Source organism: Saccoglossus kowalevskii, chromosome 21, assembly GCF_978046115.1.
Source record: "Saccoglossus kowalevskii chromosome 21, keSacKowa6.1, whole genome shotgun sequence".
Classification (NCBI taxonomy): Eukaryota; Metazoa; Hemichordata; class Enteropneusta; family Harrimaniidae; genus Saccoglossus; species Saccoglossus kowalevskii.
The window spans coordinates 30690952-30835130 of record NC_140661.1 but is presented as its reverse complement, the minus strand read 5'-3'; the positions used below and the strand labels follow the sequence as shown (position 1 = coordinate 30835130).

At 37.5% G+C, this 144179-nt stretch overlaps 4 protein-coding genes and 1 long non-coding RNA gene across 8 annotated transcripts; 1 reads left to right on the top strand and 4 right to left on the bottom strand.

The window, feature by feature from the left end:
* Positions 1 to 29384: 29384 nt before the first annotated feature.
* On the bottom strand, positions 29385 to 31416 carry LOC144345382 (uncharacterized). Its single transcript, XR_013419351.2, has 2 exons — positions 30344 to 31416; positions 29385 to 29854 (listed from the first exon to the last, which is right to left on the bottom strand). It is a non-coding gene; the product is annotated as an uncharacterized LOC144345382 (long non-coding RNA).
* Positions 31417 to 37501: 6085 nt separating this feature from the next.
* Positions 37502 to 50712, bottom strand: LOC102807314 (uncharacterized). Its single transcript, XM_085495302.1, has 5 exons — positions 50167 to 50712; positions 48812 to 49378; positions 39431 to 39727; positions 38748 to 39049; positions 37502 to 37775 (listed from the first exon to the last, which is right to left on the bottom strand). Exons 2-5 carry the CDS (start codon positions 49355 to 49357, stop codon positions 37745 to 37747), a joined length of 1176 nt encoding a protein of 391 aa, XP_085351428.1. The 5' UTR covers positions 49358 to 49378; positions 50167 to 50712; the 3' UTR covers positions 37502 to 37744.
* A 3553-nt stretch (positions 50713 to 54265) lies between these two features.
* Positions 54266 to 55865, bottom strand: LOC100378097 (succinate dehydrogenase assembly factor 3, mitochondrial-like). The gene is made up of 2 exons (XM_002741675.4): positions 55532 to 55865; positions 54266 to 54496 (listed from the first exon to the last, which is right to left on the bottom strand). The coding sequence occupies exons 1-2, from the start codon at positions 55703 to 55705 to the stop codon at positions 54317 to 54319; spliced, it is 354 nt and encodes a 117-aa protein (XP_002741721.1). The 5' UTR covers positions 55706 to 55865; the 3' UTR covers positions 54266 to 54316.
* A 193-nt stretch (positions 55866 to 56058) lies between these two features.
* LOC102803624 (cytoplasmic dynein 1 intermediate chain 2-like) lies at positions 56059 to 127350 on the top strand. 4 transcript variants are annotated; one of them, XM_085495182.1, is made up of 16 exons: positions 56059 to 56360; positions 69566 to 69677; positions 72233 to 72320; positions 76091 to 76212; positions 77296 to 77322; positions 86076 to 86165; positions 92026 to 92185; positions 94974 to 95073; positions 96280 to 96405; positions 98252 to 98398; positions 111698 to 111811; positions 112204 to 112337; positions 115651 to 115795; positions 119450 to 119590; positions 120128 to 120253; positions 126204 to 127350. In XM_085495182.1, exons 1-16 carry the CDS (start codon positions 56262 to 56264, stop codon positions 126315 to 126317), a joined length of 1845 nt encoding a protein of 614 aa, XP_085351308.1. In that variant the 5' UTR covers positions 56059 to 56261; the 3' UTR covers positions 126318 to 127350. The 4 variants fall into 4 exon arrangements, with proteins under 4 accessions (XP_085351308.1, XP_085351307.1, XP_085351309.1 ...); XM_085495181.1 differs by having other exon boundaries at positions 69560 to 69677; XM_085495183.1 differs by lacking the exon at positions 77296 to 77322 and adding an exon at positions 77212 to 77223 and having other exon boundaries at positions 69560 to 69677.
* A 14144-nt stretch (positions 127351 to 141494) lies between these two features.
* On the bottom strand, positions 141495 to 142463 carry LOC146729854 (uncharacterized). The gene has a single exon (XM_085495125.1). It carries the CDS (start codon positions 142461 to 142463, stop codon positions 141495 to 141497), a length of 969 nt encoding a protein of 322 aa, XP_085351251.1.
* Positions 142464 to 144179: the final 1716 nt, after the last annotated feature.

Genomic DNA, 144179 nt, shown 5'->3' with positions numbered 1-144179 from the left:
CAGTGTATGTGTGCAGATACGCGTCTATAGTACGTATTCCTGAATACGTGACCAGTGTAGGTATCTTATAATATGTGTCTATAGTACGTGTTACTGAATATGTGTCCAGAGTAGGTGTGTTATAATATGTGTCTATAGTACGTTTTCCTGAATACGTGTCGAGAGTAGGTGTCTTATAATATGTGTCAATAGTACGTGATCCTGAATACGTGTCCAGAGTAGATGTCCTATAATATGTTCCAATAGTACGTGTTCCTGAATATGTGTCCAGTGTAGGTGTCTTATAATATGTGTCTATAGTACGTGTTCCTGAATATGTGTCCAGAGTACGTGTCTTATAATATTTCCCAATAGTACGTGTTGCTGAATACGTGTCCAGAGTAGGTGTCTTATAATATGTGTCTATAGTACGTGTTCCTCAATATGTGTCCAGAGTAGGTTACTTATAATATGTGCCAATAGTACGTGTTCCTGAATACGTGTCCAGTGTAGGTGTCTTACAGTATGTGTCTATAGTACGTGTTCCTGAATATGTGTCTAGAGTAGGTGTCTTATAATATGTTTCTATAGTACATGTTCCTGAATATGTGTCCAGTGTAGGTGTGCAGATACGCGTCTATAGTACGTTTTCCTGAATACGTGACCAGTGTAGGTGTCTTATATTATGTGCCAATAGTACGTGTTCCTGAATATGTATCCAGAGTAGGTATCTTATAATATGTGTCTATAGTACGTGTTACTGAATATGTGTCTTATAATATGTGTCTATAGTACGTGTTCCTTAATATGTGTCCAGAGTAGGTTACTTATAATATGTGCCAATAGTACGTGTTCCTGAATATGTGTCCAGAGTAGGTGTCCTATAATATGTGCCAATAGTACGTATTCCTGAATACGTGTCCAGAGTAGGTGACTTATAATATGTGTCCAGAGTAGGTATTTTATAATATGTGCCAATATTACGTGTTTCTGAATATGTGTCCAGAGTAGGTGTCTTATAATATGTGCCAATAGTACGTATTCCTGAATACGTGTCCAGAATAGGTGTCTTATAATATGTGTCTATTGTACGTGTTCCTGAATATGTGTCCAGAATAGGTGTCTTATAATATGTCCCAATAGTACGTGTCCCGGAATATTTGTCCAGAGTAGGTGTCTTATAATATGTCCCAATAGTACGTGTTCCTGAATATGTGTCCAGAGTAGGTGTCTTATAATATGTGTCTATTGTACGTGTTACTGAATATGTGTCCAGAGTAGGTGTCTTATAATATATCCCAATAGTACGTGTTGCTGAATACGTGTCCAGAGTAGGTATCTTATAATATGTGCCAATAGTACGTGTTCCTGAATACGTGTCAAGTGTAGGTGTCTTACAGTATGTGTCTATAGTACGTGTTCCTGAATACGTGTTCAGTGTAGACGTCTTGTAATATGTGTCAATAGTACGTGTTACTGAATATGTGTCCAGTGTAGGTGTCTTAAAATATGTGCCTATAATATGTGTCCAGAGTAGGTGTCCTACAATATGTCCCAATAGTACGTGTCCCTGAATATGTTTCCAGAGTAGGTGTCCTATATTATGTCCCAATAGTACGTGTTCCTGAATATATGTCCAGAGTAGGTGTCTTATAATATGTCCAAATAGTACGTATTCCTGAATATGTGTCCAGAGTATGTGTCCCATAATATATCCCAATAGTACGTGTTGCTGAATACGTGTCCAGTGTAAGTGTCTTATAGTATGTGTCTATAGTACGTGTTCCTGAATATGTGTCCAGTGTAGGTGTGCAGATACGCGTCTATAGTATGTGTTCCTGAATACGTGACCAGTGTAGGTATCTTATAATATGTGTCTATTGTACGTGTTACTGAATATGTGTCCAGAGTAGGTGTGTTATAATATGTGTCTATAGTACGTATTCCTGAATATGTATCCAGAGTAGGTGTCTTATAATATGTGCCAATAGTACGTGTTCCTGAATACGTGTCCAGAGTAGGTGTCTTATAATATGTGTCTATAGTACTTATTCCTGAATATGTGTCCAGAGTAGGAGACCTATAATATGTGCCAATAGTACGTATTCCTGAATACGTGTCCAGAGTAGGTGTAGGATAATATGTGTCCAGAGTAGGTATCTTATAATATGTGCCAATAGTACGTGTTCCTGAATATGTGTACAGAGTAGGTGTCTTATAATATGTGCCAATAGTACGTATTCCTGAATACGTGTCCAGAGTAGGTGTCTTATAATATGTCCCAATAGTACGTGTCCCTGAATATGTGTCCAGTGTAGGTGTCTTATAATATGTGTCTATGTTACGTGTTCCTGAATATGTGTTTAGAGTAGTTGTCCTATAATATGTCCCAATAGTACGTATCCCTGAATATATATCTAGAGTAGGTGTCTTATAATATGTGTCTATAGTACGTGTTCCTGAATATGTGCCCAGAATAGTTGTCTTATAATATGTGTCAATACTACGTGTTCCTGAAAACGTGTCCAGAGTAGATGTCCTATATTATGTCCCAAAAGTACGTATTTCTGAATATGTGTCCAAAGTATGTGTCCCATAATATATCCCAATAGTACATGTTCCTGAATATGTGTCCAGTGTAGGTGTGCAGATACGCGTCTATGGTACGTGTTCCTGAATACGTGACCAGTGTAGGTGTCTTATAATATGTGTCAATAGTACGTGTTCCTAAATATGTATCCAGAGTAGGTATCTTATAATATGTGTCAATAGTACGTGTTACTGAATATGTGTCCAGAGTAGGTGTCTTATAATATGTGTCAATAGTACGTGTTACTGAATATGTGTCCAGAGTAGGTGTCTTATAATATGTGTCTATAGTACGTGTTACTGAATATGTGTCCAGAGTAGGTGTCCTATAGTATGTGCCAATAGTACGTATTCCTGAATACGTGTCCTGAGTAGGTGACTTATAATATGTGTCCAGAGTAGGTATTTTATAATATGTGCCAATATTACATGTTCCTGAATATGTGTCCTGAGTAGGTGTCTTATAATATGTGCCAATAGTACGTATTCCTGAATACGTGTCCAGAATAGGTGTCTTATAATATGTGTCTATTGTACGTGTTCCTGAATATGTGTCCAGAATAGGTGTCTTATAATATGTCCCAATAGTACGTGTCCCGGAATATGTGTCCAGAGTAGGTGTCTTATATTATGTCCCAATAGTACGTGTTCCTGAATATGTGTCCAGAGTAGGTGTGTTATAATATGTGTCTATTGTACGTGTTACTGAATATGTGTCCAGAGTAGGTGTGTTATAATATGTGTCAATAGTACGTGTTCCTGAAAACGTGTCCAGAGTAGGTGTGTTATAATATGTCCCAATAGTACGTATTCCAGAATATGTGTACAGAGTACGTGTCTTATAATATATCCCAATAGTACGTGTTGCTGAATACGTGTCCAGAGTAGGTATCTTATAATATGTGCCAATAGTACGTGTTCCTGAATACGTGTCAAGTGTAGGTGTCTTACAGTATGTGTCTATAGTACGTGTTCCTGAATATGTGTCTAGAGTAGGTGTCTTATAATATGTGTCTATAGTACGTGTTCCTGAATACGTGTTCAGTGTAGGTGTCTTGCAATATGTGTCATTAGTACGTGTTACTGAATATGTGTCCAGTGTAGGTGTCTTAAAATATGTGTCTATAGTATGTGTCAAGAGTAGGTGTCCTACAATATGTCCCAATAGTACGTGTCCCTGAATATGTGTCCAGAGTAGGTGTGTTATAATATGTGTCTATTGTACGTGTTACTGAATATGTGTCCAGAGTAGGTGTGTTATAGTATGTGTCAATAGTACGTGTTCCTGAAAACGTGTCCAGGGTAGGTGTCTTATAATATGTCCCAATAGTACGTATTCCAGAATATGTGTCCAGAGTACGTGTCTTATAATATATCCCAATAGTACGTGTTGCTGAATACGTGTCCAGAGTAGGTATCTTATAATATGTGCCAATAGTACGTGTTCCTGAATACGTGTCAAGTGTAGGTGTCTTACAGTATGTGTCTATAGTATGTGTTCCTGAATATGTGTCTAGAGTAGGTGTCTTATAATATGTGTCTATAGTACGTGTTCCTGAATACGTGTTCAGTGTAGGTGTCTTGTAATATGTGTCAATAGTACGTGTTACTGAATATGTGTCCAGTGTAGGTGTCTTAAAATATGTGTCTATAGTATGTGTCCAGAGTAGGTGTCCTACAATGTGTCCCAATAGTACGCGTCCCTGAATATGTGTCCAGAGTAGGTGTCCTATATTATGTCCCAATAGTACGTGTTCCTGAATATATGTCCAGAGTAGGTGTCTTATAATATGTCCCAATAGTACGTATTCCTGAATATGTGTCCAGAGTATGTGTCCCATAATATATCCCAATAGTACGTGTTGCTGAATACGTGTCCAGTGTAAGCGTCTTATAGTATGTGTCTATAGTACGTGTTCCTGAATATGTGTCCAGTGTAGGTGTGCAGATACGCGTCTATAGTACGTGTTCCTGAATACGTGACCAGTGTAGGTATCTTATAATATGTGTCTATAGTACGTGTTACTGAATATGTGTCTAGAGTAGGTGTGTTATAATATGTGTCTATAGTACGTTTTCCTGAATATGTGTCGGAGAGAAGGTGTCTTATAATATGTGTCAATAGTACGTACTCCTGAATATGTATCCAGAGTAGGTGTCTTATAATATGTGTCAATAGTACGTATTCCTGAATACGTGTCCAGAGTAGGTGTCTTATAATATGTGTCTATAGTACGTATTTTGAATATGTGTCCAGAGTAGGTGTCCTATAATATGTGCCAATAGTACGTATTCCTGAATACGTGTCCAGAGTAGGTGTCTTATAATATGTCCCAATAGTACGTGTCCCTGAAAATGTGTCCAGTGTAGGTGTCTTATAATATGTGTCTATGTTACGTGTTCCTGAATATGTGTCCAGAATAGTTGTCTTATTATATGTGCCAATAGTACGTATTTCTAAATACGTGTTCAGTGTAGGTGTCTTATAATATGTGTCAATAGTACGTGTTACTGAATATGTGTCCAGTGTAGGTGTCTTAAAATAAGTGTCTATAGTATGTGTCCAGAGTAGGTGTCCTACAATATGTGCCAATAGTACGTATTCTTGAATACGTGTCCAGAGTAGGTGTCTCATCATATGTGTCTATAGTACGTGTTCCTGAATATGTGACCAGAGTAGGTGTCCTATAATATGTCCCAATAGTGCGTGTCCCTGAATATGTGTCCGGAGTAGGTGTCCTATAATATGTCCCAATAGTACGTATCCCTGAATATATATCTAGAGTAGGTGTCTTATAATATGTGTCTATAGTACGTGTTCCTGAATATGTGCCCAGAATAGTTGTCTTATAATATGTGTCAATACTACGTGTTCCTGAAAACGTGTCCAGAGTAGATGTCCTATATTATGTCCCAAAAGTACGTATTTCTGAATATGTGTCCAAAGTATGTGTCCCATAATATAGCCCAATAGTACATGTTCCTGAATATGTGTCCAGTGTAGGTGTGCAGATACGCGTCTATAGTACGTGTTCCTGAATACGTGAGCAGTGTAGGTGTCTTATAATATGTGTCAATAGTACGTGTTCCTGAATATGTATCCAGAGTAGGTATCTTATAATATGTGTCTATAGTACGTGTTACTGAATATGTGTCCAGAGTAGGTGTCTTATAATATGTGTCTATAGTACGTGTTACTGAATATGTGTCCAGAGTAGGTTACTTATAATATGTGCCAATAGTACGTGTTCCTGAATACGTGTCCAGTGTAGGTGTCTTACAGTATGTGTCTGTAGTACGTGTTCCTGAATATGTGTCTAGAGTAGGTGTCTTATAATATGTTTCTATAGTACGTGTTCCTGAATATGTGTCTAGAGTAGGTGTCTTATAATATGTGTCTATAGTACGTGTTCATGAATATGTGTCTAGAGTAGGTGTCTTATAATATGTTTCTATAGTACGTGTTACTGAATATGTGTCCAGTGTAGGTGTTTTAAAATATGTGTCTATAGTATGTGTCCAGAGTAGGTGTCCTACAATATGTGCCAATAGTACGTATTCTTGAATACGTGTCCAGAGTTGGTGTCTCATCGTATGTGTCTATAGTACGTGTTCCTGAATATGTGACCAGAGTAGGTGTCCTATAATATGTCCCAATAGTGCGTGTCCCTGAATATGTGTCCGGAGTAGGTGTCCTATAATGTGTCCCAATAGTACGTATCCCTGAATATATATCTAGAGTAGGTGTCTTATAATATGTGTCTATAGTACGTGTTCCTGAATATGTGCCCAGAATAGTTGTCTTATAATATGTGTCAATACTACGTGTTCCTGAAAACGTGACCAGTGTAGGTGTCTTATAATATGTGTCTATAGTACGTGTTACTGAATATGTGTCCAGAGTAGGTGTCTTATAACATGTGTCTATAGTACGTGTTACTGAATATGTGTCCAGAGTAGGTGTCTTATAATATGTGTCTATAGTACGTGTTCCTGAATATGTGTCCAGAGTAGGTGTCTTATAATGTGTGTCAATAGTACGTGATCCTGAATACGTGTCCAGTGTAGGTGTGCAGACACGCGTCTATAGTACGTGTTCCTAAATACGTGTTCAGTGTAGGTGTCTTAAAATATGTGTCTATAGTACGTGTTCCTGAATACGTGTCCAGTGTAGGTGTGCAGACACGCGTCTATGGTACGTGTTCCTGAATATGTGTCCAGAGCACGTGTCTTATAATATGTCCCAAACGTACGTGTTCCTGAATATGTGTCCAGAGTAGGTGTCTTATAATATGTCCCAATAGTACGTATTCCTGAATATGTGTCCAGAGTACGTGTCTTATAATATATCCCAATAGTACGTGTTGCTGAATACGTGTCCAGAGTAGGTGTCTTATAATATGTGTCTATAGTACGAGTTCCTTAATATGTGTCCAGAGTAGGTTACTTATAATATGTGCCAATAGTACGTGTTCCTGAATACGTGTCCAGTGTAGGTGTCTTACAGTATGTGTCTATAGTACGTGTTCCTGAATACGTGTTCAGTGTAGGTGTCTTGTAATATGTGTCAATAGTACGTGTTACTGAATATGTGTCCAGTGTAGGTGTCTTAAAATATGTGTCTATAGTATGTGTCCAGAGTAGGTGTCCTACAATGTGTCCCAATAGTACGTGTCCCTGAATATGTGTCCAGAGTAGGTGTCCTATATTATGTCCCAATAGTACGTGTTCCTGAATATATGTCCAGAGTAGGTGTCTTATAATATGTCCCAATAGTACGTATTCCTGAATATGTGTCCAGAGTATGTGTCCCATAATATATCCCAAATAGTACGTGTTGCTGAATACGTGTCCAGTGTAAGTGTCTTATAGAATGTGTCTATAGTACGTGTTCCTGAATATGTGTCCAGTGTAGGTGTGCAGATACGCGTCTATAGTACGTGTTCCTGAATACGTGACCAGTGTAGGTATCTTATAATATGTGTCTATAGTACGTGTTACTGAATATGTATCTAGAGTAGGTGTGTTATAATATGTGTCTATAGTACGTTTTCCTGAATATGTGTCGGAGAGAAAGTGTCTTATAATATGTGTCAATAGTACGTACTCCTGAATATGTATCCAGAGTAGGTGTCTTATAATATGTGCCAATAGTACGTATTCCTAAATACGTGTCCAGAGTAGGTGTCTTATAATATGTGTCTATAGTACGTATTCTGAATATGTGTCCAGAGTAGGTGTCCTATAATATGTGTCAATAGTACGTATTCCTGAATATGTGTCCAGAGTAGGTGTCGTATAATATGTGTCCAGAGTAGGTATCTTATAATATGTGCCAATAGTACGTGTTCCTGAATATGTGTCCAGAGTAGGTGTCTTATAATATGTGCCAATAGTACGTATTCCTGAATACGTGTCCAGAGTAGGTGTCTTATAATATGTCCCAATAGTACGTGTCCCTGAAAATGTGTCCAGTGTAGGTGTCTTATAATATGTCCCAATAGTACGTGTTCCTGAATATGTGTCCAGAGTAGGTGTGTTATAATATGTGTCTATTGTACGTGTTACTGAATATGTGTCCAGAGTAGGTGTGTTATAATATGTGTCAATAGTACGTGTTCCTGAAAACGTGTCCAGAGTAGGTGTGTTATAATATGTCCCAATAGTACGTATTCCAGAATATGTGTCCAGAGTACGTGTCTTATAATATATCCCAATAGTACGTGTTGCTGAATACGTGTCCAGAGTAGGTATCTTATAATATGTGCCAATAGTACGTGTTCCTGAATACGTGTCAAGTGTAGGTGTCTTACAGTATGTGTCTATAGTACGTGTTCCTGAATATGTGTCTAGAGTAGGTGTCTTATAATATGTGTCTATAGTACGTGTTCCTGAATACGTGTTCAGTGTAGGTGTCTTGAAATATGTGTCAATAGTACGTGTTACTGAATATGTGTCCAGTGTAGGTGTCTTAAAATATGTGTCTATAGTATGTGTCCAGAGTAGGTGTCTTATAATATGTGTCTATAGTACGTGTTCCTGAATACGTGTTCAGTGTAGGTGTCTTGCAATATGTGTCAATAGTACGTGTTACTGAATATGTGTCCAGTGTAGGTGTCTTAAAATATGTGTCTATAGTATGTTTCCAGAGTAGGTGTCCTACAATATGTCCCAATAGTACGTGTCCCTGAATATGTGTCCAGAGTAGGTGTGTTATAATATGTGTCTATTGTACGTGTTACTGAATATGTGTCCAGAGTAGGTGTGTTATAATATGTGTCAATAGTACGTGTTCCTGAAAACGTGTCCAGAGTAGGTGTCTTATAATATGTCCCAATAGTACGTATTCCAGAATATGTGTCCAGAGTACGTGTCTTATAATATATCCCAATAGTACGTGTTGCTGAATATGTGTCCAGAGTAGGTATCTTATAATATATCCCAATAGTACGTGTTCCTGAATATGTGTCCAGAGTAGGTGTCTTATAATATGTGTCAATAGTACGTGTTCCTGAATATGTATCCAGAGTAGGTATCTCATAATATGTGTCTATAGTACGTGTTACTGAATATGTGTCCAGAGTAGGTGTCTTATAATATGTGTCTATAGTACGTGTTACTGAATATGTGTCCAGAGTAGGTGTCTTATAATATGTGTCTATAGTACGTGTTACTGAATATGTGTCCAGAGTAGGTGTCTTATAATATGTGTCTATAGTACGTGTTCCTGAATATGTGTCCAGAGTAGGTGTCTTATAATATGTGTCAATAGTACGTGATCCTGAATACGTGTCCAGTGTAGGTGTGCAGACACGCGTCTATAGTACGTGTTCCTAAATACGTGTTCAGTGTAGGTGTCTTAAAATATGTGTCTATAGTACGTGTTCCTGAATATGTGTCCAGTGTAGGTTTGCAGACACGCGTCTATGGTACGTGTTCCTGAATATGTGACCAGAGTACGTGTCTTATAATATGTCCCAAACGTACGTGTTCCTGAATACGTGTCCAGTGTAGGTGTCTTATAATATGTGTCAATAATACGTGTTCCTGAATATGTGTCCAGTGTAGGTGTCTTATAATATGTGTCTATAGTACGTGTTCCTGAATATGTGTCCAGAGTAGGTGTCTTATAATATGTCCCAATAGTACGTATTCCTGAATATGTGTCCAGAGTACGTGTCTTATAATATATCCCAATAGTACGTGTTGCTGAATACGTGTCCAGAGTAGGTGTCTTATAATATGTCCCAATAGTACGTATTCCTGAATATGTGTCCAGAGTATGTGTCCCATAATATATCCCAAATAGTACGTGTTGCTGAATACGTGTCCAGTGTAAGTGTCTTATAGTATGTGTCTATAGTACGTGTTCCTGAATATGTGTCCAGTGTAGGTGTGCAGATACGCGTCTATAGTACGTGTTCCTGAATACGTGACCAGTGTAGGTATCTTATAATATGTGTCTATAGTACGTGTTACTGAATATGTATCTAGAGTAGGTGTGTTATAATATGTGTCTATAGTACGTTTTCCTGAATATGTGTCGGAGAGAAGGTGTCTTATAATATGTGTCAATAGTACGTACTCCTGAATATGTATCCAGAGTAGGTGTCTTATAATATGTGCCAATAGTACGTATTCCTGAATACGTGTCCAGAGTAGGTGTCTTATAATATGTGTCTATAGTACGTATTCTGAATATGTGTCCAGAGTAGGTGTCCTATAATATGTGTCAATAGTACGTATTCCTGAATATGTGTCCAGAGTAGGTGTCGTATAATATGTGTCCAGAGTAGGTATCTTATAATATGTGCCAATAGTACGTGTTCCTGAATATGTGTCCAGAGTAGGTGTCTTATAATATGTGCCAATAGTACGTATTCCTGAATACGTGTCCAGAGTAGGTGTCTTATAATATGTCCCAATAGTACGTGTCCCTGAAAATGTGTCCAGTGTAGGTGTCTTATAATATGTCCCAATAGTACGTGTTCCTGAATATGTGTCCAGAGTAGGTGTGTTATAATATGTGTCTATTGTACGTGTTACTGAATATGTGTCCAGAGTAGGTGTGTTATAATATGTGTCAATAGTACGTGTTCCTGAAAACGTGTCCAGAGTAGGTGTGTTATAATATGTCCCAATAGTACGTATTCCAGAATATGTGTCCAGAGTACGTGTCTTATAATATATCCCAATAGTACGTGTTGCTGAATACGTGTCCAGAGTAGGTATCTTATAATATGTGCCAATAGTACGTGTTCCTGAATACGTGTCAAGTGTAGGTGTCTTACAGTATGTGTCTATAGTACGTGTTCCTGAATATGTGTCTAGAGTAGGTGTCTTATAATATGTGTCTATAGTACGTGTTCCTGAATACGTGTTCAGTGTAGGTGTCTTGCAATATGTGTCAATAGTACGTGTTACTGAATATGTGTCCAGTGTAGGTGTCTTAAAATATGTGTCTATAGTATGTGTCCAGAGTAGGTGTCTTATAATATGTGTCTATAGTACGTGTTCCTGAATACGTGTTCAGTGTAGGTGTCTTGCAATATGTGTCAATAGTACGTGTTACTGAATATGTGTCCAGTGTAGGTGTCTTAAAATATGTGTCTATAGTATGTTTCCAGAGTAGGTGTCCTACAATATGTCCCAATAGTACGTGTCCCTGAATATGTGTCCAGAGTAGGTGTGTTATAATATGTGTCTATTGTACGTGTTACTGAATATGTGTCCAGAGTAGGTGTGTTATAATATGTGTCAATAGTACGTGTTCCTGAAAACGTGTCCAGAGTAGGTGTCTTATAATATGTCCCAATAGTACCTATTCCAGAATATGTGTCCAGAGTACGTGTCTTATAATATATCCCAATAGTACGTGTTGCTGAATATGTGTCCAGAGTAGGTATCTTATAATATATCCCAATAGTACGTGTTCCTGAATATGTGTCCAGAGTAGGTGTCTTATAATATGTGTCAATAGTACGTGTTCCTGAATATGTATCCAGAGTAGGTATCTCATAATATGTGTCTATAGTACGTGTTACTGAATATGTGTCCAGAGTAGGTGTCTTATAATATGTGTCTATAGTACGTGTTACTGAATATGTGTCCAGAGTAGGTGTCTTATAATATGTGTCTATAGTACGTGTTACTGAATATGTGTCCAGAGTAGGTGTCTTATAATATGTGTCTATAGTACGTGTTCCTGAATATGTGTCCAGAGTAGGTGTCTTATAATATGTGTCAATAGTACGTGATCCTGAATACGTGTCCAGTGTAGGTGTGCAGACACGCGTCTATAGTACGTGTTCCTAAATACGTGTTCAGTGTAGGTGTCTTAAAATATGTGTCTATAGTACGTGTTCCTGAATATGTGTCCAGTGTAGGTTTGCAGACACGCGTCTATGGTACGTGTTCCTGAATATGTGTCCAGAGTACGTGTCTTATAATATGTCCCAAACGTACGTGTTCCTGAATACGTGTCCAGTGTAGGTGTCTTATAATATGTGTCAATAATACGTGTTCCTGAATATGTGTCCAGTGTAGGTGTCTTATAATATGTGTCCAGAGTACGTGTTCCTGAATATGTGTCCAGAGTAGGTGTCTTATAATATGTCCCAATAGTACGTATTCCTGAATATGTGTCCAGAGTACGTGTCTTATAATATATCCCAATAGTACGTGTTGCTGAATACGTGTCCAGAGTAGGTGTCTTATAATATGTGTCTATAGTACGTGTTCCTGAATACGTGTCAAGTGTAGGTGTCTTACAGTATGTGTCTATAGTTCGTGTTCCTGAATATGTGTCTAGAGTAGGTGTCTTATAATATGTTTCTATAGTACGTGTTCCTGAATACGTGTTCAGTGTAGGTGTCTTATAATATGTGTCAATAGTACGTGTTACTGAATATGTGTCCAGTGTAGGTGTCTTAAAATATGTGTCTATAGTATGTGTCCAGAGTAGGTGTCCTACAATATGTGCCAATAATACGTATTCTTGAATACGTGTCCAGAGTAGGTGTCTCATCATATGTGTCTATAGTACGTGTTCCTGAATATGTGACCAGAGTAGGTGTCCTATAATATGTCCCAATAGTGCGTGTCCCTGAATATGTGTCCGGAGTAGGTGTCCTATAATATGTCCCAATAGTACGTATCCCTGAATATATATCTAGAGTAGGTGTCTTATAATATGTGTCTATAGTACGTGTTCCTGAATATGTGCCCAGAATAGTTGTCTTATAATATGTGTCAATACTACGTGTTCCTGAAAACGTGTCCAGAGTAGATGTCCTATATTATGTCCCAAAAGTACGTATTTCTGAATATGTGTCCAAAGTATGTGTCCCATAATATAGCCCAATAGTACATGTTCCTGAATATGTGTCCAGTGTAGGTGTGCAGATACGCGTCTATAGTACGTGTTCCTGAATACGTGAGCAGTGTAGGTGTCTTATAATATGTGTCAATAGTACGTGTTCCTGAATATGTATCCAGAGTAGGTATCTTATAATATGTGTCTATAGTACGTGTTACTGAATATGTGTCCAGAGTAGGTGTCTTATAATATGTGTCTATAGTACGTGTTACTGAATATGTGTCCAGAGTAGGTTACTTATAATATGTGCCAATAGTACGTGTTCCTGAATACGTGTCCAGTGTAGGTGTCTTACAGTATGTGTCTGTAGTACGTGTTCCTGAATATGTGTCTAGAGTAGGTGTCTTATAATATGTTTCTATAGTACGTGTTCCTGAATATGTGTCTAGAGTAGGTGTCTTATAATATGTGTCTATAGTACGTGTTCATGAATATGTGTCTAGAGTAGGTGTCTTATAATATGTTTCTATAGTACGTGTTACTGAATATGTGTCCAGTGTAGGTGTTTTAAAATATGTGTCTATAGTATGTGTACAGAGTAGGTGTCCTACAATATGTGCCAATAGTACGTATTCTTGAATACGTGTCCAGAGTTGGTGTCTCAACGTATGTGTCTATAGTACGTGTTCCTGAATATGTGACCAGAGTAGGTGTCCTATAATATGTCCCAATAGTGCGTGTCCCTGAATATGTGTCCGGAGTAGGTGTCCTATAATGTGTCCCAATAGTACGTATCCCTGAATATATATCTAGAGTAGGTGTCTTATAATATGTGTCTATAGTACGTGTTCCTGAATATGTGCCCAGAATAGTTGTCTTATAATATGTGTCAATACTACGTGTTCCTGAAAACGTGACCAGTGTAGGTGTCTTATAATATGTGTCTATAGTACGTGTTACTGAATATGTGTCCAGAGTAGGTGTCTTATAATATGTGTCTATAGTACGTGTTACTGAATATGTGTCCAGAGTAGGTGTCTTATAATATGTGTCTATAGTACGTGTTCCTGAATATGTGTCCAGAGTAGGTGTCTTATAATGTGTGTCAATAGTACGTGATCCTGAATACGTGTCCAGTGTAGGTGTGCAGACACGCGTCTATAGTACGTGTTCCTAAATACGTGTTCAGTGTAGGTGTCTTAAAATATGTGTCTATAGTACGTGTTCCTGAATACGTGTCCAGTGTAGGTGTGCAGACACGCGTCTATGGTACGTGTTCCTGAATATGTGTCCAGAGCACGTGTCTTATAATATGTCCCAAACGTACGTGTTCCTGAATATGTGTCCAGAGTAGGTGTCTTATAATATGTCCCAATAGTACGTATTCCTGAATATGTGTCCAGAGTACGTGTCTTATAATATATCCCAATAGTACGTGTTGCTGAATACGTGTCCAGAGTAGGTGTCTTATAATATGTGTCTATAGTACGAGTTCCTTAATATGTGTCCAGAGTAGGTTACTTATAATATGTGCCAATAGTACGTGTTCCTGAATACGTGTCCAGTGTAGGTGTCTTACAGTATGTGTCTGTAGTACGTGTTCCTGAATATGTGTCTAGAGTAGGTGTCTTATAATATGTTTCTATAGTACGTGTTCCTGAATATGTGTCTAGAGTAGGTGTCTTATAATATGTGTCTATAGTGCGTGTTCATGAATATGTGTCTAGAGTAGGTGTCTTATAATATGTTTCTATAGTACGTGTTACTGAATATGTGTCCAGTGTAGGTGTTTTAAAATATGTGTCTATAGTATGTGTACAGAGTAGGTGTCCTACAATATGTGCCAATAGTACGTATTCTTGAATACGTGTCCAGAGTTGGTGTCTCATCGTATGTGTCTATAGTACGTGTTCCTGAATATGTGACCAGAGTAGGTGTCCTATAATATGTCCCAATAGTGCGTGTCCCTGAATATGTGTCCGGAGTAGGTGTCCTATAATGTGTCCCAATAGTACGTATCCCTGAATATATATCTAGAGTAGGTGTCTTATAATATGTGTCTATAGTACGTGTTCCTGAATATGTGCCCAGAATAGTTGTCTTATAATATGTGTCAATACTACGTGTTCCTGAAAACGTGACCAGTGTAGGTGTCTTATAATATGTGTCTATAGTACGTGTTACTGAATATGTGTCCAGAGTAGGTGTCTTATAATATGTGTCTATAGTACGTGTTACTGAATATGTGTCCAGAGTAGGTGTCTTATAATATGTGTCTATAGTACGTGTTCCTGAATATGTGTCCAGAGTAGGTGTCTTATAATGTGTGTCAATAGTACGTGATCCTGAATACGTGTCCAGTGTAGGTGTGCAGACACGCGTCTATAGTACGTGTTCCTAAATACGTGTTCAGTGTAGGTGTCTTAAAATATGTGTCTATAGTACGTGTTCCTGAATACGTGTCCAGTGTAGGTGTGCAGACACGCGTCTATGGTACGTGTTCCTGAATATGTGTCCAGAGCACGTGTCTTATAATATGTCCCAAACGTACGTGTTCCTGAATATGTGTCCAGAGTAGGTGTCTTATAATATGTCCCAATAGTACGTATTCCTGAATATGTGTCCAGAGTACGTGTCTTATAATATATCCCAATAGTACGTGTTGCTGAATACGTGTCCAGAGTAGGTGTCTTATAATATGTGTCTATAGTACGAGTTCCTTAATATGTGTCCAGAGTAGGTTACTTATAATATGTGCCAATAGTACGTGTTCCTGAATACGTGTCCAGTGTAGCTGTCTTACAGTATGTGTCTATAGTACGTGTTCCTGAATACGTGTTCAGTGTAGGTGTCTTGTAATATGTGTCAATAGTACGTGTTACTGAATATGTGTCCAGTGTAGGTGTCTTAAAATATGTGTCTATAGTATGTGTCCAGAGTAGGTGTCCTACAATGTGTCCCAATAGTACGTGTCCCTGAATATGTGTCCAGAGTAGGTGTCCTATATTATGTCCCAATAGTACGTGTTCCTGAATATATGTCCAGAGTAGGTGTCTTATAATATGTCCCAATAGTACGTATTCCTGAATATGTGTCCAGAGTATGTGTCCCATAATATATCCCAATAGTACGTGTTCCTGAATACGTGACCAGTGTAGGTATCTTATAATATGTGTCTATAGTACGTGTTACTGAATATGTATCTAGAGTAGGTGTGTTATAATATGTGTCTATAGTACGTTTTCCTGAATATGTGTCGGAGAGAAGGTGTCTTATAATATGTGTCAATAGTACGTACTCCTGAATATGTATCCAGAGTAGGTGTCTTGTAATATGTGCCAATAGTACGTATTCCTGAATACGTGTCCAGAGTAGGTGTCTTATAATATGTGTCTATAGTACGTATTCTGAATATGTGTCCAGAGTAGGTGTCCTATAATATGTGTCAATAGTACGTATTCCTGAATACGTGTCCAGAGTAGGTGTCGTATAATATGTGTCCAGAGTAGGTATCTTATAATATGTGCCAATAGTACGTGTTCCTGAATATGTGTCCAGAGTAGGTGTCTTATAATATGTGCCAATAGTACGTATTCCTGAATACGTGTCCAGAGTAGGTGTCTTATAATATGTCCCAATAGTACGTGTCCCTGAAAATGTGTCCAGTGTAGGTGTCTTATAATATGTCCCAATAGTACGTGTTCCTGAATATGTGTCCAGAGTAGGTGTGTTATAATATGTGTCTATTGTACGTGTTACTGAATATGTGTCCAGAGTAGGTGTGTTATAATATGTGTCAATAGTACGTGTTCCTGAAAACGTGTCCAGAGTAGGTGTGTTATAATATGTCCCAATAGTACGTATTCCAGAATATGTGTCCAGAGTACGTGTCTTATAATATATCCCAATAGTACGTGTTGCTGAATACGTGTCCAGAGTAGGTATCTTATAATATGTGCCAATAGTACGTGTTCCTGAATACGTGTCAAGTGTAGGTGTCTTACAGTATGTGTCTATAGTACGTGTTCCTGAATATGTGTCTAGAGTAGGTGTCTTATAATATGTGTCTATAGTACGTGTTCCTGAATACGTGTTCAGTGTAGGTGTCTTGCAATATGTGTCAATAGTACGTGTTACTGAATATGTGTCCAGTGTAGGTGTCTTAAAATATGTGTCTATAGTATGTGTCCAGAGTAGGTGTCTTATAATATGTGTCTATAGTACGTGTTCCTGAATACGTGTTCAGTGTAGGTGTCTTGCAATATGTGTCAATAGTACGTGTTACTGAATATGTGTCCAGTGTAGGTGTCTTAAAATATGTGTCTATAGTATGTGTCCAGAGTAGGTGTCCTACAATATGTCCCAATAGTACGTGTCCCTGAATATGTGTCCAGAGTAGGTGTGTTATAATATGTGTCTATTGTACGTGTTACTGAATATGTGTCCAGAGTAGGTGTGTTATAATATGTGTCAATAGTACGTGTTCCTGAAAACGTGTCCAGAGTAGGTGTCTTATAATATGTCCCAATAGTACGTATTCCAGAATATGTGTCCAGAGTACGTGTCTTATAATATATCCCAATAGTACGTGTTGCTGAATATGTGTCCAGAGTAGGTATCTTATAATATATCCCAATAGTACGTGTTCCTGAATATGTGTCCAGAGTAGGTGTCTTATAATATGTGTCAATAGTACGTTTTCCTGAATATGTATCCAGAGTAGGTATCTCATAATATGTGTCAATAGTACGTGTTACTGAATATGTGTCCAGAGTAGGTGTCTTATAATATGTGTCTATAGTACGTGTTACTGAATATGTGTCCAGAGTAGGTGTCTTATAATATGTGTCTATAGTACGTGTTACTGAATACGTGTCCAGAGTAGGTGTCTTATAATATGTGTCTATAGTACGTGTTCCTGAATATGTGTCCAGAGTAGGTGTCTTATAATATGTGTCAATAGTACGTGATCCTGAATACGTGTCCAGTGTAGGTGTGCAGACACGCGTCTATAGTACGTGTTCCTAAATACGTGTTCAGTGTAGGTGTCTTAAAATATGTGTCTATAGTACGTGTTCCTGAATATGTGTCCAGTGTAGGTTTGCAGACACGCGTCTATGGTACGTGTTCCTGAATATGTGTCCAGAGTACGTGTCTTATAATATGTCCCAAACGTACGTGTTCCTGAATACGTGTCCAGTGTAGGTGTCTTATAATATGTGTCAATAATACGTGTTCCTGAATATGTGTCCAGTGTAGGTGTCTTATAATATGTGTCTATAGTACGTGTTCCTGAATATGTGTCCAGAGTAGGTGTCTTATAATATGTCACAGGATTCTCATCGATAGGTTGAGATCAAATTTTGGTTTAAATGGTCTCATCATCAAATGGTTTGAGTCGTATTTGAGTAACCGCATTCAAAAAGTGAAAATTGGAAATGTATTTTCTGATATGACGTCTATATTAGTAACCGGTGTTCCACAGGGCTCCGTCTTAGGGCCATTATTGTTCTCAATGTACATGCGTCCATTGGGCGAGTTATTGCGACGTCACGGCGTAAAATATCATTTTTACGCCGATGACACACAGATTTATTTATCGGTTTCTGAAGATGATCAAATTCGCGCCCGGGTGATACTTCAGACATGTATTCAAGATGTTAGCGATTGGATGTCTTGTAATTTCCTACTTTTGAATGTGTCGAAAACTGAATTTGTGTGCATGTCGTCTCGGAGATTCTCACAAGACTCGTGTCCTTTGTCTAGTATCGCAATTGGTGAAGAATTGGTTAGTGCTTCGTCAAGTGCTAGAAACTTAGGTGTCTTGTTTGATTCGCAGCTGTCTATGGAAACACACATTTCTACTATTTGTAGATCTGGATATTCCCATTTAAGAAATATTAATCGTATTCGTAAATCATTATCCCAATCTGATACTGAAAAGTTGGTACATGCTTTCATATCTTCTCGCTTAGACAGCTGTAATTCACTATTGTCTGGTCTCCCTGTAACTAAGATAAAACCTCTTATTCGTGTACAAAATGCAGCAGCCCGCCTTGTCACTCGTGCTCGAAAATATGACCACATTACAGACATTTTTATTAAACTTCATTGGTTACCAGTTGTACAAAGAATCAATTTCAAATTACTTTTACTAGTGTATAAATCTTTGTATGGTTTTGCCCCAAATTATCTATGTGAATTAATCGAATTTTATGTACCGAGTCGTAGTTTAAGATCTGAATCGAAGTTTCTTATTAAAACTCGTCAGATGTGTAGTAAAAAGTCCAAGGTGTTATACAAAGACCGTGCTTTTGAAAATTTAGGTCCTAAACTTTTTAATGAATTACCTCTGTCTGTTCGTTCTAGTCCTTCAGTAGACATTTTTAAATCCAGACTGAAAACGCACTTATTTAAATGTGCTTTTAATATTTGACTGATTGTTTATTGTATCAGCGCCTTTGATCTTCAGATGTTGGAATTGTTGCGCTTAATTAAATAGAGTTATTATTATTATTATTATTATTAATAGTACGTATTCCTGAATATGTGTCCAGAGTACGTGTCTTATAATATATCCCAATAGTACGTGTTGCTGAATACGTGTCCAGAGTAGGTGTCTTATAATATGTGTCTATAGTACGTGTTCCTGAATACGTGTCAAGTGTAGGTGTCTTACAGTATGTGTCTATAGTTCGTGTTCCTGAATATGTGTCTAGAGTCGGTGTCTTATTATATGTTTCTATAGTACGTGTTCCTGAATACGTGTTCAGTGTAGGTGTCTTATAATATGTGTCAATAGTACGTGTTACTGAATATGTGTCCAGTGTAGGTGTCTTAAAATATGTGTCTATAGTATGTGTCCAGAGTAGGTGTCCTACAATATGTGCCAATAATACGTATTCTTGAATACGTGTCCAGAGTAGGAGTCTCATCATATGTGGCTATAGTACGTGTTCCTGAATATGTGACCAGAGTAGGTGTCCTATAATATGTCCCAATTGTGCGTGTCCCTGAATATGTGTCCGGAGTAGGTGTCCTATAATATGTCCCAATAGTACGTATCCCTGAATATATATCTAGAGTAGGTGTCTTATAATATGTGTCTATAGTACGTGTTCCTGAATATGTGCCCAGAATAGTTGTCTTTTAATATGTGTCAATACTACGTGTTCCTGAAAACGTGTCCAGAGTAGATGTCCTATATTATGACCCAAAAGTACGTATTTCTGAATATGTGTCCAAAGTATCTGTCCCATAATATATCCCAATAGTACATGTTCCTGAATATGTGTCCAGTGTAGGTGTGCAGATACGTGTCTATAGTACGTGTTCCTGAATACGTGACCAGTGTAGGTGTCTTATAATATGTGTCAATAGTACGTGTTCCTGAATATGTATCCAGAGTAGGTATCTTATAATATGTGTCTATAGTACGTGTTACTGAATATGTGTCCAGAGTAGGTGTCTTATAATATGTGTCTATAGTACGTGTTCCTGAATATGTGTCTAGAGTAGGTGTCTTATAATATGTTTCTATAGTACGTGTTCCTGAATACGTGTTCAGTGTAGGTGTCTTATAATATGTGTCTATAGTACGTGTTCCTGAATATATGTCCAGAGTAGGTGTCTTATAATATGTCCCAATAGTACGTATTCCTGAATATGTGTCCAGAGTATGTGTCCCATAATATATCCCAATAGTACGTGTTGCTGAATACGCGTCCAGTGTAGGTGTCTTATAGTATGTGTCTAAAGTACGTGTTCCTGAATATGTGTCCAGTGTAGGTGTGCAGATACGCGTCTATAGTACGTGTTCCTGAATACGTGACCAGTGTAGGTATCTTATAATATGTGTCTATAGTACGTGTTACTGAATATGTGTCCAGAGTAGGTGTGTTATAATATGTGTTTATAGTACGTTTTCCTGAATACGTGTCGAGAGTAGGTGTCTTATAATATGTGTCAATAGTACGTGATCCTGAATACGTATCCAGAGTAGATGTCCTATAATATGTCCCAATAGTACGTGTTCCTGAATATGTGTCCAGAGTACGTGTCTTATAATATGTCCCAAAAGTACGTGTTCCTGAATACGTGTCCAGTGTAGGTGTCTTATAATATGTGTCAATAATACGTGTTCCTGAATATGTGTCCAGTGTAGGTGTCTTATAATATGTGTCTATAGTACGTGTTCCTGAATATGTGTCCAGAGTAGGTTACTTATAATATGTGCCAATAGTACGTGTTCCTGAATACGTGTCCAGTGTAGGTGTCTTACAGTATGTGTCTATAGTACGTGTTCCTGAATATGTGTCTAGAGTAGGTGTCTTATAATATGTTTCTATAGTACGTGTTCCTGAATACGTGTTCAGTGTAGGTGTCTTATAATATGTGTCAATAGTACGTGTTCCTGAATATGTGACCAGATTAGGTGTACTATAATATGTCCCAATAGTGCGTGTCCCTGAATATGTGTCCGGAGTAGGTGTCCTATAATATGTCCCAATAGTACGTATCCCTGAATATATATCTAGAGTAGGTGTCTTATAATATGTGTCTATAGTACGTGTTCCTGAATATGTGCCCAGAATAGTTGTCTTATAATATGTGTCTATACTACGTGTTCCTGAAAACGTGTCCAGAGTAGATGTCCTATATTATGTCCCAAAAGTACGTATTTCTGAATATGTGTCCAAAGTATGTGTCCCATAATATAGCCCAATAGTACATGTTCCTGAATATGTGTCCAGTGTAGGTGTGCAGATACGCGTCTATAGTACGTGTTCCTGAATACGTGACCAGTGTAGGTGTCTTATAATATGTGTCAATAGTACGTGTTCCTGAATATGTATCCAGAGTAGGTATCTTATAATATGTGTCTATAGTACGTGTTACTGAATATGTGTCCAGAGTAGGTGTCTTATAATATGTGTCTATAGTACGTGTTGCTGAATATGTGTCCAGAGTAGGTGTCTTATAATATGTGTCTATAGTACGTGTTCCTTAATATGTGTCCAGAGTAGGTTACTTATAATATGTGCCAATGGTACGTGTTCCTGAATACGTGTCCAGTGTAGGTGTCTTACAGTATGTGTCTATAGTACGTGTTCCTGAATATGTGTCTAGAGTAGGTGTCTTATAATATGTTTCTATAGTACGTGTTCCTGAATACGTGTTCAGTGTAGGTGTCTTATAATATGTGTCAATAGTACGTGTTACTGAATATGTGTCCAGTGTAGGTGTTTTAAAAAATGTGTCTATAGTATGTGTCCAGAGTAGGTGTCCTACAATAAGTGCCAATAGTACGTATTCTTGAATACGTGTCCAGAGTTGGTGTCTCATCGTATGTGTCTATAGTACGTGTTCCTGAATATGTGACCAGAGTAGGTGTCCTATAATATGTCCCAATAGTGCGTGTCCCAGAATATGTGTCCGGAGTAGGTGTCCTATAATGTGTCCCAATAGTACGTATCCCTGAATATATATCTAGAGTAGGTGTCTTATAATATGTGTCTATAGTACGTGTTCCTGAATATGTGCCCAGAATAGTTGTCTTATAATATGTGTCAATACTACGTGTTCCTGAAAACGTGTCCAGAGTAGATGTCCTATATTATGTCCCAAAAGTACGTATTTCTGAATATGTGTCCAAAGTATGTGTCCCATAATATATCCCAATAGTACATGTTCCTGAATATGTGTCCAGTGTAGGTGTGTAGATACGCGTCTATAGTACGTGTTCCTGAATACGTGACCAGTGTAGGTGTCTTATAATATGTGTCAATAGTACGTGTTCCTGAATATGTATCCAGAGTAGGTATCTTATAATATGAGTCTATAGTACGTGTTACTGAATATGTGTCCAGAGTAGGTGTCTTATAATATGTGTCTATAGTACGTGTTACTGAATATGTGTCCAGAGTAGGTGTCTTATAATATGTGTCTATAGTACGTGTTCCTGAATACGTGACCAGTGTAGGTGTCTTATAATATGTGTCTATAGTACGTGTTACTGAATATGTGTCCAGAGTAGGTGTCTTATAATATGTGTCTATAGTACGTGTTACTGAATATGTGTCCAGAGTAGGTGTCTTATAATATGTGTCTATAGTACGTGTTCCTGAATATGTGTCCAGAGTAGGTGTCTTATAATATGTGTCAATAGTACGTGATCCTGAATACGTGTCCAGTGTAGGTGTGCAGACACGCGTCTATAGTACGTGTTCCTAAATACGTGTTCAGTGTAGGTGTCTTAAAATATGTGTCTATAGTATGTGTTCCTGAATATGTGTCCAGTGTAGGTGTGCAGACACGCGTCTATGGTACGTGTTCCTGAATATGTGTCCAGAGTACGTGTCTTATAATATGTCCCAAACGTACGTGTTCCTGAATACGTGTCCAGTGTAGGTGTCTTATAATATGTGTCAATAATACGTGTTCCTGAATATGTGTCCAGTGTAGGTGTCTTATAATATGTGTCTATAGTACGTGTTCCTGAATATGTGTCCAGAGTTGGTGTCTTATAATATGTCCCAATAGTACGTATTCCTGAATATGTGTCCAGAGTACGTGTCTTATAATATATCCCAAAAGTACGTGTTGCTGAATACGTGTCCAGAGTAGGTGTCTTATAATATGTGTCTATAGTACGTGTTCCATAATTAATATGTGTCCAGAGTAGGTTACTTATAATATGTGCCAATAGTACGTGTTCCTGAATACGTGTCCAGTGTAGGTGTCTTACAGTATGTGTCTATAGTACGTGTTCCTGAATATGTGTCTAGAGTAGGTGTCTTATAATATGTTTCTATAGTACGTGTTCCTGAATACGTGTTCAGTGTAGGTGTCTTATAATATGTGTCAATAGTACGAATTACTGAATATGTGTCCAGTGTAGGTGTCTTAAAATATGTGTCTATAGTATGTGTCCAGAGTAGGTGTCCTACAATATGTGCCAATAGTACGTATTCTTGAATACGTGTCCAGAGTAGGTGTCTCATCATATGTGTCTATAGTACGTGTTCCTGAATATGTGACCAGAGTAGGTGTCCTATAATATGTCCCAATAGTGCGTGTCCCTGAATATGTGTCCGGAGTAGGTGTCCTATAATATGTCCCAATAGTACGTATCCCTGAATATATATCTAGAGTAGGTGTCTTATAACATGTGTCTATAGTACGTGTTCCTGAATATGTGCCCAGAATAGTTGTCTTATAATATGTGTCAATACTACGTGTTCCTGAAAACGTGTCCAGAGTAGATGTCCTATATTATGTCCCAAAAGTACGTATTTCTGAATATGTGTCCAAAGTATGTGTCCCATAATATATCCCAATAGTACATGTTCCTGAATATGTGTCCAGTGTAGGTGTGCAGATACGCGTCTATAGTACGTGTTCCTGAATACGTGACCAGTGTAGGTGTCTTATAATATGTGTCAATAGTACGTGTTCCTGAATATGTATCCAAAGTAGGTATCTTATAATATGTGTCTATAGTACGTGTTACTGAATATGTGTCCAGAGTAGGTGTCTTATAATATGTGTCTATAGTACGTGTTACTGAATATGTGTCCAGAGTAGGTGTCTTATAATATGTGTCTATAGTACGTGTTCCTGAATATGTGTCCAGAGTAGGTGTCTTATAATATGTGTCTATAGTACGTGTTCCTTAATATGTGTCCAGAGTAGGTTACTTATAATATGTGCCAATAGTACGTGTTCCTGAATACGTGTCCAGTGTAGGTGTCTTATAATATGTTTCTATAGTACGTGTTCCTGAATACGTGTTCAGTGTAGGTGTCTTATAATATGTGTCAATAGTACGTGTTACTGAATATGTGTCTAGAGTAGGTGTCTTATAATATGTTTCTATAGTACGTGTTCCTGAATACGTGTTCAGTGTAGGTGTCTTATAATATGTGTCAATAGTACGTGTTACTGAATATGTGTCCAGTGTAGGTGTTTTAAAATATGTGTCTATAGTATGTGTCCAGAGTAGGTGTCCTACAATATGTGCCAATAGTACGTATTCTTGAATACGTGTCCAGAGTTGGTGTCTCATCGTATGTGTCTATAGTACGTGTTCCTGAATATGTGACCAGAGTAGGTGTCCTATAATATGACCCAATAGTGCGTGTCCCTGAATATGTGTCCGCAGTAGGTGTCCTATAATGTGTCCCAATAGTACGTATCCCTGAATATATATCTAGAGTAGGTGTCTTATAATATGTGTCTATAGTACGTGTTCCTGAATATGTGCCCAGAATAGTTGTCTTATACTATGTGTCAATACTACGTGTTCCTGAAAACGTGTCCAGAGTAGATGTCCTATATTATGTCCCAAAAGTACGTATTTCTGAATATGTGTCCAAAGTATGTGTCCCATAATATATCCCAATAGTACATGTTCCTGAATATGTGTCCAGTGTAGGTGTGTAGATACGCGTCTATAGTACGTGTTCCTGAATACGTGACCAGTGTAGGTGTCTTATAATATGTGTCAATAGTACGTGTTCCTGAATATGTATCCAGAGTAGGTATCTTATAATATGTGTCTATAGTACGTGTTACTGAATATGTGTCCAGAGTAGGTGTCTTATAATATGTGTCTATAGTACGTGTTCCTTTATATGTGTCCAGAGTAGGTTACTTATAATATGTGCCAATAGTACGTGTTCCTGAATACGTGTCCAGTGTAGGTGTCTTACAGTATGTGTCTATAGTACGTGTTCCTGAATATGTGTCTAGAGTAGGTGTCTTATAATATGTTTCTATAGTACGTGTTCCTGAATACGTGTTCAGTGTAGGTGTCTTATAATATGTCTCAATAGTACGTGTTACTGAATATGTGTCCAGTGTAGGTGTCTTAAAATATGTGTCTATAGTATGTGTCCAGAGTAGATGTCCTACAATATGTGCCAATAGTACGTATTCTTGAATACGTGTCCAGAGTAGGTGTCTCATCATATGTGTCTATAGTACGTGTTCCTGAATATGTGACCAGAGTAGGTGTCCTATAATATGTCCCAATAGTGCGTGTCCCTGAATATGTGTCCGGAGTAGGTGTCCTATAATATGTCCCAATAGTACGTATCCCTGAATATATATCTAGAGTAGGTGTCTTATAATATGTGTCTATAGTACGTGTTCCTGAATATGTGCCCAGAATAGTTGTCTTATAATATGTGTCAATACTACGTGTTCCTGAAAACGTGTCCAGAGTAGATGTCCTATATTATGTCCCAAAAGTACGTATTTCTGAATATGTGTCCAAAGTATGTGTCCCATAATATAGCCCAATAGTACATGTTCCTGAATATGTGTCCAGTGTAGGTGTGCAGATACGCGTCTATAGTACGTGTTCCTGAATACGTGACCAGTGTAGGTGTCTTATAATATGTGTCAATAGTACGTGTTCCTGAATATGTATCCAGAGTAGGTATCTTATAATATGTGTCTATAGTACGTGTTACTGAATATGTGTCCAGAGTAGGTGTCTTATAATATGTGTCTATAGTACGTGTTCCTGAATATGTGCCCAGAATAGTTGTCTTATACTATGTGTCAATACTACGTGTTCCTGAAAACGTGTCCAGAGTAGATGTCCTATATTATGTCCCAAAAGTACGTATTTCTGAATATGTGTCCAAAGTATGTGTCCCATAATATATCCCAATAGTACATGTTCCTGAATATGTGTCCAGTGTAGGTGTGTAGATACGCGTCTATAGTACGTGTTCCTGAATACGTGACCAGTGTAGGTGTCTTATAATATGTGTCAATAGTACGTGTTCCTGAATATGTATCCAGAGTAGGTATCTTATAATATGTGTCTATAGTACGTGTTACTGAATATGTGTCCAGAGTAGGTGTCTTATAATATGTGTCTATAGTACGTGTTCCTTTATATGTGTCCAGAGTAGGTTACTTATAATATGTGCCAATAGTACGTGTTCCTGAATACGTGTCCAGTGTAGGTGTCTTACAGTATGTGTCTATAGTACGTGTTCCTGAATATGTGTCTAGAGTAGGTGTCTTATAATATGTTTCTATAGTACGTGTTCCTGAATACGTGTTCAGTGTAGGTGTCTTATAATATGTCTCAATAGTACGTGTTACTGAATATGTGTCCAGTGTAGGTGTCTTAAAATATGTGTCTATAGTATGTGTCCAGAGTAGATGTCCTAAAATATGTGCCAATAGTACGTATTCTTGAATACGTGTCCAGAGTAGGTGTCTCATCATATGTGTCTATAGTACGTGTTCCTGAATATGTGACCAGAGTAGGTGTCCTATAATATGTCCCAATAGTGCGTGTCCCTGAATATGTGTCCGGAGTAGGTGTCCTATAATATGTCCCAATAGTACGTATCCCTGAATATATATCTAGATTAGGTGTCTTATAATATGTGTCTATAGTACGTGTTCCTGAATATGTGCCCAGAATAGTTGTCTTATAATATGTGTCAATACTACGTGTTCCTGAAAACGTGTCCAGAGTAGATGTCCTATATTATGTCCCAAAAGTACGTATTTCTGAATATGTGTCCAAAGTATGTGTCCCATAATATAGCCCAATAGTACATGTTCCTGAATATGTGTCCAGTGTAGGTGTGCAGATACGCGTCTATAGTACGTGTTCCTGAATACGTGACCAGTGTAGGTGTCTTATAATATGTGTCAATAGTACGTGTTCCTGAATATGTATCCAGAGTAGGTATCTTATAATATGTGTCTATAGTACGTGTTACTGAATATGTGTCCAGAGTAGGTGTCTTATAATATGTGTCTATAGTACGTGTTACTGAATATGTGTCCAGAGTAGGTGTCTTATAATATGTGTCTATAGTACGTGTTACTGAATATGTGTCCAGAGTAGGTGTCTTATAATATGTGTCTATAGTACGTGTTCCTGAATATGTGTCCAGAGTAGGTGTCTTATATTATGTGTTTATAGTACGTGTTACTGAATATGTGTCCAGAGTAGGTGTCTTATAATATGTGTCTATAGTACGTGTTCCTGAATATGTGTCCAGAGTAGGTGTCTTATAATATGTGTCTATAGTACGTGTTACTGAATATGTGTCCAGAGTAGGTGTCTTATAATATGTGTCTATAGTACGTGTTCCTGAATATGTGTCCAGAGTAGGTGCCTTATAATATGTGTCTATAGTACGTGTTCCTTAATACGTGTCCAGAGTAGGTTACTTATAATATGTGCCAATAGTACGTGTTCCTGAATACGTGTCCAGTGTAGGTGTCTTACAGTATGTGTCTATAGTACGTGTTCCTGAATATGTGTCTAGAGTAGGTGTCTTATAATATGTTTCTATAGTACGTGTTCCTGAATACGTGTTCAGTGTAGGTGTCTTATAATATGTGTCAATAGTACGTGATCCTGAATACGTGTCCAGTGTAGGTGTGCAGACACGCGTCTATAGTACGTGTTCCTAAATACGTGTTCAGTGTAGGTGTCTTAAAATATGTGTCTATAGTACGTGTTCCTGAATATGTGTCCAGTGTAGGTGTGCAGACACGCGTCTATGGTACGTGTTCCTGAATACGTGTCCAGAGTAGGTGTCTTATAATATGTGTCAATAGTACGTGTTCCTGAATACGTGTCTAGAGTAGGTGTCTTATAATATGTGCCAATAGTACGTGTTCCTGAATACGTGTCCAGAGTAGGTGTCTTATAATATGTGTCAAAAGTACGTTTTCCTGAATACGTGTCCAGAGTAGGTGTCTTATAATATGTGTCCCTGAATATGTGTCCAGTGTAGGTGTCCTATAATATGTGCCAATAGTACTTGTTCCTGAATATGTGTCCAGAGTATGTGTCTTATAATATGTGTCAATAGTACGTGTTCCTGAATATGTGTCCAAAGTAGGTGTCTTATAATATGTGTCTATATCTCTCGGTATCCGTCAGTGAAGCGTTTGTCCGCACAGTTCGAATGAATTCAACTTTGAAATGGAAGTTGTCGAGGAAGCGTCGAGGAAGTTCAACAAGTGGAAATACAGTTGGAAGAGATGAGAAACTTTTGTTGCCAAATAACTGATCTTTGGTACTGAATAATTAACTATTGGTGGCGGTAGCAATCTTTTCACCGTAATAGCTGGTTTTAGTACTATGCATTAGTTTCGTAACCATATTCTTTGGATGGTTATACAATTTTTTCGGCTACAAGCCCAGTGTGTGGCCATTGAATATATTATAGACCTTAGAAAGAGATCATTCTAAGGTCTATGTCTATATGCACGTCTATGTCGTTTTGCAAGCCTTAAATCGTCGCTGATCCTATTGAACCAGGGTGTTGCCTTACGGTATAAGCGGTATGTTTGTCCAAGACTGTCCTTAATGAAAAAATGTCGGCAGGAAAGGAGTCTATGCTTGAAAGGCTTCGTGTAAGTCAATATTAAAGGCTTCGAGATCGATCGTGCACAGATTCCGTGATGTAATAATGTAGTCCAATCTGATTAAAATCTGATGTAGTGTACGGGCTTTAATTATTGTGGCTATAATTTTATTTTTTATTACTTTTGTTATTAATGCCCTTTTATTTTATTATTTTACTTTGATTTTGATTTTGTGATTTTTTTTTAATTCTGCCCTACCTACATCTGATCCGACGCCTATGTAAGTCCCGTTCAAATCTCGCATAAGTAACAGCCAATCACAGCCCCCCTTTTATACAGGCTGTCAGTTGCTTACTTTTCAGTGTAGCGATACTACGGGCAATCTTTCTGTACATTATATTTTGCCCACTTGAATAAACCATTAATAGAAAATTGCTAGTATATTTTTATTTGCAAAAGAAATTCCACAGCATTTTACAATTTTTGTCATTACATTGAATATTTTTTTCACTTCCAACAAATGTGTACACTTCCAGATACATCTTCGCCAGCCAAGGTTCGTTCATTCAGTCATCGCTTCAATTTTACATCACTGAGCATAATTATCTAGAATGGAAGCAAAAAAATAAGTAAATCGTAATGATTAGAACACTGTAAACAGCTATAGTAAACAATGCAAACTGATTTTAAATTGTATGACGGTCACTGGCCCACGGCATCGACGCGGAAAATTGGAGCAAAAAAATATTTCCTGATCAATTGCGATGTGTTCCAATAAAAAATATTTTATTCCAAATCAGCTCAATTACTTTAATAAAGAGTTATTGTATAATGTACAAAATGATGATACAATTTGATGAATATTTACGGCTACGGTTTCAATACCGTAGACGATGTTGGCCCGATCTTCAACAAAACATCACCCATCTCCAGGGCAGGCGACTGGAAAAAGACACTGGTGTTCGGTCGAAACGGCGGAAACAAAATCGTCACTCCCAGAATAACTATGCAAAATAACGATTTAAAGTCGAACCATTCGAGCCACAATATTAACATAAAAATGACTTTTGTTGCATTTGACAATGATAAACTTACCGAAAAGCCGTGTTATTCTCGGTCGCTAACGTCGGTATAATCCGCCATTTTATTTGAGTGTGTATGCCACCCGACTCCGCCCGGTGACGTCATCATGTGCGCTATAGAAGGAGGTATGTGATTCGTTGACTAAAATCGTCGATAGTGGGTCTCGTTGAAATCTCGTTACATAGGCATCGGCTCAGATGTAGGTAGGGCGGATTTAAAAAAAATCACAAAATCAAAATCAAAGTAAAATAATAAAATAAAATAAAATAAAAGGGCATTAATAACAAAAGTAATAAAAATTAAAATTAAAATAAGTTTATAGCCAAAATAATTAAAGCCCGCCCGTACACTACATCAGATTTTAATCAGATTGTAATGTAGTCTAATGTTCGTTGTGGGATTGTTACATTTAAATGAAAATACAAATGTGATCAGATGTTAATTCACTTGTAACGATGGTTAACTTCACCAGATTATAATCCGCTCTATCTAGTGGCCAATCAAGGATGTGGTCCTTTTCATGGATGGGTTGCGAGAGTGAGTTGATCAAAATAAATGTTGAACTAATGTCATTCATCTTTCACGTAGTTGAGTTACAGCGGGTGACATGATTGTTTGATGAATGTTGGACTGGACGCTGACACGTTGTAATAGTTGAACCCATCTGAAACCCTGATCAGTTGTTTTTATTAACTGTCACGTGAGCGTGTATGTAACTTTATTGCGTCTACAACGGTCATTGGAGTGTCTAAGGAAGTGCCTGGGGATGTTGCAAAGTGCCTCGGTAATTGCCTCCCGGGCGCGGGAGTTAGGTGTATGTAAATATCTTGCGCTTGCTGTTATCATTATACTATCACCTGGAAGAATGTTACAATGGTCAAGGAAATCCTAGAATTCTTCAAGAAATGGTGATTCACATGATCTGTGTTTGCGACTAGGTGGCAGAAGATAAACACAAAAGAAGTTGATAATGCGATGTATAAATGTCAGTGAGATGTGAAAAAGTTCGTGGGATGAGTGTATGAGAAAAAGTTGATGCATAAAGAAATACAGATAGAAAAGATCCCATTATAAATGACTGCAAGACCACCACTCCTGGTGACATCACAGGGAGCCCAGGAACTATGATCAACTGTAGTACGCAGTCTCCTATGAGCGCGGGGGGGGGGGGGGGGGAGGTATCGGCTGGTATCGAGTGTAAGAAATAGACAAGGGATGAAGGCTCCAGCCAGCTCACATTACTGTGACTGGTTACAAACCAGTTGAGCAAGGCTAACCGAGTCGTGACCTCGATGTGGTTCGTAACCAGTTTTGTGATTGGTTGTTGCCAAATGCTTACAAGCCACGCCTCCAAACTTTGCCGTGCGTTCGGGCAAACCGTTAGGAATTCCTAAATGGAGTCAATTTGTGTAGTTTTCTTGATTTATTCTGCAGATATCGGTAAAATGTAGGCAAGGCTTTGGCGAAATTTGAAGGAGCAACTAATATTCTTCAACCTGGTATTTTATTTAGATTTTATTTTTTATTTTTTTCGTCTGTTTTTTCGAGTTTAAAAAATGTGAGCTGGCTGGAGCCTTCATCCCTTGTCTATTTCTTACACTCGATACCAGCCGATACCCCCCCCCCCGCGCTCATAGAGACTGCGTACTACAGTTGATTATAGTTCCTGGGCTCCCTGTGGTGACATGATGCAATTACATCGCCATGTGATTTAAAACAGGTTTCGGTGAGGAACATGAGTTGAATATTGTTATAAGTAATGAAGGTGGATATTTCCGTTCTTCTCTCAGAGCTATTAACTGAATGCGCATTAAAAAGTGATATTGACACACATTGCATTACCATTGTGAAGAAAATTGGTCTGTATTGATTTATTATTTGGGTTGGTAATATAAATCAAACAGCGGCGTCTGTAGGTCGGAGTTGGTACTGTGTTATTAAAGTTGGGATACGATGTTGTAACGTGTTGTAATGTTAACAGTAACTGGGTGACTGATGGACTTTGATGTAGATATATTAATATCGTGATGAGAATCGCGCGATGAATTAACATACTTCAATTTTCACTTACAATTTGATGTAATGTTATTTGGTGTTTTTTTTTCAGGACAAGATGAGATGTGAGCGCGAATAGGACGAACAATATGTAACCCAACATGTCGACTGCGTAATTTCCAGATAAAAATGTATTTTGCTGCGCAGCATCAGGCAGGATTGAAGAATGCTGATTACGTAACCGAAAGGTTTGAGTGGTAGTGTACAACAGACGTGAAGACTGCATCATGAATGTCATTCATATGATAATCAAAATACTCGTAGTCACACACAAAACGTACTCCACCAAACGAGAATAAACTAAAATAAACTAAAATAAAGAAAACGGTAAAATGTCAGCGGATAAAAATACAGCAGGAATAACCCAGTGTACACACACATTGTAAGGCTCCAAAATTAAACAGTCAACTCACAGTATTAAAAGAATGAAAACGGAGAAATTCAGGAGAACACTTTCACCAAGTGGCAGCAGCGAAACAGTGCCCTCTATGTATGTGTATATAAATGTTCAGTGTAATATGTGTTCAGAGTAGGTGTCTTATAATATGTGTCTATAGTACATAGCTAACGGTACACGTCTATAGTACGTGTCCCTAATTATGTGGCCAGGGTATGTGTTGGGTTCTTGGGTGCAGTTAAGGCCGTAACAGGCTAAAGAATACAAGCCTGGTATAAACAACACAACTGGTGTATTACAGTAATGGCGGCGTTCTGACTACGCATGTGCAGATGACGTAATGAAGTACATGTAATTAAATACGACCCAAGGTCAATATACCACATCCCTCCCCATCTAAGTGAATCTCACTCTAGCAGTCTATATTGGGATTTAATATATAATGTTATTTTCTGGATCAGTTCATTCTGCATGCACTTGTACTGAATACTGCAAAACTCGACTAAACTACAATGTGGGTGGCGCTAGGCTCACACCCTAGTGCAGGCTTTATTCTAGCCTATCATATGCAATGTTTCAAAATGTAACTTTACATACATATCATGTTTAGGAACTGGCATTGATGGCGAGCTAGAAGGCATCAGCATTGGTACAGGTACCATATTTGGTTTACTCTGAGTTTGGCCACTTTGCGTAATTTCCACTGTTTGCAATCTAGATCTAAGCTGATCTTGATGTCTTTTCCAAACCCTTCCATTCTGAAGTCTAACTAGGAATGATAGTGATCCCCACTTTTCTTCAATTATTCCTGGTATCCATTTTGGTTTCCCTGCATAATTCATAGCAAGTACTGAATCCCCAAGGAAGTAGGTGTAATCCCATGTTTTTGTGTCGTAATTCTCTTTCATCTTTTCCTGGTTATGCAATACTCGTTTCTGAAGTGATGGTTGCACAAGGTCAAGTCTTGATCTTGGATGTCTATGCATAAGTAATGCTGCAGGATTCTGTCCTGTGGTAGTCTGTGGCGTGCTTCTGTATCTTGTCAAAAATCGATACAATCTGGACTCTAAACATCCTGAAGTCTTTCTGAGATCTCCTTGACAGTTTGTACAGCTCTTTCAGCTAACCCGATACTGGCGGGATAGTAAAGTGCTGTTGTGATGTGCTTTATCCATTTGATTTACAAAAGGGTCTAAACTCTTCACTGGTGAAACAAGTACCATTATCTGGTACTATCACATGTGGTAGACCATGCGTAGCAAATGTTTGGTACAATTTGTCGGCATAATGTGAGCTTCTATATATTTATTATGAGCATCAACAATGATTAATATCAAAATCTATGTGCAGTCGGAACCACAACTGGTTAGGCCATTCCCAAGCATGTAATGGTGCTTTAGTTGGCGATTTCGTAGAATCCTGGCATGCTGTACAACTGCGAATTCTGGCATCGATTTCAGCATGTAACCCTGGCCACCATAGGTAATTCCAGGTCAAAGCTTTCATGTGCACTATACCAGGATGACCTTCATGAAGTTCCTCAAGGATAGTTTCACGAGTCTGAGTTGGAATTATTACCCGCGACCCCCATAAAATACATCCTTGCTGAACTGAGAGTTCTTGTTTGCATCTGAAATACGGTCGCAGTTGTTCCTCAACCTTCCTTGGCAAACCTTGAGTTACCCACTTTCAGATGTGTGATAATACTTGATCTATTGCTGTCCAGTTTGCTACAAGCTCAGCCTTACTGGTGATCCTTCTAGCGTTGATAATGTAAGAACCACCTCTTCAGGGACAGGTACACTGCCTGGTTGTTCATTTATGGGTAAGCGACTTAAGTCATCTGCATTTCCCATATTAGCTCCAGGTTTATACTCTAACTGGTATTGATAATTGGCTAGTGTAAGTGCCCATCGCTGAATTCTAGCACTTGCCAACTGTGATATAGCTATACATCTTTCAACAGACCAAGTAATGGATTATGATCTGTTTTGATGCTAAATTCACGCCCATATAGGCATATAGGCCATATAGCACACAAATGCTAGTCCTTCTCGTTCTATCTGGGCATATCGCTTCTCTTCAGATGCTAGTGTGCGGGAGGCAAAAGCTCTGGGCTGTTCCATTCCATTTGGCATTCTATGGGAAAGTACTGCTCCAATGCCATATGGAGAAGCATCACAATCCAAGATTAGTTTCAAACCACTATCATAGTGTACCAACAGTTAAGACGACTGTAATAGTTCCTTCGATTTGCTGAATGCTTCCTGCTGACTTTTCCCACACTGCCACTTGGTGTTCTGTTGTCCAAGTTGATACAGTGGTGCCAAAACAGTGCTAAGATTCTTCAAGAATCTTTGATAGTAATTTAAGAGACCTAAATAACTTTTAAGCTCTTCTCTGTTCTGAGGCGCTGGAGCTTTCTGTATGGCTGCCACCTTTTCTTCTGTAGGACGGATACCAGTAGCATTAATGCAATGTTATAGGTGACTGATGATTTCTTGAACACACACTTGTCTCGTTTTAGGTTGAGTGCAGCTTTGTCTAAGCTTTGTCTTTGTCAAAACCTTATCTAAATTCTCCTCATGCTCTTTTTCGGCAAGTCCAGAAACCAGTATATCATCGATATAAACTGCTGTCATTGGTATACCTTGAACTGTCTGTTCCATGGTTCTCTGAACAATTCCCGATGGTAATTGACTTGCCTGGCGAAACACATACACTTCATACTCTACATTTTGTTTTGACGCCAAGTACTCACTCAGATTTGTCTTCAACTGGACGTACGTTTCGTCTTCCACCTGCTCCAATCCGAAGTGAATTTCAAAAACTTCTTTCCCCGCTAGGTGAAGTAGGAGAGCTCTTTTCTTCGCATCCTGTGTAATATTCTTGGCTACAAGATAATTATCGAATCTTGCTATCCACCTTTCCCAGCGCACTATAGCTGTCTCTGGCGGAATTGGGTTGAACGGTTTCAAAGCATCGTTGCAGTTCATTATGACGCTGATTTGTTTTGCACTTCACTTGTTCAGACGGTTTTCTGTACGTCAAAATTACTCCTCGTTGCCGAATTGTTGGGTTCTTGGGTGCAGTGAAGGCCGTAACAGGCTAAAGAATACAAGCTCGGTATGAACAACACAACTGGTTTATTACAGTAATGGCGGCGTTCTGACTATGCATGTGCAGATGACGTAATAAAGTACATGTCATTAAATACCACCCAAGCTACAGCATGTGTCTTGTAATATGTGTCTATAGTGATTTTTGATTTGCGGATAAATAAAACGAAATTACATTAACGAATGTGACTGATACATTTTACTATGAAAACCTTAGCATCCCGTTGGCAGGCCAGTCACACTGGTTCTCACTACAAGAGATTACGATCCCCCCTGCCAAATGCTAAGGAAAACTGAAACGTATATATACATATTTACATGAAAAATTGTCCACCTATGCGGATCTGTTTGTGCAGGAATTTTACGACCGTATGCCTTTACTGACGTCAACCAAACTTTTTATGTGGGAAGTTGGCACCCAATGCTTACAGGTGCTACACCTTGCTCAAGGGTGACCTGGAGGTAGTTGTGGCAAAGGGTAACCTCATTCTCCCAAGTCCATAGACTCCACAACCGGATTTAGTTTAAAATCTTACCCAGGACAAATATATACATATTTATAAACGTAAACGTTGCCTTTATCAGGTAATACCTTACATGTGAAGTTGAGTTGGTGCAAGGTTTTTATGACTGTATGCCCTTACTGACGTCAACCAAACTTATTATTTGGGAAGTTGGCACCCAAGGCTGACAGGTACTACACCTTGCCCAGAAGTGACAAGGCATCCGGCAAGGAGGTCGATTCTTTGCCATCAGAGTCACTGTTGGCGTCCAACACCGCTAAACACTCCCACAGATGAGACACCGTTTTAGTCGGCGTTGTTTTCAGACTGTTCTGAATAGGGCGGATTTATATTTTCCTCTGAGAGCTGAAGTGCTTTTATTCAGTACAGTTACTAGCGTACGGTAACCAATGAACAGTCGACAGCGGTAATTTGACGACTGCCAACTTGAGAGCCATAACTTCAAAACCCCCACAGTCACGAAGTTGCGGAAATTCCTCGCCTTCAATTCAGGCGATATGTTTTCAATTCACGCCTCCTCGTCATCATCAGCATTGAATTTTATCCTTTTCAAACCAAGACCTGCATTGTTTAGAACACGCTTTTCAGCCAAGTACGGTATCTTTTCGGAATTTAGACTCGCTACTAAACAAACTAGTGATGCAGTTCATGTCCTAGTAGTACCAAGTTTATCGCCTTTCCTTTTACGCCTTATATTGCCTCTTCCAGAATTCGATCGTGATGGTGTAAAGAGTGTCGTACGTTCACGTAAAATGTCTTCTCTCAAACTTGAGCCGTCCCTGCCACGACGCGAGTAACGCCATCAACAGGAACCTCATCTACTGCAGTGAGCTTTTGACTTTTGTCACGCAATCGCGCACGGTCTCCAATAGTACTTACTCCAAGGCGATTCAGCTGACCATCTGTCAGTGATCCAACAACAACAACAACCGTGTCTATCCGCTCATCTACAAAATTTTGCAACAAATTACCGAGGTCCAACCGTCGTAATACGTCCTCCATCGCTGCGTAGCAAACATTCACTTAGAGCGCATGCGCATGTTAGCATATAAAATAACGACATTATATCACTATATAATGGTGTTTGTATATAATATAAAGGTGTAAGCGTGTAATATGATGATGTTACATCAATATATAATGGTGTTAGCTTATAATATAATGTTGTTTCACAACCATATAATGGGGTGTGTTAATAATATAAACTTAGACAGCCATATAAGGCAGCGTTGGCGTTCCATATTTACAGTATCGAACAACAATAATAAAAACAATGTACGGCTTATTATTTCCTGTACACTTTTCAGCCTAAGGTTATTCAGTGTGTAGTTGTAGACAAACTCAGGTGTCTGAAAAATAAACAGAAAAATTGGGAAGTATGTTTTAAGTTGGCAACATCAGAAATCTGGAGAACATAAAGCGTAAATTGTTTCAGTTATGTTCAATGACTGCTCATATCCATGACTGGTTTTCAGTTGAGATTATATTAGCAAATAAACAAAATCCCAATTAAATGTTAACATACAATTGTTATACAATATACATATAATTTTGTTCAAATATGTTGCATGTTTGATGGCTGTTCAGCGGCCATGGAGGTAATTACATTATTGTTTTATAACTCCATGGGTTCCTTATGATCTCGCACAATGAATTATTATAAAACAACACTGCTCAGTTTATTTAATCCAGTGAGTCAATTACACAACTTCTTATGCCTCATATATGTTCGCATGTTGGCCTGACATTAATAACAAATTTTAATTTTAACCAAAAAATAGTTGTCTAACGTAGATGCAATTGACAAATTATCATCTAAATGTAAGGCCGTCGCTGATTGGCTGCTGAGTTGGAATGACAATTTTTGGTTTCAAAAGGGTTGCATACCTTGAATAAATCCCAATCTGATTAAAATCCGATGTAGGTATGAGGCTCCAATTTTTTTTTTTTTAATATTTTTTTTATATATATATATATATATATATATAACCCTTTATATTATATTTATTTGTATTTTAGTTTCAATATGTCGATTTTTTTGGTTTCTCTTGCCGTTAATCAGTTCTTAGAAAATGGGAAAATTTTCTCAGAACTGATTAACGGCAAGAAAACCCAAAAAATCGACATATTCAAACTAAAATACAAATAAATATAATATAAAGGTTTATATATATATATAAAAAAAAAAAAAAAAAAAAAAGCCTCATACCTACATCGGATTTTAATCAGATTGGAATAAATCCCTGTTCTTCCTGTGTTACCCCAACGCATACCTCAAATAAATTCTTGATTGATCTCCCTGTATTACCCACAATGCATACCTCGGACAAGTTTCTGACCTCCTTATTATATACAGTACATTTTCTGCGGCTTGTCTTACTTCCTGTACGTCATGTGACTGCAGTTGTTGAATGGTGCTAATTGCGCCCGGCTCTTTCTTAATCCTCTCCTTAATATTATCATCGTTGAATGCCAACGTCCGAATACAACGAATGGCCCAATATGTCTCTTTGTCGTCTCCTTCTTTCATCAATCTTACTAGCAACTGTAAAGCTCCATGTCTGACTATGATCTGTTTATATACATAGTGGTTTGCTAGGCTTCCTAGTCCCTGTGCCAGCTCCTGTTAGACAAACATAATTTTTGAGTCATTATTCCACAGTATCATTTACAATCACCGATCACTCTCAGAATATACTAGCAAAATGTTTTAGGTTCCAAGTGCTGCATTTTTAGTATAGTTTCAGTAATACTGAACCAACATTATAAATTTCCGACCAGACAATCAACGAGTGCAGTTCTCAATTACGACATTTAAAGAGGTGTCTGTGATTATATCGGCCAATACAAATCTCGTTTTAGTTTCAACTGTGACTTTATAAAAATGAAGTGAATGTGTTATTTAGCTCGGTAGTATCAAAGAATAACTACATTAACATTTATTTATAATGGATTAAATGGTGATGGTTGCGTATGCCACATATATATACTCGGACAAACTTACTTCGACAGAAAACGATTCTAGTGAAACTTTATTGGAGCAATCCATGGCCTCTGAGAACATTGCCAACACGTAATGTATCATACTATCATCGGCCACTATTAATTCATTCTGCTCACCTTCTTCTAGAATGTAAGCAATAGCCATTACTGCCAGGGCCTTGGTAGAATTGTCTTTGGCCTTGGTGTATGGCATAATGATGTCAACTGCGCCGTGATCGTTAAAATATTGACGACTGACACCTCCCTTGGCACAGTTGTACACAACATTGAGATAATTTTCTACAAGTACGTCAACAACCTGTGTGTATGGAAGGTATATGACAATCATTACGTGTTGTCGGTCGTAAATACGTAATACTGAGCTACATGATATTCATTACGTGTTGTCGGTCGTAAATACGAAATACTGAGCTACATGACAATCATTACGTGTTGTCGGTCGTAAATACGTAATACTGAACTATATGATATTCATTACGTGTTGTCGGTCGTAAATACGTAATACTGAACTATATGATATTCATTACGTGTTGTCGGTCGTAAATACGTAATACTGAGCTACATGACAATCATTACGTGTTGTCGGTCGTAAATACGTAATACTGAGCTACATGACAATCATTACGTGTTGTCGATCGTAAATACGTAATACTGAGCTACATGATATTCATTACGTGTTGTCGGTCGTAAATACGTAATACTGAGCTACATGACAATCATTACGTGTTGTCGGTCGTAAATACGTAATACTGAACTATATGATATTCATTACGTGTTGTCGGTCGTAAATACGTAATACTGAGCTACATGACAATCATTACGTGTTGTCGGTCGTAAATACGTAATACTGAGCTATATGATATTCATTACGTGTTGTCGGTCGTAAATATGTAATACTGAGCTACATGACAATCATTACGTGTTGTCGGTCGTAAATACGTAACACGGAGCTATATGGCAATCAATACGTGTTGTTGGTCGTAAATACGTAATACTGAGATACATGACAATCATTACGTGTTGTTGGTCGTAAATACGTAATACTGAGCTACATGACAATCATTACGTGTTTTTGGTCGTAAATACGTAATACTGAGCTATATGATATTCATTACGTCTTGTCGGTCGTAAATATGTAATACTGAGCTATATGACAATCATTACGTGTTGTCGGTCGTAAATACGTAACACGGAGCTATATGGCAATCAATACGTGTTGTTGGTCGTAAATACGTAATACTGAGATACATGACAATCATTACGTGTTGTTGGTCGTAAATACGTAATACTGACCTACATGACAATCAATACGTGTTGTAGGTCGTAAATACGTAATATTGGGCTACATCACAATCATAATGTTCAGCTATATGTTATTCATTACATGCTGTAAATACGTAATCATATAATACTAAATCACTGGACATTTATATGACGTTCCTTACGTGTATCGATAGCAAATACGTAATACTGAGCCATATATCACCGTTTTAATATACCGGTCAAGTTTTACAGCGCAAGTAGCCAATTTGTGACCGCGTTGCAGCTGTTGATGTCTTGCATGAAAGTGCCTGTGAAATGGCTGCTATTTTCACGCCTGAAATTATCCATTGATACATAAATATTATTAATTTTTATGTTTCTAAGCATGAATTATTTTTTTAAGTGAAAAAATGTGTTTTAAACTCAATCTACGGCAACTTTATTTTTGTGTATTTTAAAACGAGGCTCCTCATTAGCTTCTTATTTGCATACAGAAATTCCCCTTGTGACGTCAGAAGGGGAAGTCGCATGGCAGCTTGCATTGCCGATACGTGTAAATAAGGCAAATTTCTTGTGCAGTTTTCTCGTCTTTGACTACATTTTCACTTATGTACTTGTTCGTCGAGGAGGAATGGACCATAATGAACACATAGTATCAATTTTTATGCATGGGGTTGAGTTAGATGCGAAATATGTCCGTTCTGGTGTAGCTGGTCACCGTGATCGTCACCGGCGCACGTTTGTACACTGTCGCTGGACAAAATAGGTTACGAGGCACGTCACTACACTGTTTTATTTTATCGATCGTCTGAGTAAAACTTTCAAAATTAAAATAAAAGAGAACATATTTTGACATTCTAAACATTAGACTATAGTGATCACTATAAAAAAAAAATTAAAAAATGACAAATCACAGTTACTAAATAAATGACAGCCGCGTGGAAATAAATTGAAATTTTTTTGAAATAGGTGAACGCGTCGGGTCACGACGAGGGCAAGTGCGTTAAAAGCGGCGTTTAATTGGATAACAAAAATAATCGAGATCGACACACATACAGATAAATTAGGAGTGGATTCGAGTTAGCGTGATTGTCATAATTATAACATCATATTAAAACTTTATTTGGTGGAAACACATTGACCAAGCCCGGATTCTTATTTCATGAATTATTACGCAGATCAAGCTGCAAGCATGGAGGTAAAAAAAGAACAGAGATGTGAATTCGACATTCAACACCAATCACCAAACAATTCAGAAACTTTTAGCCTTCGAAAATGAAAACAATTAGCAGTGTGTAAGGACTGTGTAATTTCCTGTTTGTCCGACGCTTCGTTTTTGTGTCACTACTATGTGTCATTGCTATTCTTTACTTACTCTACTCTTGGATTACTTCTTAGCGGCCATTTTGAAATGCTACAAGTAAACTACGCTTAGTAAACTTCAAACTTTTTATTGGTAACTTTGGTTAATCCACAATCCACATATATAGGAACAGGTATTTAAAGTTCTCAAGACTGCGTTGATCAATTATGGCTGAGGAAAAACGCATACGAAAAGAATTACGCGACCCACAGTCCCTCTATCTGATAGAGGGACTGTGCGGGACCCTATGTTTTTGTACGACGACGATGACATCAGACACACCACGGAACAAAGGAAACAAAAGACGAAAAAAAGGTAAACAAAACTCTCGATTCTATGCAGTCGCTAAAGGAAGATCTGTTGGAATTTTTGAGTCATGGAATGATTGTTATAAAAGCACCAATGAATACCCTAGTGCTTTACATAAAGACAGAGAGAAGACACCGAGAATTTCATTGCGGCATTCAACTCTACAGCTATGATTCCTAGGAGTGCCGCTGTTGACTCGAAGCTTACACAACTCGGCAATTCGCACAATTACATTGACAGCGATGATGAGTGTATCTGTGACTCTGAAGCAAAAATTGGTGAATTATATACGAAATCAGATGAAAAGGTAGCAGATAATACTGATGCCACTGATCTTACTACAAAAACGGATAAAGCCACTTTTAGACAAAATGGAAGTGTTGAAATCAACCCCATCGCGTCAGAATCAAACAGCGCACGTTGTTATTTCGGAGTACCTAAAGTCCGTTCACAAATCAACAGAAAGTTATGATACCAGCATTAAATTTCTTGAAGAAAAATACACGGAGATTGTGGATTTAAGCAACAAAGAAAAATGTGATATTCGAGAAGTCATTTCCTCTAGTATACAAGAAGAAAGCAAAACTAGGACGGAGGAAGTTCGCCAACTGTATAAATCAGTTGCGCGGTAATGAAGTCGTCGACACTAAACTATTGAATACTCAAACTGTAGTCAATAAAATTATTAAAAGTAAATGGTTTAAAAAACTTGATCTGATATTAAAAAATATTAACCATTCTTATCTTTTAAATGAAACAAATATTATCTCATTATCAAAATTAAAAACAATTGATGAGAAATTAAAAGAAGAGTTTACAACTGAGTGGAAAAATGAAATAAATAATGACAATAGGAAAAAATCAAATTCTAAAAATAAACTAAGAACCTACAAACTTTTTAAAACCAAAATAGAACAAGAAAACTACTTAACAATTATGAAAAACAGTGAACTTCGCAAATCCTTAACAAAATTTAGACTTGGCAACCACTGTCTGAAAATTGAAACAGGCCGGCATACAGGATTGGATTTTAAAGACAGAGTCTGCAATATGTGCGACAATGACCATGTTGAAGATGAACAACATTTTGTCACAAATTGTCCTCATTACAATGAAATAAGATTAAAACTTTACATTGTAGCTAATAAACGTATACCAAATTTTGACAAATTTAGTAATGAAAATAAATTCATATCATTACTAAGTGACGAGAAAATGTCTATTCCTTTAGCGCAATATTTAAAAAAACTGTTTTAATACAAGACAGCAGCACCTACATAAACTAAGCCAGTAATACATTAATACATTCCTTGTATTCAAATTATTATCTTTTTTTTTTTTTTTTTTTATGCCTTTTTGTTCCCTTACTTTTTATGTTTTTATTTTTCTTTTACTAATATCTGATTTGTAACCCTTTTCATCCCCTCCGGGGGATGTTGTGTGTTAATAAATAAATAAATAAGTCAATACACAAATTAAAGACAGTGTTTACAACATGGAACATTTAAACGCATGGAAGAAATGGAAAACAAACTCAGCTCAGATTTTGAAGTTAAACTTTCAGTTGTGGAAAACATGTTTGATTTACAGTTGGAAAAGCGAGAAGAAGATCACAACCGGGAAATACAAGCAATTAATAATCAACTGCATGAATTAAACCAGAAATACGCTTCTTTACTCGGCAAATCAGGCGAGGCCACTGATGTGCAGAAGAATAGTCAACCAGATAATAATCTACAAAGCTTTTCTAGTAATGGAACATCTGATCTCACTAGTGATAAAACTGTTTGCATGACGCCACATGACGACAAAGATTCTACAACCGAGACGCATTCAACACGACCAGCACCCACTATCTTTACATCGGTGCCCGCCGACACCAGAGTTCAATACAAACGCACTACTAACGAGACGCTTTCAGAACAACCAGCACCTGATATCCCTTCATCAGTGCACGCCAACACCAGAGTTCACTACCAACGCACTACTAACGAGACGCTTTCAGAACAACCAGCACCCGATATCCCTTCATCGGTACACCTTGACACCGGAGAACGTGTTTTACGCAAATATAACACAGAAACAAACAAACTCTTGGTTGGGGATTCAATCACACATCGCATTTCCGCTAGTCGAATGTTTCCCCGTACCACAGTAGAGCACCTAAAAATTCCTACATTAGAAGAAGCTTGCTTTCAAATGAAAGGAATTCGTTCAACTACAGTTGATGTTGTAGTATTCCATCTTGGTACAAATGATTTGAAGAATGGCTTTTCACCGGATTACTGCTACAATGAAGTATGTGATTTGATCGATACCACAAAGACGAACATGCCAAACGCTCAAGTTGTTTTTTCTGAAATTCTATATCGCCATAATAATACTGAGCTAAATGATAAAATAGCAAAGTTTAATTGTTTATTGCGTAATATAGAAACAGAGAAGCAGAATGTTATAGTTGTAAATCATGACGGTCTTTCCTCATCACGTGATTGTTACAACATTAATCAATCTTACACCGGTACCTACAATGAGTATAACAAGAATAAACACCACAGAAAGCGGAGTTTTCATAACGAACGACGCGTCACGAAAGATTATTATAGAGAGCGCCCTCAGTCTTCTGGTTCAAGAAAGTACTCAGGAAACGACTTCAAGACTAAAAGAACCTTTGCAGAGGAAGAAACGCCAGATATGTTCAATAAATTTATGAATTTCATGAACCTTATTAATTCATTTTGAAGTACAGTGCATTCGACAGCTTTCCATGGATTAAGGTCAGGTATTCTCTAGTCTGTCCTTTTTAATGTCAGACCACTTATAATTGATTTGTGGCCTACATATTATACAATTCACAATCTTAAACATGCATTATAATTATTACCATTCCACTCACAGCTAATGATAAATAATTCAAAAAAAAAAAAAGATCGTGAGTTAAATAAACCTATAAGCTATTGTATGGATAGTCATATTAATGACTTATTAAAATTACACAATTATTTTTCTTTTTCTTTAATTGCTTACCAAAGTTACCAATACAGTTTGTTACCATATTTGTTTAGTACATTTAGTTTTACTCTTTTTTTTACTATTTCTATTTCCATTGTATTTTGTTTTTTTCCTGTTTAATTAATATTCTGCTTGTCAGTCATGGTTGCAAAAAGGAGAAACTCTGCCAATGGCATGCAAATATCTTCTTTCAAGCTTGGCAGTTGGAATATTAACGGGCTTTACAACAAGCTATCCAATAATGAATTTTATAACCTTACACCATCCTTTGACCTTATTTGTCTACAGGAAACATGGCTGAATAGCAGTATTAGTAGTGAGAATTTACTTAGTAGTTTAGATGCTTTTGAATTAATTAGAAAAGATAGAAATTTGACTAGTAAAAATGGCTAAAAAGTTCATAGAGGAGGTGTTGCGGTTTGTACAAAAGCAAATACAAACAGTATGTTACTGAAGTAAATAGCAGTAATAATGAAGTTATTTGGTGTAAAATTGACAAAAAACTATTAAAAAAAACAATGACTTGTATATAGCCTGTGTTTATATACCACCTGAAAATTCTACCATTTATAAAAAGATTGATAATGATATTTTTCAGCTGCTGGAAAAGGACATCACTAATTTTTCGTCCAAAGGTGATGTAATTTTATTGGGAGATTTTAATTCCAGAATTGGCAAAACTGATGATCTAATCAATGACAATAATAATAAACATTAACCAATGCCAAACGACTACATTAATGATCATTTTAAATCAAGGAAAAATATGGATATAAACTCTAAATCTAGTGTAAATAAATTTGGCAGGAAATTAATCGATATGTGCATGGAGTGTAATTTAATCATACTCAATGGTCGCACAATTGGAGACTCTGTTGGCAAATATACATGTTACACACCGAATAGTTGCAGCGCTATTGACTTTGGGATTATTTCAAAACATTTTTATAACTCTGTACAATACTTCAAAGTTCACGAGCTATCTAATATTTCGGATCAGTGCCCTATCTCTTTGTCTTTAGCCATAAACCGAATCATCTATAATGCCCTGGAAAAAAATAATAACAAAAACAAATTGGATCCATTACCTGCAAAATATATCTGGAATGTGGATACAAAAAATAAATTCTTGGCCTCTCTGCATTACAGTAAAAAAAATGAAATTACGGAATTTCTCCTAAAACAATATAACAATGACTCGGAAACAGCTTCTTCAAAAAAGTCAACTCATTTGAAACACTTGCCGTCTCTCTCTCTCTCCCTTCTGAAATCCGCCTCGGTGATCATGGTCCGGAATCTCTTTCAAAAGTGTTGCGCCAGGTTTATGTTGTCGGCGTTTCTCTTTAAACCTCGTTGTTTTTTTCATGGACGAGGACAGTTTTTCCACAAAAAACAAAACAAAAATAGAAGCTGAGGTTAAGTGGCTTTCGTCCATTGATGTCGCACTTTCGGATCCATTAGAAACTTGTGAATACTTACACTATGACTATACGTTTCACTGCAACTGCCCATAACACAACTCTAAAAACTCTCTCTCTCTCTCTCAAAAAGACAAAAAACGCCGACTGAAAAATGTATATCGTTTAAAAGTATACTGAATGACCAGTGTTATTACAGCTCAGGGGTATGACTTCCTCTCACATTTTGGCATTTGGTGGCGCACTTTCGGCGAGAGTCGGAAATCCGGAAACAGTCGACCGTTTCAAGATTTACCAAATTTACTTGGATACGAGTAATCATTTTCAGCAAAAAATCAATAACTGCCCATTTCAATGGGACACAGATCTAAAATGGGAAACGTAAGGGTGGACATTGTACAGGCATAGATGCAGGTTCGTGGGCACTCGGAGTGATTTTTTTCTTTTTCTTACCCAGACAATCTTCGCTAGATAGTGTTAAAATTTCGGAGCATTGTCAAAAATCAATTTTAAAATACATTTGTATAGGGAACTGAGGCACACGTATCTGATTAAAAGTCCTGAAAGTTTGTTTACGTTGCTCTTTGATTGACAAATCACTGTTGATGTTATATGCAAATGAGTTTTAATGAGAGACTTACCATGGTGTTTCTGAGCATAATTCCCCACTGCAAATTTATAGCAGCTAGCCTGAAAGTTTGAGTATGTTGTTGAAAGTGCCGAGTTATTTCAAGCAGTGAAGTCGTAAACCAGGGGTGGCTTCTGAGCGGCCATTATCAACAGATGGTGGAAATTAAAAAACGATTTGAAATTGAATTGACCTTGCCCAAATACTTCGAATTAAATTATATTACATACGTCCATATTTCATCTTCAAAATTGACATTTGTTTATGTTTGAGCTCAACTCCGTGTTCAATGACAGGCGAGAGACAAGGCATTTAACATTTTGCTCTGTTCTTGGAGAAACTCGCTGTTTGGTCGCAGTACAGTTCGGTACTGTACACCAAGTGAGATTATGATGCGTCATCTTGAATTTTCACGGTGAATGTTCCGCGAAGCACTTCAAGGGAGGAATGTCCGAACGGACCAACACCGTGCAGGAGGACGATGATGACCATTGACTGTTATTACACTAGTAAAACATCTATGTACATGCATATTATGAATGTTACTGTTTTATCGATGCGTGCTTACAAGAACATAGTTTTCACGTCGCGATGTATCATCGTCCTATGTATTCATCAACATACAGTATCAAACAGTAACGTAAGCATGAACATCACAACCAGCAAGCAATTAGAATGTCAGAAAAGATAACCCCAACGATCTACACAGAAACCATTGAAATACAGCTATAAAATGAAAACACTAGTGGAAATACATTAGATAAAAAGAAACAGAGGTTGACTAGACAATAACGAACTAGCAGCAATTTTATTTCAAATTTTCTGCTTAAAGGGCGGCAGTCGTCGTGCCGCGTCCTGTTCGATATGGGACTCATAGCGACGTATACAATGCGTGTAAAATACATTGTTTATTTACATGAAATTCGAACACGCGCTGCGCGACGACTACCGCGCTTTAATACAGCAGATAAACAAAACTACTGCAATATTATAAGAGCTGACTACACCACTCAAGATTTACATTTTGCGTTGAAATTTTAAAATCAGAATTGCCTTTATTTAACATAATACGTATGTTATAAATTGAAGAAGTTTATGTTGAAGGGTAAATGGAGGGCAATTTGAAAGTAGCTTAGACACTAACCATTTTTGAGTTTGTGAACATTCAACTAGATAGTGCCTAAGCTGATCTGCTTCATGTAATATTTTGTTATTTTATTACTATGAACACTGTATAGCGGAAGTTTGTGAATGTAAAATACCGGTGAACATGTACCCTCACTACTGCATGTGTACAGTTGGTACTGTGTTTGTGTACTGTATTTGTTGGTTGGCTGGTTGGTTCAGGAATGTTAACATGCTAGATATTACCTTATGTTAGGAACTTACCTTTGTCTTTGTCGTCTCTAGTATTACTTGTCGTTTCAATTCATTTAGCAATAATTCAATAAGCCCTTGTTCGCTGAACTGACACACCATTTTGCTGCCATCGGTCAGCATTGCAACATTGACCATAAGTGTGCTGACTGCGTTGCCTGTCTCCGGATTTCTCTCAAGTGAACCGTCTTTTTGTATCGCTTTGCAGTAATTGACACTAGCTTGTACGAATCCGTCATATCCCAGCTGATCGCACATCAGTCGTCTCTGCTCTTTCGACCCGTATGTGCACCAAACTTGACTAATGCAGTTTGTCATTACTTCCGTAATTTCGCGCATTACCTCAGCACTGATGACATCCTTACTCGCTTCCTCTATTTTCTGGACTACGAATTTAAACCAAGGGAGTAATTCTTCTATTTCCGGGTAATCTTTCAATCGTTCTATGTGTTCGTCCATCGCTGCCTTCGCTTTGTATAAGGCCGCTAGCATGTCTCTACCGGCAGAATCGGTAGCTTGGTACTCCTTTGATGAAACAGATGCTTTTGACAGACTCATGGTCGTAGTTAACGCTAACACCTGTTAAATTAACAACAGCAACAACGTCGTAGAACTGCATAATATTATTATATATATAATATTATAATAAAGCAATGGTGATTCCCGCCTGTTGAAATTTCAAATACAGACATCCATTATGCTTTGAGTTGTATGGCTCAAACATTGGCAACAAACGTGCCCTGTTCTCAAACTAGTATGATTCATATCTTGTTTATTCATGTTAACTCGTTGACACCTGAGGCTGCATCCCTACAGTTACAACCCATTTTGTTTTACACGCAATCAATTCAATAACCACGTTCATTTTATTGACGCACGGAAACAGTATGGCAGTCAGACTCAAACAATGCCGCTAACAACAGATTTACACTATTAGTTTACCTAATGTAAGAAATCATAATTATGTTTAGGTCCACTAGAGTTGATGAACTAAACAGGTAAACGTATTCAGCAAATGGAAACAAATACGACATGGAAAATCGAAACGATTTCGGACCTTTTCCTTCAATAACGAAATATACTGATTGTCAAAATACAGTACACGCAGATAACTTTGGCTGCTGCTTTTGTAGACTCCTTGATATATCGAAATTTTTATATAAACAAGTTTATAAACATGTCCATGTCGATGTGAATTAAAGCATAGACCCTCTAAAAGAGAGGGTCTATGATTAAACTCAATTGCGTTTACTTTGCAGTGCGCCATTTGCATGAACAAGAACATATACCAGGCATATTTCATTTCAATTAGCGCTCATATTTCGAGGTTTTCTAAATAAAATCGTGAACAAAGTGTATATACTCACGTAAAAACTTGAACGCAAAGAAGTCGCTAGTTGTGTATAAGGAAATAGAATTATGATCGAACTGCGTCACAAACTAAAACTCGAGAATGCACCTAGTGATTTGTTTATGTACCCACGTGATACCCAAGAAACCTGGAACATTGCCAAATATGCTTTCACGTTGACCGGTTTAAACGATCAATCAATCACTTTCCATTCAGAAGTTTATTTGTTAGTGGCGGGGGTTACTAAAAGGCTGCCTTATAAACGTGTGGTCAGGGTATACTCGATTATACAAAATACAGAGCTGTGATTCTTTGAAATAAACAAGCAAGTTAAGTTAAAGAACTGAAGATATCATTAGAAAATGAACAATATATATATATATATGAACAACATAAATATATATATATATATGGACAAGGGAGGTCATCTTGGTTTCCTAATTAACTAATTAATATACCTGTCAGGTAAACTGCATCTCTACATTAAGACATACTTTTATTACAGTCTTATTAACATAATAGTAACAGTGGCCAGGAAAGATGTTTAGTATTCTCCAGATCTTGCTGAATGAATACATGTACCAATAAAGAATCAAAGAAAGCTTAAAAAGAACTCCCCTGTCCCGAAGGTATTTGAGGCATGATGTAAGGAATATTGCATTACTACATTAGAAGCACATCTTCAATACAGATAAAGCAAAAATTGTGTTTATTGCATGCAAAATCATTGAAACATTTCTTATTTTGACCATAGACTGGATCTTTATAGCATTATTGAATTTGAATCTGCAACAGGACTTAAGATATTACAGTTATGCATATTATTGTGATCACATGACCATATATACACCGTCAGATGGCTTCATTATAGCACTGATTGCATGTTACTATCTGCAGCAGTGTTTAATACATTAGTTATGTACATTGAGGACACATGAAACAATACTTTTTAGAAGAATATGCATGGATTTCAACCCTGAAGTAATCAGATCTATGGATTACCAAAAGCTCATATATACCCAAGTTCATAAAAAATTGATGAGTGGTACATGTACTCAAGTTATCTGTAGAGGTCTATCTTTCATCTGATGAGTCGTCGAGATATTGGTGGAAAAGCAAAACATTTGCTAATCATAGATATTAATATACCAACTAAGTCATTAATATGCACAAGATTTCAACCAAAGTCTAATCAGGTCTGAACATTATCCCAGAGCATCTATGTACCAAGTTTCATTAAAATCTGATAATTGGTTCTTGAGATATCAGTGGAACAGACTCAGACAGACACATTAACCACAGATAAGAGACTCACATTGCTTCACACACTAGAAAACAAAATCAATCAAAGAAAGCTTAGAAAGAACTCCCGTGTGCTGAGAGTATTGGAGACACATTAAAAATTAATTCAAAATTACTTGAACTTGAAATATTGATGGAAATAATAATATCTAATATGAACTAACTAATATGAACAGATTTAAGTGTAAAACTAATAAGGTCTGCACAATGTAAAAGTAATAAGATCTGCGTAATGTAATGTCTATGTACCAAGTTTCATTGAAATAAAAAATTATTCATTAATATGCTAATTAGAGAATTAATATGAACAGATTTTAACCCAAAATTAATCAGGCTGTCTATTGTCAGAGAGCATTTATGTACCAAATTTTATTCAAATGTGATGATCAGTACTTGAGATACCAGTATTAATTAATTATGTTAATTAGGTGGCTAGGAAGCATAAATATTTACCAAAACCTAATATGATGTATAGTCCTAGGTTCATTAAAATGTGATGAGTACTCTTTAACAAGCAGCCTATCGACTGAGATAGCTCCGCTGTTAGCAATGCACATTTCAATTAAAGAACTGAAGACATCATTAGAAAATGAACAATATGTATAGTATCAAAGCAATCGGACTTGCAGTTTTTAACAAGAAGTCGAAAATATCATTTTCTACCAAAAATGACAAAAATATTCACCAAAATTAAAGAATTGAAGATATCGTCACGAAATGAACCAATCTGAGAAAGGTCTACATGTAGTATCTATATATGTAATATCAAAACAATTGAACTTTTGGTTTTTAACAAGAAGTCGAAAAAATCACTTTTTACCAAAAATGACAAAAATATTCACCAAAATTAGAGAATTGAAGATATCATCACAAAATGAACAAATCTGAGAGGTCCACATGTAGTACCAATATATATAATATCAAAGCAATTGGACTTTTGGTTTTTAACAAGAAGTCGAAAATATCACTTTTTACCAAAAATGACAAAAATATTCACCAAAATTAGAGAATTGAAGATATCATCACAAAATGAACAAATCTGAGAGAGGTCCACATGTAGTACCTATATATGTAATATCAAAGCAATTGGACTTGCAGTTTTTAACAAGAAGTCAAAAATATAATTTTTTACCAAAAATGACAAAAATATTCACCAAAATTAGAGGATTGAAGATATCATTACAAAATGAACAAACCTGAGAGAGGTCCACATGTAGTACCAATATATATATAATATCAAAGCAATTGGACTTGCGGTTTTTAACAAGAATTCGAAAATATCACTTTTTACCAAAAATGACAAAAATATTCACCAAAATTAGAGAATTGAAGATATCATCATGAAATGAACAAATCTGAGAGAGGTCTACCCAAGGTACATATACATCAAGTATCAAAGCATTCAGGCTTGTAGTTTTCAAGAAGAAGTCGAAAAAGTAAAACATTGACACGGACGACGACTGACGATCACTCATATGTCATTAAAATCCAATGAGTGGTTATTTAGACATCAGTGCAACAGCCATGGAACAGCAACAAATTAACTAATTAAGCAAATTATGTAGTTAATATGCACAATTATTTACCCCAAAATTAATCAGGTCTCTGCATAGTCCTAGAACATCTATGTCGCAAGTCTCATTGAAATGTGATGATTAGTACTTGAGATATCAGGTGAAAAGCTGAAAATTAACTAATTATGCTAATAAGGTGATTAATATGCACAAATATTTACCCAAAAACTAATTAGGTCTCTGCACAGTCCTCACGTAACTATGTACCAGATTTCATTGAAATGTGATCATTACTACTTGAAATATCAAGAGCTGAAAATTAATTAATTAGGCAAATTAGGTAATTAATGTGTACTGATATTACCCTAAAAACTATCCGGTCTGTGAAGTGTCATATGACATCTATGTATCAAGTTTTATTGAAATATTATGATTAGTACTTGAGATATCAGTGGAAAATTGATTAGGTAATTAATATAAACAGATTTTTACCCCAAACTAATCAAATCTGCGCATTAGTTCAGAGCATCCATGTGCCAAGTTCATCAAAATCCAATGAGTGGTTCTTCAAATATCAGTGGAACAGTCATGGAACAGCTTAAAATCAGTTAATTATCATACAAATTAGGTAATTAATACTCATGGATTTTACCCAAAACTAATCAAATCTGCGTATTAGTTCAGAGCATCCATGTGCCAAGTTTCATTAAAATCTAACAAGTGGTTCTTCGGATATCAGTGGAAGAGTCATAGAACAGCTAAAAATCAGCTAATTATGTTATTCACCAAAAACTAATCAACTCTGTGCATTATCCCAGAGCATCTATGTACCAAGTTTCATTGAAATTTGATTAGTGGTTCTTGAGATAACGGTGGAACAAAAAAAAGTGACATGCATACATAGAGACAGGGTAGCTGCAAAGACTCCCTTTTGTGCTTCGCAGAGCCCACCTACATGTATTTTCCCAGCGTAGGGTTATGAATTTGGTGTAAAGTAATGAAATCATCATCTTGTTCATCAATAAGTGTTATTCTATTACTTATGGTGGTAGGAAAGTGAATAGTTATTATTATGACTTGCCATTAGCTTTCAAGCATTTTGATTAAAAATCCGTGTAAAAATGCATAAATTACTATAGTCTAATTCTTACAAATAATTGTCAAGATCACCTAAGGCAACAAAAACAAATTGCATAAAAAAACTGAATATACTTAAAATATACTTTGTGGTGTATAGAACTATAAATTAATGAATCTCAATGGTTAAATACCATACACAGCATTAATGGAAAAAGCATACAAGGTACAACAATTGGGTTTATTAAAATTATGTGCAGAATGAAACAAGCATCATCTCTCTTCAACAGGTTGAAATGTTTTGGGTTTTGTAGTTTCCTGGAAAAGTTCATGTAACTGTTCAACTTGTTCGTCATTAAAATCATCCAGTTTTTCATCAGGAATATAAGCACCTACGTTATTAGCAATGTCTTCTGGTTGCTTCAATTGGACTGTTAGTGAAGCTGCATATGCCTGAAATAATATAGATACATATTACCTCTTGGTTACAGAGTATACATGTAGAAAGGAACGGCAAAAAAAAAATTGTGTGCTAGGCTATGAAAAACAAAAATAGTGTTAATAAACCTAACCTTTTGAAATGTTACATCCACAAAAATTCTTTTTTAAATTTACTTCATAAAGAATCATTTGAATTGATGTACAAGATGACCAGAACATGACACTAATGCATAAGTCAATGTAATAATAACATTATTATGAGGTTATTACGAGGATACATGTACCTCAAATTATGCACGAAGACAGTACATCAAAAGTATCGACTGACGCGCAGCGGAGGTCGATGTGACGCCGTACTATCTGAGAGCATACTTTGAGGTATTCTCGTAATAACCTTATTATTATACATCTTTTCCTTCCAAGGATAGATCATGGGAATGCTGAAATCCAAAAAGTTTAGAACAGAATCAGCGAACTTCTTTGTGTGGAGTCCGGTCAAACCCTGGTGGCAGCCATGTTTGTTTTTACCATCAGAGGACACTTATATGCGTAATCATCCCATATTTGGAATTCACATTTCCTTATATGGTACATGTAGGATGAAAATACCCCGTAAAATACCGCAAAATTACGGCACGCTGTAACTTATGGTGTTACGGTGACAGATGTATAATAATAATATTTATTAGATGCATTAAATCCTTAGGAAAGGATAAAAAAGGTATGTACGTGGGTTCAATGGATTTATCTTGGCTATTCATGGAGGCTTTAATGTCTCATATCCTCAATCATACTATTCTTGGGAGAGCACAAGGCAGATTAATGCATTCCCTGTATTCTTACTTAGTGCAATGAAATTCACGCAAAAAAATTTTTCCCAAATCAAAACAACTGAAAGCAGTGCGAATGAGTAATTTACCAGGTACATGTACTAACAATAGTCAATAATACATTACAAGAATGCAAGATCGTGCAATTTGACAATGAAATGGTTGACTTCTTTGCCTAACTCTCAGACAAAGAATAAAATAGACACACATCACATACTTGCCACTCCAGCATAAATTGTTTAGCTTGTTCATTAGTTGCATTTTTGTGTCTCTTGAATTCGTCCTTGACATATTGGTCACCAATCGCTCTGATGTCATTCGGCAATAGCTTATGCAACGTCAATACCTTCTTGTACAGCGACCTCACTGCCGACACGTGAGCAGAAGCCATTGCAAATTATCAACGTCACGAAATAAACACACCGTCTCAAATCCTTCGTACTGTAGAAGTCATATGCTATGTATTAGATGTATACAACTGTTAAAACACCGACTGACATTCCGTTGGCACCAGTCGAATCGGGACTCGGTCGATCAGCTGTTAGTTAAAGCAATATATTTACAGAACATATCTTCGCAAATTACTTTTCTTTTCGACTATGATATCAAATGTTACATTGTAGTTTTTCGGAAATACATTGAAGACGTGATATTTCGGTTTATTAGGTCAATTTTTAAAAATGGAGATGTGATTAAATTTTTACTAAAGCGGTTTCACCAACTCGAATACAAGGCTACAAATTAGCAATTTGTTTCCCATGATGCAAAGCGAGAAGTGACATCCTGTCATGAAATGAAGTAACAATGTTTATATTATAATTGTCTTTCCGAAATATTGTGAGCAGTTTTTCAAATATTAACGACTGCCAACTTGTTTGAATAATTGCATAATATATTGTTTGGTTATATATTGTCTTTGAATTGCCCGATTTCATTGAATTTGCAAAATGGCTGATCGACGGGCAGAGTTGGAACGAAAGAAGGCGAGGCTGCAACAAATGAGGGAAGAGAAAAAACGCAAAGAGGAGGAGAGAAAGCGACAAGCGGTGAGTGATTGGACTGAATTATCGGACATTTAGTGATGTAATTACCTAAGTGTTGGGTAGTTTTTGCTTCATAGATTAGCGTATTCACTGGTCAATTCGAATTTACCCCCCTCCCCCGCAAGTTGTCACAAGCCCCTTATTGATTGATTGTATAGTTAGTTGACAATATGAAAATGTTAATAATACTATACATGTATCAGATGATAGTAAATATGTTATAGTGAACTTTATGAAAATTATACAAAACAAAATTGTATGATTCTCATAATTCAATGCTACCAATTATTAAACTCCTAATCATTGTTAGATTTCACTTATTATTCTGATTCAGGTTGTTCAAACAACTATCATGCATTCCATAAATGTATGATTTTTATAAATATTTTATGAAATTCAAATGATGATTGAAAATCACTAAACCAATCGGCATTCGTTTAGGATGCATGGCTGTAAATTTCTATATATTTTATAAATGAATGTAAAACAAAATAATGCTTTAATGAAATGCACAGTAAACACAGTATTTGTTTTAAGTCAATGTGACCCATACCAATGAAATAGCATGAACAGAAAACAATAAATGGCATAATACCTCATAATGTAATTTTTAGTAAATTTTGAAAACAATCTCAATTTACTGATTTACTGATGACCTAAGTAAAAAATTGCAATATCTATGTCAATTCTGCCATCCCAACTATATACACATGTAGTTAAATGTACCATCAAGTTTTCAAGGCGTTGTAATCTGCCAACCAATGAAAAGGTAGCTTTTGATCTGACCTGTTCTACATATTTAGATGTATAACACAAGGATGATTCTGATACATAGAATTCTTCATGCAAGTGCACGCCTACTTTCCTCTTTTGGAAGTATTCCACTCCAGACCTTCATAATATGTCACTGCACATCATGAATAATTAATAGCAATGATTACACCTCAGAATAGACTAGTTGTGGTAATAGACCATTTTTCATTCACTGCAAGAATTACATTACATGTATGTGTGAAATAGAATGAAAAACAAAAGTCATAGCATTGCAGTATTTCCATGCTTAATAATATACTATACATATTTGTTGATGGTATTATTGGTATGCTAAGGGTATTTCATCATATTGCCCTCTGAAGATTGGCATTTTGACATTGAGATATAAAAAAAGAAAATCAAATCATTTGAATTTTCAGGTAGATGCTCAGTCCTCACCTTTCAAAGTGAACAGAGATTCACCTATTTCATCTGACCAAGATTTTAATGAAACATTGACAGTTAAATTGATATTATGTCTACATGTACATCAGAATCATGTGTTCATATATTTGAATTATGCATAACATCACAGTCACCCAGCAATAGTATGTGCACTTGGAAAATAACAAAAATTACCAAATGAGTTTTCTCCAGCTTTAAATAAATGGAGATAAAAATGGTGATTATGTATTTCGCTATCACCAGTGAGACCAGGAATACCTTTTTAGTTCCCGTTCGGAGGCAGTCTGAAAACGGGGACTTATGTTTTGACCCTTGTGCATCCGTGTTTCCGTGCGTCCATGCGTGTGTGCGTGCTTGCGTCCGGACCTGTATCTTAGAAATGCCTGGGCCAATCATAATCAAACTTCACACATACATCATACATGATATTATACATATGCACATCACTTTGTTTCACGATCTGATTCAAGACGGCCGAATGGCAGACATAATCAAGCATTTCTCGATGGATTTACAGATAGATTTTGTTCAAACTTGGTACCGTACTCGACCGTGTTAGCGCCCAGGGGCCTCAACTCAGAAAATCACGATTTTGTAGGGTTGGGCGCTTACCCGAGCACCTCCCTCGAAAAAGAGTGCAAATGAAAATTTTGATTCATCAAGTGACAGATTACGTCTTTGAGGGAAAATTAAATTACTAAATTAGTTGCGTCGTCATTGATTTTCACAATGAAGAAACAGAAATGATCACAAAAAATACGCACATTTTATTACAATATTAATTACGTACCACCATAATTTACGGAATTAAAAACATTTGAGTCTGTTGGAACACAGTCAAAGTCAAAATTGTCATATTATTTCCACTGACGAAGTTGTTGGATCGTACGCAAACTCTCGATGAAAATCACTTTCCGCCATGATGCAATTGCAGATTTGACCTACAGCAGCGTCCTTTGACCTAATGGGTCAAGTTGGTTATTAACTAATCAGAATGCTGTGTTGTACTGACGCAATTCTTCGGAAATTCCCGAAGACTTTCCGGTAACGCAATGCGGAAGTGAATAATCGATGTCGAAGTACGATCTGTTGGAATTGATTTCAGCGAATAAACGACATGGTTTTTCCAAAAAACTAGTAACTAGCCATTTTTGAGAGGTAAACTGAATATGGCATGAAATATTTATCGCATTTTACTTGTATTAACAGGTCATTGTCGAAGCGTAGTTTACACATGGTTACCGTGTTCTTCGCATTCACAACATGTTCACAGCGATCGATATCCACGCTGTATCATATAAAAACGATTACCATGATTCATTACGCAAGACCAAGTTTTAAATTAGTTGCATTTTGAAGGGGTGGGCGCTTTGCCAAATGTGACCCCAAATATAAAAATTGCGCAAAAGTGGGGGTTGGGCGCTTGCCCGGGCATCGGTGCTAACGGGGTCGAGTACGGTATATACATTAGACATTATGAGATCTTGACTTGAATAACTTTGTTTTTCAGATACGATTCAAAATGGCCGACTGGCGGCCATTTTGTTATAATGAATGTGGTTCTTAGTGCCATATCTCTGACTTGCTTTCACTAATTATGTTCAAATTTGTAATATTCATTATACATCATGTCATAGATAGGCAGATATATTGGTTTGACGATCCTATTCAAAATGGCCAAATGGTGGCCTTTTTTGTGCTAAACAATCATCAAATATCAAGCATTTCTGCCATTTATGGATGGATTTCGTTCAAACTTGGTACATAGATACATTAGACATTACTGGTTCCTGATCCACATCATTTTATTTTTCAGATCGGATTCAAAATGGCTGACTGGCAGCCATTTTGTTTTAATGATTGGGCTTCTAGAGCCATACATGTATCTCTGACATGCTTTGACTGATTATGTTCAAATTTTATATATTCTTTATACATCATGTTATAGATATATACATGTATTCAAAATGGCTGATTTTGTTTTAAATTAATTAATGCTGCTCCAGAGCAATATCTCTCAATATGGACAAGTACTTGTTTGATGATCAGATACAAATGTCAATCATTTTAATATTAAGCAATCATCATAATCATATTCCTGTCATGGTTATATTCTAGCTATATTACAATAAACAAAACTATATATCTTAAATTCGATAACTAACGAGAACTGTGCGATGCATGTATGTATATGTTTATTTCATCAGAAAAAAAAATGAAAATACAAGTAATTAAATAGATAAAATAAAAAATCTGATGAGGACTGTGAAAATAGTTCTGCTGAACTAGTCTAGTCCACAGCCCTGCCATGCTAGTAAACTTATATTAGGAAACAAAATAGATGAAAAATACAATTAATCAATAACTATTTATCAAAAAAAAAATAATAAATAACCAAGCAACGAGTTGATATAATAATTAATTAATCTGTTATGAAACAATTAAATGAATCAAACTGCTAATCAAACAAAAATAAGAAATATAAATAATGAATTGGTAGGGAAAAAAACAATAAACAAAATCTTCCAAAGAAGTAACAAATATGCCCTGGCTAGCAAATATAACACAAAGAAAATAAAGTAACTAAAATACTAATAATAGTCAAGAAAGATGGATATGCCAGTTAACTACTTATGAGATGGGTCTTTAAATCTGATTTAAATTGATTTCTATTATTTGAACTTTTTAATAAAACTGTGAGCGAGTTCCAATGTGTAACAGCTGCATATTTAAAATTATGCTGGGAAATGGACAAATGTAATTTCGGAATTGACAGGTTTCCTTCAGTTGTTGCTTTAGTAGGGTAGCTAGGTATGTGACGGATTGCTTGCATAATACCTAAGACTACGGGCAAAACGGTTGTGTCCGAGGTCAAAAATAAATAAGCATGATTGAAGTTTGCAGAGTTTGTGAATATCGAGAATTCCAAGTTGGCGAAAAAGGGGAGCAGAGTGAGCATGAAAGTCGGAAAAAGTGATAAGTCGAACTACCTTTTTTTGTAGACAAAGAATTGGCTCAAGTAAAGTTGGATAAGTGTTTCCCCAAATTTCAATAAAGTATGTTAGATGAGGAAGGATTAATGTATTATATAGTAAAATTAGTATAGAACGAGGAATATAGTGACGAATTCGGGATATAATACCAATTTTGGGAGTAATAATTTGTCTCACTTTTTCTATATGAGATTTCCAGGTAAGTGAGGGGTCAATAGAAACACCTAAGTATGTAGCTGACTGTACGCCCTCTATCGGCGTGCCCGTCATAGTTAGATGGCCTATTATTTGGGTTCGTTTTGGGGGCGTTTTCATAATCATGTAATTAGTCTTGTCTACACTCACTGTTAGTTTGTTAGCATTACACCATTCTATCACTTTACCAATGTCGTTGTTAATTGTGTTAAGGTCAATAGTACATGTATGTGTTTTCATGTATTTAAACAGGTTAGTATCATCGGCAAATAAACGAAAAACAAATGCATTAGTGGATTGGTTAATATCATTAATATAAAGAAGGAAAAGAATTGGTCCTAAAATGGAACCCTGTGGAACCCCACATTTAATTAGTCGTTGCGCTGACATAGTGCTATCGATATTTACTGCTTGTTGGCGGTTGGAAAGGTAGCTATGAAACCACTTGAGTGGGAGACCCCTGACCCCATAATATGCTAATTTTTTAAGGAGAATTTGGTGGTCAATTGTATCGAAGGCTTTTTTTAGATCAATAAAAATACCAAATGTTACAAAGCCTTCATCCATTTTATCTACAATATCAGACACTAAATCGGCAAGGGCAAGTTTTGTATTAAATTTTTTCCGAAACCCATACTGAGATGGCAGAAGAATATTGTATTTATCAAGGAAAGACATTAGTTGTTTGTTAATAATAGACTCTATTATCTTGCTAAGGACAGGTAAAATTGAAATCGGTCTGTAGTTACTAACATCTAAAGCTGACCCCTTTTTATATAATGGTATAATTTTAGCAACTTTAAGGGCATCTGGGAATATACTTTGTGTTATGGAAGAGTTAGCAATGTGTGCTAGAGGATGAGAAATATGATAAGCAGCGTCAATTATAAGCCGGGGGTGTATGCAATCCTGTCCCATTGCTTTCTGGGGATCCAAACGAAATATTTCGTTGGCAATGTCATTTTCATTGACTGGCCGAAAAAAGAATGAGGCTGGATTACTGTCATTGAGATAATGCTCAAAGTCATTGTTAGAAAATATTTTTGCTGCAAGATTGGGGCCAATAATTGTAAAATACTCATTGAATTGTTCAGCAACATCGATACTTTTCGATAAAATCTTTTCAGTATTATTATTAGATTTAATGTTTTTTGGGGAGGACATATTTTTGTTTTTATTAAGAATTCTGTTAACAGTTTTCCAGATTGCATTGCAATTACCCTTGGCACTAGAAAATTTCGAATAATAATATCTTCTTTGGACCGCTTTTAGAAGTTTTGTCAAATGATTTCGATATATTCTATACTTGTTTCTGATTTCGATATTATCTGGTGACTTTAACATACTACAATATAATTTATATTTAGTTTTGGCTGATATAATTAAACCTTTTGTTAGCCAAGGTTTGCGAATAGATTTACACTTCTTTTCAATTTGAATTGTTGGTGCATGATTCGACATTACACAATAGAAAATATCACACAAAACGGAGTAGGCGTTATTGGGGTCACTAATGTTAAAAACGGGTCCCATGATATATTGTCCAAATCTCGGAGGAAGTCATCGCGATTGTAGCGAGAAAAGTCACATTTGCGATAAGTAGTGTTCTGATTAAAAATGTGGCCAAGGTTTTTAATTATTGAGAAAGTGGGGTAGTGATCGCTGATGTCAGCTTGAATACTGCCACATTCGATATAATAATCAGTAATGTTAGTAATCACGTGATCTATGACAGTATTGGTATCAGCAGTACATCTAGTTAGGGTTTGCGTACAATTGTAACTGTTAGGAGTGAAATATAATTTGCAGTGGATTGAGTATTCAAACTGACATCAATGTTAAAATCACCAAGAATCATACATTTTTTATTTGCAGAAGAGAACTTGTCGAGGCATTTTTCTAAAGTGTCGAGACATTCCTGTAGAGGGGTATTTGGCTGCCTATAAATTACACCAACAATAATTTTTTGGCCAATGAAGACTTCCACAAATAATGATTCACAGTGGGCAATTTCAAAATTATCGATGCGTGAAAAAGACAATGAGTTGTGTATATACATTGAAACTCCCCTACCCTGGGAATGTTCACGATTACATGTAACAAGTTGATAGGAAGTGAGATTAAACAGAGACAAGTCTGAATCATTTCGTAACCAAGTTTCTGTAAGAGCGATGATAGCAAATTTTTGTTTGATCATGGCTGGCATGGCTTGTTGTTTCTTGTTTTTGATCTAATAACACGCTTGGCCAATCTATCAAAATCTTCGAAGTCACAAAGATGCTCCACGTTGCTATTTAAGACGTGCACCACTCTACCATGTATTTCTATGGGCTCTGTGCAAGCTGTTGTGAAACACTAGTCGAAAAGATGATGAAAATAGCTAAAATCGAAAAAACAGCACAAACATAACTTTGAAGTAATCCTAAACAGCCAAATTTAAATATGTTGCATATGAAGGGTAATCTTGTTAACACTCCCTGGGGTGTCAACAACTATCTTCAAATACTGTTTCGTGTGAATTTATTGGCCTTTGTTTTCACCATGATGGTTGCCAGGCGGTGAAAATGCCAGAGAATAAATGTCGCTGCACACAGTGGGAGCTGTGCTGGCCTGGATGTCGAGGCAATACATTACAACGACGATATCCATACCATACATAATGCAACTCACTGATATTCAGACCAAAGATATTCAAGCTATAATTAGTGCATTCGTTTTTAGTCGCACTGGAAATAGTAAATCCTTATTATAATTCGGTCTCCGTCCGTCCGTGCGTTAGAATCCTTTGGACCGATTCCGTTCATTCTTTGCATGTGCCTAGTACTTTATGTGGGACATATGCACATGCAGTGGTTTAGCGATTCGATTCAAAATAGCTGTCTGGCAGCCATCTTGTTTTTTGAAAATGTTGTATTTTGGACATGCTTTGTCAGTTTTCATTCTAATTTAGTATATAGATCATACATGTTAGGATACATGTCCCCGACTGTCCGTGAGTTTCTGAGTCTGTCCGTCCGTCCGTCCGACCCTGCGTCAGTCTGTCCAGAGTCATATTTCAGTATCCTGTGGACCGATCACGTTCATTCTTTGCATGTGCCTAGTACCTTATGTGGGTCATATGCACATGCAGTGGTTTAGCGATTTGATTCAAAATGGCGGACTGGCAGCCATCTTGTTTTTTGAAAATGTTGTATTTTGGACATGCTTTGTCAGTTGTCATTCATACTTGGTACATAGATGATACATGTTAGGATACATGTCCCCGAACGTCCGTGAGTCCTTGAGTCTGTCCGTCCGTGTGTCCGTCCATCCCTGCGTCAGTCTGTCCAGAGTCATATTTCAGAATCCTGTGGACCGATTCCGTTCATTCTTTGCATGTGCCTAGTTCCTTATGTGGGACATATACACATGCAGTGGTTTAGTGATTTGATTCAAAATGGCGGACTAGCAGCCATCTTGTTTTTTGAAAATGTTGTATTTTAGACATGCTTTGTCAGTTTTTATTCAAACTTTGTACATAGATGATACATGTTAGGATACATGTCCATGACGATTTATTTCACAATTGGATCAAAGATGTACGAATCGCAGGTATTTTTTTTTTTTTTTTATGCGGTATCTTGGACAAGCTCTGTCAGTTTTCATTCAAATTTGGCACATACATGTACTTTATACATGTTAGAATGCTTGTCCATGACAATTTGTTTTAAAATCTGGTCAAGGATGGCCAATTGACAGCCATATGACTTTTTGACCTTACTACTATATTTCCACAATTTATGTACCATTTTCATTTTTATTTGGCACATACATCATACATCATCAGTGTGTTTTATAATCAAATCAAAGAAGGCCGAATAACGGCTGTTTTTATTTTTGGCCATATTACTACTACACGGAACACGTGTTTTGATGTAAATAAATAATCTGTTGTATACGCCACTTGGAACTCAAGTTTCAAGGACACACTCGCGACAACCCATTCATTTTAATATGATGAGCACAAAGAGAACTTTCAAAAATTTAACGGGGACTGTGTCATTTTCAATGACTTGTGTTATTATGCTTTACCGGACTTGAGACCATCAAGTGTGGTAATAGTGTTGTCAGAAGAGTAGGTGTTATACCTCAAAGCTCATGATGTCACTGCAACATAATTTGCAAATTTCATGAAAATCCCTTCAATTTCAATCAAAATTTCAGTGTTTGTTTTGTGTTAATTGCACCACCTCCATATCTTCCAATGATATTGGAAGCAACATTTTATTGGCATAAGTTAATCATGTAAAGTGACATGTGATATGTTTTGTTGGTACATATATAAAGATAATCCCTTTGTTGTATGGGTGTAAACAAATTTCTTCCTAGAACTCAGTTCTTCATTTTTTTCTATGTAAATGTACACACATCCACTCTAGCTGGCTGGTAACATTGAATTAATAACGCATGTTTGTGAGGGTAACATCACGATTTGTTGCCTGCCCAAGGGATAGTGGTCATGACCATAATATAGATGATGCCGAAGACGAAAGCGAGGACATCATCAATATTATGGTCATGACCAACAGCCCAAGGGTAGACAACAAATCGAGATCTTGCCCGAATGATCTTGTGTTATTTATTTTATCACATCGAACAGACATTCGCCATGCACAATCACATCTACCACACATCTCTCACGTTCTCCCACAATATAAAAGTACTCATATTACATTGTTTACTGAAAAAAATACTGCGAAATACACAGTGAATGCCACTTTTAACCACAGTTACTCTTTTTGACTCCCATGTGCGAAGCACAAAATGGGAGTCTTTGCAGTTAGTGTGTCTGTATGTGTGTGTGTGTGTGTGTGTACATGTACATGTATGTGTGTATGTGTGTCCGACTGTTCCACTGCTATCTCAAGAACCATACATCGGTTTTTGATGAAACTTGGTGCATAGATGCTCTGGGCCAATGCGCAGATTTGATTAGGTTTTGGTAAAAATCCATGCTCGTTAATTACCTAATTTGCATGATAATTAGCTAATTTTTAGCTGTTCTATGACTGTTCCATTGATATCTAAAGAACCACTCATTGGATTTTGATGAAACTTGGTACATAGATGCTCTGAACATATGCACAGATTTGATTAGTTTTTGGTAAAAATCCGTGCATATTAATTACCTAATTTGCATGATAATTAGCTATTTTTTAGTGGTTCTATGACTGTTCCACTGTTATCTAAACAACCACTCATTGGATTTTGATGAAACTTGGTACATAGATTTTCTGAACTAATGCTAGGTTTTGATTAGTTTTTGGTAATAATCCGTGGATACTAATTACCTAATTTGCATAATGATTAGTCAATTTTCGGTTTTTCCACTGATATCTCAAGTACTAATCATCACATTTCAATGAAACTTGGTACATAGATGTCATATGACACTGCACAGACCTGATAGTTTTTATGGTAATATCAGTACATGTAATTACCTAATTTGCATAATTAATTAATTTTCAGCTTTTGATATAAGTAGTGAGCATTACATTTCAATGAAACTTGGTACTTACATACTCAAGGACTATGCAGAGATTGATTGTTTCGGATAAATATTTGTGCATATTAATCACCTAATTTGCATAATTAGTTAATTTTCAGCTTTTCCATGGGTATCTCAAGTACTAATCATCGCATTTCAATGAAACTTGGTACATAGATCCTTTAGGACTATGCAGAGACCTGATTAGTTTCAGGGTAACTAATTGTGCATATTAATTACCTAATTTGCATAATTAATTTTCAGCTTTTCTACTGATATCTAAAGTACTAATCATCACATTTCACTGAATCTAAAATTATGCAGAGACCCAATTAGTTTTTGGTAAATATTTGTGCATATTAATCACCTAATTTGCATAATTAACCAATTTCCAACTTTCACACTGATATCTCAGGTACTACCATAAAAACCCTCAAATAAGAGCCACTTTGTAACACTTTCATTTCTGGGTGGTGCTTATTTGAGGTAACATGTTGACAACCCTGTAGCCAGTGGCTCTTAAACCAGGGTCATCAAACTTTTTCATTGTGAAATAGGGAAGGGGATAGGCAAACACACACACAACCAAAACAGACAAGTAATTATTAATGATGTATCATTGCAATTAATTTATTCTGTAAAAATACTGTTATGGGAATAACAAATGTCAAATAAATACGACGATTCAACGTTTCATCGACAATGTGTAGCAATGCCTGAAGTCATGTTTCACTGACAATGCGTAGCGATGCCTGAAGTCGGATTTGATAGCACTCTCAGTGTCTGACCCAACACTCAAATCACTTGTACAATTGTTTACCAAGTTTGGTACGACAAACTTTTTTCTTGAAAACTGGGAATAACTTGCGTGGCTGTGGCTGGCGTGGTGGTTGATTTGGTGACAATATAAAATAGTTTCGGATAGAATTGATCTGATCAGCAGCGACAGGAGAGGACATACTTGCAAAGGAAGCATGGAACGAATGATAAAAATGATGCCCAATCACTTGTATTTATGGCAAAAACAATAAATAAAAACACGTTTTTCTATAGATTTGTACAGCTTGGGTGCTTGGGCATTGTTTTAATTGCGCTAGACGTCTGACAGTACAGCTTTGGTTTATATTTCCTGTTTCATAATCAAGCCAGCTTATAATGATATTCACGTACTTCACAGTCCACGCAAACAGGGTCAAACTATAGCCCCACCCCTATATAACCAAATACGAAACGATACCGAGAAAGTAACAATTACATGTATTAAAAATAATTTCCTGTGACCAATCGGAGAGACGAAATCATTCACGAAAGCCCAGGCCTGTTACAAGGCATTTTCTGATTGGTACAAGTTCAGATTATTTTCAATTCTCACAAATAGCTAATTTAAATATTTGGGTCAGGCGGGTCACGTAGACTTCACTTTGCTGTAAGACAAGTTGATCGCACAAGTTTGTGGAACTAATCCATTCAACTTCAATTTTGATTATTTTCGGCAAGAGAGTCCTCTCCAAACTAATGCCAGTTATTTTGTTACTTCCCTGAACATTTTGTCTCGAATCATCCAAAAACGAACGTCTCAAATAAAATGCAAAAAATAACCCAAAATCACGATCAGCGAGAGTGGGCTGCGTAATCATTACATTCTCACAGTCGGAGCTACGTCACGATCCCTCAAACGTTGCCGTGACCGGATTAACACCTCTGTTTTCCCCCACGCTAACCAAATTCCCCCCACGCTAAGGAAAAAATCTTTTGTTTTCTGCTGACTTCCTGTTCCGGTCCGTCTGTGAGAATGTATTTTCGATACCTCCGATTTTCCGATAAAGGCGTTCTAAAATCGTGACGTTGTTTGACAATTGACAATGAATATCTCAACGTGTCCTTCGGTGTTTCGGCAAAAAACATACTAGTAGTTACTACTGAATAGTTTGTGAATTGGTCGATTGTGTGTCAGAAATATAAAATGGACAAGTTGACAGTCACATTCACGCTCTCAGTGCATTTCTTTCGTCTATCATTCTTCCGTTCTCAATTACACAGGACATCAGGCAAGTTATGGGGATAATCTTTATTTGTCTCGCACCTTCTGTGGGGCAATAAACAATGCAGGTGGAAGTGAGGCATGACAAGCTCGGTGTCTGCCTGATTGTAAACAACCGGGCAGCTGGCGCTTATTTCAGGGTTCTTATTGACAAAACCACTCAACTCTTGGTGGCTCTTAATGGAGGGTCAAATGTAACAAATTTTCACTGAGTGGCTCTTAATTGAGGGTGGCGCTTATTTGCGGGTAATCATCACATATCAATGAATGTTTATACATGGATGCTGTAGGACAATAGACAGACCTGGATAATTGTGGGTTAAAATCTGTACATATTAATTACCCAATTTGCATAATTAACCAATTTTAAGCTTTCACACTGATATCTAAAGTACTAATTTCCATTTTAATGAAACTTAGTACAAAGATGCTCTAGGACAATGTACAAACCTAATTAGTTTGGGGTAAAACTCTGTTCATATTATTTCCCCAATTAGCATAATAATTCATAATTTTTTGGTTTTAATCACATTTCAATTAAACTTGGTACATAGAGTTTTTGTTACATTGCGCAGACCTCATTAGTTTTACAATCAAATCTGTTCATGTTAATTTTCTGATTTGCATAATTAGTTTTCAGCTAAGTAATTTCAAATTATATTTAATGTGTCTCCAATACTCTCAGCACATGGGAGTTCTTTCTAAGTTTTCTTTGATTTAGTAACTGTGTTTCAGCAGTGTGAATCACTAAATTTATCAATTATAAAATTGTTGAAATGAATTGAGAAATGTCTGAGTGCCGTGGAAATGACTGCAATGACTCATGAACAAGCCACACATTTTACTTACAAGTCACTCACCTTGGATTGTTCTTGGTGAGCATCAGCATGGCATGCATAGAAATGCACAGCGTAGAATGTGCCACATCGATCCCAGATGTGACGTTTCAGTTGCAGCTTTGTCGTACATATTTGCTTCATATAAAGAATACCCTTAACATCAAAACAGAGTATCTTACTAAAAATCCACCAAAAAGCAACTGCAAACACAACAGTGGCAGTGGCCTTTTTTATCACATCTCACTGGTGTTATGCCTGCTATGATTGGTTGAAACTCGATCACATGACATTGAATAAAAATGGATATTACATGGTATATTGCCCGCCATGTGTACTCATAAAATAACTAATTGTGAATTTTAACTTTTTCGTTTTCTTACATTATGAAGGAACAGACGCTTGCTTCCAAAGGGACTGCACCACCTTCATCAGGTTCCGAATCGGATTTAGAGAAAAGATGGAAAGCCACTGAGTCACTATTACAAGAATTTGGATTACCAGAAAGAGGTACATTATTATTGACCTAATCTTTTTTGCTCTGCTGTCATCAAAGATGATCAAGCAGAGTTATTCATAAAGGTGATTGCCAGTTGCTGTCATCTATACTGTGTGTATGAACACATGCACTCAAATATATTCTTTCGTTAAACAACAGGAACTGTGTCATGACTTGTTCAGATTGGATTAAAAATGTTACACTGCTGGACATTTAGTTTTAATGAATGCTGTTATGACATGTTCTGACTGCTCAGTTTTCAAATGTATTTATTTTTAAAAATTGATAACTCATGGAGACAATGTAATTATTTGTTCACCTTGTCATATATTTGATGGAACTTTCAAAATTATAGCATCCGAAAAATTGCCCTGGGCAGTTTCATGGCTGGTGGGCCCTTATTTGGGGTTCAAAAAATGATCATCGAATATTTTGGGGGGGCTTACATTTGTATAATTTCATTGAAAAATCCAACTATGCCGATTTTCAACGCCGGCAGTTGGACCACCCAAAACGAAAGAAACTATTGCAAAAGCTAATCTAAAATTTTATACATTTTGTTTCCTTGCTGGATTTTCCTCAAAAAAATCACATTAACGAATTTTGTGTTTCATTTTATTAGTAATGAAAGTATATTCTAAAAGAAGTTTCAAATTAAAACGAACACAACTGCATTGCTTAGTAGCAAATGATCGCGCAATCCGGTCTTTCTGCGTTTCACAATTGTTGATTACCGTACTCGACCGCGTTAGCGCCCATGCCCGGGCAAGCGCCCACCCCCCACTTTTGCGCAATTTTTATATTTGGGGTCACATTCGGCAAAGCGCCCACCCCTTCAAAATGCATCTAATTTAAAACTTGGTCTTGCGTAACGAATCTTGGTAATTGTTTTTATATGATACAGCGTGGATATCGATCACTGTGAACATGTTGTGAATGCGTAGAACACGGTAACCGTGCGTAACCTACGCTTCGACAATGACCTGTTAATACAAGTAAAATGCGGTAAATATTTCATGCCATATTCAGTTTACCTCTCAAAAATGGCTAGTTACTAGTTTTTTGGAAAAACTATGTCGTTTATTCGCTGAAATCAATTCCAACAGATCGTACTTCGACATCGATAATTCACCTCCGCATTGCGTTACCGGAAAGTCTTCGTGAATTTCCGAAGAATTGCATCAGTACAACACAGCATTTAAATTGGTTAATAACCAACTTGACCCATTAGGTCAAAGGACGCCGCTGCAGGTGAAATCTGCAAAGGCATCATGGCGGAAAGTGATTTTCATCGAGAGTTTGCGTACGATCCAACACCTTCGTCAGTGGAGATAATATGACAATTTTGACTTCGACTGTGTTCCAACAGACTCAAATGTTTTTAATTTCGTAAATTCTGGTGGTACGTAATTAATATTGTAATAAAATGTGCATATTTTTTGTGATCATTTCTGTTCCTTCATTGTGAAAATCAATGACAACTCAACTAATTTCGTAATTTGATTTTCCTCAAAGACGTAATCTGTCACTTGATGAATAAAATTTTTCATTTGCACTCTTTTTCGAGGGGGGTGCTCGGGTAAGCGCCCACCCCTAAAAAATCATGATTTTCTGAGTTGAGGCCCCTGGGCGCTAACGCGGTCGAGTATGGTATTACCTAATAATGATTTTAATAATGTGCAATAAATAAATTTGTTCAGTTGTTATGAAATGCAAATAAATTTCAACTTATTTCGTTTATAAACGAATGATTTCGATCGCATTTTAAATGCTTGATGCTGTAGAAATGAATATCCGCCATGTTTTAACCTGATGGTGTTCTTTGACCTGACAGGTCAAATCGCTAATTAACCAATGAAAACAAAAGATGATGCCAACGTGTTTAAATTACCATAGCTCATTTAAATATGTTAATGTTAATGAACGCAGAACAGAAGAGATTTGCCGATGTTGTTGTACAATCTTTTGGCTTGGATTTTGATGGGAAAGCAGCATGATTTGTTTTAAAATAAAAAATAGTTTAACAGCTCATTGTCGAAACGAAGCTAACCCATTCATCGCTAGTCGCAATAAACATCAATACTCTAGTCAATGACTAAGGCGAAACTTTTAGGCATCAGAAAAGATTAAAATAACACCTTGAAAAAACTGCCGTAAAATTGCTCTGGACTATTTCTTGGTCCCATTTTATTTTTTTTAATAACCTGAACTGCCGTTCAATTTCCCTTGGGCGAATTTACTAGATAACTTTGTCCATCAATAAAGGATAATTTGTGAAAAGCATTGTACAGGGTGAATTTATTGCTATTTAATGGTGAAAAACCACTCACATTGACAGTGTGGTACAAATTTAGTGCTTTTTATGCAGTATATGTCGAATGAAACACATATCATACTTGACATTTGTGCAACTACTTGTACATTTCTTGGACAATTAGAACTTAAAGATCACTGGTAAATCGCATGTCACTTCACTAGACTGTGAACCAGGGCTAGTGCATGCACTGGTAGCACTACAACTTTGATTGTTTTTCTGTCTATTGTAATGTGTCTTATGTCTTTTCAGGTAGTACAGGGTCATCACCTGTACAATCCAAGTCAATCAGTGAGGCTAGTAGTCAAGGTTCACCTGGAGAAACCCCAGCTTTTATAAGGTATTGCTCTTATGTTCAAGTTCATGCAATACTTATTCAATACTTGACTAAAATATCCATTCACAATCATTATGATAAAAGCAAAATCTTAAAAATATTTGCTCTATTACATCTCTACAATGTGAAAGAAACATTTTTGACTCCCGTTTGTGAAGCACGCATTGGGAGTCTTTGCAGTTAGTATGTCTGTATGAGTGTATGTCTGTCTGTTCCAGTGATATCTAAAGAACCACTCATTGGATTTTGATAAAACTTGTTACATAGATGCTCTGAACACATGTGCAGTTTTGATTAGTTTTTGGTGAAAATTCATCCATATTACCGTTAAAGTCCTATTATAAACCGCGGTTTATATTACAATGTATCAATTTAAAAATTGGGATCAAAAGCTCAAGTTCGGGGTGCGGTTTCTATTACGTACATATTGCAATCACTAAATGGGCGTGGTCATTTTTTGTCCACAACACATGCACAAAACAAACAATACACCGTACAATCTCTTGAATAGGCGTCGGGGAAGAGTGAAAGGCCTTATTTTGGTTCTAAAATAGGCGTTACGAAATGTTGAAAAATTACAATAAAAAAAAAATTCTACATGATACAAAAAATACTCAGTATTTTTAATGTAATATGCATTTATTTTTTTTAATTTTCTTGGTAACGAAAAGTATATTCTAACAGAAGTTTCAAATAAAAACACGAATGCACTGCTTAGTAGCAAATGATCACATAACGGTAGCTCGATCCGGCCATGCTGCTGGTCTCAAGTGAATAACTTACTTGTTTTCGAAGTGTTGATATTGGTGATTATTATTTAGTAGTGATTACAATAACGCACGAAAAATAAATTCGTTGAATTGTTATAAAATGCAAGTAAAATTCAACTTAGTTTCCCCGTAAGCGAATGATTTCAGTCACATGTAAACAGCCGATACGATATCCGCCATGCTTTTGAATGCTCACGTGACGTATTATTGACCGGATAGGTCAAGTCGCCATTTAACCAATCAAAATGCTGGATGGTGCCCACGTGTCTAAATTACATAGCTCATTTAAATATGTTAATGACAGTTCAGCGACCTCATGGTGAACGCAACACGGAAGAGATTTACCGATAATGTAGTGCGATCTTTTTCCTTTGATTTCCATGGGAAAACTGCATGATTTTTTTTTTAAATCAAGAAATTATTTGTTTTCGAAAGATAAATTATTCTTCAATGCTCAGTTTAACATTTTTACGGTGATAAAAGCTCATTGTCTAAAACTTACGAAACACAGACGTATTCAGAAAGAGTATTGACAGAGGTCGCCGCCAGAACAAAAGCAGTTTCATTGCCTGTCTGACATCTTATCACCGCTGAACAATAAATAGGTGTGAATATTTTTAGGCATGTTGTCGAAACAAAGAATAGGATTAGGAACAATGCCGTTTTGGAACAGCTGGTTGAAACAATGAAGTTAGTCACGGTCTTGTTGAATTGGGGGTGCGGTTAGTAATAGGTACTTTTCAAGTTTTCAATTTTTGTTAAGAACTCTTTAACCCCGAAGCCGGAATTGGGGGTGCGGTTACTATTACGTATGCGGTTTATATTAGGACTTTAACGGTAATTACTGAATTACTGCATGATAATTAGCTAATTTGTAGCTGTTCCATGACTGTTCCACTGATATCCAAAACAAGCACTCAAGTACTAATCATCACATTTCAATGAAACTTTGTAAATAGATGCTCCAGGACAATAGACAGACCTGATTAATTTTGGGTTAAAATCTATACATATTAATTACCTAATTTGCATAATTAACCTATTTTAAGCTTTCACACTGATATCTGAGTAATAATTATTCCATTTCAATGTAACTTGATACAAAGATGCTCTAGGACAATGTACAAATCTGATTAGTTTTGGGTTAAAATCTCTTCATATTAATTTCCTAATTAGCATAATAATTCATATTTTTTTTGTTCTGATCACATTTCAATGAAACTTGGAACATAGATGGTCTGTTACATTGCCCAGACCTTCTTAGATTTACGCTCAAATCTGTTCATTTTAATTTCCAGATTTGCATAATTAGTTTTCAGTTTTTCCATCAATATGTTCAAGTAATTTTGAATTAATTTTTACTGTGTCTCCAATACTCTCAGCACACAGGAGTTCTTTCTAAGCTTTCTTTGATTCAACTTTCATTGAAATGTGACTTATTTTGACCATAGACATGCTTCATCAATTAAATGCACAAACTACTACAAGTGAAATGTTTGAACATAATTTAAAGAATTTCACAGGTTTATTATTGTTGTATCATGTGGTGTTGTGTTACTGATTGAAATACTTGTCTTGCTATTTCTAAGATGTGACAGCAAAATGTTTTTTTGTCTTGTGACATTCTGGACATTCTTTTTTTTAGTTCCGCTGTCGACTTTGTCGAATGGAGCTTATCATATGAGTGATTGTCCGTCGTCCGTGTCAATATTTTACTTTTTCGACTTCTTCTTGAAAACTACAAGCCTGAATGCTTTGATACTTGGTGTATATGTACCTTGGGTAGACCTCTCTCAGATTTGTTCATTTCATGATGATATCTTCAATTCTCTAATTTTGGTGCAAATTTTTGTCATTTTTGGTAAAAAGTGATATTTTCGACTTCTTGTTAAAAACTGCGAGTCCAATTGCTTTTATATTACATATATAGGCACTACATGTGGACCTCTCTCAGATTTGTCCATTTTGTAATGATATCTTTAAATACCTAATTTTGGTGAATATTTTTGTCATTTTTGGTAAAAAGTGATATTTTCGACTTCTTGTTAAAAACCGCAAGTCCAATTGTTTTGATATTACATATATAGGTACTACATGTGGACCTCTTTCAGATTTGTTAATTTCGTTGTGATATCTCCAATTATCTAATTTTGATGATTATTTTTGTCATTTTTGGTGAAAAGTGATATTTTCGACTTCTTGTTAAAAACCGCAAGTCAGATTGCTTTTATATCACATATATAGGTACTACGTGTGGACTTCTTTCAGATTTGTCCCGTTGCTTTTTATATATATATTGTTCATTTTCTAATGATATCTTAAGTTCTTTAATTGTAATGTGCATTGCTAACAGCGGAGCTATCTTAGCCGACAGGCTGCTTGTTGTATGTGCAAATTACAAGTGCTAGTTCTGACACATAGTGCATTTTTGCCACAGAAGCAATATTCATGTTTGGTACTACTTGACAGGGCTATGCTGCAATCTCTCTTATCAAATAGCAATTTAATGCGCTATCCTGGCATCAGCCAGGCTCGGTCAAACACAAGCACCTGCGGACCTCAACCAAGGTTCCCCAAAGTCGCATTCGTTAGTGAATGAATTCCGGCCAGTGGAATTGGCCTTCCTATTGAGTCTGTGGCACACTCACCCAGGGTAGGGGGTCAACCCTTTCTGGTGTTCAGCCTGAGGTAGGATTTGAACTTGGGTCTAACGAGTCTGATGCAACAACTATTATGCTACCAGTGACCGGTTTTTGCAACCTGTGACTTTATTGATCTAAAATTTCATGCAGTTTTATGAGGACCATGACTGTCATGATATTGATTGCATGATATACATGATCCATGTACACATAAGCCAATCAATGTCATGACTGTCTCAAGTAACAAAAATCTAACAAAACTTTGCGGTGTCTCACAAAATAAAACAAAAATAATTCTCCTGTGGAAATAAAAAAGTTTTCAGCCCTACGTAATCTTTTTACATGCATTGTGTTTTTTCAGTCCAAAACACAAACCAAAGCTTGGATATAGTGACATATCAACTACTGTTATTCCACCTAAGGAGTTAGTGCAATATTGTAAAGAAACTCAAACACCAGTGGAAACCAACAGTGACAAAGACGGTAAGAATGTCTTCCATGGTATTTTGTGACAGATTGTCCAGATTACAATAATTATTAAAATAGTGCAAAACAAAATGTACTTATGAAAGTGGAAATGAATTCATGAAATTCAATGAATTCACATTTTTAGTATCTCAATTTTTAGATGTGTAACAAACTGAGAGAGACAGTTTTTTCGCTTTATTTCTTGACACATAGAAGTCAATATAACAATCATATTTTTTTAATTAAGTTATTTTATGACAGTAAAATGTCCTGTCAAAATGATCAACTTATGGCGACTTAATAAATGCATTTTTTGTTGATGTTTACATTGGGACCTGTAACTAATCTGTTTTGGAGTGCAGTCATTTTAGGATCTCAGTAAATCTAGCATGTATGTATAGTAGTAGTATTTAAAATGCAGGCCATTATTGCAGTGTAGTTAAGTGCATACCCTAATGTTGGTGAATTGTTTGAATATAATTTGCAGAAGCTCAATTGGAACTAAAACTTCACAGGTTCATTTGAAGGTTCATCAACAGAGACACCTTATGAGTCATCTGCTGTATTCAAAATCTGAGGCGGAGAGTACTCTTATAGTTTATTTTCATAAAATCTAAAGAGATAATAATAAAAATAATAACTCAAGGCATTGCAATCAAGGATCCATTCACATATAGGGAAACATTCAGTAATTGCTGTGTCACAGTTGTATACACAATGTTATATGTCAGAGCATTGACCTCAATATCCACAGTTATTGTCTGTTATTACATAGCTCCATGTGATAGCAATGAACCAATGAGAATGGGCAGTGCACAGTAGTATAATTCTTTATGTTGATGATTGAATCAAAGCATCATGTCATCATGTTGTGACTTAAAATACAATACTGCAGTAGTCCTGTGTACCATATCAGAGTGTCTTTCCTACAAAAATAAAAACATTCAAATTGTGTAATCTTACTCTAAGTTATATCTTAATATATTGTAGTTTATTATTTCTCCCTTCCTTTAGAGTTACCTACATGTAAGTAAGTTCTTCCTCAGTCTCTACCACCTCACATTACATTCTTTCCTCAATTTCTTTCTTCATTCAAAGGTCATCGCAATCTTGTGGAGTTTGAAGGTACAATAGCTACATGTATATATATTTACGTTTGTTTTATTGCATCCCATAATAGTATTCTCAAGTGCACTTTTTCTCAATACTGTATGAAAGGTATAATAATGAACACATAATGAATGTCCATAAGGGCATTAACATATATATCCCTAGTGGCATTTCATGTCTCCCAACAAATCAGGTCATAGAAATTGAACTGACTTTAATGAATCTAATGACTATGTGTTTTATGACTATCTCCTGATATCGACTGAGCACAATTCAATTCATACTTGTGATAAAATAAATATCACTTGTTTGCCCATATACATGCAACAGTGTAGAAGCTGCATAGAACATGCAAAGTTGGGTTGCATATTTAAGATTAACATCTTTTAGAGAAGTGCTAACTGCGATAGTTAAGAAAAATAGTTAAGAATTCTTAGTCTTTTGTGAATTTTTGTTGGATACTAGATCAATTTCTTGTCTCTCAAAAAGTCTAATTTCATGTCATCTGAATCACTTTCGATATGCATTTCATGTGCAAGAGATTGCATAATTCTATAGAACCTTATGTGAATAAGTAATGACCAATAATGAAACAGAATCTGGATATGATGTGTTATTATGCATATTACTGACTTGATATATTTTAGGCTGATCAATTTCCCAATATTAGCAGGACAAAAGTTCTACTTCACCTGATTGCCCAGACAGCCTCACCTGATTGCCCTGACAACCCCACCTGATTGCCCTGACAACCTCACCTGATTGCCCTGACAACCCCACCTGATTGCCCTGACAACCCCACCTGATTGCCCTGACAGCCTCACCTGACTGCCCTGACAGTCTCACCTGATTGCCCTGACAACCTCACCTGATTGCCCTGACAACCTCACCTGATTGCCCTGACAGCCTCACCTGATTGCCCTGACAACCCCACCTGATTGCCCTGACAACCCCACCTGATTGCCCTGACAGCCTCACCTGATTGCCCGGACAGCCTCACCTGATTGCCCTAACCGCCTCACCTGATTGCCCTGACAGCCTCACCTGATTGCCCTGACAGCCTCACCTGATTGCCCTGACAGCCTCACCTGATTGCCCGGACAGCCTCACCTGATTGCCCTGACAGCCTCACCTGATTGCCCTGACAGCCTCACCTGATTGCCCTGACAGCCTCACCTAACTGCCCTGACAGTCTCACCTGATTGCCCTGACAACCTCACCTGATTGCCCTGACAACCCCACCTGATTGCCCTGACAACCCCACCTAATTGCCCTGACAGCCTCACCTGATTGCCCGGACAGCCTCACCTGATTGCCCTGACAGCCTCACCTGATTGCCCTGACAGCCTCACCTGATTGCCCTGACAGCCTCACCTGATTGCCCTGACAGCCTCACCTGATTGCCCTGACAGCCTCACCTGATTGCCCTGACAGCCCCACCTGATTGCCCTGACAGCCCCACCTGATTGCCCTGACAGCCCCACCTGATTGCCCTGACAGTCTCACCTGATTGCCCTGACAGCCTCACCTGATTGCCCTGACAGCCTCACCTGATTGCCCTGACAACCCCACCTGATTGCCCTGACAGCCTCACCTGATTGCCCTGACAGCCTCACCTGATTGCCCTGACAGCCTCACCTGATTGCCCTGACAGCCTCACCTGATTGCCCTGACAGCCCCACCTGATTGCCCTGACAGTCTCACCTGATTGCCCTGGCAGTCTCACCTGATTGCCCTGACAGCCCCACCTGATTGCCCTGACAGCCCCACCTGATTGCCCTGACAGCCCCACCTGATTGCCCTGACAGCCTCACCTGATTGCCCTGACAGCCCCACCTGATTGCCATGACAGCCTCACCTGATTCCCCGGACAGCCTCACCTGATTGCCCTGACAGCCCCACCTGATTGCCCTGACAGCCTCACCTGACTGCCCTGACAGCCTCACCTGACTGCCCTGACAGCCTCACCTGATTGCCCTGACAGCCTCACCTGATTGCCCTGACAGCCTCACCTGATTGCCCTGACAGCCCCACCTGATTGCCCTGACATCCTCACCTGACTGCCCTGACAGCCTCACCTGACTGCCCTGACAGCCTCACCTGATTGCCCTGACAGCCTCACCTGATTGCCCTGACAGCCCCACCTGATTGCCCTGACAGCCCCACCTGATTGCCCTGACAGCCTCACCTGATTGCCCTGACAGCCTCACCTGATTGCCCTGACAGCCTCACCTGATTGCCCTGACAGCCTCACCTGATTGCCCTGACAGCCCCACCTGATTGCCCTGACAACCCCACCTGATTGCCCTGACAACCCCACCTAATTGCCCTGACAGCCTCACCTGATTGCCCGGACAGCCTCACCTGATTGCCCTGACAGCCTCACCTGATTGCCCTGACAGCCTCACCTGATTGCCCTGACAGCCTCACCTGATTGCCCTGACAGCCTCACCTGATTGCCCTGACAGCCTCACCTGATTGCCCTGACAGCCCCACCTGATTGCCCTGACAGCCCCACCTGATTGCCCTGACAGCCCCACCTGATTGCCCTGACAGTCTCACCTGATTGCCCTGACAGCCTCACCTGATTGCCCTGACAGCCTCACCTGATTGCCCTGACAACCCCACCTGATTGCCCTGACAGCCTCACCTGATTGCCCTGACAGCCTCACCTGATTGCCCTGACAGCCTCACCTGATTGCCCTGACAGCCTCACCTGATTGCCCTGACAGCCCCACCTGATTGCCCTGACAGTCTCACCTGATTGCCCTGGCAGTCTCACCTGATTGCCCTGACAGCCCCACCTGATTGCCCTGACAGCCCCACCTGATTGCCCTGACAGCCCCACCTGATTGCCCTGACAGCCTCACCTGATTGCCCTGACAGCCCCACCTGATTGCCATGACAGCCTCACCTGATTCCCCGGACAGCCTCACCTGATTGCCCTGACAGTCTCACCTGATTGCCCTGGCAGTCTCACCTGATTGCCCTGACAGCCCCACCTGATTGCCCTGACAGCCCCACCTGATTGCCCTGACAGCCCCACCTGATTGCCCTGACAGCCTCACCTGATTGCCCTGACAGCCTCACCTGATTGCCCTGACAGCCCCACCTGATTGCCCTGACATCCTCACCTGACTGCCCTGACAGCCTCACCTGACTGCCCTGACAGCCTCACCTGATTGCCCTGACAGCCTCACCTGATTGCCCTGACAGCCCCACCTGATTGCCCTGACAGCCCCACCTGATTGCCCTGACAGCCCCACCTGATTGCCCTGACAGCCTCACCTGATTGCCCTGACAGCCTCACCTGACTGCCCTGACAGCCTCACCTGACTGCCCTGACAGCCTCACCTGATTGCCCGGACAGCCTCACCTGATTGCCCTGACAGCCTCACCTGATTGCCCTGACAGCCTCACCTGATTGCCCTGACAGCCTCACCTGATTGCCCTGACAGCCTCACCTGATTGCCCTGACAGCCTCACCTGATTGCCCTGACAGCCTCACCTGATTGCCCTGACAGCCTCACCTGATTGCCCTGACAGCCTCACCTGATTGCCCTGACAGCCTCACCTGATTGCCCTGACAGCCCCACCTGATTGCCATCACAGCCCCACCTGATTGCCCGGACAGCCTCACCTGATTGCCCGGACAGCCTCACCTGATTGCCCTGACAGCCTCACCTGATTGCCCTGACAGCCTCACCTGATTGCCCTGACAGCCTCACCTGATTGCCCTGACAGCCTCACCTGATTGCCCTGACAGCCTCACCTGATTGCCCTGACAGCCTCACCTGATTGCCCTGACAGCCCCACCTGATTGCCCTGACAGCCTCACCTGATTGCCCGGACAGCCTCACCTGATTGCCCGGACAGCCTCACCTGATTGCCCTGACAGCCTCACCTGATTGCCCTGACAGCCTCACCTGATTGCCCTGACAGCCTCACCTGATTGCCCTGACAGCCTCACCTGATTGCCCTGACAGCCTCACCTGATTGCCCTGACAGCCTCACCTGATTGCCCTGACAGCCTCACCTGATTGCCCTGACAGCCTCACCTGATTGCCCTGACAGTCTCACCTGACTGCCCTGACAGTCTCACCTGACTGCCCTGACAGCCCCACCTGACTGCCCTGACCGCCCCACCTGATTGCCATGACAGCCTCACCTGATTGCCCTGACAGCCTCACCTGATTGCCCTGACAGCCTCACCTGATTGCCCTGACAGCCTCACCTGATTGCCCTGACAGCCTCACCTGATTGCCCTGACAGCCTCACCTGATTGCCCTGACAGCCTCACCTGATTGCCCTGACAGCCTCACCTGATTGCCCTGACAGCCTCACCTGACTGCCCTGACAGCCCCACCTGACTGCCCTGACAGCCCCACCTGACTGCCCTGACAGCCTCACCTGATTGCCCTGACAGCCCCACCTGATTGCCCTGACAGCCTCACCTGATTGCCCTGACAGTCTCACCTGACTGCCCTGACAGTCTCACCTGACTGCCCTGACAGCCTCACCAGATTGCCCTGACATCCTCACCTGATTGCCCTGACATCCTCACCTGATTGCCCTGACGGCCTCACCTGATTGCCCTGACGGCCTCACCTGATTGCCCTGACGGCCTCACCTGACTGCCCTGACAGCCTCACCTGATTGCCCTGACATCCTCACCTGATTGCCCTGACATCCTCACCTGACTGCCCTGACAGCCTCACCTGACTGCCCTGACAGCCTCACCTGACTGCCCTGACAGCCTCACCTGACTGCCCTGACAGCCTCACCTGACTGCCCTGACAGCCTCACCTGATTGCCCTGACAGCCTCACCTGATTGCCCTGACAGCCTCACCTGATTGCCCTGCAGTCTCACCTGACTGCCCTGACAGCCTCACCTGACTGCCCTGACAGCCTCACCTGACTGCCCTGACAGCCTCACCTGATTGCCCTGACAGCCTCACCTGATTGCCCTGACAGCCTCACCTGATTGCCCTGACAGCCTCATCTGATTGCCTTGACAGCCTCACCGACTGCCCTGACAGCCCACTGGATATATCAGTGTGACAATTCTTGAGATATGAACAGATGCAACAACAGTTCTTCACAATCTGTTGCATTCACATGCACATCTACAATATATTTAGTCCCTGTTCTGACGCAGTCCGAAAACGGGGACTTATGTTTTGACCTCAGTGTGTCCGTGCCTGTGTGCGTGCGTCCGAACCTGTATCTTAGAAATGCCTAGACCAATCACAATCAAACTTCACACATGCATCATACATGATATTATACATATGCACGTCAATTTGTTTCATGATCTGATTCAAGATGGCCGAACGGTGGCCATTTTTGTGCTAAAAAATCCTAAAAATCAACCATTTCTCGGCTGTTTACAGATGGATTTTGTTCAAACTTGGTATATACATTAGACATTATGGGACCTTGATGCAAATGTTTTGGTTTTCAGATAGAATTCAAAATGGCCGACTGGCGGCCATTTTGTTTTAATGAATGTGGTTCTTGTGCCATATCTCTGACTTGCTTTCACTATTTATGTTCAAATTTGTAATATTCATTATACATCATGTCATAGATAGACAGATATATTGGTTTGACGATCCTATTCAAAATGGCCAAATGGTGGCCTTTTTTGTGCTAAACAATCATCAAATATCAAGCATTTCTGCCATTTATGGATGGATTTCGTTCAAACTTGGTACATATATTAAACATTACAGGTTCCTGATGCACATCATTTATTTTTCAGATCGGATTCAAAATGGCTGTCTGGCGGCCATTTTGTTTTAATGAATGGGCTTCTAGACCCATATCTTCAACTTATTTTGATCGATAATATTTTCATATTTTAAATATTCATTATACATCATGTCATAGATAAACAGATATATTAGTTTGACTATCCTATTCAAAATGGCCGAATGGTGGTCATTTTTTGTGCTAAAAAATCATCAAATATCAAGCATCTATGGGTGGATTTCGTTCAAACTTGGTACATACATTAGACATTATTAGTCCCCGTTCGGACGAAGTCCGAAAACAGGGACTTATAATTCGGTCTCTGTCCGTGCGTCTGTGCGTCCATGCGTCCGTCCGGAGTCATATCTCAGAATCCCTTGGACAGATTCTGTTCATTCTTTGCATGCGCCTAGTACTTTATGTGGGACATATGCACATGTAGTGGTTTAGCGATTCGATTCAAAATGGCCGACTGGCAGCCATCTTGTTTTTTGAAAATGTTGTATTTTGGACATGCTTTGTCACTTTTCATTCAAACTTGGTACATAGATTATACATGTTAGGATACATATCCATGACGATTTATTTCAGAATTGGATTAAAGATGGCCGACTGGCAGCCATCTTGTTTTTTAAAAATGTCGTATTTTGGACATGCTTTGTCAGTTTTCATTCAAATTTAGTACATAGATCATACATGTTAGGATACATGTCCCTGATCGTCCGTGAGTTCCTGAGTCTGTCCGTCCGTCCGTGCGTCAGTATGTCCGTGCGTCAGTATGTCCAGAGTCATATTTCAGAATCCTGTGGACCGATTCCGTTCATTCTTTGCATGTGCCTAGTACCTTATGTGGGACATATGCACATGTAGTGGTTTAGCGATTTGATTCAAAATGGCGGACTGGCAGCCATCTTGTTTTTTGAAAATGCTGTATTTTGGACATGCTTTGTCAGTTGTCATTCAAACTTGGTACATAGATGATACATGTTAGGATACATGTCCATGATGATTTATTTCAAAATTGGATCAAAGATGGTCGACTGGCAGGCATCTTGTTTTTGTTTTTGTATACGGTATCTTGGACGTACTCTGTCAGTTTTCATTCAAATTTGGCACATACATGTACTTCATACATGTTAGGATGCATGTCCATGACAATTTGTTTCAAAATCTGGTCAAGGATGGCCGATTGACAGCCATCTGACTTTTTGGCCTTACTACTATATTTCCACAATTTATGTACCATTTTCATTAGTATTTGGCACATACATCATATATATCAGCACAGGGAGTTGGACAAACTTATGTATTTTAATAAATTATTAAATAATAAATTGTTATATAACTTTTCTTTTACACCCCCCCCCCCCCCCCCTCCTGGTATCGATTTCAAGTAATCACTGATCCTTGTTTATACCACTCTTTCCTTTATCTCAACTTTGAAATCGATATAAGGAAGGGGGGGGGTAAAAGAAAAGTTATAATGTTAAAAAATCATATTCCTGACATGGTTATATTCCAGCTATATTTCTATAAACAAAACTATATATCTTAAAATTGATAACTAACGGGGACTGTGCCATGCATGGCTTGTTTTCTGAAGAAATGTATTCATTCATTCATTATTCCAATACATAAAAGTATGATTTGAGGGAGGTATTACACAGCACCACACAAATGAAACACAATATGTACAGAACACAAATATTTTTCTGTTAATGTTTGTTACAGTTGTTTATCTCTTACAGTGTATGTTAAATAAATGTCTGTATGGACTACATTCTAGGTCATGACACACAGTAACATTATTGTTTCGCTTTGTGAATTTCATACAGTATTGTTGATACAGTGCAGTTAAAATGATTTGCATGCTGCCTATCCTGTAGTAAACACACATTGTCATGGAAGCTTGATATGCCTGCATTATTATGTATGCATGTATATGTATATGCACTTTGAGTAATATTAGTCTGTATCAACTCATGATGTTGTTAAATGAACCGCAATCACAAATGGGAGAGATTGTTGGTTACTGTTAAAGCAGGTGATCAGATTACCATGTCTACGGTACTACAATATGTTTTTATATTATGCAGTTGTTCAGTACAATATGATCTCAAAACATCCACATGAAGGTGATTTTTGAACCATTTTTGTTCAGTTACATATGGTTAAAAAAATCCTATGTTATAAAATGGGTACTTAAGATTGTCACAAATTATTATTGCTGATTATTACAAAATTTTGATGAGGTCTATTTTTATGTTCATTTCTGTGTTTTTCAGACAATTTTTCTCCAAAAAATATTTTGTACTGGTTAAAAAAAACAAAGTTGATAATTATGAGGTACTTTTCAAACAAAATATTGCAATCAATTTTTTGTGTCTATTTCAGAGACAAATAAAGCAACAATGACTTGACTGTATAGAAAACATTTAATGTTAACAATCTGTAATTGTTTTTTCTATACATGTATTGTGCGCCCTCCATCATCATTTTTAGCTGATTATATTGTTATCTATGCTTGTCTGATGACATTTTAAAAAAAAAATACAACACTTTATTGAGTTTTATACTTTCTATTCATGTGTCTACAGGGTGTATGTTTAATATTGCTACTTTATTATGCCCACATTTTCACCAATTTTTTTGCAAGAATCAAAGCTTTATGAACCAATTACAATTGTATAAAGGAAAATAAATGTTTACAACCTGAATTAACCATTGCAAAATTGTGAAGCCACAAAAATTATACATGACTGAAAAAATTCTAGTTTTTTATTGCTGATTCAATCATCCAATTATTTATGAAGTGATATATCTCAAAACTAATGAACAAATTTAATAAACATACCAGTACATTGCTCATTCCCCTATTCTATTTTTGACAGACATAAGCATGAAATATTTAATATAAAAAATTAATAGGTATCCATCACTGTTGGATGATATTTTCATTGCTGCAAAACTTTGGATCTGATTTATCACAGATTTAAATTTTTACTGATTTTAGATGATGACGATGATGATATGGAAGCGCCCCCAGTGGCAATTACTCCTGAACCAACTGAAGAAGTAGTTCCAGAAGAAGAAGAAAAAGAAGGTGAGTTGATTATACTTGTAGCTTTTATGCAAGTTCATATTCATAAAATACATCAAAATAATTTTTATTTTTGTTAAATTATTGATTGAACTATTTGTCCATCCATTCATCCATCCATCCATCCATCCATCCATCCATCCATCCATCCATCCATTCCTGATGCACGTCATTTTCTTTTCTATTCAAAATGGCTGACTGGTGGTCATTTTGTTTTAATGAATGCAGTACCAGATCATATTTTAATTGTATAAGTGCATCATACGTGATGTCACACATACATTTTGTATGCAAGTGTATTTGGTTGACTATCAGATTTTATTGACTCCCGTATGGTTAGTGTGTTAGTATGTGTGTGTGTGTGTGTGTGTGTGTGTGTGTGTGTGTGTGTGTGTGTGTGTGTGTATGTATGTATATGTCCATCTGTTCCACTGATATCTCAAGACCCATACACATCAATTTTTGATGAAACTTGGTGCATAGATGATCTGGTCCAATGTGCATATTTGATTAGGTGTTGGTACCTAATTTGCATGATAATTAGCTCATTTTTAGCTGTTCTACAATATCTAAGGAATCACTTATTGGATTTTGATGAAACTTGGTACATAGATGCTCTGAACCTATGTGCAGATTTGATTAGTTTTGGGTAAAAATTTGTGTTTATTATTTACCTAATTTGCATGATAATTAGCTAATTTTAAGCTGTTCCATTACTGTTCCACTGATATCTAGACAACCACTCATTGGTTTTTGATGAAACTTGGTTCATAGATGCTCTGAAATAATGCTAGTTTTAGTTTTGGGTGAAAATCTATGCATAATAATTACCAAATTTCACACTGATATCTAAAGTAAAAATTATTCTGTTTTTTGGTATAAAGATGCTCTAGGAGAATGTACAAATCTGATTAGTTTTGGGTTAAAATCTGTTCATATCAATTACATGTAACGACTAATTGGCACATAATTCTTAATTTTCTGGTTCTGATCACATTTCAATGAAACTTTGTACATAGATGGTCTTTTACATTGCGCAGACCTTATTAGTTTTACACTAAAATCTGTTCATTTTAATTTCCTGATTTGCATAAATAATAACTTTTCAGCTTTACAATCAATATCTCAAGTACAAGTAATTTCAAATTATTATTACTGTGTCTCTCAGCACACAGTAGTCCTTTCTAAGCTTTCTTTGATTTTGTTTTTCAGATCGCATTTTAAATGGCCAGCTGATGGCCATTTTGTCATTGCCATTTATAGTTTAATGTGTCTATGTCGTCACTGATCATTGCCATTTATAGTTCAATGTGGCTATGTCGTCACTTATCATTGCCATTTACAGTTCAATGTGGCTATGTCGTCACTGACATTGCCATTTATAGTTCAATTTACCTAGTAGGTCATCACTGACCATTGCCATTTACAGAACTTTCAATGTACCTAGGTCATCACTGACCATTGCAATTTATAGTTCAATTTACCTAGTAGGTCATCACTGACCATTGCCATTTACAGAACTTTCAATGTACCTAGGTCATCACTGACCATTGCAATTTATAGTTCAATTTACCTAGGTCATCACTGACCATTGCCATTTACAGTTCAATGTACCTAGGTCATCACTGACCATTGCCATTTGCAGTTCAATGTACCTACATGTAGGTCATCACTGACCATTGGCATTTGCAGTTCAATGTACATAGGTCATCACTGACCATTGGCATTTGCAGTTCAATGTACCTATGTCATCACTGACCATTGCCATTTACAGTTCAATGTAGCTATGTCCTCACTAACCATTGCCATTTGCAGTTCAATGTACTTAGGTCATCACTGACCATTGCCATTTACAGTTCAATGTACCTAGGTCATCACTGACCATTGCCTTTTGCAGTTCAATGTACCTAGGTCATCACTGACCATTGCCATTTACAGTTGCACGTAGCTATGTCATCACTGACCATTGCCATTTGCAGTTCAATGTAGCTATGTCCTCACTGACCATTGCCTTTTGCAGTTCAATGTACCTAGGTCATCACTGACCATTGCCTTTTGCAGTTCAATGTACCTAGGTCATCATTGACCATTGCCATTTACAGTTTCCTGTAGCTATGTCCTCACTGACCATTGCCATTTACAGTTCAATGTAGCTATGTCATCACTGACCATTGCCATTTGCAGTTCAATGTAGCTATGTCCTCACTGACCATTGCCTTTTGCAGTTCAATGTACCTAGGTCATCACTGACCATTGCCTTTTGCAGTTCAATGTACCTAGGTCATCATTGACCATTGCCATTTACAGTTTCATGTAGCTATGTCCTCACTGACCATTGCAATTTACAGTTCAATGTAGCTCGGTCATCACTGACCATTGACATTTGCAGTTCAATGTACCTAGGTCATCACTGACCATTGGCATTTGCAGTTCAATGTACCTAAGTCATTACTGACCATTGCCATTTACAGTTCAATGTAGCTATGTCGTCACTGACCATTGCCATTTGCAGTTCAATGTACCTAAGTCATCACTGACCATTGCCTTTTGCAGTTCAATGTACCTAGGTCATCACTGACCATTGCCTTTTGCAGTTCAATGTACCTAGGTCCTCACTGACCATTGCCATTTGCAGTTCAATGTACCTAGATCATCACTGACCATTGGCATTTGCAGTTCAATGTACCTATGTCATCACTGACCATTGCCATTTGCAGTTCAATGTAGCTATGTCCTCACTGACCATTGCCATTTACAGTTAAATGTACCTATGTCATCACTGACCATTGCCATTTGCAGTTCAATGTACCTATGTCATCACTGACCATCGCCATTTGCAGTTCAATGTACCTATGTCATCACTGACCATTGCCATTTACAGTTCAATGTACCTATGTCATCACTGACCATCGCCATTTACAGTTCAATGTAGCTATGTCATCACTGACCATTGCCATTTGCAGTTCAATGTACCTATGTCATCATTGACCATTGCCATTTACAGTTCAATGTAGCTATGTCCTCACTAACCATTGCCATTTGCAGTTCAATGTACCTATGTCATCACTGACCATTGCCATTTACATTTCCATATAGCTATGTCTTCACTGACCATTGACATTTGCAGTTAAATGTACCTAGGTCGTCACTGACCATTGCCATTTACAGTTGCATGTAGCTATGTCATCACTGACCATTGCCATTTGCAGTTCAATGTAGCTATGTCCTCACTGACCACCGCCATTTACAGTTCAATGTACCTATGTCATCACTGACCATTGCCATTTACATTTCCATGTAGCTATGTCTTCACTGACCATTGACATTTGCAGTTAAATGTACCTAGGTCGTCACTGACCATTGCCATTTACAGTTGCATGTAGCTATGTCATCACTGACCATTGCCATTTGCAGTTCAATGTAGCTATGTCCTCACTGACCACCGCCATTTACAGTTCAATGTACCTATGTCATCACTGACCATTGCCATTTGCAGTTCAATGTAGCTATGTCCTCACTGACCATTGCCATTTGCAGTTCAATGTACCTAGATCATCACTGACCATTGCCATTTACAGTTCTATGTACATATGTCATCACTGACCATTGCCATTTGCAGTTCAATGTACCTAGGTCATCACTGACCATTGGCATTTGCAGTTCAATGTACCTAGGTCATCACTGACCATTGGCATTTGCAGTTCAATGTACCTAGGTCATCACTGACCATTGGCATTTGCAGTTCAATGTACCTAGGTCATCACTGACTATTGGCATTTGCAGTTCAATGTACCTATGTCATCACTGACCATTGCCATTTGCAGTTCAATGTAGCTATGTCCTCACTGACCATTGCCATTTGCAGTTCAATGTACCTAGGTCATCACTGACCATTGCCATTTACAGTTCAATGTAGCTCGGTCATCACTGACCATTGCCTTTTGCAGTTCAATGTAGCTCGGTCATCACTGACCATTGCCATTTACAGTTCAATGTAGCTATGTCGTCACTGACCATTGACATTTGCAGTTAAATGTACCTAGGTCGTCACTGACCATTGCCATTTACAGTTGCATGTAGCTATGTCATCACTGACCATTGCCATTTGCAGTTCAATGTAGCTATGTCCTCACTGACCATCGCCATTTACAGTTCAATGTACCTATTTCATCACTGACCATTGCCATTTGCAGTTCAATGTAGCTATGTCCTCACTGACCATTGCCATTTGCAGTTCAATGTACCTAGGTCATCACTGATCATTGGCATTTGCAGTTCAATGTACCTAGGTCATCACTGACCATTGGCATTTGCAGTTCAATGTACCAAGGTCATCACTGACCATTGGCATTTGCAGTTCAATGTACCTATGTCATCACTGACCATTGCCATTTGCAGTTCAATGTAGCTATGTCCTCACTGACCATTGCCATTTACAGTTCAATGTACCTATGTCATCACTGACCATTGCCATTTGCAGTTCAATGTACCTATGTCATCACTGACCATTGCCATTTGCAGTTCAATGTACCTATGTCCTCACTGACCATTGCCATTTGCAGTTCAATGTAGCTATGTCGTCACTGACCATTGCCATTTGCAGTTCAATGTACCTATGTCATCACTGACCATTGCCATTTACATTTCCATGTAGCTATGTCTTCACTGACCATTGACATTTGCAGTTAAATGTACCTAGGTCGTCACTGACCATTGCCATTTACAGTTGCATGTAGCTATGTCATCACTGACCATTGCCATTTGCAGTTCAATGTAGCTATGTCCTCACTGACCATCGCCATTTACAGTTCAATGTACCTATGTCATCACTGACATTGCCATTTGCAGTTCAATGTAGCTATGTCCTCACTGACCATTGCCATTTGCAGTTCAATGTACCTAGATCATCACTGACCATTGCCATTTACAGTTCTATGTACATAGGTCATCACTGACCATTGCCATTTGCAGTTCAATGTACCTAGGTCATCACTGACCATTGGCATTTGCAGTTCAATGTACCTAGGTCATCACTGACCATTGGCATTTACAGTTCAATGTACCTATGTCATCACTGACCATTGCCATTTGCAGTTCAATGTACCTATGTCATCACTGACCATTGCCATTTACAGTTCAATGTAGCTATGTCGTCACTGACCATTGCCATTTGCAGTTCAATGTACCTATGTCATCACTGACCATTGCCATTTACATTTCCATGTAGCTATGTCTTCACTGACCATTGACATTTGCAGTTAAATGTACCTAGGTCGTCACTGACCATTGCCATTTACAGTTGCATGTAGCTATGTCCTCACTGACCATCGCCATTTGCAGTTCAATGTAGCTATGTCCTCACTGACCATCGCCATTTATAGTTCAATGTACCTATGTCATCACTGACCATTGCCATTTGCAGTTCAATGTAGCTATGTCCTCACTGACCATTGCCATTTGCAGTTCAATGTACCTAGATCATCACTGACCATTGCCATTTACAGTTCAATGTACATAGGTCATCACTGACCATTGCCATTTGCAGTTTAATGTACCTAGGTCATCACTGACCATTGGCATTTGCAGTTCAATGTACCTAGGTCATCACTGACCATTGCCATTTGCAGTTCAATGTAGCTATGTCCTCACTGACCATTGCCATTTGCAGTTCAATGTACCTAGGTCATCACTGACCATTGCCATTTACAGTTCAATGTAGCTCGGTCATCCATGTAGCTATGTCCTCACTGACCATTGTCATTTGCAGTTCAATGTACCTATATTTGTATATGTCGTCACTGACCATTGCCATTAACATGTTTGCAAATTATTGTTACAAATACAAATCTCATAATATTTCTAGTTTTTCGAGAACTTACTGAGGAGGAGAAGAAGCAGATCATTGGCAGCGAGGAGTTTGTCAAATTTTTTGATCGAACAAGCCGTGTAGTTGAACGTGCATTGTCTGAAGAAATTGACTTATTCACCGACTATACTGGTGGTGATGATCTTGATAAGGAAAAGTAAGTGTGAATTAAATTAATGTTTGTTTGTGAGGATAGATGGACGTGTTTCAGGGTTTCCTGATAGTATTGGCTATTTGAAAAAAAACTATGGGGTGTACATATTTGTACATTTCTTAATACCGTACTTAATACCCAGAGTCCTCAACTCATAAAATCAGGATTTTTTAGGGGTGGGCGCTTACCCAAGCACCCCCTTGGTAAAAGAGTGCAACTGACAATTTTAATTCACCATGTGACAGATTGAGGGGGATATTACGTCTGAAAGTTGGAGGGAAAATAAAATTACGAAATTAGGTGCTTCGTCATTGACTCTTACACTGAAGAAACAGAAATGGTAAAATATGCACATTTTATTACAATATTAATACGTACCACCCGAATTTACAAGATTAAAACTATTTGAGTCTGTTGGAACACAGTCAAAATCTTCATCATTATCCCCACTGATGAATGTGTCGGATCGTACGCAAACTCTCGATAAAAAGCACTTTCCGCCATGATGTATTTGCATTTGACCTGCATCAACGTCCTTTGACCTAATGGGTCAAGTCTGTTATTATCCTGTCAAAATGCTGTGTAGTACCGACGCAATTTTTCAGAAATTCCTGAAGACTCTCGGAAGTGAATTATCGATGTTGAAGTACGATCTCCAATACGATCTGCCGATATCCACGCTGTATCATGATATAAAAACGATTACCAATATTTGTTAAGCAATGATCAAAGACCAAATTTTAAATTAGTGGCATTTTGAAGGGGTGGGCGCTTTGCCAAATGTGACCCTGAATATAAAAATTGCACAAAAGTGGGGGGTGGGCGCTTGACCGGGCATGGCCGCTAACGCGGTCGAGTATGGTATTTGTTTAAATCCACATGGTCACTTAGGGTTTAACCCTATAAATTGTTTTAAGTTAACTCAGTTTGATTTGATGCACCTTTCGCTCAGCAAAATATAAAGATTTTGTAGTTTTGATTTGTCTGCATTTTTATACCTTGCCCATATTAATGGTGAAGGGAAAGGTGTATATGGGTAAAATGCCTAATTATTCCCTGACCTCTGTGCATTTGTGCATCTGTCCATGCGTGCGTGTGTGTGTGCGCCCGAACCTATATCTTAGACATGCCTGGCCCTATTACATTCAAACTTCACATATACATCATAAATAATATTATACATATGCACATCAATTTGTTTTCCAATCTGATTCAAGATGGCTGAATGGCAGCCATTCTTCTACTGAAAAATCACCAAAATCAAGCATTTTTCAACTGTTTACAGATGAATTTTGTTCAAACTTGGTACATAGATTGGACATTACGGTACCATCGTCAGTGCCAGGGTTTGACGCCCGAAACTGTTTGAAATTTCGACCACCGGTCATCGACGAACACTACCAGAAAAGATAGTATTGAAAGAAGGGCTTGCCTTGACACTTTTCCTGCGATAATATTTTTTAGGAGTTCTTAGGAATTTTTGTAGTAGATGCTCAAAATCTTGTTCTTGTTACAATTGCTAATTATGAAAACATGTGAAATCTGTGAAATCAAATGTTCCTCTGTTAAATTTCCGGTTGTGAAATGTGTATTTTTACCTTTCACACTTAAACAAACCAAGTGCGCATGTGTGATGGCTGTAGTTTCATAATTCGCATATATTTTATGGTTACATTAAAAATCAGCGAGGTTATATCATATTCCGTTAACTCGTTACTTGTGTAAACAATTGCAAACTATCATGATTAACTTATGTTAAAATAAAAGGAAATAAGCCAGTTAAGAGGCTTAAGTGGCCACTTGAGAGACGCCGCAGCTCCTTTCGTTAGTACCTTCCATGGATGGAAGCTCAGTATTCTAATTTGAGGGCGACTTCATTTGACTGATAGACTTTGTCCCAACCTGTTTATATACCATGTCGGCCTTTAATACTTGTGATTTTGTGACTCTGTCATAGATAGATGACCATCGGCCATTTAGTTGTAAAAATACAACAAGTATTTTGACATGTTCAAAAACAGATCTAGGGCATGTGTTGCTCAATTTTCTTGGTTGAAGGACTGACCATTGTGGGTAGTTGATGCTGGTCAATTCAAGATGACCGACTGGTGGACAATTTGTTGTTGAGGAATTTAATTTTACCTCTCATATTCGCACACAAGAGAGGCAATGATTTTGGTGTGTTTGTGTCTGTCTGTCTGTGTAAGCAAAATCTCAAAAATTTCTGAGTGAATTTCTATCATTGTAGTACATAGTACATTTAGGCTTCTGAAGAAAGGCTGATTGTTGACCATTTTTAGTTGTAAAAAATGTTTAGTTGTACTGAATAAGATCTTAGGCATGTGTTGTTTGATATGTTCATGCATTTGTTTTATGATCTGGTTCAAGATGGCCGAATGTCAGCAATTTGAAGACCAATGATCACACTTGGTGCTGGATTCTTGTCAACTTGTTGGCTTGAATCAGGCTATTTCGTAATGTAACTTCATCAAAATATTTGCTGGCGCCTGGCGCCTTTTGCTGTTTTTTTCATTGACTTTCTTGATGAGCATTCATACAAACAAGAACACTAACCACTTCTTTCACAGATTCACTCTTTTGTATTTGTAGAAATGTTTTTGTCTTCAATATGGTCATAATCTAGCAATATTACAATTTCAACATGTAATTTGGCTGACTTCAATAGAATCTTCAACTTGTACTACCAGTACACCATGCAATACTTATTTTGTAAATCTTTGATATTACTGAACACTTCAAATACATGACTCATCTTTCTAATATATTTCAGGGAAATGGAAGCTGGTGCCAAGCTAGCTTTGCATCGTCAATTCTATGATGAACGCTGGTCAAAACACCGTGTTATCACTAGTATGGATTGGTCAACACAGGTTAGAAAAAAACTTTCAAATGTCCTGACAGTTGCAGATGTCAAATTTTTAAAACCAATCCTGGCAATTTCACCAATTTGTTTTCTACATACTAATACTTGTATATGCAGGCAGACAAGTGACTATTGCTGATATGAGATACAATAAATCACATTGTGTGACTTGTATGCTATATTGGTTCATTCGGAGATGTAATACATTAGCATGCACACACTGCATATAATTGACATATGATTGTCACAGAAATGTTAGCAGTTGAACTAATTTTTTGGAACAATATAATATTTAATATAATATTATTTAGAAAAGATATCTAATTCTGTTGATTATTAATGAAGTCAAGTATTTTGTGTTGTAACACACACATACTGTCTTGTTTTCTTTAATACATCAAAGCTATCTCAAGATCATCCTACAATATCAGATTAATTGAACAAGTGTAGTGATTTCCATTTAATCTGAACCTTTAGCAAGGACAAATATAAATTACTGAGTTTAATAAATCCTGTATTGTAGGGTCACAAACTTAATATCCAATTTATCCCATTATCAATATAAATTACTGAGTTTAATAAATCCTGTATTGTAGGGTCACAAACTTAATATCCAATTTATCCCATTATCAATATAAATTACTGAGTTTAATAAATCCTGTATTGTAGGGTCACAAACTTAATATCCAATTTATCCCATTATCAATATAAATTACTGAGTTTAATAAATCCTGTATTGTAGGGTCACAAACTTAATATCCAATTTATCCCATTATCAATATAAATTACTGAGTTTAATAAATCCTGTATTGTAGGGTCACAAACTTAATATCCAATTTATCCCATTATCAATTTTGCAAATTTTTAAGCTCTAAAAAACACAGCGATCAGCTTTTGGGAACACATTTTAGACACTGTTTAACGTTGTGGCTAATTTGCATAAAAGATCAATGTTCACAAACACAGATTACTGTCAGTCAACCATATTGTGAATACAAAATATTATAATTGTAGTTTTTTTTTTGAGCCATCACTATATTTATGGTTTCAGAGATGCATTGATAACATAATCAAAATATGCTCTAATATGACTTTCACAATGCTTAAAAAATTGCTACTAGACATGGGTAAAACAAATTTAAATTTCATGTCAATTCATGGTATGAAGTCTTTAAGAAAAGTACTTTTTTTCTTCCTTATTATTATCACTTAGTATCCTGAGTTACTGATGGCATCATACAACAGTAATGAAGAAGCTCCTCATGAACCAGATGGTGTTGCCTTAATATGGAACATGAAATATAAGAAAAATACTCCTGAATACATCTTTCACTGCCAGGTATGTTATGTCTCTCCTTTAATTAATTTCTTTAATTAAGTATTGTCTGGTGTTAGAATAATTACGTAATTTGTATGTAACCAACCAGATGGCTCTCAGCACATGTAATACAAGTATGTACATGTATATCACATGGCAACTTATATTCCCTCAACAATTACGTGCTTAGCTCAATCACTAGTCTAGAGTGACCATTCCAGGACCTGACTGATCTGAGGAATGAAGTTTCATTCCTGAGTCTAGCCACTAGGAAAAAATGTCTTATTTGAAATTAGTACCATGGTAATGAAATACAATAGTGCATGGCCTTGTTGTCAGAACAACCCCCTCTGACATATCAGGGAGGTTCTGTCAAAATCACCTGGTGGTTCTTGCAAAAATGTCTGGTTGTACTGGCTGAACCACTTCAGTTGAACTCCACTCATGACAATAGTGTGACTGATAAACAAAAATGTCTGGTTGTACTGGCTGAACCACTTCAGTTGAACTCCACTCATGACAATAGTGTGACTGATAAGCAAAAATGTCTGGTTGTACTGGCTGAACCACTTCAGTTGAACTCCACTCATGACAATAGTGTGACTGATAAACAAAAATGTCTGGTTGTACTGGCTGAACCACTTCAGTTGAACTCCACTCATGACAATAGTGTGACTGATAAGCAAAAATGTCTGGTTGTACTGGCTGAACCACTTCAGTTGAACTCCACTCATGACAATAGTGTGACTGATAAACAAAAATGTCTGGTTGTACTGGCTGAACCACTTCAGTTGAACTCCACTCATGACAATAGTGTGACTGATAAACAAAAATGTCTGGTTGTACTGGCTGAACCACTTCAGTTGAACTCCACTCATGACAATAGTGTGACTGATAAACAAAAATGTCTGGTTGTACTGGCTGAACCACTTCAGTTGAACTCCACTCATGACAATAGTGTGACTGATAAACAAAAATGTCTGGTTGTACTGGCTGAACCACTTCAGTTGAACTCCACTCATGACAATAGTGTGACTGATAAACAAAAATGTCTGGTTGTACTGGCTGAACCACTTCAGTTGAACTCCACTCATGACAATAGTGTGACTGATAAACAAAAATGTCTGGTTGTACTGGCTGAACCACTTCAGTTGAACTCCACTCATGACAATAGTGTGACTGATAAACAAAAATGTCTGGTTGTACTGGCTGAACCACTTCAGTTGAACTCCACTCATGACAATAGTGTGACTGATAAACAAAAATGTCTGGTTGTACTGGCTGAACCACTTCAGTTGAACTCCACTCATGACAATAGTGTGACTGATAAACAAAAATGTCTGGTTGTACTGGCTGAACCACTTCAGTTGAACTCCACTCATGACAATAGTGTGACTGATAAACAAAAATGTCTGGTTGTACTGGCTGAACCACTTCAGTTGAACTCCACTCATGACAATAGTGTGACTGATAAACAAAAATGTCTGGTTGTACTGGCTGAACCACTTCAGTTGAACTCCACTCATGACAATAGTGTGACTGATAAACAAAAATTAATATTGTTAAAGTTGTATTGGCAGCAAAATTTCATTTTGGAGACCTTTACAGGAGAACACTTATGGTATTCAAAACATACCTTCATAATACAATATTTGATGTGAATTTCTTGACTGAGATGCACACCACAAACCCTTAGACAAACACTAGCATGGTACATGTACATGCACTACTGTATTCACTGTTACATGTATCTACATGTAAGATTTTAATAATATACATGTAATGTTCAATTTTTGAATCAGATCAATTTTTAACTTGTTTTTTTTTTCTGCTGCTTTCATAAACCTGTTTTCACATTCAATTTCAGTCTGCTGTCATGTCATCTGTATTTGCCAGATTTCATCCCAATCTCATTGTCGGTGGAACATACTCTGGTCAAATAGTTCTGTGGGACAACCGAAGTAACAAACGTACACCGGTACAAAGAACTCCATTATCTGCTGCTGCACATACAGTAAGTGTTCACTTCTATTCATGAGTACATCTGCTTCAAAAACTACTCAAAAACCTATTGAATATTCCCCCTACATAGATTAACTGCATACTTACTTATTCTATAAATTAGTATTTAACTGCTACCGGATTCGGCTGATACCCCGCCCTGGGCGATGTTATGGAGGATTCGATTTTTTTAAAGAAAAATGTGGACCAAAAGATTGCCCAGGCGATGTTTTGGCAGATATTACGAAGCCCATATTGTCTGGAAAAATAACCTTGCGTTGATAAAAATAGTCTCAGAAAATGTTTAGAAAAAATAATGTTTCGCGTTGACCAAAAATAATCATGCAAAGTATAAATTCAAAGTGTTTTAATACATTGGCGAGAGGTCGCATTTTACGTGAACAAGAACATGCACTAAGAAGGAAAGGCAAGCCAAAGTCGAAACAGGGTGTATCATGGACTTGGTACAACATGCGCTGCGACAAATGACTGATCGTCGACATCATTTTGGGGCACAATTGAACTTCAAGTACGTTGCGAAACTTGCTACGCGCCGATGCTGACATCAAGTGTGTGTTGACCGATGTTTGACCCCAAGTCACGCACTGAACTGGCGCGTTACCTTAGCAACCTTTTTTTTTCGTGGTCCGCGCGTCGTTCTAGTGAAATTATTATATCCGACGGTACTGTAATTACGCAACTTGTATGCAACTCTGTACTGGCTTTGAAAATATCAACGTCGTTTACTTAGTTCACTGCTTTTCTAATTACGCAAATTTGTTTACAATATTGCATGGGCTCTAAATATTTCAACTGTGTAATGTATTGCTTTCATGATAAATACGCAAAGTCATTTTTTAATATTGTTAGGGCACTGACCCGGGGTATTGGGTCTGTGAATATTTCAATATTACCGACTTGATAATGCGTTGAATTCGTAATAATTACGCAAACATAAACATGGGCGCATTTAAATCATTGAAAATGTTAGTAGCCAGGTGTCTACGGAAAGTCGAGAAAATATTTTAAATACTTGTGATTCATCGATGTTCCAATGGTGAATTATTTTATTCGAAATGAAGTGAACATGTAATATAAACCATACTATGCGTCAAGTTAAATTTTACTATAATATAATATAATAAACTCTGGACAGCGCACTTCGATCACAATATTCACGTACATTAGGCTGAACTCTAATAAACACGTGCGGCATTGGGCAATGACCTCGAGAGTTCACGCACTGATATTTAAAATCGGGCCATCCAACTTGACGCAAATCAATATAGTTACTTGTCATTTGTTAAAAAAATCTTTCAACTCTCACAAATACCATGAACTCAAAGAGTTAACTGGGGGTTAACTGAAAGGGAACGTCTTTTTTGGACAAAAAACACGTCAATACAAGATTATGTGTGCAAGGTTAGACTGTGTTTTTTTAATAATCATGTCGCATGTGAAACGCAGGAGACATTTTAGTTCGCCCATTTCTTGTTTACCGATTTTGAACTTTTTGTCTCGAATGCGATACAGACAAAGATTAAACATTACTGATAACAACCAAGAGGCTCGAATCAGGAAGGCTTGTATATTTTAAACTTCGTAAATAACATTCTTTATTCGAGTCTAATAAACGTAAGTGAAATGTATTTTAACGAGTAATAATACGCAACAACAATTCGTATACAGCATTGGTTTTATTGGAGTTTTATGCTTTTCGACTTCACAGTGAATTATTTTTAGCGTCATATTTGAAATAGCGCGCTCGATATAAGGTGTCGAACAGGAAAATTGGGTCTGTAAAAATGTTTGTAGGTTCAGTCAGGCAATGTGTGGACCAAAACATCGCCCACTATTTGAAACATCGCCCATGGGCGGGGTTTAGGATGGGCAGGGTATCAGCCGAATCCGGTATTTTGTAACAGGTGTTATTGCTTTGATATAATATATATAGGTACTACATGTGGACCTCTCTCAGATTTGTTCATTTTGTAATGATATCTTTAATTCCCTAATTTTGATGAATATTTTTGTAATTTTTGGTAAAAAGTGATATTTTCGACTTCTTTTTAAAAAGCGCGAGGCCAATTGCTTTGATATTACATATATAGGTACTACACATGGACCACTCTCAAATTTGTTCATTTTGTAATAATATCTTTAATTCTCTAATTTTGGTGAATATTTGTGTCATTTTTGGTAAAAAGTGATATTTTCGACTTCTTGTTAAAAAATGCAAGGCCAACTGCTTTGATATTTATATAGGTACTACATGTGGTTCTAACTCAGATTTGTTCATTTCATGATGATATCTTCAATTCTCTAATTTTGATGAATATTTTTGTAATTTTTGGTAAAAAGTGACATTTTCCACTTCTTGTTGAAAACCGCAAGTCTGATTGTTTTGATACTATACAAAGTCATTTTGTTAATTTTCTAATGATATCTTCTGTTCTTTATTTGAAATGTGCATTGCTAACAGCGGAGCTATCTCAGCCGAGAGGCTGCTTGTTTGCCCAGTCTGATACACATTTGTAAACCTACCAATAAAATCTTTACAGAAATCAAGATGTCAGAAAATCAATATAAGCACTCCTATGAACTGGGTGACAAACTTTGATCAAGATCTGAAGCTAATAGAAAATCTGTTTAGTTCAAAGTTATCAAATCAAAAACAATACATAAAAAATACATTAAAAGCAAAACATTTCATCCACATTTTAAAAAGAAAATTATTCTAAAATATATGTACTCTGTATTTGACAAACAGTTCATTTGACAAATGAAAACTCACAGGAATATGTTTCAGCTATTAGAACAGAATGATAAAGTTTTTATAATAATAGTTTAAAAACGCACTTCAACAGGAGGCAACAGTACTGTTGACTTCCCCCTCCACTGGACACGAACTAACTGTTTAAGTTGATTTGCATACAAAGCAGAGCTTGCAACATGATAGCTATTCATAAAGGGTGTTTTTTTTTTACTTTTCATATAATACATAGTCACACAATGAGGCAGTTCATATTTGTCTCAGTGAATCATTATTTTTTGACAGACACCTGTACAAAATACTTGGCCAAAAGCCAGCTAAGATTTTCTGTTCTCTTGCATGTTTTATGAATCTATTCACATCTAAATGCAGCACTTTTTTTCTGCGATGAGGCATTTGCTTTAATACTATAATATCTGAATTACTTTGAATAAAGCTGGAAATTATGTCCCTTAAAATAATTAAACAAATTAGGCACCAATGTTTTTGTAAGATATTTACATCTTTTAAGGACATTCAGTAGACTGATTCCCCACTGTTGTTTCAACCTCAAAACTTGTTTGTATTCAAAATTAATTATGACAATGCATATTTATATTGAAACAAACTATGATAAAGGGAATTATATTATATAACAAAGGGCAAGGTCACCAGAGTTCAACTATGTTTTTTGTGTGTGATTCAATTTAATTCTGCTTACTGTCAATTTTGATGAAAAGCGCTAAATCACTCTTGTTACATGTCAGCAGCTGTTTTCTCTTCCATGACCTGGACGGTTTTGATTAAAGTTGGTCTGATGTACATATTGGGTTAGAGGTGTATGCTTTTTTGTTTTTCTGTGATTCAAACAAATTTCGCCGACTAGTGACCATTAGTTTTTTTTACATACATGTATTTTCCTTTTTCTCAATTACATCAGCACCATTTTTTTGTGATTCAATTTAATTTGGCTGACCAATGGTCAATTTTAATGAGAAGTACTAAATCACCATTGTTAGGTATTACATTTGCATTGTCCCAGACTTATTTTGCATAATACCGGGGTAGTTCATAAGTTTTCAGCTTTTCCAGCAATATCTCAAGTTCTAATCACATTTCACTGAAATTTGGTACCGGTACATTGATGGTTTGTGACATCACGCAGACAATCTGTGCATATTAAAGGAAAGGTCAATCCTGTCAATATTGTTGGCCACATAGCAGCAGTTGTGTACACTTATTTAAATAATGAAAAAAAAAATTGCAAAAAAAAAAAATTAATATAGTTATAATCCCATATATTTTGCCATATGGTCGCCGCCATCTTAGCAATTTTCAAGCGCCCTCTATTGGGTCAGGCGAGAATGCGAGCGGAATTCGTTCATGCACTGTGACGTCAAAGGCTAGGTTAATTAGTGTCCAACTTAGGGGGTTATAATGAGAGAGAAAAATAATCACTTAGAGAGTCATAATTCATTGCGCTACTTTCAAGAGAGTGATGGCTGTCTGCAAATACTATGGATGCTCAAATGACCGCGACCGAAATTCGGGGATGTCTTTTTTCACATTCCCTTGTCCGAAGAAAAAAAGATGTCTACACAAGGAATGGCTAGCTAATATCGGTACAGATTTTAAGCCAAAGTCATACAGCCACAATTATGTTGTGTGTGAAAATCATTTCACAGAAGTTGATTACCAAGGAAATCAGACGATCCTGACACAGCTTGGATATACACAAAAACGACTGAAACCTGATGCAGTCCCCGTTAAGTACATTTGTACTGCGAAAAATGAAAGTAAAGCAGTACTCGACAGACGCAATCGAAGAGCAAAATGTAAGGTAATATTACCAAGAAAACTTTCTAAATTTGTAGATGTTACTTTGTTCGAATGATAGTAAAATCGACACCGTGAATGTAAATGTTGGAAACATTTTTTTTAAAAAGAGCAATGTGCAAATCATGGAAATGTTTGACGTATGTCAGTGTGTTTTTTTCTTTTGCCGGGAAAACAACACTTAAACCCCAGACAACTAATTATTTGGCTGAAACTAAAGTAGTTTCCTGATAGTCTGGTGAGATTTGGTTACACCGGAAGGCGACATTATGTTGTGTTTTGCTTGTTTATGTTGACATGTATGCCGGACTGCTAACAAATGTTTGTAATGTTGGTGTTTATTAGTACCACACTGCCCACTTGCAGGTGATGGAAGGTGTGACTCACCAGTGTACTCCGCCAAGTATGGTACATACACTATCATGGAGCAAGAAAGTGGCAGTATTCTTGACTTTCAAGTGGTCCAAAGTACTGAGACAGGTAGCTCTGTCAGGATGGAAAAAGAAGGGTGCAAGAGATCACTGGAAGTAATGAAGGAAGTTCCTATACCAGTTGCCACACTAGCAACTGACAGGCAAGTGCAGATACGTTCAATGATATCGAAAGAATATCCTGAAATCCAACACCAATTTGATGTATGGCACTTCAGCAAAAGTATTAAATAAAAATTAACCACAGCTGCTAACAAGAAAGGATGTAAAGAATTGCTGCCATAGATAAAAGCTATTACCAACCATCTATGGTGGTCTGCTCGCCATTGTGAAGAGGATCCAGATTTACTTGTTGAAAGATGGAAGTCACTTGTCTACCACACATGTAATCAACACAAATTCCCTGGCATAAAGGTCACAAGTTTCTCACATCCACAAATCTTGGTGTGTGAAGAAAGGAGAAAGAAATGGCTGAAATGGGGAAGCCCAGCACACAAAGCACTGGAAACAGTCAAACTAAACAAGTTGATACTACGCGACTTGAAGTATCTTACTTTGTTTTGCCATACAGGGCAGCTCGAAACATATCACAACATGACGTTAAAGTACTGCCCAAAAAGGCAGGAATTTGACCATGACCAAATGATTGCCAGAACCCAGCTTGCTGCACTGGACCACAACAATAACATTGGCCGTGAACAGCATAGAATAGCAACAGGCAATCTTCAGTGGACTGCGGCATGTCCAAAAGCTACACGACAGTGGATTGTTAGAAAGCAATATGTGGAAAAGTCAAACAAGTGGGCCATGAATATGATGACAGCTACACTGCAAAGAAAAGTTGATGAGGATATGGGGAAATCAGTGTACAAGTACAGCGGTACAACGAATTACCCGAAGAATATTGCACCTGAACCAGCCCCATCCAAAAAGGAACTCATTGACAGCTACTGTTCTCGCTTTCACTGATTGGACAGCCTGGCAACTACATTAAAATAACGAATTTTCACTGAGTTTAAATTTCGCTGATTTGCCATTTCAGGCATATTCAGTGGGTTTTAAATTTACAGTTTTATCATTTAGATAATGTGTCCTATGCTAAATTTTACATATTCATTGGGTTTTAATTTAGCGCATTTTCCAGTCAGCGAAATACTGTAAAAGGATTAATTATTCACTGGGTTTTAATTTTGCTTATTTCGCTGACTGGAAAATGTATTAAATTAAAACCCAGTGAACATGTAAAATTAGCATAGAACACATTATCTAAATGACAAAACCGTGAATTTAAAACCCACTGAATATATCTGAAATGGCAAATCAGCGAAATTTAGACCCAGTGAAAATTAGTCATTTTACAGTAAGCAAAATTAAAACCCAGTGAATAATTAACCCCTTTACAGTATCAGACATTACAACACATTGCATGCCAACACCATTTTTTTCAATATATCTGTGGAGGCTTTCAGCACGTGTTAATTATGTAATTCAAGCATGACTATAATTTTGACATTTTTACATTTTAATTGCCTATGTTGCTACAAAATTTGTAATTTTCAGTTATATAATATTAAAACAGTTGATAATGTCAACATCTCAAGATGTGCAGCTTTAACAGTTTATAAATAATTTGTATGTAACGTGTAAAAACCATGTAATATGTTTTGTTTCACCACACACTTTATTGACAATCTCCTAAGGAGACCAAAACATAGCTCACATAATACAATAAATAATGTTTGTGCTGACACCATACGTCTCTGGAATTGCTATAGAATCAATAGAATAAACTGGGAAGGCTTTTTTGTTAACCATGTGAACGCAAAGTGGTGCTACTATACCATACCAGAGTGAAGACATTCATTCAATCAAGATATTGTGGTGATAGGAATTTATATCAATTTATCATATCTTTATTCACTTGGTAATGGAACTATGGCATTCACAGGGTTAATTATGCAACGGTAACGGTCAAGTCTGTTGCCTGGCACAAAAAAAAAATATCCTGAAGTCCCCTAAACAAAATGATTTTAATTATTTAAAAAATGCTTCTTTATTTCACCAAACAAATCTGAGGAATGATTAAATTGAAAATAAAAATGTTCACAGGAAAATATATTTTGCATAGTTTTTTTCTGTCAAATTTGCACTTCCTGGCTTAAACTTGTCTTTAAACAATAATGGGTAAGATTTTAATTTTTACCCCCCCCCCCCCCCACAAGCTGTACTCTTAGCATATTGCTAAATAGTCATGCTTACACTGGATGTTATTCACAAACAAAAATTTTATAAAAAAAATAGCGTGATACAGTGTGTATATCAAATAGAATTTTCTTTAAAACCAACATAATCTGCTTCTTCTTCTCCTCTTGGGTATTGGGCTCTTATTGAATGCACCACACACGCTGGTATGACTTTACTGACACCTTTACCGATCCGCTTCCAGGAGTGTCCCCAAGCAATAACCTGTCTGTAAGCAGTAAAACGGTACATCCTACAAAGAGAGAAAATAAGGCGTCATTCAAAATTTGGCATAACTGGCAACAAAACCATAATAAAACAATAAGTAAGTAAAACCTGGCCAAAAAGTGGTGAAAATAGTTATAAACATTAAATACACCGTGTACAGCAAAAAAAGAAGATATACTTGTAGACGATCGTTGACACAAATGGCGGCCATCTTTGTGGTTACCGATCGACCGTTCCACCCGGTCGATTGACATACTTACATTTCAACGAAAACGGTCATATACACGCCATTAACTTAACTGTCTATACTAAGTTTTTGTTAGAATGGGAAAATAGAATTGTACATTTAAGCGTAATTTTTACACTGCCGATGAGCGAGACATGTCGGCTGGCGGTGAAGTACCTCGGCAGCTTGAGTAGGTTTGGTCGTGGTGACCTCATTTGGTCATGTCTGTTGCCCAACTTTGTGACAACGATCAACTACTACAAATATATCTAGGGTTTTGCAATTACTAATAGACGAACGAATCAGACTACCGAGACTACAGAAAGTGCCCAAAACAGACACCGGCGAAATCCAGAGCTACAAAACTGCAGCTAAGTCGGTTGCATTCAATAAGTTAACACATCTGGTATTTTTATTGATCTTCTCTAGTATGAATACTCGACATTTATACTGAAAGTAACGACATTTTTACTAAAAGTAATGTGAAATTTGACCTGTCATTAGCAACGGAAAATTAACGGAAGAACGCAAACGTAAACATTGCCAATCAGCGATCAACAAATTCGGATCACACAGATACCACACAAAATGTCTGCTCGAGTTCGAGAGTTCTTTGACAAACAATACAATCAGAGCTGTACCAATTTTTACAATAATAATCAGTGAAAAAGTTTCACCTGTTTGACATACTTGCTCCAAGATTGTAGGTCCTCTTTCTATCCAGTTGGTTTCTTGCGTATGCAGTGTCTAACACTCCACGGTGCATGCAAATGACATTGAAGTCTGGGTGTTGTGTCACACAAGTGTTATTAATTGGGGCCTTGTTCGACAAATATTCCGTTGAACAGCAACAAAGTCGCTCATTTAGCGGCAATGTGGAGTAGTCTGGACATCTTCCGCAAATACACAACTCGGGTCTACTTGTATTGACATCACAAGAAAATGCGAGAAAAGACAACGCTCTTTGAAAATATACAACGTACACTGCAGTACTCCATCAACTTAGTATGGTTAACCCGCAAATGAACCTAGCCTAAAACGTCATAGAAATGCCCGGATGGAGTATGTTAGTGTGTTAATTCGTAGCTATTGTTTGTTGTTTCTTATCTCCATAAACAGCCTGCATGAGCTAATTCGGGAAATGTTTAAAAGTCACCCACAACCACAATAATAATGAGGAAAAATTAACATGGATACAAAGCTGTTGGAAATGGTTATTAAGATCTATACAGCCCACAATTTTTGCCACGTTGACCTACACTTTAATTACCTGATTTGAATAATAATTTGTCAGATTCCTATCAATATCTCAAATCTTTTTTCAATGAATCTTGGTACATGAAAACACTAAGACAATGCAACTAATACGTTTTGGGTTTACCCAATTTGCATAGTGATTTACTTTTCAGCTTTCCATTGATTTCATTAAGAATTACCGTAATAATCTCATTATATTGAAACTTGGTACATGTGTGCCCTGGAACAATACACAGATCTAATTAGTTTAGAGTTGAAATTTATACATAATTATAATTCCCATTTGCATAATAATTTTTTTTCCAAAACCCATTTCAATAAGACTTGATATATAAGTGTCTGAATACAATGCATTAGTTTTGGATTAAAATCGAGCATACTAATTGCTGAATTTGCACAATGTGCACAATCATCAAATTTCATTGAAATTTTGTTCGTACATGCTCTGGGGTAATCCACAGATGTGATTATTAGCCAATTTCTGTAATCTCAAAAAATCAGATTTAAATTAAATTTGTGGTAGAGGTGCTCTGGGATAAATTAGACTGAATACCACGGATGTAAAATCTAAATGTGTTTTCTGCAAGTTTGGTAATCTTCAATAACGGGTTCACATTGTTTTCACGTTGTACATCTTAAATAGCAGACAAATATTATTTGCCAAGCTTATTGTTTTGAAGGCTAATTAGTCCCCGTTCGGACGTAGTCCGAAAACGGGGACTTATGTTTTGCCCTGTGTGCGTCCGTGCGTCCGTCCGTGATCACCTGTATCTCGAACATGCATGGACCGATTAAGCTCAAACTTCACTCATACATCACACATTATATGGGACATACGCACATGCATTTTTTTCATGATCCGATTAACGATAGCCGAATAGCGGCCATTTTAAGGCCGAAAATGCATCAAAATCGCACATTTTCACCATTCCGGACCCGAATATCAGTTATGCATGGACAGATTTTGTTCAAATTTGGTACATACATTAAACATAATAGGACCTTGATGCACGTCATTTTTTTGGGGGGATCGGGTTTAAAATGGCCGACTGGCGGCCATTTTGTTTTAAAGAATTCAGTTCTGGGTCCGTATCTGAGACATGCTTGGATTTATCGAGTTCAAACTTCACACACACAAGGTACATCATGTCACAAATATGTATGAGCATTTGATTCATGATCTCATTAACGATAGCCAAATGGCGACCGCTTTAAGGCCGAAAATGCATTGAAATCGCACATTTTCACCATTTCGGACCCGGATCTCAGTTATGCATGGACGGATTTCGTTCAAATTTGGTACATACATTAAACATAATAGGACCTTGATGCACGTCTTTTTTTTTTTTTCCGGATCAAGTTCGAAATGGCCGACTGGTGGCCATTTTGTTTTAAAGAATTCAGTTCTGGATCCGTATTCGAGACATGTCTGGATTGATCAAGTTCAAACTTCACACACACAAGGTACATCATGTCACAAATATGTATGTGCATTTGTTTCATGATCTCATTAACGATAGCCAAATGGAGCGCTTTAAGGCTGAAAATGCATTGAAATCACTCGTTTTCACCATTCCAGACCCGGATCTCAGTTATGCATGGACGGATTTTGTTCAAATTTGGTACATACATTAAACATAATAGCACCTTGATGCACGTCTTTTTTTTTTTTTCGGATCAAGTTCGAAATGGCCGACTGACGGCCATTTTGTTAAAGAATTCAGTTCTGGATCCGTATCCAAGACATGTCTGGATTGATCAAGTTCAATCTTCACACACACATGGTACATCATGTCACAAATATGTATGTGCATTTGTTTCATTAACGATAGCCAAATAGAGCGCTTTAAGGCTGAAAATGCATTGAAATCACTCATTTTCACCATTCCGGACCCGGATCTCAGTTATGCATGGACGGATTTTGTTCAAATTTGGTACATATATTAAACATAATAGGACCTTGATGCACGTCTTTTGTTTTTTCGGATCAAGTTCGAAATGGCCGACTGGCAGCCATTTTGTTAAAGAATTCAGTTCTGGATCCGTATCCAAGACATGTCTGGATTGATCAAGTTCAAACTTCACACATACATGGTACATCATGTCACAAATAGATATGTGCATTTGTTTCATGATCCGCTTAACAATAGCTGAATGATGGCCAATTTAAGGCCGAACATGCATCAAAATCACGTATTTTCACAATTCCAGAACCGGATCTCAGTCATGCATGGATGGATTTTGTTCAGATTTAGTACAATGTGTTGTACATATGCAGGTGCATTTCGGTCATGATCTGCTTTGAATGTATATGTCACTCAAATATGCATGTTTAAATTTCAGTAAAATAAATAAAAATATTACAGTTAATTTGCTAAAATCAGAATAAGCACCCAAATCAAGTAACAATCTACATTCCCATGATGTACTGTATCATTGGGAGGAAGAGTTGTATAATAATAATAATAATAAGGTTATTATGAGGATACCGCAAAATATGCACTCAGACAGTATGCAGTCGCATCGACCAATGCTGCACATCAGCCGATACTTTTTGGTATCCTCGTAATAACCTTATACATGTAAGTCTAGTTGTATCCTAACACAATACCATTAAAACCACCATTTCTATTTCATTGTTTTGACAAGCGGTTGGTGTTTTCAATAAGCGAGACTCGTTTTCCGGTCAGAAAATACAGCACAGTCAGAAATTTAGCAATGAGCGGTCAAATAAAAAGCAGGAGGTTAGGCAAAATAAGTACTACCCCGGTACATGTATTATATTATTTGTTTTTGCAATATAACTACAAAGGAAAATTAGCTTGGCACTCGTGTTCCTTATATGTGATCTCCAACACTAGGTTATATGTTAAGGTCGAAGGTCAATGTCACATTAGCTACATGTACCACCTTTAAACTTTCTAGTCATGTGACCTGTTTAGATTTCGCCACAGAAAAATCAGTCACAGTATATGTATGTTCACATAGCTACAAGACTGAGAGAAAGATAGCAATTGCATTTGACCTTGGTGCACATGTTCCTAATGTGCTCCCAATACTTGCATTTTATGATACAATATTTATGTACATGTATTAGTATTTGCAAGATCTTGTTAGATTTTAATGTCAAATGACAATGTAAAAGCTGCACATTTTCGACCAACCACGAGGCCTAAAGTGTTGATATGATATATTAAAGAGTGCTGTCTAGTTGTAAACTGCATTAATTATATTACATGTATATAATATTAGTCCCTGTTCGAACAAAGTTTGAAAATGGGGACTTATAATTTGGTCTCCATCCGTCTGCCCGTGCGTCCAGAGTTGTATTTTAGAATCCTTTGGACCGATTCCGTTCATTCTTTGCATGTGCCTAGTACTTTATGTGGGACATGTGCAAATGCAGTGGTTTAGCGATTCGATTCAAAATAGCCAACTGGCAGCCATCTTGTTATTTGAAAATGTTGTTTTTTGGACATGAACGCAGTTTTCATTCAAACTTGGTACATAGATTATACATGTTAGGATACATGTCCATGACAATTTCTTATGCAATTGGATCAAAGATGGTCGATTGACAGCCATCTGACTTTTTAGCCTTGCTACTATAATTCCAAGACTTGTGTACTATTTTCATTTGTATGTGACAGATACATCATACATGTCAGTTTGTTTCATAATCAGATCAAAGATGGCCGAATAACGTTTTGGCCATATTACTATACATGTATCTCTGTCACCCATGTATAATTTTATTGATATTTAGCATGTCATAAATGAATACATGTAAATGTCAATTCAATTTGCAATTTGATAAAATATGGCAGACTAGCGGCCATCTTGTTTGTTTAAAATGTGATAACTTGGACTTGCTTAGACATTTTTGAATCAGGGCCTATGCCTAGCTTACTCTTATTCTACACATTATTTTGAACTGATATTTAGTAAAAATGCAATTTTGAGGAATCTGCCTTGACCATATTATTCAACACAAAAGGGTGCTTGACTTGTAGAAAAGGTCTATGAGCCACTTTAGTTCAGAACTAAGAATATTTCAATACTTTCAGGTTTTACCAGAAGGGTCGTCATGCAACACATGTTCAAAATTTATATAAATAAACAATCAGTTGTATATGCCACTTGGAACTCAAGTTTCAAGGACACACTCGGGACAACCCTTCTGCTTTAATATGACGAGCACAAAAAGAACTTTCAAAAATGTAAATGGGACTGTGTCATTTTCAGTGACTTGTGTTATAAATGATGTACTTCCTCTGGTACTACAATAGACTTAGTATGTAGCTACTGACTATCTTTTCAATATTATATTTGTGTCAATAGCATCCTGTGTATTGTGTAAATGTAGTGGGAACTCAGAATGCTCACAATCTGATCAGTATTTCTACTGATGGTAAAATGTGTTCATGGAGTCTGGACATGTTGTCACAACCACAGGTTAGTTCAAGTTTTATTTTCAAGATAATGGTTAAATTTCATTTAAAATTGTCTTCTTTCTGTTGTTATAACTCAAACAATTCTTATCTGAATTTTGGAATCTTATCAATCACTATATGAAATCTCAAGTGCTGTTTACCAGTTATAAGGTAAGATTTGGGTGAAACAAAATATTTATTAGATGTTGAAATAAGTGGACAGAATGAAAACATTTATATGCTGTGACTTTCTGTGCTACATATTCAAGCAAAATTTGACAATCAGAAAATCAAAACCAAATCTCTGATCACAACAAATTATTCACAGACGTGAGACACGGGTACAATATAATACATAATTTAGTGAAGTGAAATTTAAATATATAGTATAATTATTTTTATTCATTGATACAGGATAGTATGGAGCTACTGCATAAACATCCCAAGTACGTTGCTGTCACATGTCTGTCTTTTCCAACTGGTGATGTCAATAACTTTGTTGTAGGGAGTGAAGAAGGCTCAGTATACACTGCATGTAGACATGGCAGGTAAATATAAGCAGTAACACATATTTTGAATGGTGATGGATGATTGTTTATAGCTGAAAAAAGTAAACCTGGAATAATTTGTTATGTACATGTATAAATGATCATTTACAAATGTTGCCATGGGTGTGTCAGACTGGTCATTGTAAGTGTTGCCATGGGTGTGTCAGACTGGTCATTGTAAGTATTGCCATGGGTGTGTCAGACTGGTCATTGTAAGTGTTGCCATGGGTGTGTCAGACTGGTGGTCATTGTAAGTGTTGCCATGGGTGTGTCAGTCTGGTCATTGTAAGTGTTGCCATGGGTGTGTCAGACTGGTCATTGTAAGTGTTGCCATGGGTGTTACAGGCTGGTCATTGTAAGTATTGCCATGGGTGTGTCAGACTGGTCACTGTAAGTGTTGCCATGGGTGTGTCAGACTGGTCATTGTAAGTGTTGCCATGCCGGGTGTTACAGACTGGTCATTGTAAGTGTTGCCATGGGTGTTACAGACTGGTCATTGTAAGTATTGCCATGCCGGGTGTTACAGACTGGTCATTGTAAGTGTTGCCATGGGTGTTACAGACTGGTCATTGTAAGTATTGCCATGCCGGGTGTTACAGACTGCTGGTCATTGTAAGTATTGCCATGGGTGTGTCAGACTGGTCATTGTAAGTGTTGCCATGCCGGGTGTTACAGACTGCTGGTCATTGTAAGTATTGCCATGCCGGGTGTTACAGACTGGTCATTGTAAGTGTTGCCATGGGTGTTACAGACTAGTCATTGTAAGTGATGCCATGGGTGTGTCAGACTAGTAATTGTAAGTGTTGCCGTTGGTGTTACAGGCTGGTCATTGTAAGTATTGCCATGGGTGTGTCAGACTGGTCACTGTAAGTGTTGCCATGGGTGTGACAGACTGGTCATTATAAGTGTTGCCATGCCGGGTGTTACAGACTGCTGGTCATTGTAAGTGTTGCCATGGGTGTTACAGACTGCTGGTCATTGTAAGTGTTGCCATGGGTGTTACAGACTGGTCATTGTAAGTATTGCCATGGGTGTGTCAGACTGGTCATTGTAAGTATTGCCATGCCGGGTGTTACAGACTGGTCATTGTAAGTGTTGCCATGGGTGTGTCAGACTAGTAATTGTAAGTGTTGCCGTTGGTGTTACAGGCTGGTCATTGTAAGTATTGCCATGGGTGTGTCAGACTGGTCACTGTAAGTGTTGCCATGGGTGTGACAGACTGGTCATTATAAGTGTTGCCATGCCGGGTGTTACAGACTGCTGGTCATTGTAAGTGTTGCCATGGGTGTTACAGACTGCTGGTCACTGTAAGTGTTGCCATGGGTGTTACAGGCTGGTCATTGTAAGTGTTGCCATGGGTGTGTCAGACTGGTCATTGTAAGTATTGCCATGCCGGGTGTTACAGACTGGTCATTGTAAGTGTTGCCATGGGTGTTACAGGCTGGTTATTGTAAGTGTTGCCGTGGGTGTTACAGGCTGGTTATTGAAAGTGTTGCCGTGGGTGTTACAGGCTGGTCACTGTAAGTGTTGCCATGGGTGTGTCAGACTGGTCATTGTAAGTGTTGCCATGGGTGTGTCAGACTGGTCATTGTAAGTGTTGCCATGCCGGGTGTTACAGACTGGTTATTGTAAGTGTTGCCATGGGTGTGTCAGACTGGTCACTGTAAGTGTTGCCATGGGTGTGACAGACTGGTCATTATAAGTGTTGCCATGCCAGGTGTTACAGACTGCTGGTCATTGTAAGTGTTGCCATGGGTGTTACAGACTGCTGGTAACTGTAAGTGTTGCCATGGGTGTTACAGACTGGTCATTGTAAGTGTTGCCATGGGTGTGTCAGACTGGTCACTGTAAGTGTTGCCATGGGTGTGACAGACTGGTCATTGTAAGTGTTGCCATGCCGGGTGTTACAGACTGCTGGTAATTGTAAGTCTTGCCATGGGTGTTACAGACTGCTGGTAATTGTAAGTATTGCCATGGGTGTTACAGACAAGTCATTGTAAGTGTTGCCATGGGTGTTACAGACTGGTCATTGTAAGTGTTGCCATGGGTGTTACAGACTGGTCATTGTAAGTATTGCCATGGGTGTTGCACACTGGTCATTGTAAGTGTTGCCATGGGTTTTACAGGCTGGTCATTGTAAGTGTTGTCGTGGGTGTTACAAGCTGGTCATTGTAAGTGTTGCCATGCCAGGTGTTACAGGCGGGTCATTGTAAGTATTGCCATGGGTGTTACAGACTGGTCATTGTAAGTGTTGCCATGGGTGTTACAGGCTGGTCATTGTAAGTGTTGCCATGGGTGTTACAGGCTGGTTATTGTAAGTGTTGCCATGGGTGTTGCACACTGGTCATTGTAAGTGTTGCCATGGGTGTTTCACTCTGGTCATTGTAAGTGTTGCCCACTGGTCATTGTAAGTGTTGCCATGGCTGTTACAGGCTGGTTATTGTAAGTGTTGCCGTGGGTGTTACAGGCTGGTTATTGAAAGTGTTGCCATGGGTGTTACAGGCTGGTTATTGTAAGTGTTGCCATGGGTGTTACAGGCTGGTCATTGTAAGTGTTGCCATGGGTGTTACAGGCTGGTTATTGTAAGTGATGCCATGGGTGTTGCACACTGGTCATTGTAAGTGTTGCCCACTGGTCATTGTAAGTGTTGCCATGGCTGTTACAGGCTGGTTATTGTAAGTGTTGCCATGGGTGTTACAGGCTGGTCATTGTAAGTGTTGCCATGGGTGTTACAGGCTGGTTATTGTAAGTGATGCCATGGGTGTTGCACACTGGTCATTGTAAGTGTTGCCCACTGGTCATTGTAAGTGTTGCCATGGGTGTTACAGGCTGGTTATTGTAAGTGTTGCCGTGGGTGTTACAGGCTGGTTATTGAAAGTGTTGCCATGGGTGTTACAGGCTGGTTATTGTAAGTGTTGCCATGGGTGTTGCACACTGGTCATTGTAAGTGTTGCCATGGGTTTTACAGGCTGGTTATTATCAGTGATGCCATGGGTGTTGCACACTGGTCATTGTAAATGTTGCTATGGGTTTTACAGGCTGGTTATTGTAAGTGTTGCCGTGGGTGTTACAGGCTGGTTATTATCAGTGATGCCATGGGTGTTGCACACTGGTCATTGTAAATGTTGCTATGGGTTTTACAGGCTGGTTATTGTAAGTGTTGCCATGGGTGTTACAGGCTGGTTATTGTAAGTGTTGCCGTTGGTGTTACAGACTTGTCATTATAAGTGTTGCCATGGGTGTTAAAGACTGGTCATTATAATGTTTTATATCCACATACAGTGTATTTGAAAACCATCTTATTACATTACAGCAAAGCTGGCATTAGTGACCTTTATGAAGGTCACAATGGTCCTGTAACAGGGATTGATTGTCAACATGTTCAAGGTCAAATTGATTTTTCCCAATTGTTCCTGACGTCTTCCTTTGACTGGACAGTTAAATTGTGGAGTCTAAAGGTGAGAATTATATGAACAGTGTATAGTTTTAAATGCCTAGACTAGAGTTGGATAGACTGTGATATATACAATGTGACAAACTTCATGTATTCTCATAATATTTGCTCAGAGGTGTTCTCTAGCTTTGTGTCAGTTAACAATTCAGTTCAATTCATCTACATATAAGTATTGGCCCTAATGTTGTGGTACAATGATTAAACTGATCTGATTGACTCCTGTGTGCAAAGCACACAATGGGAGTCTTTGCAGTTAGTGCATCTGTATGTGTGTGTCCGTCTGTTTCTCTGATATCTCAAGAACCATCGTTTTTTGATGAAACTTGTTGCATAGATGCTCTAGGCCAAAGCGCAGATTTGATTAGGTTTTGGTAGAAATCCATGCATATTTATTACCTAATTTGCAAGATAATCAGCTAATTTCTATCTGTTCTATGACTTTTCCATTCATATTTAAAGAACCACTCATTGGATTTTGATGAAACTTGGTGTTGTTTTTTGTCCGTCGATGTGACGAGGACCATCTAGTCATCATGGGGTTGGGGAAGTCATGCGCTGTGAGTTCGCAGATGACTGGTGAGGCCAATCTGGGCCCAGAAGAGTCTTTGGCTGTATGGAAAGGGAATGGTGGCATCTGTTGCAGGGTTGATGGCTCTGTTCTTCCTGGCTTGCCTGCGATCTTCAGCAACAGCTACCCTGTTGGCCTCGCATGCTTTGGCACCCTTGTGTACAGCTGATCGCCATGCTCCTCTGTCTTGGGATGCCTGCTCCCATGTGCCCTGGCCGATGTTGAAAGCCTTCAGTGAGGCTTTTAGTGTGTCCTATAAACACTTCTTCTGGCCACCTTGGGAGCGTTTACTTTGCTGTAACTCACCGAACAGTAGTTTCTTGGGGAGACGCTCGTCTGACATGCAAGCTACATGACCTGCCCAGCGAATCTGAGACTGCATCAGGATGGTGTGGATGCTAGGCATGTTGTAGGACCTCAGTGTCTGGGATCCAACTTGCCACTTGATGCCGAGAAGTTTTCTGAGGCAGGTAGTGTGGAAGTGGCTTACTGGCGTGTTGCTGATAGACTGTCCATGTTTCACAGTCGTAGAGCAGTCTTTGTCTCTGTGGTGATCCCTCTCCTGTTCCAGACGTTCTTGTGTAATCTGCCAAAAGCTGAGCTTGCTTTGGCGAGTCCGGCGTCGACTTCATTGTCAATGACTACATTCTTAGAGAGTGTGCTGCCAAGGTAGGTGAACATAGTTCATTTGCTGCCTGTTGATGGTGATGTTTGGTTCAATGTATGGAGCTGGAGCTGTCTGATGGCATTACTTCAGTTTTTTTTTTGCTGATGGTGAGGCCAAGTTGTTGCAGGTGTCAGAGAACAGGTCAACGCTGTGTTGCATGTCCGTTTCAGTGGCAGCTTTGAGGGCGCAGTCATCAGGAGGTCATTGATGGTGTCGAAACCTTGGTTTTTGCTCAAAGCCTCCTGAGGTTGAACACTGAACTGTTCGTTTAGTAGTTGATGCCAATGCCCACATCAACGTCCATAAAGGCATCTGTCAGCATAGCTGAGAACAAGGTGGGAGCAAGGACGCAGCCTTGCTTCACTTCGTTGGTGACAGGGAGTGGTGCAGTCATCTCTCCGTTGTCCTGGACTCTTGCCAGCATGCCGCCGTGTAGCTGTCGTACAATGGCGATGAACTTTCTGAGGCATCCATACTTTGCCATTATTCTCCAAAGAGCCTCTCTACTAACAATGTCGAAGGCCTTGGTCAGATTGACATAGGTGGGGTAGAGGTCAGCGTTCCGTTCTTGACATTTCTCCTGTAGCTGTATGGCAGCAAACACCATGTCAATAAACCCACCCTCTATCAGGAAACCACACTGGCTCTCAGGTAGGCGGCCTTGCTCCAAGTGCGTAATGAGGTGGTTGAGCAGAAATCTAGCCAGAATCTTGCTAAGGATGGACAGCAGTGAGATTCTGCAATGATTGTCACAGACTTGGTGGTTTCCTTTGCGCTTGTAGAGGTGGACGATGGAGGCATCCTTGAAGTCCTGTGGCACTTGTGCTGCCAGATGAACTGAAACAGCTGGTGAAGTTTCTCAACCAGGGCCGTGCCACCCTCCTTGTAGATTCCAGCTGGGATGGAATCCAAACCAGGTGCTTTGCCTCTGGAAAGTAGTCGGACTGTTTTCTGAATCTCATCCAAGGTGGGCTGGGCCGCCCATGGTCTCTTCAGGGACTAGGGGTTGCCTGTCGAAGGCATCATCGTTGATGTTGGAAGGCCTATTCAGGACGCTTTTGAAGTGTTCAGCCCATCTCTCCAAAACCAACTTCTTGTCTGTGATATGGGTTGACCCGTCAGCACTGAGGAGGGAAGACAGTGATCCTGGGTTGGTAGGGCCGTAGACTTCCTTCAAACTGTCATAGAAGCGCTTCATGTCATTCCTGTATGCAAAACCCTGGATTTCATTCGCTTTGTTCCTCAATCAGGAATCCTGCATCTTCACTGGAATATTGCTCCGTACATTCCTCAGCGTGTCTTTCTTCTATACTGACTTTGGATCGGCGAGATGAGCTTTGTAGGCACAATGCTTTTCCTCTAGCAGCTGTTTGATCTCTGTGCATCAAACCAGTCCTTGTGTTTCCTTGTAGCTGGCCCAAGGCACGTCATGGCTGTGTTGTACACCGTCTCACGGAGCGTGGCCCACGCTGTCTCAACATCCTGGCCTTCCAGCACAGTGGAGTCTAAGTTTTGCTCCAAAGGCTTTGGCGCTTTCCCTTCCTGCTGCTGTCTCTTTGACTGGATAATAAATGCTCTAAAATTATGAGTAGATTTGATTAGTTTTAGGTAAAAATTCTTGCATATTAATTACCTAATTTACATGATAATTAGCTATTTTTAGCTGTTCCATGGCAGTTCCACTGATATCTATAGAGCCATTCATTGGATTTTGATGAAACTTCATAGATGCTCGGAACTTATGTGCAGGTTTGATTAGTTTTGGGTGAAAATCTGTGCATATTATTTACTTAATTTGCATAATTAATTAATTTTCAGCTTTTCATATTTCTAGTAAGCATTACATTTCAATGAAACTTGGTACATAGATACATATAGATACATATGCAGAAATCGATTGTTTTGGGATAAATATTTGTGCATATTAATCACCTAATTAGCATAATTAATCAATTTTAAGCTTTCCCACTGATATCTCAAGTACTAATCATCACATTTCAATGAAACTTTCTACAAAGATGCTCTAGGACAATGTACAAATCTGATTAGTTTTGCGTTAAAATCTGTCCATATTAATTCCCTAATTAGCATAATAATTTTTTGGTACATAGATAATCTGTTCCATTGCGCAGACCTTATTAGTTTTACACTGAAATCATATTAATTACCTGATTTGCGTAATTAGTTTTCTGCTTTATCTCAAGTACATTAAGTAATTTTGAATTAATTTTTACTGTGTCTCCAATACTCTCAGCACACTGGAGTTCTTTCTAAGCTTTCTTTGATTTTACTTTTCTACTTTGTTTATTAATATAATATAATGTATTGAGAGATGCACTCATGTTTTTGCATTTGTGGCTAATGTCTTGAAATAAGTTTGCTTGAGATGACAATATCATTGCTGATATATTTATTGTTAACAGCAACAAAAGCCACTGTATTCATTTGAAGATCACAGTGATTATGTATATGATGTGAAATGGTCTCCTATCCATCCTGCTCTGTTTGCTGCTGTTGATGGTATGGGCAGATTGGATCTCTGGAATCTTAACAATGATACTGAAGTAAGCAGAAAAGCTGTATCTCTGTCTCTCTCTCTATTTATATCTGTCCTTATTGTTGGAAACACTTTGATTAAATTTTGCTATGCCTCTGTTGATAATATAAGTGAGGTAAAGCTGTTTGTCTTGCATCATTGTGGTCAGTTTCTTGTGTGCAGTATATCTGAAGCAATTTACCCCAATCTTACTCCAACTTATAAATATTATCAATCAATGTTGTCTAGCAGAGATATTTTGTTTTACAGTAAAATACAAGTTCACCTCACAAATCTGAATTCCATATGCAGGCAAGACCTACCTAGTTAACTGCCATTGTTCTGAAAAAAAATATAACTATATTACATGTATCTAGTTTCCTTGTTCAAATTTTAAAAGTTGTGTCATAAAAACAGAATCCTGTGACTAATGCATAATGCTATACAAGTTATAGTCATGGGATTCTGTTACTATAAATATATGTTGCAGCAAATAAGATATATTCTACATGTAAGCTACATCCTATGTTAGTGTGAAAACATGACATTGTATCTATATTTGTAGGTTCCTACAGCTGGTATAGTATTAGACACTCAGCCTGCTATTAATCGTATTCGATGGGCTCAGTCAGGGCACCAGATTGCTGCTGGTGATGCGGATGGCAAGATATGGATTTATGATGTAGCTGAGGTCAGTGTAATGTTCATTAAGAATTCTTTAGTTATGCAGATGAATTAATTAATATGGCAACTGTTTTGTTTGAAAGCAAGATGGGTTGGGTTACTGTAATGTTTAAAATTCTGAAATAAAAATATAGAGTCATGGAACTAAGTTTTCCACAAAACAACCTCAACAATTAATGAAAAATGCATGTTTTGAGTAGTTTCCATATTTCTGACATTCCATTATTTCTCAAAATGTTGTTTGGTGACCTATGCTGAAAACATTATATATAGTGTTACTACATTTTTGTACATATTAGTATAAGTTTTCCATGGAATAATGTGTTTACATGGAATCCTATGGAAAATGTGCCAAAATGGTAGCGTTTTATGTTATTTTGTTTCAATAGAAACAAAACTTTAAATATGAATGACATGCATGTATGTGAATCATCACACAACAATTTTTGAATACAATACCATGATACATCACTGCATCTTGTGAGACTGTTATCATCATTCAAGACACTGACGAAACAATACTCTTTACCCATGATACACACTGCATCTTCTGAGACTTATCGTCATTTAAGACACTGACGAAACAATACTCTTTACCCATGATACATCACTGCATCTTGTGAGACTTATCGTCATTTAAGACACTGACGAAACAATACTCTTTACCCATGATACATCACTGCAACTTGTGAGACTTATCGTCATTTAAGACACTGACGAAACAATACTCTTTACCCATGATACATCACTGCATCTTGTGAGACTTATCGTCATTTAAGACACTGATGAAACAATACTCTTTACCCATGATACATCACTGCATCTTATGAGACTGTTATCATTCAAGACACTGACAAAACAATACTCTTTACCCATGATACATCACTGCATCTTGTGAGACTTATCATTTAAGACACTGACGAAACAATACTCTTTACCCATGATACATCACTGCATCTTGTGAGACTTATCGTCATTTAAGACACTGACGAAACAATACTCTTTACCCATGATACATCACTGCATCTTGTGAGACTTATCGTCATTTAAGACACTGACGAAACAATACTCTTTACCCATGATACATCACTGCATCTTGTGAGATTTATCGTCATTTAAGACACTGATGAAACAATACTGTTTACCCATGATACATCACTGCATCTTGTGAGACTTATCGTCATTTAAGACACTGATAAAACAATACTGTTTACCCATGATACATCACTGCATCTTGTGAGACTTATCGTCATTTAAGACACTGATGAAACAATACTCTTTACCCATGATACATCACTGCATCTTGTGAGACTTATTGTCATTTAAGACACTGACAAAACAATAATCTTTAGCCATGATACATCACTGCATCTTGTGAGACTTATCGTCATTTAAGACACTGACGAAACAATACTGTTTACCCATGATACATCACTGCATCTTGTGAGACTTATCGTCATTTAAGACACTGACGAAACAATACTGTTTACCCATGATACATCACTGCATCTTGTGAGACTTATCGTCATTAAAGACACTGATGAAACAATACTCTTTACCCATGATACATCACTGCATCTTGTGAGACTTATCGTCATTTAAGACACTGATGAAACAATACTCTTTACCCATGATACATCACTGCATCTTGTGAGACTTATCGTCATTTAAGACACTGATGAAACAATATTCTTTACCCATGATACATCACTGCATCTTGTGAGACTTATCGTCATTTAAGACAGTGATGAAACAATACTGTTTACCCATGATACATCACTGCATCTTGTGAGACTTATCGTCATTTAAGACACTGACGAAACAATACTGTTTACCCATGATACATCACTGCATCTTGTGAGACTTATCGTCATTTAAGACACTGACGAAACAATACTGTTTACCCATGATACATCACTGCATCTTGTGAGACTTATCGTCATTAAAGACACTGATGAAACAATACTCTTTACCCATGATACATCACTGCATCTTGTGAGACTTATCGTCATTTAAGACACTGATGAAACAATACTCTTTACCCATGATACATCACTGCATCTTGTGAGACTTATCGTCATTTAAGACACTGATGAAACAATATTCTTTACCCATGATACATCACTGCATCTTGTGAGACTTATCGTCATTTAAGACAGTGATGAAACAATACTCTTTACCCATGATACATCACTGCATCTTGTGAGACTTATCGTCATTTAAGACACTGACGAAACAATACTCTTTACCCATGATACATCACTGCATCTTGTGAGACTTATCGTCATTTAAGACACTGACGAAACAATACTCTTTACCCATGATACATCACTGCATCTTGTGAGACTTATCGTAATTTAAGACACTGACGAAACAATACTCTTTACCCATGATACATCACTGCATCTTGTGAGACTTATCGCATTTAAGACACTGAGGAAACAATACTCTTTACCCATGATACATCACTGCATCTTGTGAGACTTATCGTCATTTAAGACACTGATGAAACAATACTGTTTACCCATGATACATCACTGCATCTTGTGAGACTTATCGTCATTTAAGACACTGATGAAACAATACTCTTTACCCATGATACATCACTGCATCTTGTGAGACTTATCGTCATTTAAGACACTGATGAAACAATACTCTTTACCCATGATACATAACTGCATCTTGTGAGACTTATCGTCATTTAAGACACTGATGAAACAATACTCTTTACCCATGATACATCACTGCATCTTGTGAGACTTATCGTTATTTAAGACACTGACGAAACAATACTCTTTACCCATGATACATCACTGCATCTTGTGAGACTTATCGTCATTTAAGACACTGACGAAACAATACTCTTTACCCATGATACATCACTGCATCTTGTGAGACTTATCGTCATTTAAGACGCTGACAAAACAATACTCTTTACCCATGATACATCACTGCATCTTGTGAGACTTATCGTCATTTAAGACACTGACAAAACAATACTCTTTACCCATGATACATCACTGCATCTTGTGAGACTTATCATCATTCAAGACACTGACAAAACAATACTGTTTACCCATGATACATCACTGCATCTTGTGAGACTTATCATTTAAGACACTGACGAAACAATACTCTTTACCCATGATACATCACTGCATCTTGTGAGACTTATCGTCATTTAAGACACTGACGAAACAATACTCTTTACCCATGATACATCACTGCATCTTGTGAGACTTATCGTCATTTAAGACACTGACGAAACAATACTCTTTACCCATGATACATCACTGCATCTTGTGAGATTTATCGTCATTTAAGACACTGATGAAACAATACTGTTTACCCATGATACATCACTGCATCTTGTGAGACTTATCGTCATTTAAGACACTGATAAAACAATACTGTTTACCCATGATACATCACTGCATCTTGTGAGACTTATCGTCATTTAAGACACTGATGAAACAATACTCTTTACCCATGATACATCACTGCATCTTGTGAGACTTATTGTCATTTAAGACACTGACAAAACAATAATCTTTAGCCATGATACATCACTGCATCTTGTGAGACTTATCGTCATTTAAGACACTGACGAAACAATACTGTTTACCCATGATACATCACTGCATCTTGTGAGACTTATCGTCATTTAAGACACTGACGAAACAATACTGTTTACCCATGATACATCACTGCATCTTGTGAGACTTATCGTCATTAAAGACACTGATGAAACAATACTCTTTACCCATGATACATCACTGCATCTTGTGAGACTTATCGTCATTTAAGACACTGATGAAACAATACTCTTTACCCATGATACATCACTGCATCTTGTGAGACTTATCGTCATTTAAGACACTGATGAAACAATATTCTTTACCCATGATACATCACTGCATCTTGTGAGACTTATCGTCATTTAAGACAGTGATGAAACAATACTGTTTACCCATGATACATCACTGCATCTTGTGAGACTTATCGTCATTTAAGACACTGACGAAACAATACTGTTTACCCATGATACATCACTGCATCTTGTGAGACTTATCGTCATTTAAGACACTGACGAAACAATACTGTTTACCCATGATACATCACTGCATCTTGTGAGACTTATCGTCATTAAAGACACTGATGAAACAATACTCTTTACCCATGATACATCACTGCATCTTGTGAGACTTATCGTCATTTAAGACACTGATGAAACAATACTCTTTACCCATGATACATCACTGCATCTTGTGAGACTTATCGTCATTTAAGACACTGATGAAACAATATTCTTTACCCATGATACATCACTGCATCTTGTGAGACTTATCGTCATTTAAGACAGTGATGAAACAATACTCTTTACCCATGATACATCACTGCATCTTGTGAGACTTATCGTCATTTAAGACACTGACGAAACAATACTCTTTACCCATGATACATCACTGCATCTTGTGAGACTTATCGTCATTTAAGACACTGACGAAACAATACTCTTTACCCATGATACATCACTGCATCTTGTGAGACTTATCGTAATTTAAGACACTGACGAAACAATACTCTTTACCCATGATACATCACTGCATCTTGTGAGACTTATCGCATTTAAGACACTGAGGAAACAATACTCTTTACCCATGATACATCACTGCATCTTGTGAGACTTATCGTCATTTAAGACACTGATGAAACAATACTGTTTACCCATGATACATCACTGCATCTTGTGAGACTTATCGTCATTTAAGACACTGATGAAACAATACTCTTTACCCATGATACATCACTGCATCTTGTGAGACTTATCGTCATTTAAGACACTGATGAAACAATACTCTTTACCCATGATACATAACTGCATCTTGTGAGACTTATCGTCATTTAAGACACTGATGAAACAATACTCTTTACCCATGATACATCACTGCATCTTGTGAGACTTATCGTTATTTAAGACACTGACGAAACAATACTCTTTACCCATGATACATCACTGCATCTTGTGAGACTTATCGTCATTTAAGACACTGACGAAACAATACTCTTTACCCATGATACATCACTGCATCTTGTGAGACTTATCGTCATTTAAGACGCTGACAAAACAATACTCTTTACCCATGATACATCACTGCATCTTGTGAGACTTATCGTCATTTAAGACACTGACAAAACAATACTCTTTACCCATGATACATCACTGCATCTTGTGAGACTTATCATCATTCAAGACACTGACAAAACAATACTGTTTACCCATGATACATCACTGCATCTTGTGAGACTTATCGTCATTTAAGACACTGATGAAACAATACTCTTTACCCATGATACATCACTGCATATTGTGAGACTTAACGTCATTTAAGACACTGATAAAACAATACTCTTTACCCATGATACATCACTGCATCTTGTGAGACTTATCGTCATTTAAGACACTGATGAAACAATACTCTTTACCCATGATACATAACTGCATCTTGTGAGACTTATCGTCATTTAAGACACTGATAAAACAATACTCTTTACCCATGATACATCACTGCATCTTGTGAGACTTATCGTCATTTAAGACACTGATAAAACAATACTCTTTACCCATGATACATCACTGCATCTTGTGAGACTTATCGTCATTTAAGACACTGATGAAACAATACTCTTTACCCATGATACATAACTGCATCTTGTGAGACTTATCGTCATTTAAGACACTGATAAAACAATACTCTTTACCCATGATACATCACTGCATCTTGTGAGACTTATCGTCATTTAAGACACTGATGAAACAATACTGTTTGCCCATGATACATCACTTCATCAATTAAGGCACTGATGAAAAAACATGTGTATGGCTTGTCAGCTTGAAAGTGGTTTATTCCAGAGCATATTTCTCAGTCAAATACTATGCATTCTTTGTTTTACAGCACATTGCAGTCCCACGAAACGATGAATGGTCACGCTTTGTTCGTACATTAGCTGAGATTAAAGCCAATCAACAAGAAGCAGAAGAAAGTCTTGCATTATCATTATCAAGATAAAAAGAATAATAATTATAAGTCGCATCGCTAAATTATACTTCAGAGAGTTTCACATGATCGTACATAATTATATTCATATTTAAAATTCAATTCATATTTAGTGCACATTTTTTTTTTTATTTATTGAGGTGCTATGGTTTTTTTTCAATTTTTGAATTATCTTTCATCTCATTTTTCTTTCATTTTTCATTCATTTTCTTAATTTTGGATCATCCACTTCCAGATGTCAATTAACACATGATTAACCTTTTGAATGACTGATTCAGCTTTCATGTAAAAAATTAGAACACATGTTGTCTTAGTATTGTACAGTAACATGTTTTGGTACATGAAACAGTGTTGTCTTCTTATTGTTTGCCATGTGAATAAACTTAATGCTGTAGGAGTTTCTGGACTTTATGGTATCAGTAAGCCAATATATCGGTAAATAGGTAATCAGCTAGAGTACATCAATTAAAGTTTGTCTGCATTTTATAAATTTATTTTATAATATTACTATAGCATGTTTTAATCTGCAAAATTCCATATCTGCTTAATATATTTCATGGTGATATTACAGAGGCAGTAATAGCTATACTCTTATTCCTTTGATTTATGACTTTTTGTCATTAATTTCATGTTGGAATTTTTTAGCAATTATTACCTGTCAAAGCATAATTACATGGAAGTGAATTTTATGTAAAAGACAAGGGATGAACCATACTAAGAGTGGCTTTAATAATTGGTATGCATATCATGACAATAAATTGTATGAACTGTGATTTGTGTTTGCTGATTGTACCTCTATTGTCATGTACAAGATTACAGCACAGCAGACTTACATTTTAACTCGTATCTTTTCTCTTAGTATTAGTTTAATTCAGGTTTGTTTGTGCTGAATTTCATTGTAGCATCCTACAAATACCCAAAGACAGCTCTCTCTTTCATCTGTTGAGAGTCAGATGGCATGTTGGTATCATCTCAATAAATATTCAGTTTTCTTTTTGCTGTAGGTGGCTTGGATCTGAAGCAACTTGAATTCACTAAAATTTGATTTATTATGTGCTTGTCTTTATGTTGTATTACCTTTTGCAAGATGGTGTGAAGGCAGAAAAGATTGTGTTCTACCCCAGCTACATCCAAGAACAAAATACAAACAAACAATTATTTAGAAAATAAATTTTTATACAGTCTTGAATGTCACTGAAGCTTTGACACAAAGAAAGGAAGAAATTCTGTTTGAGAATATAGTAGTTGGCATGCACCACCCAGAAGCCCTTTTAGATCTAGTATGGTCCAACAACAAAAGTTAGTTGTCTCTCTGTGTTTTTAGGAAAGTCGTCAGTTGCAATGGGGTGGTATAAGATTAAAAATAAACTCTTTAGGTGAACTCAGCAAAGCACAGGAAGTTCTTGAACATAGAGCAACAAAAGCACTATTCAAAATGAAACGCCTATTATAACATCCCAATAAAACACATCTGAAATCCTACTCTATTGCAGTATGGTATGGGCTAGTGATTGCATATTACAATCCAAAGATCTTCACAATAATATGCTCCCTGTGGAGAAGCTACACACCAAATTCTGTAAATATGTGTTACAAGTTAACTGTAAAGTCAGTAATTTAGCATGTCTATTAGAACTTGGCAGGTATCCGCTACTTCTTACTAGCATAAAACACTCAATAAATTATCAGCTAAAAAATAAAAATATTCTAGTCCATAGATTGAACTTATCGACTTGGATTGGACTTGATGAAAACAATGCACCTAACTTAAAAAGTATACTAAAATGTGTAAACACAAAAGATGTGTGGGAGAGTGAACATCTCCAAAAAATCTTCAAAATTAACAGTCAGGAAATGCATGATGACAAAGGAAACACATACAGAATGAACTGCTGACTGCTCATATGAGGAGTATCTCACAATAAAAAAACTCTAATCATAGATCAGCATATGAATATGTTCTGGTCACTATAATAAAATAGATAAATAAATTATAATAAAAGTACTATTACTTCATTACTTTTCAATGAAACTTGGTACATAGATGCTCTGGAACAATCCAAAGACTTGATTAATTTTAAGTATAAATGTGTGCATATTAATCAACTAGTTTGCATAATTAGTTATTTTTTGGCTTTTACACTGATATCACAAATACTAATTATCTGATTTCAATGAATCTTGGTACATAGATGTCTAGGACAATGCACAGACCTGATTAGTTTTGGGTTAAAATCAGTGCATATTAATTACCTAATTTGCATAATTAGCCTATTTTCATATTTTACGCTGATATCACATATACTAATTGTTCCATTTCAATGAAACTTGATACATTGATGCTCTAGGACAATGCACTGACCCGCTCAGTTTTGGGTTAAAATCAGATCATAATTGTCTAATTAGTACCCGTTTTCGGACTTGTGTTTTGTCCTCCGTGTGTGCGTGCGTGTGTCCGGACCTGTATCTTGGAAATGCCTGGACCAATCACAATCAAACTTCACACATACATCATACATGATATTATACATATGCACGTCAATTTGTTTCACAATCTGATTCAAGATGGCCGAATGGCAGCCATTTTTGTGCTAAAAATCATCAAATATCAAGCATTTATGGATGGATTTCGTTCAAACTTGATACGTTGATGCTCTAGGACAATGCACTGACCCGCTCAGTTTTGGGTTAAAATCAGATCATAATTGTCTAATTAGTCCCCGTTTTCGGACTTATGTTTTGTCCTCCGTGTGTCTGTGCATGCGTGCGGACCTGTATCTTGGAAATGCCTGGACCAATCACAATCAAACTTCACACATACATCATACATATGCACGTCAATTTGTTTCACAATCTGATTCAAGATGGCCGAATGGCGGCCATTTTTGTGCTAAAAATCATCAAAATCAAGCATTTCTCGGCTGTTTTACAGATGGATTTTGTTCAATCTCGGTATATACATTAGACATTATATGACCTTGATGCACATCATTTTGTTTTACGATCTGATTCAAGATGGCCGAATGGCGGCCATTTTTGTGCTAAAAAATCCAAAAAATCAAACATTTCTCAGCTGTTTACAGATGAATTTTGTTCAAACTTGGTATATACATTAGACATTATGGGACCTCGATGCAAATAATTTTGTTTTTCAGATAAGATTCAAAATGGCCGACTGGCGGCCATTTTGTATTAATGAATGGTTCTCGTGCCATATCTCTGACTTGCTTTCACTGATTATATTCAAATTTTAAATATTCATTATACATCATGTCATAGATAGACAGATATATTGGTTTGACGATCCTATTCAAAATGGCCAAATGCTGGCCTTTTTTGTGCTAAACAATCATCAAATATCAAGCATTTGGTACATATATTAAACATAATAGGACCTTGATGCACGTCTTGTTTTTTCGGATCAAGTTCGAAATGGCCGACTGGCAGCCATTTTGTTAAAGAATTCAGTTCTGGATCCGTATCCAAGACATGTCTGGATTGATCAAGTTCAAACTTCACACATACATGGTACATCATGTCACAAATAGATATGTGCATTTGTTTCATGATCCGCCTAACAATAGCTGAATGATGGCCATTTTAAGACCGAAAATGCATTAAAATCACATATTTTCACAATTCCGGAACCAGATATCAGTCATGCATGGATGGATTTTGTTCAGATTTAGTACAATGTGTTGTACATATGCAGGTGCATTTCGGTCATGATCTGCTTTGAATGTATATGTCACTCAAATATGAACGGAACGGGGACGTGTCATTGACAATGACTTGTTTATTTTTCAGATAAGATTCAAAATGGCCGACTGGCGGCCATTTTGTTTTAATGAATGGGCTTCTAGACCCATATCTCCGACTTGTTTTGACTGATAATATTTTCAAATTATAAATATTCATTATACATCATGTCATAGATAAACAGATGTATTGGTTTGACTATCCTTTTCAAAATGGCCGAATGGTGGTCATTATTGTGCTAAAAAATCATCAAATATCGAGCATTTATGGGTGGATTTCGTTCAAACTTTTTATTTTTCAGATTGGATTCAAAATGGCTGACTGGCGGTCATTTTGTTTTAATGATTGGGCTTCTAGAGCCATATCTCTTAAATGCTTTGACTTATTATATTTAAATTTTATATATTCGTTATACATCATGTCATATATTTATATATACATGTATTCAAAATGGCTGATACTTGTTTGACAATCAGATACAAATGTCAATCATTTTAATGTTAAAAAATGATATTCCTGACATGATTATATTCCAGCTATATTACTATAAACAAAACTATATATCTGAAATTTGATAACTAACAGGGACTGTGCCATGCATGGCTTGTTTGCATAATAATTTTTGGTTCTAATCACATTTCAATGAAACTTAGGACATAGATTGTCTGTGACAGTACTTGTCTTAATTCAATGAATTTGGTACATATGTACTCTAGCACAATGTGATGATCAAATTAGTTTTAAGTTTATATACATCTCATGATCTATAAGAATTACCGCTTTCCACTAATTTAGTTAGGATTAATGATCACATTATACTGAAACAATATACAGACCTAAATCTATGCATAATAACTGCTTAATTTGTATAATAATTTATTTGGTTCATTGAGGTAATCCACAGACATGATAAACATGCATATTGATTATCTATTATTAAAAAACCATGGATGAAAAATCAAATGTATTTTCTGTATGTAATATAAATATTGATAATGTGAAACACATTTTTTTAATGTTAGGCCAGACTGATTTCTCATCTGCGCGGGACTTCAGTACTTTGATCATGATACTCCCACGAAAATGCAACTTGGGTTTGTTATGCGGTGGGCAGAAAAAAAATTAAGATAACATTTTTTCTCAGCAATTTTTTGCACTGAAATAAAATTTTATATTTATTTCATTTTCGGCTCCTGTTCATTCGGCAGGTTCACGAAACAAGGGATAATAAAAGTCTGGCCTTATGCATCTTAAATAGCAGACAAAAATTAGTTGCCAAGCTTCTTGTTTGAAAAGCAAATCTTAAATTTTGAGTTCTTTTTAAGCTTTCTCTGATATTTATTTATATATAATTTTTATTTCATCCTTACTTTATTGTTATGCTCATTGGGGACATTTTGTATGCAAAAAATCTCATGATATTAAGTGGTGATATAAACACCGACTTGAAAAGACACTGAAAACAAGTAGCGTGCCTATGTTTAGATCTATGAAGGCTCATTGAGGGCATTTTGTAGACAAAACAAAATAATGATGTCGAGATCTCAAAATAATTTACAGTGCAGACGACATCTATGACCGAGGATCACCATCAATGAAAGAGACTAACCTTGTTCAGTCTTGTTTGTAATGTAAGTAATAGTTTTAACTCTATTTTGCGAGAATGTCCAGCAAGTTCCTTGGCAGGTACTCAGTATGCATAGCTAACTGCCCAGTATGTTTATAATGTCACGCAAAGACGTGTACACATGTTTCTTGTATAGGTGTCACAGAGTAACGCCTGCTTATTGCTATTGAGAGGGGCACACACACAGAACTCACACTGGACAGGGGGGTTCTTTCACTGCTAGTATGGGGTAGACAAGACATTAGAACTGGAAATTAAATACACATGCATCAAAAAATCGAGTTAAAGCTCCTGGCTTTAATACCTCTCAAAAAGATTTCACGAAACAAACCACAGAAAAATACAATGAATTAATTCACTAAAATAGGGGATTGCTTAGGGAATGGTAACTCACAGTTCCAGGACGTAGAAATGGATGACACTCAATGGCTTCTGCAACATAACTACGAAGAAACACAGGATTCTTGCTTGCAGAGGAACACTGTTATTCTGGAGGGCACCGCTGATAGCAGGAGATCGCAGAGAAGTTTATACAAGTCTCACAGAATGGTGATTAAAGCCTGTATCACTTGTCTCATAATATCACAGTAGCAACACACAGAGTACTCCGTTAAAAAGAAGGACACAAACTGTCCTCGGTCTAGCAAATTCATAGGCATAAATGGCCCAGATTCAGGACACCACCTGGGTTTTCACATGAGCTAATCTCACGCACATCTGGTAGATTCAAATTGTCCTTCCGAGTAGTAAATAAGTATGACCTGTCAATCATTTTTATGACATGATCCCATACAGACTTTGCAGGGTTTGAGGTAATAATTTTGAATGATCGGAGCGGAGGTAATTAAAACTGAGATGCAGGGAACATAATGTAGACGTTTCAATGGAAAGAAAGTATATACCCACAATCATAAAATGGTTGTCGCAATTCGTGGGTTACGCCAATCACGCTGCAGCCAACATATGGAATATGACCGAGATTTTGACTCCTGTATGTGATGTCTTCGCGATTAACCCTATCTGTATGCCTATTCCACCAGTATCTCAAGAACCACTGCATGGATTTCGATGAAACTTTGTACATTGATGCTCTTTGCATAATGATTAGTCAATTGTCCGTTTTCCATTTATATCTCAAGTATTAATCTTCAAATTTCAATGACACTTGTTACATAGATGTCACAGGGCAATGCACAGACCTCATAGATTATGGGTTAATATCGTGTATCCTAAATACATGTACCTAATTTGCATACTAAGTATTTTTTGGCTTTCCCGCTAATATTTCAATTACTAATCATTACAGTTCAATGTACCTTGGTGCATGGATGGAAATTTCCTCCTGATAATAAATCTAAAAAAATAGAAAGCCAGGTGATAACAATCTAATGACTCCAAATTACATGACAATTGGGCATTGGAACACAGCAGGTCTGAGATACAATTACTGCACAACATGGGTCAATAGATAAGAAAACAGAAGGAACGCTTGATATACTGCCACACATTAAGAAATATTACATATATGCAATGACTGAAACATGGCTAGATAGTGAAAGTAAATTATTAATACCACAACCACAAGACTACTATGTATACCACAATACACGGCCGAAGAATTAAAAGCATGGAGATCATCAGGGGGTATAAGCATATTTATCAAGAATATAATCAAGGTTGGAATTAACATCAAACCAACATCAAGTTGCTTCACTCAATGGTGCCAACTCAAAAAAGACTTTTTCAAACTGGAAAAAGATATCTTCATATACACTATAATAATAATGATCAAGACCCATATGAAGAACTACAAAATGAAATACAGAAATATAGTCATAAAGAACAGATCTTGATACAGGGAGACTTCAATGCAAGAACACATAATCTTAATGATATGTTTACTGATGATGATGATGATGGCCATGCACTATTACCAACACCAGACACATACATTTACGATCACGATACAAAAAGGCGAAGAAATACAGATACCTGGAAGAATGAATTTGGAGAAGAATTAATTAAAATTTGCAAAACAAACAATCTAAGGATATTGAATGGAAGAACACCAGGTGATTGGTCGGGACAATTGACATGTTATGGATACAGTGGTGCAAGTACAGTAGATTACACAATAGCCAGTGATACTATTCTGAAAAATGTAATATATTTTGAAGTAGGTAAACTGCATCCAGCAAGTGATCATTGTCCAATCAAAACAGTAATCAAAATGTCAAACAATTATCACCAGACAACCATGAATATAAATCAAAAACTAAAACCAGCACCACCAAATCTCGGATGGAACAACGTAAACATATACAAGATGTTTATGAAAACAAAAGAATGTGAAGATATGATGTGCTTTCCTGAAAAGTGTAGATATCATGAACACAAGTGATGAGATGGCCCAAGAAATCCAAAACATGAAAATATTACCGAAAAATGTCACATCCAAAAAAAAAAGAAAAAGAAAAGAAGACCACATAAAATACAAATTTACACAAACCGACAATGCAATCTAATGAAAAGAAAACTACAAACACTGGCAAATATGATACAACAAAATCTATCAGATAATGAACTACGAATAAGTTACTATGCCAAAAAGCAAAAAAATCAGAAAATATGTGAAAAACTACAAAGGGAGAAAAACCAACAAATCCTATCTAGCATAGAAGAGGCTGACAAAAAAGAAGATGTACAAGAATATTGGAAAAAAAAATTAACTCTCTCATCACAACCAAAGAATTTAATAAAACAAAGGAAATACCATACCCTAAATGGATTGAACATTTCCAAAATATCAGTACAAACGTTGCAACTCCACCAGAGAAAGTCAAGCAACTGGAAGCTAAACTTACACAACTAGAGCAAGAAATGGGTGACAATAATGAAATAAACAAGCCTATAGCACTATCTGAAATTATACATGTAACAAGAACACTAAAAAACAATAAATCTAGTAGACCTGATGGAATTCCAAGTGAATTCTTTAAACATGCAAACAGAATGATAAAACATACAACCACATACTGGAAACTGGTGTATATCCACGGATATGGAGCACAAGTATAATAACACCGATACATAAAACAGGTGATTATATGGATACACACAACTACAGAGGAATATCGCTAAGCAACGCAATGGCAAAAATACTCAGTATGATCATCAACAACAGAATCACCAAATATCTCGAAACAAACAACATCATACATCCAAATCAAGCAGGTTTTCGAAGCAAGCATCGAACAACAGACCATATACATGTATTAACTTTACACACAGTCATCAAGAAATACCAAACACAAAAGAAAAGGATTTACTGCTGTTTTGTCAATCTTAAGAAATGTTTCGATACCATCTGGAGAACAGCACTACAATATAAACTACTCAACAACAACATCAATGGCAAAGTATATAATATTATAAAATCAATGTACACCAACATGGATTTTATAGTAAAGTTAAACGATGTCACCTCACCACACTTCAAATTACACAATGGAGTGAAACAAGGCTGCCCTCTAAGCCCAACTTTATATAACATCTACATGAATGACTTCACAAATGATCTAAATGAGCTACAAATGTCAGCACCCGAACTTAGTGGGAAAAAAATCAACTGTCTTCAATACGCAGATGACATTGCTATACTGTCAACAACAAGTAGTGGACTGCAGAAAGCACTAGATTTTTTACACAGCTACACAACTAACTGGGGTCTGCAAAATAACACCAAAAAGACACAAAGTCATCTTTAGGAAAATTGGAAGCAGAGCAGAATCCCTAAAGATCAAATATAATCAGGAAGAAATAAAAATCAAAGAACAATATACCTACTTAGGAGCCACTTTCCAATCAAATGGAAGTATACAAACAACATCAACCCTGTGAGTTTATTCCTGGGGGCCTATTGCAGACATTAGAATTTTAAAGGGAGCCTTTTTGCCTCCCGCGCGGGTCCTCTTTAGAAGGTGAAAAACACCCCCTTTCCCCGCTAAAAATTTGGAACGCACATGGGGTAGTAACGGCATATAGAGTGACCCCCCCGGGTTTTACACAAGGCAATTTGATAGTAAATACGTTCCTCCATATTTTTGGACACACTATTCCACCTAGATTGTAGATTATTAGGGGCCCAAGTCCGTATACGCAGCCATATTTGTTTATATTTAAACCGAAAGTGGCTATTTGACCACTTTCTGAGAGCCAAGACGATCTGATATTTAATGATATATAGTACAATGTGTATTAGATATCAACAATAATATTCTAAACGTAAATGTCAACATTTCCCGCCATGTTTTTTCTCCATAAAACGGCAAAAAACGCTTGAAAATCTTCTTTTTCAGGACCACTGGGCAAAATTCTCTCATTTATAGTATTTGCTGCAGTTTAGCAGCTCTTATTGGCCACTTAGGCTATTCTAACCTACAGTCGCCCCGCAACGTATACCGCGACCAAGAGAGCTGCATAAACTGCAGCAAATATAGTATTTATCTTCTATATCGTAATGTCGTCACAGGAAGCGGTACCTCAGCACAGCCCTGTGTCATATGACGCCATACTGGCCGATTTTGGCTAAAATAGCGCGCCGCCGCCTTTTTACACTAGTGTTTATACACGGAGCTTGATAGTGCTTTTTAAAATTAAAGTTGCTTTTTAATCATGTATTTCAGTCCCTCACCCCCTTGGCTATTATCACTGACTTTTCGTCGCCGGAGTGATTCACATCGTCAATTATGGTTCCCCGAGTGTCTCTAATAAATAACCTAGCTAACCGCTGGACTGAATTAATGATATTATCAAAAAATAGGCCAATGGCCTGTTGCTCAACGGCATATTGTAATACATGTAATACAAGTTTTGTTGAAATATGTTGAATGATTCTCGAAATAGCACCCAGATAGCTTGAATGTCACTAGCTGATATGCAGATTAGATAATTTGCATAATTTTCCACCAAAATCAATCATGTCTATACACATTTAAATATGTTGAGTGGTTATGTTTTCCTTACAATCACAATAGACCAATCAAAGATAACTTAGAACTTCCATGTGCTATGTGAGAATGAGAAACAGTTGACATTGGAAATAGTGGTTTGTTGAAATTCCATTTTTAACCAAAAATGACAAAAATATTTGCCAAAATTAGAGAATTAAAGATATGGCCATAGGATGATCAAATCTAGTAGATGTCAACACAAGGTACATACACACCAAGTATCAAAGCATTCAGGCTACCGGTTTTGAAGAAGAAGTCAAAAAATAATGTTTGGCCAAAAATGACCATTTTAAAATATTCGCCAAAATTAGGAATTTCCTTACCAAATTAACAAAACTGATAAAGGACAACCCTTGGCACATGCACTATCAAAATCAGCACTGTAGAGCACTTAGTGTCATAGTAGCATAGAAGAAATTTTAGAGTTTTGGAGGGCTAATTTGCATAATTTTTGGCAGATCGACTTCTCATAAACAAATTACCATCTACACTCATCAAGGCATCCACACACCAAAAATCGAGTCAAACGGTTCGGCGGTTTTTGAGAAGAAGTCGTGCACAGACAGACAGATAGATAGATAGACGGACGACAGACGCAGGACAGAAACCCATCCCATAGTTGAGCCGAAAATCATAGAAGATTTGGCGAAAATCGGTCGTTTTTGGCATCGACGAATTTTCGCTCGGAAACGCAAGAGCGATAAGATAAGGACGCAGGTTGTTTGAATCGGACTGTTTTTTTTTCGACTTCGTTGTAAGTCCAGAAACATCACAACGTTGTTTTTTAGTGAATACAGAATATGTTCTATTTCAATACAGGATTTTGATATGCCAATCGGGCAATTTTAACAATTTATTACTAGAGCGTCCCCTGTATAAATGATTCTCAACTCTCCAAAAATTGATTGTAGCAATGTTTACCGTCGCCACTGTACGAAAATACGCACACCCGCGAGGGGTATCCCGAATCCCTGGCCCCCCATTTTTTTTAATTTTTTAGAATTAATCTGGCAAAAAAAAATGTTCAATTGTTTTTCTTGGGTAAATCTGAGTAAACACTGACCAGATACGTTCGTTGGGGTTCGAGTCGTCAAAAACAACAGAATGTATGGTTAAGCAAGGTGTCAAGCAAAGTCAATGCAAGTCGCCGTTGAAGGCGCCACACGCGTCCAGTACTCATTGAAAATGGCGGGTGTTTTCCAACTCTCCGAGATGAGTGGCTGAGTTCTTTGAAATATTTGAATGAATTTTCTGTGATTTGACACTGACATTGTTGAAATATCATTATAATTCGTGTATTTTTCATAATTGTGTCCGATTGCGCGAATATTATATGCAGACGTATTCATTTCTTGAAATCTTAGACTGAAAACTTTCACTGTGTGCAGGGCAACACTTGTTTCGTTTTTTTTCCACACCGAGGGTGAGGGGTTGTATTTGTGTGGTAGCATCCAATCCCTACATTGACTGGACAGGGGTTGAATGATAGTTAATATCACCACAACTACGTGTTCCAAGATCGCTTATTTTTGATAGATCTTGGACGAAAACAGTGTCTTTGTTGCGTCGGTAAACAACTACACTTTACTGAGTGTCGGCCATGCTGTTCAAGAACAACACAATACTACGCATGCGTACAACATTAACATAATCATGTAAAAGGTTAAGTATATAAAACTACGGTATCTGAATACCACTTGTTACATCCTTTCTTCTTTATGAAATAAGTGATAAGTCAATATTCTTGTACGGTTATAATATGCCTACTGAATCCCAAATCTAGTGTTCTTACTAAATCTCAAAACTAGTGTTCTTACTGAATCTCAAAACTAGTGTTCTTACTGAATCTCAAAACTAGTGTTCTTAGAACTAAGAGTTCTTAATTTTCGATATAGTCTTTCAGATATGCAGGTTTTCTAACAATTCTACCTGATCGTGTCTTAATCTCTGATTGGTCATTATTCACTGGTAATTCCACATGTTTCTGTTGATTTTCTCTCACTTGTGGTGGTCGGGAAATTTCTGAGTATACATCACTTGTGTTTGGATGGTATGTTTCAGATGTCTTCCGCAGGTGTCTGCGGTTTCTGCGATATGTTCTGCCTTCTTCTGTTGTCACTTCAAATGATCTTTTGTCGACCTGGCGATCTACTTGTGATTTTTTCCATACTTTATCTGATTTGTTGTAAGGCATCATTCTCACAGTATCTCCTTGGTTAAGTGTTGGTAGGTCTTTGGCGTCCTTGTTGTAGTAATATGCTTGTCTATCCTTGTTCTTCTTTATTTCCTGACTCACTCTCTGGTTAATTGCTGGGTTGAGGAGTTTGTCAGTGATGGGTAATAATGTTTTAGTTCGCCTATTCATCAGTCGTTGTGCTGGGCTTGTAGTCATGCTTTGAGTTGGTGTGTTTCTGAAGTCAAGTATTCCGAGGTATAGGTCTGTTCCTGCTAGTTTGGATTTTCTCATTATGCTCTTTGCTGATTTCACAGCATTTTCTACTTTCCCATTACTTTGTGGATACCTTGGGATGATGTAATGTGTTTAAAGTTCCAAGCCTTGCTAAATTTCTCAAATTCCTCTGATCCTTCCTGTGGTCCATTGTCTGAAATACAAATGTCTGGTATTCCATGACGGGCAAAGTCAGCTTTGAGCTTTCTGATGATGGTCTTTGTCTCTGTGTTGGGTAGGTAGTCTACTTCCCAAAAGTTGGAGAAATAATCTACTGTGACCAGGTAGTCATTTCCATCAAATACGAATTGGTCAATTCCAACTTTGGCCCATTGTCTGACTGGGACCTCATGTGTGATCAAAGTCTCCTTTTGTTGCTGCGTTCCAAACGATGACACACATCACATTTGTCAATGTAGTCTCTGATTTCTGCATTCATTCCAGACCAATATAAGCATTCTCTTGCTCTTCGGAGACATCCCTCTGTTCCAAGATGTGATGAGTGGACACGTTTAAGCATATCATGTCTAAGTGACTTGGGGATTATAGCTCGCTCTCCTCTGAATATTATGCTATCTTGGACACTGAGTTCATGTCGAACCTGGAAATATGGTGTTAGTGCTATTGGCATCTCAGCCTTGGTTTCTGGAAACCCATTTTGAATCATACTTTTCAAGAGCTGTAGGCTCTGATCGCTTTCTGTGTGTGTCTTGATGTCCTGACATCTTGGCTGTGAGAGGGGCAGACTCATGTTGTACCATGTTGACTGACTCTATTTCCACTTGCGGATTTTTTGGTGGCTGATCTGTCAAATATGCTCGGCTCAGTGTGTCAGCCAGATACATTTTCTTCCCTGGGTAATATACTAAGTTAATGTCATATTGTTGCAATCTTAGTAACATTCTCTGTAATCGCTTTGGTGTGCTATGCAGTGGTTTCTTTATGATAACTTCCAAAGGCTTATGATCAGACTGTACTGTGACCTCTCTTCCGTAGGTATACTGGTGGAACTTTTCCACTCACTCTCTTTTTCAATCTGAGCATATCGCTTCTCAGTATCTGTCAGGGCTCGGCTTGCGAATGCTACTGGCTGACCTTTCTGTGTCAATGCTGCACCTAGTCCTGCTTCTGATGCATCTACTTGTAATGTAAGTTCTTCTTTTTCATCATAGTACTTCAGCACAGTATGGTCACTAACTTGCTGTTTGATTCTTTCCATGGCTTTGTCATGTATTTCCAACCAACACCACTCAGTTCCTTTCAGCATTAGATCTCTAAGTGGTTTGCATTCTTCACTTAGTTTTGATATGAATTTGCTTAGGTAGTTTACAAAGCCTATGAATCTCTGTACTCCCGCTACATCTTCAGGATTTTCCATTTGTCTCACTGTGTCAACCTTTTTCGGATCTTGTAGGAGTCCTTTTTCTGAGATGATGTGTACAATATATGGAACTTCGCTTAATCTGAGCTTGATTTTCTCTTTGTTGAGTTTCATGTTGCGCTCTCTGCAACGTTCCATTAAGGCTTTCATCTTGATGTCATGATCTGCAGTGGCTTGTTCAACCGTATCTCCAACTCCATAGATCAATATGTCGTCCACTATGGACTTGACTCCTGGAAGACCCTCAATATCTTGGTCTTGCCGACGTTGGTATTCCTCTGGTGACGTTGAAATACCAAAGGGCATTCATAACCAACGGTAGCGGCCAAAAGGTGTGTTGAAGGTGGTCAGATAAGAGCTCTCTTCATCAAGTTCTATGTGCCAAAATCCATTCTTGGCATCCAATACCGTAAACACCTTTGCATTATCCAAATTGGGCAGTATATCATCTATGGTTGGCATTGGATAATGACTTCTCTGGAGGGCAGTATTCAGGTCTCTGGGATCTATGCAGATTCTAATTTTGTCTGGTCTCACGACTGCCACTAAGCTTTAAACCCATGGTGTAGGTTTTGTTACTTGAGCTAAAATGTTCTCATTCACAAGCTCATCTAGTTTCTTCTTCATTGGACCTTTTATGGCTACTGGCATTTTCCGGGGTGCATGTACAACTAGCTTCACATTTGGGTCTATTTTCAAATGGTACTTCCCTTCAAGTAATCCAGTTTCTTTCAAAAACGTCGGGATATTCATTTAGAAGTTGTGCTGGTGTAATTGGCTGTACACCCTGATTAGTCACCACTGCTTGCGTCTGACTTTCTTTTCTTCACTTTTGTCATTTACTGCGTGTATTTGGTCATAGTTGATATTTACTAAACCCATCTGCTGTATTGCTCTGCTTCCGAGCAGTGAGGTACTTTGCTCATCATCCATGACTACAAATGGTGCTAAATACTTTTTTTCAGTTTCTCGGGTTTACCATTTTCACTTTGGTATGTCCCAATGGCTTCAATGTTGCTTTGTTGTACATGATCAGTAACTTTCCAGAATCTGTGATTTCATATTCATTGATCTTGCTTAAGCATGATTTAGGAATAATGTTGCATGTTGCTCCCAAATCTAGTTGAAACTTCACAGGGTGTTTGTCTATATTCATTGTAGAAAACACTTGTTTCGCGTAAGGGCTTTCTGTTACCTTGTTCACCTCTTCACTTTCAGCTAATGTTATTGACTGAATTTCTTCATAATTGTCATCGTCACTGTTGTCTTCCATGTCTTCTGCCAAACAGTGAACCTTTTTCTTCCTTTGGTTTCTTTTAGCGAAATGATTCATCTTCTTGCAGTAGAGACATTTCTTGCCATATGCTGGGCATTTCTCTTTGCTCCCCTCGTGTTTTGTTCCACAGTATTTGCAATTAACTGTGTCTTGTGCTTGTTTCCACTGCGGTTTCTTAAATCTATGTTGCTGCTGTTTTACTGCCATAACCATTGCTGGGGCCTCTAATGTTTTAATCTGCTCTTTGGATATTTCTGCAGCTTTGCATGTCTGCATGCATTTAGTGAGGCCCAGGTCAGATTCCCTCAGCAGTCTTTCTCTGAGTCTGGAGTCATTTATCCCACAAACTATTCTGTCTCGAATTAGTGATTCTTGTAGAGTCAGAAAATTGCATGTTGCAGCTAGGATTTTCAGATCTGTGACATATTTGTCCAGTGGTTCATTTGGCTCCTGGTTACGAGTGAAGAACTTGTAGCGTTCAACAGTTTCATTTGTCTTAGGGTTGCAGTAGCTGTCAAAAGCTTTTATTATTTCATCCAGCTTCCGGTCCTTTTCATCTCCAGTAAGTTGCATGGTTTCATAAATCTCTCTACCTTCTCTGCCAATAAGGTATAGGAAAAGCTTGCATTTCTGGCTTTCCTGTTTACCTGCCATTGCTAAATCCACATACAGCAGTAATTCTTCCTTCCATCTTTTCCAAACTAAAGATAGATTTTTTGCATTGACATCAAGCGTGTCTGGTGCTCTAAGGTGCTCCACAATGCATTAATACTTTCAACTGTATCAAGAATTACTTCAAAATTGCTGGAATGCAACTTTCTGTGAATTATGATTGTACTTTTGGGACACTGTATTTTCTTGCACAATGATTGCTGTTCTGGGCTACCGTACCTCGCCACATACACGTGTAACAGGTGATTTCTGTGCTTTCCGTGCAATGTTCACAAAGACATATAGCTTCCAAATGTCCCAAATTTAATCACAACGATGCTATTTGCAATCGGCACTGTTTTGTATAAGGCTCGTTTACTCACAGTTTTCTGTTACCATGCCGTATTCACGCGCATTATTATCGAACGGACGGCGAACTGCAAACTGTCTTTCTCTGTCTTTTAATTTTCAGTTCTTTTCCAGTCCGCCACTTCTGACACCATGTTCCAAGATCGCTTATTTCTGATAGATCTTGGACGAAAACGGAAGCGAGTGCAACGTGAAGAGTGTCTTTGTTGCGTCGGTAAACAACTACACTTTACTGAGTGTCGGCCATGCCGTTCAAGAACAAACAATACTACGCATGCGTACAACATTAACATAATCATGTAAAAGGTTAAATATATAAAACTACGGTATCTGAATACCACTTGTTACACTACGATTTTGGACTGACAACTTTTTTTGGTAACTGTCAACAAAAATGTCAAATGCTGTAGACATTGCAATTGATAAAATTATCAAATAATAATAAATATAGGTAGGTAAAAATGAGAAGTCAAAAAGAGTAGTTTGGCTTAATAACAACCTCTTAAATCTGATGAGATCTACAATTGTGTTCAATGTGTATCATTTTAAGAGTTAAACCTTCATATGTAAGTCAGCTGAAGATAAAATGTTTGTTTCTTAACAATGAAACATTCTTTTTTGAAATTGTACCTTTTCCACAAATCTGTGTTTTTGCTGATTTCAGACTGAGAATCATACATGTCCAACATGTCTGGAGACTGGGTTCGAGAATATAGAAGAGGTGTATGTCCTTTACTGGGCTCATCATGTTCAAACTGTAAGTGGATGGATGACAGCCATTGAGTGAAAACATTAAAATATATTCACCAATATATCAAATCCTCTAGCCAGCCAGTAACTATCCCATTGTTGTTGTTCATCAGAATGTATGAAAAGTAAAATAAACTGTATTTGATCAACATAGTTTGGCTATATATTTGTAGAATTAGTGGCAATAGCTCAGAAAAATGTGTTCACACCACAAAAAGGGATGTCATGGAAAATCATGCCTTGGCTTTTGAGCAGTACTAAACACTAGCATTCTTTATGACAACATGTATCATGCATTGCATACTATTTAAAAAATATGTGTGCAGCCTCTTTAACTGATGCACAAGCTGGCCAGAAACATGTTTATAACTTCCTTTAAAGAGGCAATATGGATAACTTTGAGCATTTCTAAAAATCTTCCTTCAAAAATACATTCGTTAAGTATCAATTTTATATGATGTATCGTGAAATAAAAGTGCACTTTGTGTAGAGATCTTGGAAGTATTTGTTCGGCAAAGAAAGGAAAGATTGAATGCACATGTGCTAAAGGAATCACTTATACGTATAGATAGTAGCAGGCGCACTTGTGTTTTTCCTTTT

What these genes read in the sequence shown, in the direction of transcription:
- LOC102807314 (XM_085495302.1), bottom strand. Translation starts at nt 49,357, where the DNA reads ATGAGTCTGTCAAAAGCATCTGTTTCATCAAAGGAGTACCAAGCTACC. An exon ending in TAGAGACGACAAAGACAAAG is followed by an intron (nt 39,728 to 48,811) that starts GTAAGTTCCTAA and finishes CCATACACACAG; the next exon opens with GTTGTTGACGTACTTGTAGA. An exon ending in AGGTCAGAAACTTGTCCGAG is followed by an intron (nt 37,776 to 38,747) that starts GTATGCATTGTG and finishes TTTATTTTTCAG; the next exon opens with ACACCTGAGTTTGTCTACAA.
- LOC100378097 (XM_002741675.4), bottom strand. Translation starts at nt 55,705, where the DNA reads ATGGCTTCTGCTCACGTGTCGGCAGTGAGGTCGCTGTACAAGAAGGTA. An exon ending in AATTTATGCTGGAGTGGCAA is followed by an intron (nt 54,497 to 55,531) that starts GTATGTGATGTG and finishes ATATTATTTCAG; the next exon opens with GCATATGCAGCTTCACTAAC.
- LOC102803624 (XM_085495181.1), top strand. Translation starts at nt 56,262, where the DNA reads ATGGCTGATCGACGGGCAGAGTTGGAACGAAAGAAGGCGAGGCTGCAA. An exon ending in GAAACCCCAGCTTTTATAAG is followed by an intron (nt 72,321 to 76,090) that starts GTATTGCTCTTA and finishes GTGTTTTTTCAG; the next exon opens with TCCAAAACACAAACCAAAGC. An exon ending in GGATTTATGATGTAGCTGAG is followed by an intron (nt 120,254 to 126,203) that starts GTCAGTGTAATG and finishes TTTGTTTTACAG; the next exon opens with CACATTGCAGTCCCACGAAA.
- LOC146729854 (XM_085495125.1), bottom strand. Translation starts at nt 142,463, where the DNA reads ATGGCAGGTAAACAGGAAAGCCAGAAATGCAAGCTTTTCCTATACCTT.